This window comes from Peromyscus eremicus, chromosome 16_21 (assembly GCF_949786415.1).
Source record: "Peromyscus eremicus chromosome 16_21, PerEre_H2_v1, whole genome shotgun sequence".
Classification (NCBI taxonomy): domain Eukaryota; kingdom Metazoa; phylum Chordata; class Mammalia; order Rodentia; family Cricetidae; genus Peromyscus; species Peromyscus eremicus.
The window spans coordinates 39,687,678-39,809,573 of record NC_081432.1 but is presented as its reverse complement, the minus strand read 5'-3'; the positions used below and the strand labels follow the sequence as shown (position 1 = coordinate 39,809,573).

The window sequence follows — 121,896 nt, the reverse complement described above, 5'->3', positions numbered from 1 at the left end:
CATGGTGGAGAGACTTAGCACAAATGGCCCACATGGGGGCAGGAAAAGGAAGCTTAGAGGTTCCATCTCAACCACACTCAGGAAGCAGAGGGCAAACACAAGGGCAGAGACTATTCAAGGCCTGTCTCCAGGGACAGATGTCATCTATTAAGGCTCCATCTCCCAGATATTCCACATCCTCCCCAATTAGTACCGCCATCTGGGGCCAAGTGTTCAATTATCTAAACCTGTGGGGGACATTCATGTGGAAAAACACCTCAGAGACTAAATATAAATATCTGGCATTGCAGATAGAGTGGAGATAATCAGAGCATAAAAATCAAGTTCTGTGAAACAATAGCAGAAATTTCCTCATATCTAAGGAAATTTATGAACCAGTTCTACAGAAGACATTTAGAACCACAACAGCCATGGTTGGATAATAACTTCTCCACATTGTATTGTAAAGACATTAAGCAGGGAAGAGGAGCTTGGACCTGCCTCGTCTGAACATGCCAGGTTCTACTGACTCCCCAGGGGAGACTTTGCTTTGGAGGAGGTGGGAATGGGAGAGTGGGTTGTGAGGGAAGGCTCGGGGAGTGGGAGGAAGGAGGACAGGTGTAGATGTAACCAACCGTCTTATTAAATAAGAAACACAGAGCCGATTCAGAGAAGAAAGCCAAGAGGTCAGAGCTAAGAGCCTCACCCTTCCTGCTTCAGCGATCCTCTTCAGCCAAGAGAGCTCTCCGGAAAAGGGACCTACTTCCTGTGTGTATGTCTTTATACAGTCTAGCTGTTCTGCCTTCTCATTGGTTGTAAAGCCATGCCTCGTCCCTGCCTGTCTGTAAAGACTTCCAGGTCTTCTATGGTTGGGATTGAGATTAAAGGCATGTGTCTCCAATGCTGGCTGTATCCTTTTACACACAGAGATCTACCTAGCTCCGTCTACCAAGTGCTGGGATTAAAGGTTTGCACCACCACCGCCATGCTCTTGATAATGCTCTAATAGCTCTGACCCCCGGGCAACTTTATTTATTAACATACAATTAAAATCATATTTCAGTACAAGTAAAATACCACCATAGACAGGGGAATCCCTGCTGGATATGTAAAATGAATAGAAAAATCTCTTAATTAATGAAAGAAAGAAAGAAAGAAAGAAAGAAAGAAAGAAAGAAAGAAAGAAAGAAAGAAAGAAAATTTGCCATTTTTGAGGAGGTTCTCACAATGCAGATCTGGCTCACTTGACCAGGCTGACCTTAAACTCACAGAAATACATTTGTCTCTGTCTCCTGCCAAGGACTGGGATTAAAGGTGTGTACCATCACTCCCAAGCACATAAAAATCGTTATTTTACAGCTTTTCACCTCACTGAAAATTCCAAAAACACAGAACCAAAAACACCAGAGAGAAGTTTCAAGAAATTCCATGTCCTTACGAAAGCAATCCATCCATGACCTCTTAGTAAAAATGTAAATAAAAACAAGCCACAAACCCAAGAAGAAATTTTATAATGAATAATTGCAGTCCCAAAGAAAAGAAGCACCAAGCAAGATTACAGCGGGGAGGAAAGGGATCCACCAAACCTGAGGAAGAGGTGGAGGATATGTGCAAACGAGCACAGAAGACCTCCCCATTTACATTGCACATGCACAGTGAGCACTATTTGCTCCATAAACTGTCAGTTATGCCTGAGCTTGCTTTTGTTTACCAGCGTTGCTTAGCAACGACTGTTCTATAACTGCATGCTTCGGTTTGACTGGTCAAACCATAGCCTCGCACTTGTGAGAGTCGCAGAGTTAGGCTCTGGTTGTTAGACGGTCAGTGGTTAAAAGTTCATCATTTCCTAAAATTACTTAGTGTTGAGTTGATAGAAAGGTGGTGACAGCTATGTTGTCCACCCCGAGGAAGCTCTTCTGCTTTAAGAAGGAGCCGAAAACCCCCTTGGGGTTTTGTGACGGCCCAAGCAGGGCAACGGGATACTTGTCCTGCTTTCACTGTGGAACTGAAGACAGGTACCGCCAGCCTTATGACCCTGAAAACGAATTTCATGAGGCAGTATGCATGGGAAAGCTCAGAGTGGTTGTGCGTCTCCTCAGGAAGAACCAATTTCATGTGAATGATGAGGATGAAGGGAAACGGTAAGAACACTTGGAAGCTAAGGATGAGGGGCCTTGAGGAAATCGGGTGATGGGAGAAGCCTACTTTTCCTAGCCAGATATTGCCAGCAGTCTTCTTGAATTTGGGGGAAACATTGAAGATACTACAAAGGTAAAGATTTTCTAAATTGAATTCCCAAGTATTTGAAAACTATATGCTTTAACAGTTGTCATATCTTGGTCCAATTTTTTTCACGTTTAGAAGTTGAAGTGTTACTTGACTGGCACTTTGAAATAACTTGATCGGTATCCATCTAAGTATTGATATGTTGTTATAGTTTGTTTTTTACCCCCATTGAGTCCAATTCGTGCTGCCCACATACTCTTGGGTATGTGACCATCCGCTGGAGCATGCTCAGTCCACCCAGGCCACACCTTTAAATGAAAAGGACTATCCAGTCCTAGCAGCTATAACTGTCAAGAAGTTCTCAGCTCAGAGCAGAACTTCATGCTAAATTCCTGCCTGCATAATGACATTTTGTGTCACTTGAGCTTCCCACGGTCTTCTGAATGTTTTCACGGTGACTGTGATGTCATATGAACATCTACGCTGGTGTGCCCATGAGACACTCTTTGCTTTTGGTCATCCAGTGGACCTGGCTCTTACAAGCTTTAACTTGATCTTCTACAGTGACCCCAGAGACTTGAGAGGAGGTTTATATCAATAAGGTTAGAAAGATGGGTGGGTACAGAAGAGGGGTGCATTTGGAAAGTAGTGAAAGGGAAGGGGTGAATACGATTAAATTGCATTGAATATAGCTCTCAAAATTATTTCCAAAGGGGGAGAAGTAAATGTTAATTTATTGAAATCAGTATTAGAGAATTTAGCTTACTTTTATGGAGCCATGGAAAATATTTATAAAAATAGATAATGGACTAAAAGGATTATTTGACTTACATTTCCAAGTTACTGTGTATTACTGGGCAAAGCACAGAATCAGGATCTTGAGAAAGCTGTTGACATATCATCTATCCTCAAGAGAGGGAGAAATGAATGAGTCCAGGATGCCTGTTTGCTTACTCTGCAGCTATCTCTGTAAATTCTTACACAGCCATGTTCTGAAACAAGGCTGTGGTGCCACCCACCAGGGGCTGGGTTCTCTTCATTGGTTAGCCATCAAGATAACTTCCTATAGGCAGCTGGGTATAGCTTTGTCTGTGGTATCAGGAACTTGTAATCCTTCCTTCCTCCTCATATCTCCACAGAAACAGAATCAGTGGCCTCTTGAAAAACTCAGAATAGGTGTACCCCAAAACTGCCTACATACCAATATCACACCCGTCAAATATCCAATTCCAAAAGCTTCAACACCTACCCAAAATATTGACAAGCTGTGCTGGGATATAAATCACTTCAGGCTGTGGGTGACACTTCACCTTCAAACTGCTATCACAGACGGAATATTTGCAACTGAAGCACGGTACATTGCACTACAAGCACTTGATTTCCACACATCCATTAGTATGCATGCAGCAGAGGTTAAAATTTTAGTAAACAATCCCAAGGGCTATGGAACAGCGCAGTCCATTCATAACCTCCGTTTTCTCCAGGAATGCAGTGCACGCTCAATCTCTAGGAGAATTTTTAAAACTATGCTTCATCCTGACTATAACAAATCAAATCATTTTGCTTTTGAGCCCCTATGATGGAATGGTTCCCTGCAGGAGGTACTTCCACAATCCAACCTCCAAGTGTGTTTTATTTGCTAACAAACCAGAGCTGTATTCCCCCATTTCACCTGCTTTGCCGATACAGGTGTTTCAGTCTACTAGCCTTATTTCTTAGTGTTTGATATAAATTTAGGATGTCTGAAGATTCCTTTTCTCCCTTGGCAGTTTGCAGAGCACCACAGGAAGCTAGTACTTGGGTAGGAATCACTGGGTTAGTTCCAGCTTTATTCCTGCTAGTCTTTTCTCCAAAGGATTTGGTGTCTTTTGTAGCAAGATCTTACACTTAAGTGACTGGAGGCAACCAAGAGCACTGGCAGTAGCTCATATTGTTTGGGAAATCTCTGGAACTCCCAAAAAGTCTAGGGAATTTTTACCTGCCTGGCACTGTGTATTTTGTTAGCTGTGCAGTTGGGCAAGGCTTTTTCACCCCTTGTTGCATAACTTCATGTAAATTACAATACATCGTTTTAATCTCACTGATATTGATGATCCTAAAATCATCATAGACTTCCAATATTAATTTTTTAGATAGGGTTTCACTATGTAGCCCAGACTCTCCTAGAAGTCACGATCTTCCTGCAATAATACCCTGCACTCTATTGATGGGATTACGGTTGTGTCTTCATTTCTGAATTCTAATGTTTAAAATACTTTTAAATTATTGCTCTATTTTGATTCCTGCTTAGGTTGTTTTCTAAGCAAAATATAAACCAGAAAGAAAGCAATGCCTTGCCCATCTCTAAAACTTCCATTACACAGATCTGTATGCACTAGCTATAGTACAGTACAGTCACTCAGTAAATTGGACTTAGATACAATGATGATTAAAATGCAGCAAATACAGAGTATAACAGAGATCCACAACTAGTGAAAATGCAAAGACCAAAGGACCATGGGTGCCTACCACAATCCTACATCTACAATACAACACCCACACTTAAGTTTCGGGTGACACTGAGAAAGAAAGTTCTGAAAAAACAAACAAACAAACAAACAAACAAAAACTCTGAGTTTCAGTGACCAGGATGACTGTTGCAGAAAAGTGTCTTCTAGATACAAAAGGGATAATTCATCTATGAAATCTCAATAATATGGTTGCCTAAAGAAGACGTGCACAAGGAAAACACCAGTTGACATGCAAACACTTGATAGGGGAAACTTCAAAACTACACTCGTAAATCAAGAGTTGCCCATTATCCATAACTGCTGAGGGTAGAATTCAATTTTCTCCAGGGATACACTCTAAACTCCTCAATAGTTTATCCAACCACAGTGGCCATGCTTAAACACACACACTTACACACATGCACATGCACACACATGGACACACACACACACACACAAACCAACACACATACAGGAAGAGAGAGACAGAGGGGGAGGGAAAGAGAAAAGGAGAGGCAGAGACATAAAAAAGAGAGTCTGCTCACATTACATGGAACCAGTAGGTTGTACATAATACACATGTGTGTGACAGTAATAAAAAACAGGTCCTGAATTTCAGAGGGAGTTAGGGGGAGTTGGAGGAGTGAGGGTGTAGAAACTATGTAAATACAGATCTCGTGTAGGAAATTGTCTAAAAATAATATAAATAAAAAACATTTTAAAAATGTACTGGATTTTCTAAACACTAAGACCGTTTTCAACTTGTAACAGGACAGAATACATTTCAAGGTAAGCAATCAAAGATTCTTTGAGTTGGGCGGTGGTGGCACACGCCTTTAATTCCAGCACTCGGGAGGCAGAGACAGGCGGATCTTTGTGAGTTCAAAAAAAAAAAAAAAAAAAAAAAAAAGATTCTTTGAGATCTTACTCATTTTGAGGTCATTTCTTTGGTGACCTGTTCCGAGCAAGAGGCAGACATTGTTACCCTTGGCCCTTCCTGAATGGAGAATCACGAAGAGCTTCCTCTGTGTCCTCAGCAAATACCACATCATTACAATACTCTGAGAATTGTGCCTGTGAAACAACTTCTGCTGTTGCTGACTGATATTTGCCCCACAGAAGATTTGCCAAACAGTACTTCAGAAATCAGGTTTTAAATACTGGACAATTCCATAGTTTTGTCATCGTCCTTAATTGAATTTTTCTGTTGGGAAATGCTACATCTGCCACATAACTGTCTTTTGAAATACAGGAGAATTTCTGACATAGAAAAGACAATTTTGCTCATCCATGCAACTTAGGATCTAACACCTTTGCCACTGTGTGTCGGTGTGTGTCTCTTCAGATAAACTCTGAGGGGAGAGTGCCATGGCTTCAAAGTACCATGACAACTTCTGTGACAGGAACCACAGGTCCATGGGTGTCACATGAGTTCTGTAATGGACTAGAGGACTTTGTGACAACCGTAGCCATGGTTAGAACATTGCAATCTTGAGGATCGTTAGCAGGTGCATTAGGCTAATAAGGAAAAGACTACTGTGGTCAAGTCTATGGTAAACATTACGATCACAGGGCTACATATATGATTTTCAGTTCAGTTGTGAAATATGCGGTATTGCGAATGATTAATTGATATCATTACAGGATGGGTTGACCCCTCTGCTGCTAGCACTCCGAGAAAGGAAACCCCGCATGGCAGCACACCTAATCACACACGGTGCGAATCTTCAGGCATCTGATCAATATCTAAGGTACTACACTTTGCATTTTTAAAACACTACTTGTGTTGAAAATAGTCTAGAATAGTAAAAATCATTCATTTCAAATGTGTTATGGGACTAGATTAGAAAAAGTCAATAAAACATCAGTTACATATCTAAAAATATCTATTACATGAAATGGTTATGCCAAAGAACGATAGTCAGGTTCATATTCCCTTTCATAATGAGAGGTTTTTATTTTGATTTTTATTTTGACTGCCATATGATCTTCTATGAGTTGATAGCATTTATATTAGATTGTACATTTACAGTGTCAGTTCCAGTGTTTTCAAGTTTGTAATCACACAACCTTGTGAACACCCTTTAATCTTCAAATACTTTTGGTGGTGTGCAGAGAAGGATGATACATGAATGGTAGTTGTAAACTTACATATATGGCATGATATTAGTATCAGGAATTGAAAACATTCATTTTTAACATTAAAATTATTTGATAACATTATTACTATCATTTTACGCAAATTGCGATTCCATATTTAACAGTGAATTGTATTTTAATAGAATAGGAAGGAAATGGTGTTCTTTTTCATATAAAGCTTTCTGTACTTCTGGTCAATTTTCTCCAAACAGTTATTCACCATAAACAATTTAAAATACAAATTCTACTCTATAAAGTATCATAGTGGGCTAAGAAGTTTTCTGCTTGTTTTCTAGTTTTAGCCTTGGACATATTTTAGGAATCTGAACTCTGCTTTCAGGATGCTTAAGGCTACTTAGTTAATGGTCCATTCTACACACAAAGGCCTTATACTTATATGGTAAAATGTATACAGTTCACCATTTAAGTAATTGAATTGCCTCTGTCATTCTAGAACAACACTCATGTATGCTGTTAGATGGGATTATGACATTATGGTTGAAATTTTACTGAAGAAAGGTGTTGATCACCAGTTAAAGGACACATTTGGATGGAATGCTCTTTATTATGCCATTATGGGGAAACGCAAAACGTAAGTCCAGAAGTTAAAACGCTAATTGAAACTAAATTTAGACATGAAATATTTACCAATGTTGTATTTTAACCAAGCGTGACTTCATTATTTAAATGCTTTTGGAATGGAAGCATTTTAGTCAACTCCACTTGCCATGAGACAAGCAAAGGGATAGATTGGTCAGAATAGCAACGGGTGTGCAAGAGTCTTAATCTCAAGACTGATCTATGATGATGCTGAGAATCACACTCAGGGGCTTGAATGTATGAGGCGTTTATTTTACCACTCAACTTCATGGCTAAACTCTCTTTTGGAAGCCTTAATATCTTTATCTTTCAAGATCCCAGCATGCTCTGGTCGTTCCAAAAATAAAGCAATGCATGGCACAGAATTTTAGTTTTTGAGTTACTTCTTTGAATCTAAACATTTGTAGTTTGATAGAAAATCTTCACACTTATCTTCCAAATATTTCATCGAACTTATTACCTGAATGCTCAACAATCTAACATGCTCCCTCAGTCCAAGAAAGTAAAAATTCCTACATATATCAGATAGATATGGCATACATGAGGAAAACTTAGGAAGCATTTATTCATGGGGATTTAATGTGATTACACCTGTCTTTTAGTCCAGTGTTAAATAAACTTGATTATCAGGTTGTACCTACTGATCTGTATCTTTATCATAATAGTTATGGAGCCATGAGGAAAGGGTAGTTGAAAATTCAACTATGTGCTTGAAAATTCAAATTTTCTCCTAATATAACAGTGTTCTCTGGCAGCTAAAACTCTTAAGATTTCTCCAAAGCTGTTGCTAGGCATCTGAACCTTATCACTTATTCAAAGCACTCCAGTATCCTAGAAGACCATCATGGCACGATACTTTGGAGGAGTCTCTCTTTTCAGCCATCAAATGGGTTTGCAGATATACTAAATTATCCCATGAATCCAAGCACTTGCAGAAAGAGGCCAGAGCTTGCTTTCATAGTAATCTGTAGGCAAGGGTTCCTTTGTATCATCCTCTGTAGCACAATCTGTGTTTGTGACAGACCTCTAGCGCCTTTCCCAGGGAAGATGACAGAAAGTGATTGGCCCACTAAGTGCTTTTTCTGTGAAAAGGAACATTTTTCAAGATACTTGAATCTTTACCTCAAGATTTCAGGATATTTCACAACTCTGCCTCAGAAGGAAGACACGGAATACAATTCTGTGAATCTAAATTATATTAACTGTATTCAGTATTTAAGCCCCATCACAGCCCATGAGTATACTTATAACATGTATAAAAAATGATTTTTGTCTTCCGTGTAGGTTGATGGTAAGCATGGCGATTCAGGATCATTATGACAAAACTCAGATCATTGTTTCCTTCTTGGCTAAAGGAAGACCAGCAATAGAGCAACCTATGTCTTGGAATTCATTAGTGTTCTCACCATGGGCTTACTCTTTATTTCAGTAATATCAAATTCTGAATTCTGTAGCATTTGATAATAGGTCCATTCATGAATTACAGAGTGCTTTCATTTAGGATTCTAATCAGATCAAGACTGAGAAGCAAGTTAGATACTGCTTTGCTATTTCTGTGCCTGTTTTTAGGTGGTGAAATTTTCATAGCAAACTTTTAAACTAAAGTAGGGAAATCCTGAGTTTTGGAAACTTAAGTTGGAGCCTAAGGAAACACTTTCCCAGAGCAAGAATACTTAGGACTCCTTCCTATATTAGGGCATTTTCCATCCTGTCAAGTTAATCCAGATGGTTTGAACCATAGTAAATCTACACCATCTCACACTGTTCTTTCCTTCTAAAATGAGACACTTTGTAAAATCTTTTAGAACTAATAAATTCGAAGGGTATGTCCAGATGACTTGATGGAATCTTATATTGTCTTTGAAATATCTTAAATATTTAATATATTGATAAATGGTTTTCCATCCATATTAAAATAATAACGTTGTTTACCACCATTTCCATACTTGGCAGAAAAATGGTGATTATTCAGCACGACTTACTTCTCTGGAAACAACAAAATACCTTCACACGTAAGTCTTTTGAAGTTTCCTTCTCTGTAGCCCTTCTTTAGATTAAAAATGTTGCATTTAGAATTTTTCAATTCTCTGTAATTAGATATTATCTGGGTATATACCCAAGAATGGTGTAGCTGGATCTTGAGGTGGATCCATAACCAGCTTCTTGAATAATGGCCAAACAGATTTCCATAGTGGTTATATGTTTGTATGCCCTTACCTTTTGGGTGAGTGGATGAGTGTTCCCCTTCCCCTTCACTTGCAAAGAGCAGTTTTTATTTTTAAAATGCATTTAAATTATGATAGAATTAATATCCTTTCCTCCTTTACATTCCTCTCTCCAGCTCCTCCTAGGCAGTTTTAAAAACCAAGTGCCTATTGACGGCTGAATTGTTTAAGAAATTAGTTGTATGAAACTGCTTGGTTAAAAAGTTTCTCAGTTTTGCACCAGAATTACATACTTGCATGTAAAAATATTTTTTAAATTACCATACTGTGATGAGATGCCAGCCTCTCCCCAGCCCACAGCACATTTTAGTGTACTTCATACATTTTTTTTTCTAAAAACGTTGACATAGTGTCTACTTCATTAATAGTTCCACTACACTGTATTGTAATTCATTTTATTTGTTTATTTTATTTCATGTGTGAGTGCTTTTGCCTGCATGTACACCAGGCATGTGCACCATGTTCATGTCTGGTGCTTGTGGGAGAGAGAAGATGGTGTTGTATTCTTTGGAACTGGAGTTACAGGTGATTGTAAAATACCACATAGGTTCTGAGAGCAGAACACAGGTCCTCTTGAAGAGCAAAGCATGCTGTTAACTTCTAAGTTGTCTTCTTAGCTACCCACACACATTATAAAAAAAAACCCACATTATTTTCTTACAGTAAAAATGAATGCATTGCAGTAAGTGAACACAATTACTTTGTCATACATATCATAGAAAACATGATTTGTATGGCTAAACAAGACACAATATTCAATCCTTTTATGATTTCCTTTCCTGTGTATGTTATTAAAGGAATGTTTTCTTTTCTATAGATTTTAACTAAAGTACAATTAGATCACTTTCCCACTTCCCTTTCTTCCCTCCAGCACTCTCCCCACACTCCCGCTTCTTCCATGTCCCCGCAGGTCTCAAATTGATAGTCTCTTCTTCCCTTATAATTACTCTTCAATGCACTCATTAACACACAGAGAAACAAATGTGTAACTACAACCTACTGAGTTCAGTTTTCTTGTTTGTAGTTACATGGTTTCAGTGCTGACTACAATTTCATCAGTCAAGCAATTAGGGGTTCCTGTCTGAGAGAGACTCACTATCCCTATCTCAGCAGTCATTAGTTTCCTGCAATTCCTTGTCCAGGAGCATGGCCCTCGGAGATTCCTCCCTACTTCTTCCTTAGCATGTCTATTGATATTGTCTCTGTTCAGATCTTGTTAATGTAGCCATTTCCATGAGAGACTGTTTCACAGCAGACTTCCTGATGTTTGCAGTCTTTCCCTCTGCCTGTTCTGTGATGTTCCCTGAGCTAGAGATGCTGGAGTTGTAATGTTGATTTATCAACTGAGACTGGGATCCCTAGACTCTGCTGATCTCTGCTTCATGTCTACATTCTGGTGTGGGACTCAAGAGAATCTTGATGAAGGAGTCAGTGGGTCATCTTTATCTTCTCAGAAAAATAGCTATTAGATTCATTAGTTCTTTGTACAGTTTTCTTTTTTTCTATTTAATTCATTTACTTTTTATTATTTCTTACTATCTACTGTTTGGGGGTTTGGTTTGTTCTTGTTTGTTTTTCTTCAAATTCTTGACTTGGATCATTAGGTCATTTATTTGTTTATATGCATACTGGAGTTTATTTTGCTGTCAATTTTAACTTTTATGACTCAATGGTTGCATACTATACATGGCATTATTTCAATTTTCCGTATTTCTTAAAGTTTCCTTTGTCTCTAGGCATATGCTCTATTTAAGAGGAGCCTCTTTGTGCTGCTGAGTGGAATATATATTCTTTGGTGTTGAGGTGGAATATTTAATTATTGGTTAGGTCAATTGAAGGAAGATGTCATTTAATTCTGAGATTGTATGTATTTGGGCTGGATGACCAATCAATTGGAAAAATCGGTGTTTGCAATCACATAATGTTATTGCGTCTGTGTTGATCTGTGCCTTTTGTTCCATGAGGTTTCTTGTGAAGTTGGGTGCACCTGCATATATATATGTGTGTGTGTGTGTGTGTGTGTGTGTGTGTGTGTGTAAGTATTCTATTTTGTATTTGTTGACACTTTAATTAGTATGAAGTGCACATCTTTGTCTCTTCTGCTTCATTTTAGTTTGAAAATGATTTTTCAGGTATGCCGACACCTGCTTGCTTCCTGACAGTGTTTGCTTAGAATACATTTTGAGAATACATTTTGCATCCATTCATTGTAAGAGGGTGCTTGACTTTTAAACTAAGATGGGACTTTTCATAGACAATAGATAGTTGGATTTTGTTTCTTAATTTGTTTAGGTAGCCTTTGTCTTTTGACTGGAGTGTTGAGGCCATTGATATCTGGATTCGTTATTGAAAGTTGTACTTAGATTGCAGTGTTTTATTTTCCTGTTGTTTTGTGTTGTTAGATGCCCTTTGTATTTCCTTAAATTATAGCTTTGCTTGTTTTCTTTCTAAAAGTCTCCTCTTGTACTTACTCCTCTCTTCAGTTAGAAGTATTACATTTAGTAGTCTGTTTAGAATTTATTATTTGCTATGACTGTTTCAGGCTGCTTGTATCATGGAAGTGTTTCCTCTTCAGCTATGGCAGACAGATTCACTGGGCACATGAGTCCTGGTTGACATGCATGGACTTGTAGTATTTGAAGTTCATTGCTTCAGGCTCTTCTGCTTTTCAGAGTTTTATTTAATAATTCAGCTGTTGCCCTGGGCATGTTCATTTCTAAATGACTTGTATACTTTCTTTTCTTAAGCTTTCAATATTTTTCCTAGTCTTGTATATTTGGTGGTGTTACTATCATATGCTTTGGAGTTTTCTTTTTCTGATCTTGTCTGGTTGGGTTTTGTTTGATTCTTGTATCAGTGTGTATATATATTTCCTTACTTGGATGAAGAATTCCTCTGTGATCTTTCTATTAATCTTGTCTATGCTGTTGATTGAGAATACTGTTTCCTCATGTATGCCAATAGAATTCAAAGATTTGAGCCTTTGATAGTATCTCAAATTTCTTGCCTGGTCTTCTAGCATGGCTTTTTTTCTTTTTTTTTTATTTGCTAATTAATTATAGATTTTCTACTTTTTCTTTAGATTCTCATATTCTATCTTTTGTTTGATTTGTTATATTGGTAAGGTTTTTCTCTGAACTTTCTAATTGGGATGCTGAAATTTTCAGTATTATATCTATTGCAGCCATTGATCTGGTCCTAGTCTTCTGTGTATGGTGACAGCCACAAACAAAAAATGTGGGGGCAGAACAGGGAAGAAGTGACTTACCCAGAAAAGGTTGTGATATATTGTGTACTCTAATAAAATTTGCTTGAAGATAAGAGGACAGAACAAGCCACTAGATTAAATATAGAGGTCAGGCAGTGGTGCCACACGTCTTTAATCCTAGCACTCGGGAGGCAGAGATCCATCTGGATCTCTGTGAGTTATATCCACCTTGGACTACATGAGATTTAATCAGTCTAGGAGAGAAACAGAGCCAAGCAGTGGTGGCACCAACCCTTAATCCCATTACTGGGAAGTCACATGCCTTTAATCCCAACACTAGGAAGGAAGTGATGGCTGGGTGGAGAAAGGTATATAAGGCATGAGGAGACAGGAACTAAAGGCTTTTTGGCTGGAACCCCTTTTGTCTAGAGGCTTTTCAGCTGGAGCGCTTTCAGCTGAGGACTCAGAGGCATTCAGTCAGAGGATTCCTGGAGTTGGCGAGGTTAGACTTGGCTATGACTTGTTTCTTTGTTTCTCTGATCTTTCAGCATTTTCCCCAATATCTGGCTCCATTTTTTTTAATTAAAATAACATTTAGGATTCCTGCAACAGAGGGTTCACAGCTTTGGGTCTGGAATAGGATTGTTGGCTTCCAGAGAAAATGAAATAGCCACCTAGCTAGCAAAGGTAGCTAGGAAACATGGTGGCCATGCCTGCTGCATTTCTCAAGCAAGGCATGTGGGTTTGGAGATAGTAGTAGTAGATAATAGGATGGGAAATGGAAAAAGAGAATTGCCCAACAATGGTGGCTCACAAACAAAGAGGGTTGTCAGCTTGGATCTGGAGCAGGTGTGAGTTTACTGAGGGCAGTTTTTTGGGGGGTGACAAAAAAAAGAGACTTATTCAATAAAGGTGGCACAAAACCTAAAATAATGGTAATTTTGTATTCAAATTCTTTCATTTAAACAAATACATCATATAGTGTTACTGAAATGTTTATATACATGGTTATTACTTCTGGCTCTACTGTATGGCAACGGTCTGGTTCCTAAATGTATAATTAGAAATTAATATTCTTATCTGTGAGGTGTTGAACTCAAGGTTTCATACTTTAAGAAGGAGGTACTCTATGTATTTGCTACTCCAATGACCCTATTTTTATTTTTATTTTTGTTTATTTTTGTCTTCCTGCTTTGTGTTGCCAAACTGACCCTTGACTGCCAAAAGGCAATCTCTAGAGGTCATACTTTTCCAAACTGTAGTCAAGTCTTTCACATGATTTTTTCCCATATGCAGTAACCTTTAGAATGTGAATACTACACATGAAGCAAATCATGAACCTCTTCTTTGGGGAAAAAAAGAAGAAACTAGTCTACTAATTCCAGATTTAAATTCTGTTTTTATTGTGTGCGGTTAATATCTATAGTGTTTATCAGTAAATATGAAGCCACTCATACACCAGAGAATACTTGACTATCCATCCACAACCCCATTTTAACTTTTACCCTATTTTTGCAAGACAGGTGCTCTGCCACTTGGGCACATTTCTAGTCTTCATTTTCCATGGGAAGATACTTTCTCAAGGGTAATGTCAATAGGATCTCACCATGTGTGGTCTTTCTTATTTTATATAAAAGGAGAACTGTAGACAAAATTCTAAATGGTCTTAGTAAATAAGAAACACAGAGCCAAATACAGAGTTAAAAGTCCAAGAGATCAGAGCACTAGTGAAGAGCCAAGACAGCCTTATCTTAATACCTGGCTGCTGTCTCTTCTCTAGAGAGAGAGACCTTCTTCCTGTGTGACTTGTCTTTTTATTGCCTTTCTGTTCTGCCTTCTCATTGGCTCTAAACCCAACCACATGACTTTCCTGTCACTGCCTGTCTATACAGACCTCCAGGTCTCTATGGTTGGTACTGGGATTAAGGGTTCAGGTCACCACTCCTTGGCTGTGTCCTTGACCACACAGAGACTCTGCCTGCTATGGGATTGGATTAAGGGTATGTGCCACCACCACCTGACTTCTGCTTAATGGCTCGGTTTTACTTCTGATCTCCAGGCATCTTTATTAACATACAAATAAAATCGCATTTCAGCACAAATAAAATACCACCATAGGGAACTAGGTTTCTATCCCAGTAGAAAGACCTTAAGTGAGTTATTAAGTGATATATATGTAGATACCTACATATGGATTGATAGTTTTATAATAAACAAACCTCCAAAGCAACTTTCTCTGACCTAGCCTTCCTAGTACATACTTTTAATCTTCTGTATTTTAGCCATGTGCAGAATAGATATATTCTTAAGGAGGGGATCTTACCAGTAGTTATGTCCAAAGGTGACAAGAGCAATTGAGTTTCTACCTTATTGCATCATAGGTAAGTATGAGAACTACACCATATCTAAAAGAGCTCATTAGAACCTAACCACAGAGGAGATCGGGAGGGTAGGCAGCATTGATTTCACCTTACCTCTCTTTTCTGATACCTTGCAAGTCTTTATGAGAAACCTTGTCCAGATAGGTTTCCATAATTTTAGGGGAGATTGATAAGTACAATGATCATTGCCTCAGGTTCTCTCTGATAGGTTGTTTCATCTCTACCTGAAGGATTGCAGCTGTGTATCTGGGGAATATTTGTTGTGTTATAACAAAAAAAATATTTATGCTGTCTTCAAATTGATCCTGGTACCGTTCTTCCAGAAAACTACTCTCTTTGCTATTTATTTATGATAGGCACTGATTCTGGCAATGACACTATTTGCCACTAGTTGGAATTGTTGTCAGTATACATGGTCACCTACTTTGAGGTATCAAATGCTGATAATTTCTTTCATTCTTTTATTCAATAAATCCAAACGAGGTGAAGATTTCCTGATGCATTTGTTATATTCCAGTACCATAGTTATTATTTACCCTAGAAGACTTTTTACTCTAGAAGATTTACCCTATGACATTTTATAGACTAATATAATCGAATGAAATATGTCTACTTTTCATTCAATTATAGGAAATCAGCCTGAAGATGTCTTTTCATCAGGGTAAGATTTTAAGGTCTTTGAATATGAATGTTAACTTATAATTAGAAGCAGAAAAAGAACTAATGTTTATTGAATATTGTGTTCTTCACTGATTCCATCTGATTTATTTAGTGTCCATGATGCATTAATATAATCATACATTTTAAAGCTTTTATATCCTTGTGACTAAGTGTCTTACTACTTTAGTAAACGTCATCCAGAGAGTTTGATTAATTCTATGATCCCATAGGTAACAAGTTGCCAGCTCTTGACTGAACTGTCAGCCTGTGCATTCTCTTGTTCCTGTGACTACATTGAGATGATCTCATGTAGAAAACCAGTTTTCCTTATGTGTCAACTCTGGATTAGAGTTTTCCTGAGAAACCTGTCTATAACTCCATAGTTTTTCTTTTTGAAAGTTGTTCTTAGACACTACATTGCTATCAAGATTGGAGGGGGAACCTCTCTTAATTGTGTCTGTAGTGCCATAGGTTTGAAATGAGCAAGATGACAGAAGGCTTGGAATTACATTATTGGAATGGTAGTCCATGTGCACATATACCATGTTATGTTGATACAATTGAGCATCTATATAAGGGACATTATGAACTTATACTCAGTTTTGTTTTCTCTTCAAACTACTGGACTGCCTGGGTACAGGAAGGTTTTTTTTTTCTTGTTTTATCAAGTCTTTGTTTCCCCATGACACTAGGCATTTTGAAATTTTTTACTGTACATTTATTTTTCCTCATGTTTCTTGACCTATAGTTTAGAATTTTTGACTGCCAGGTACTGCTTCTTGTTTTATTAGAAAATCTCAGATCTGAAAAATTTGTAGTTTTTAAGGAATTTTGAAAACTAATAAAAATATCCTGAGCACAGAATGCTAGATCCAACATTATACATAAACAGTTGCTCTGAGGGAGAAGCCAAAATTAAAACACAGTATTCTATGGAGGTGGAAATACAAATGGCCCAATTTAGATTCCCATGCATTCCTTCACTAAAAGACCAGTCCTTACTGACCAGTATTTGATTGAGAATTTCTGTAGGAAAATATGGGAATGAGTCAAGTGTTCCAAGAATAGCATTAAAAGTAGCCTAATGGTGGATGATTTGAATGACTTTAACAGGGGAAGGGCAATTTCGAAAGGAAAATCATGGAGGCCAATAGGACTAAGAGTTTGGCCTCGTAATTAGTTTTTTAAAGACAATAAAGTTATTTACATAGACACAGGATGGTGAAAATCATCTGGGAATGGATAGGGTTGAATGTATTTTGGAAACTATACTACCTTTTGTGCTTAATTGATAGAAATGACAAATAGATTCTTCTGTTGAAACTTACTTGAGCAACCTGAAGTCTTTATAGAAAACAGGAATGTGGTATCACAGAGGGTGGGCTAGAGAATGTTCAGAACCAAGGGCTGAAATGAAAAATATCTGTGATCCTCTGCCACTGCTTCCTTTCCTGTTACCTTTGCCAAATTCCTGTCCTTTTCAGATTGGAATTGCAGAAAATAATCATAGAATTTTGTAACATATCTAGGCTTGGGATGTGTGTTGCTGACCCTCCATTTAGCTTATTTGCCTGAACCAGGGAACTAGCTGTCTTTCAGGTTCTTTGAGCCTGTACTTTCAGGAATCTGTACCTTCCTGGGATGAATATTGAAAGGCCAGAGAGCATCACTGAAGACTGCAAAAGAGGGAACAAGGAGTGGTATCCTATATAAGGAAGACATCTAGAGAACATAGAGGGAAACAGAGGCAAAAGTCCCAGGGATCTGCTTTTCCAGAAGTCTCTGCCATCAACCGAGCACATATGAAGGTTTTTAAGTGCTTGGTAGTTTTTGAATCAGCCTCCACCAGTGTAATAACTGAATTATTACATTTTAATGTTTGAACACCCATGATAAGAGGATTTCAAACCTCAATGTGCACATTTGTTTGTTCACTTATAACTTTAATGTTCAAGGATTTCACATCTTTTTCATGACTTTATTAGCTGTTTTACAATGAATGGATGTGATGGTTTCCTTTCAATGGGTATTTTCCATGCTCAAGAATGAAGGTTGCCATTTAGTAGTTATATAGTTTTGTGCTTTATTAATAGAGTAGAATGAGGACACTATTGTTTTGCTTTATTTGGGGCTATTACCTTTATTTAAATTAATGATTAAAGGGTATGTGAGCAATTAATTGTAATTTGCGTGCAATCATCAGGACAGTTTTCAAAACAAATGATTTTCAGGTTCCACAAATATATTGACTGACACTATTTGATGTGGAACTATGTGGAACTCTTTCTTGACAAATGCAGAGATTAGGAGAAGTGGAGACAGAAATTAACAGCTGAACAAATTTTATAAAACAGATGTCTTATAACAACAGAAACACCATTTGCTATTCAAATAACTAAACATTCAAGACAAATGCTTTTGTCCACTACTCACTTATTTGTTGTTGTGTGTTTTGCTTCAAAGACTTCACTTTGAATCTGAGTCACTGATATCCGTGCGTACAGGAATGGAGGACACAGCTAATTTGAAAACTCAGGTAATCAATGCCTTCTTGAGGTAAATTCTTGTGCTGAATTTCTTCTTTGTGGAGTTTGAAATGGTATAATATAGCAGTTGTCAAAATGTCATCACTTTAGATGAAAAATTGGCTAGAATTTTTTTTATAAAATTATGACAATATTACTATGTTGATGGTGAAAAGTACCAAAACATAATAATTATTTTATGGTTCTGAAAGCCAAAAATGTGGTAAGAAATAAGTAATCACAGAAAAATTAGTTTGTATAGTTTTACCACAGTGGAGGGATTTTGAAATTTGGGAATATTTGGACAAATAAACATTAGTAGTTTTATTTTTATTTCTTATAGCATGACTTACATAATTTTCAGGCTTCTCTAAATATGTAGACTAACCTATTCATTATGTTACTTAAGGTATCTTATCAATAGCTTACATATCCAACCCATGTATTGAAGGGCACAGAAATTAGCATTAGTTTTTAAAGTACCTTTTAAAAAATCTTTCACTCATGATACTAACTTTTAAAAACTGTTAACTGGATGTCAACTACATGTTAACTGGATGTCAACATGCAGAAGACTGCATATAGATCCCTATCTGTCGCCATGCACTGAACTCAAATCCAAGTGGATCCAAGACCTCAACATAAATCCAGTTACACTGAACATGTGAAGAGAAAGTAGGAAGTAGCCTAGAATGCATTGGCACAGGAGACTGCTTCCTAAATATAACACCAGTAGCACAGACACTGAGAGAAACGATTAATAAATGGGACTTCCTGAAACTGAGAAGCTTTTGTAGGGCAAAGGACACAGTCAATAGGACAAAACAACAGACTACAGAATGGGAAAAGATCTTTACCAACCCACCTGACATCTGACAGAGGGCTGATCTCCAAAATATATAAAAGAATTCAATAAACTGGACATCAAAATTCCAAACAATCCAATTAAATGGGCTACAGGGCTAAACAGAGAATTCTCAACAGAAGAATCTCAAATGGCCAAAAGACATTTAAGGAATTGCTCAACTTCCTTAGCCATCAGGAAAATGCAAATCAAAATGACTCTGAGATACCATCTTATACCAGTCAGAATGGCTATGATCAAAAACACTGAAGATGCTGGGCGGTGGTGGCGCACGCCTTTAATCCCAGCCTTTAATCCCAGCACTCGGGAGGCAGAGCCAGGCAGATCTCTGTGAGTTTGAGGCCAGCCTGGACTACCAAGTGAGTCCCAGGAAAGGCACAAAGCTACACAGAGAAACCTTGTCTCGAAAAACAAAACAAAACAAAAAACAAAAAAAAAACAAAAAACAAAACAACAACAACAAAAAAAAAACACTGAAGACAGCTTTGTTGGAGAAAATGTGGAGGAAGGGGAACACTCCTCCACTGTTGGCGGGAGTGCAAACTGATACAGCCACTTTGGAAATCAGTATGGTGGTTTCTCAGAAAATTGGGAGTCAGTCTTCTTCAATACCCAGCTATACCACTCTCTGGGCATATACCCAAGGAATGCTCAATCATACCATAAGGACACAAGCTCAACTATGTTCATAGCATCATTATTCATAATAGCCAGAAACTGGAAACAATCTAAATGCCCCTCAGATGAAGAATGGATAAAGAAAATGTGGTACATACACACAATGGAGTACTAGTCAGCAGTAAAAAAACAATGATATTATGAAATTTTCAGGCAAATGGATGAAAACCCAGACTCAAGAGGAAAAATATGGTATGTACTCGCTCATAAACAGATACTAGATGTAAAGCAAAGAATAACCAGACTACAACCCACAACTCCAGAGAAGCTGGCTAACAAGGAAGACCCTAAGAGGGACTCATAGATCAAACAGTGAAGGAGAAATAGATGAGATCAACATGAGCAAACTGAGGGTGAGGGGGAGTAATGGAGGGCAAGGAATGGGGGATGAGAACATAAGGCAATGGGAGGTTTGAGCTGGAGCAGGGACAGAGTGGGATAGCAAGCAAAGGGATACCATGATAAATGAAGACATCATGGGAACAGGGAGAAACAGAGTGCTAGGGAAGTTACCAGGAATCCACAAGGATGACCCCACCTTAGACTACTAGCAATAGTTGAGAGTGTGCCTGATCTGGCCTACTCTGATAATCAGATTAGTGAATACCGTAACTGTCATCATAGAGCCTTCATCCAGTAACTGATGGAAGCAGATGCAGAGATCCATGGCCAAGCACCAGACCAAGCTCCAGTAGTTCAACTGATAAGAGAGAGAAGGGATTCTATGAGCAAGGGACATTGAGATCACGATGGGAAAATGTACAGAGAGAGCCAGCCAAACTAGTGGAAATTCATGAAGTGTGCACCAATAGCTGTCGAGCCCCCATGGGACTGGACTAGGCCCTCTGGATAGGTGAGACAGTTGTTTGCCTTGAACTGCTTAGCGGACCCCCAGGCAGTGGAATTGAGATCTGTCCCTGGTGTGTGAGGGTGTTTTTTGGAGCCCAGTTCTTGTGGTGGGACACCCTGAGCAGCCTTGGTGCATGAGGGAGGGCTTGGGCCTGCCTCAACTAAATGTACCAGGCTCTGCTGAGTCCCCATGGGAGACCTTGCCTTGGAGGAGATGGGAATGGGGGGTGGGTTGGGGAGGAAGGCTGGGGGTGCAAGGAGGGAGGACAGGGGAATCTGTGGTTATTATGTAACATGAATATAAAATTTCTTAATAATAAAAATATAAAAAAAAAAAACCCTCTTACTCTGGACACTAACATTTAAAAACAATTTTTCAAGTCTGGTGTAGATGGAAGTTTTCCTGTGTCCTACAGCCACTTGGTCCCTAATAAAAACACAGAGGTTTATATTAATTATAAACTGTTTGATATATGGCTCAGGCTTATTGCTAGCTAGCTATTATATCTTAAATTAACCCATTTCTATTAGTCTATGTGCCTCGTGGCTTTTCCTGTATTTTATTACATCTTGCTCCCCCTGACAGCTTGCAGCATCTTCCCTGACTCCACCCTTCTTCTTCTTCCTCTATCTCTCTTGGTTTTCTTGCCTGGTTCCATCCTGCCCTGCCATAGCCCGACGCAGCATTATTTATTAACCCATGGGAGCAACATATATTCACAGCATACAGAAAGACCATCCCACAGCATTTTGGTACTTTATCTAGAAAAAAAGTATTATTTAAAGTGATTAAAATGTAGAAATACAAAATCTTTCTCTCAAAATAAGTATAAGAGTAGCTTTGCATTATTCATTCTCATAAAATATTGGATCCATCATCATGGCACAATCTTTATCCTAAAATTCAGATGACAGAGGCAGGTTGAACTTTCCAAGAGTTCAAGAATGTTCCTACTGAGTTCTGTCTCAGGCTGCCAATGGGTATATAATGAGGTACAAAAAGAATGTTTGAAGCCTCTTCATATCCTAGTGTAAGTTTGCACTTCCTTCAGGAAGGAACAAGTGTTTCCCTTTCCTTGCATACTCCCCAGCTGAGCTGTCATTTGTTTTCTTGATCTTGACCATTTTGACTCAGGTAAAATGAAATCTCAGAGGGGCATTGATTTACATTTACATTGATGACTAAGGATGTTGAACATTTACTGAAGTGTTTCTCAGGCATTTGTGTATCTCTGCTTTGTTCTGTACCCCATTTTTTAGAACATGTTATTTGTTTTCTTGATATTCAGTTTATTAGTTCTTTGTGGTTTAGATGCTAACCCTCTATCAGATGTATAATTGGCAATGGCTTATTCATTTTCCATGCCATAATTTTTACATGATGCTGTTCTATTCTAAGGAGAAGCTTTTCATCTTCATGAAGTTACACTTGCTAGTTTTGGTCCTAATGCCTGTGTTATTGGTATCTGGTTCAGAAAGTCAGTCATTGACTGTAACAATGAATTCAAGCCTTTTCCAGACATTTTCTTCTATCTTAATCAGAGTTTATGGTCTTATGTTGAAGTCTTTGATCCATTCGTAGTTGAGATGTATGCAGGGTGATAGATATGGTTCTACTTAGTTCTTCTGCATGTGGCCATCCAGTTTGACCTGAACCATTTGTTGATGATTCTACGTGCACGTAGAATTATCCAAACATAACAGGCTATGGTGAAGGCCATTGGTCTCACTCCACAACCAAATAGGAAGACCCTATTGGTGAAAAAACCACATATTAAATAACCAAACATAGAGTAAATGGATTTGTGCCCAAATAGAATCATTACAACTTCTAACTAATGTTCATGGTGCTAGAAGATACACCTCCTGCTCACAGAGGAGAAAGGTAATCATCAATATCACCAACTACAACCCTGTGACCTACAATAGTGACGTGTCTGAAACATATGCTGGTCCCATAGTAGCATAAATGTTATGGGAATAACAAATGACTTTTTCATTGGACTTAAAGACTGCTTAAGATGGAATACAAACTTGACACTGCCAAAGGGGCCAATAACCTGACAATGTAGGGTACGGACCTACGGACAAACCCAAAGCTACTCTTCTTCTGAATGAGTACAGCAAGAAAATGAGTCCTAGAGACATGTCATTATACCTTTCCCAGTCCTCCTTATAAGAAGTTTTCTCTTGCAGTAGTTGGAAATCAGCACAGAGATCAACAACTGGTCAAAATGCAGAGTGAGAGACTTTGGACCACCTAGTCATAAATTGGATGTCTTCATCAAACCTCCTCCATCAAGGCTCAGTGTTTATGTAGAAAAGGAAGCAGAATGATTATAAGAGCCAGTGCTTATGGATAAGGTCAAAGAAACTTTGTCTTCCAGACACAACAGGACCAAGACCAATGCACATATGAACTCAGAGACTATGTCCATACACAGATGATTTGCACAGGTTCCAACAAGACAGGGTGCCAGCACTAAGAGGCGGAAGAAGACACGGGCTGCCATCTATAACCAGGACACAGTTTGTAATTGATAGCTGTTGGCAAAAGGAAAAAAAATCAGTGTTCTACTTGAAGCATCACTGGGTATATCAAAGGCACTCCAGAGCAGACACTATGACCAGGGGAAGTTGATCAACACAAAGGAAGCAGTGTTCAATTTTGTGTTTGTGGTATTGTTGGGGGCTGATTGTTCTCTTGTGGCATTTTTGTCTTATTGGTGGTAAGTTTGTATTTTCAATTTGGGGGTAGATTTAAGAGAGAAAGATTATAAATTTGGGGGGTAGGTGGATGGGGAATAATCTGGGAGTATTTTGGTTGGGAAAATATGTTCAAAATATATTGTACATGCAAATTTTTAAATCAAAAACGGAAGAAAAAACTCTTCATATAATTGAGGTATACTTGTTTCACCCCTAATTATAGCAAGTTCTAGAATAAGGTCTTTGATAACCAATGCTAAAGGCAAAAGTTCAATTTCATCTTATTTTTGCGCTCAAAATCTTTAAAAGTAACCTGAAATTCTTTGCATCATATGTAACACTTCAAATTTTAAAGGATGTCTACACAGTGGTTTCATTGCTCATTTAAATCTCCAGAATCACTCTGAGGTTAGGCTTCCTGTTTCTGGGTGTCCTAGATTACTTGTGATTAGAGTTTTGTAGTTTTCCTTTTTGTTTTTTCATTTATTACATCAACTATGAAATTAATGAATGCAAGGCAAATTCGTTACCACTCAACCACACACCCAGTCCTTCAAGTCTTATTGTGATAAGCTATACATAAATTCTTCAAATGTGGATTTCAGCATACAGTCAGTTAGGCTTTTTATTCCTTTCTTCATGTGTTTTATGAATGTTGGGACCAGACTGATATATATTTCAACAGTATTTGAAGATTTACAAATCCTCAACTGGCATAATGACATTGATGTTTCATCACAGAATCTTTCTGAATTAAAACCACCAGTTCATATGACTTAAATATGAAGTGATAACTATTAGTGTTATGCCATTTAGAGAATAGTGAATCTATGTGAACTTTAAATTTTCTTACCTATCTCACAACTACATGACTAAAAATGCTGAATGTGTAATTACATAAAGACATCTCTACTATTTCAAGTATAAATAAGCACCAGGAACATTCCAGACATCGAATGAATGTTCTGATGCTTCCCTTCATGTAAATGCTTGTTATGCTCTAATGATACCCATTTTTTACTGTGAAAGAGTTTAAGATTTCATTGAATAATTACATGCATTATATAAACAAAGAAGAATCACTAATTGCTTTTTAATTTTATGAAACTATTTTCTCTATATCTAAGATTTTAACAAAACTATTTTTTGTACATCCTTCTTTTCATAAACAAAACTGATTCTAAAATATTTCAATTCTTCTCCACCTGGCATAGTTTGTATTTTCATACTAATCAAAGGGCCTTATTATAATATTAAATTGATTTTCTCAAGGAATTGATTTTTAAATCAAATACTTTGGTATGGCAAGCACATTAAGAGTTATTACTTAGGGCTGGAGAGATGGCTCAGAGGTTAAGAGCACTGACTGTTCTTCCAGAGGTCCTGAGTTCAATTCCCAGCACCCACATGGTGGCTCACAACCATCCGTAATGGGATCTGGTGCCCTCTTCTGGCTTGCAGGAATACATGCAAACAGAACACTGTATACATAATAAATAAATAAATCTTTAAAAAAAAAAAAAAGAGTTATTACTTAAATCTATTCTTTACCTGTTTAATTTTTGGTGAGGAATGTAAGTTTCATATTATGAGTTTAGTTCCTTATTGAATTCTGCAGATGATCTTTTTCTATTTCTGCTTCAAGGCTTGATTTTAGAATATGTGACTGTATGGGGTAAAAAGACAGGTTGCTCTCAAGAGCATGCAAAAGGTTATCTATGAAAATATTCTATCCTATTTTTAAGTTTCGTTGAATTCAAAATAGGAAATTCAACTATATTCTCATTATTATTTTCATTATTTTAGCAAGATATTCCTGAGAATAGTCTGAAAAGTGGTGCGGATGACTTACCGATAGCTTCCAAACAATATGAAAATGTAGAAGAACAAGAAGGTAATGCACATGCTTAACTTGGAAGATCACTTGGCAGAGAGGTTTGCTTAAAACATGGCAACAAATACCTTAGCCAAATAAAATAACCCACGTAATACATATTAAATCAAACAAAAGTAAAAATGTAATGGTAGACAAGAAAAACTTTCATCCAAAGGTTGAAATAAGAATGTCAGTAAAAGAGTTGCCTTTTATTTTATTTAGCTTTTGATAATTTCATGCTTGTGTACTATATTTACATCATTTTCAGGTTTCTGGCTATTCCTACAACCTTTCCTGTGCTCAGGTCCTTAGTAACTATGTGTGTGACTTCTATACTATTAGTAAAGACACACTATGTTTGTGTGTGTGTGTGCACGCGTGTGCATATGTGTGTGCATGCGTGTTTGTGTCTCTCTCTCTCTGTGTGTAAGTGTATGCATGCTTGTGTGTATTTGTTTAATGTGTTGCTTATATGTACACATGTTTAGGACTGATCACTGGAATTGCACAACCTATTATCCTACTAGGATGAGCTCATCTCTGGAAAATCACCTGATTTGTCTTTGTTTATCAGCCACTGATTGCCTACAGATCTTCATCTAGGGGTTGTGCATTGTGAGATTCACTTCACCCACAGTAGCATTTCATCGGGTGTTGTCCTTATACGGGTGTCTTTTCAGATATCATACTTTTGAAATTTCATGGTAGCAATATCTATGTCATGCATAGAAGATGCTGTGTAGCTTCAAGAGTGCTGGTACTTTGATGTTACAATCTATCTACCTAATTCTTACTATTTTTCCTGATCCTTAGATTTAGGACTTTATAAGTGGAGTTGGGGCATATTATGGTCACTCCTTGGAGTTTGAATAATTGTATATACTGTAATACTTTTATGTACTGTGTAAAGTAAATTCTTTGAGGAGAAATGACAGCTACATTCTTCTGTGGGTATAACCGTGACTATAAAAACCATATTTAGAACACAGTAAGTATACTGTTATAAGAAAATGGGAGTAATTGATGACTCCTAGTGTTTATGATTTCTCCATCCATGGATAGTTGATTAGTTTCCCAGCACCAGGAATGAATTTCTCATTGAGTGGGTCTCCAGACCAATAGGACAGCTGTTGGTTACCCCAAAAATAAAAGTGCTGCTATCTGACCATGAGCGTTATCTTGCCAGGCTTTTCAACATCTTGGTGGTGTACCATTTTCTGCTGGTGAGATTACTGATTGCTTATCTCCCTTGGCACTTTGCATAGCATGTTCTCATAGTATGAGAGCAGGTTTCTATGTCAGGTCCAGCTAAATTACTCCAAATTCTGTGTCTAAAGTGTGGAGTCTTGAGCAATGGGGCCTTACAACTAAAGCTATTTTGCCAGTTTCAATAAAAAAAAACCAATTATTTCATAATCCTTATCCAACTTCCTTAATTTGTACATTTTTGAATGTGCTTGTGGGTGTGAGCACATGATAAATGTTCTGAAAAATCGATGACGTCTGAAAATGTAGATTTTAGAGAGCTTGGTCATTTATGAGAGGTGTGTTAACTACTAGATGAATTAGTCAAGTATTTGGATGTCTTGAAGCTGGCAACAGGTAGTTTCTATACAAGTGATATACAGGTATTTATACAACTTGGGCATTTATCTAAGCATGTAAATATTCATCTATAAAGTACATTTAATTGAAATATTTGATAAGAGTAACTTTTTTCTAAATTCTAATTGTGAATGTATTCCAATCTATTGTCATAGAAAATTGTGTATCTAATTGTTATATTTATTTTTTAAATAAAATATGTGGATATGTCAGAAGAACTAGAATTAGAAACAATACCGGATTTAGAACTGGAAAATGCAAATGTTTGTCATAAGAATGAAGACTATCAAAAATTGGTATGTAACTGTTTAAATTTAAATTTCTCACTTAATACTGTTTGGTTTGATGATCTTACCCTAGGCCAAAAGAAACTACACTTCAGGCTACTATATTCAGTCCATCAATGATGATTTAACATTGAAATGAACGTCTTTTACCTATTATAAAACACAGGGTATTCTTAGAATCCAGTCACACAGCTAATCATTGTCTTTTATAAGTAATTTAGTAAATAATTATATGATTATTACTTGTGCTTTAAGTTAAGCTCTTTGAATGGCTGGAGAATCTTATGGCTCTCTATTTAAAATAGTGGATGCTAAAAAATTATGGACTTCAGAGTTGGATTTATTTCATAAAGTTGATTCTTCCTGCAGAAACTAAATTTGTTATGTGATGATTATACTCAGTTATGTCAAGGAGAAATTTTTTCCTTACGATCATTGGGTTATTTCAAGGTCCTCATTTGAGAAGATATATGGACATATAATCAACTAATCTGCCAATAGAAGGACTTTTTGATTCCATAAAAGAGGCTTAATTGTGAAGGAAAAACTCAACTATTTTGCTCAATTCAATGAAAAAAATTAGTTATTTCCACATTATTGTCCAATGTGCTTAATGAATATATATATATATATATATATGGAATTGAGTTAATGTAGAGAATTCAAATAGATTCAAGACACTATAGTTTGCCTTTTACACAATCTGTTCAGAGACAAAATACAATGTAAGGTACTTACTGAAGTATGAGTATGTTGTGAAGACATTTTTAATGTTTTAAACCTACATAAATCTGTATAGTCAGTATCTACTCTATGTTGAGAAATCAAGAACTGAGAATTTCAGAGGGAAGCCTATGCTATAGTAATAGAAGACAAAACAAGTAAAAAGCAATTGTTTTAGTTCAGATAGGTGTGTTTTGTCATAAAGAAAACATATGGTACAGAGAGACAGTTAGGTAAGATTGTTGTTAATACAGGGTAGGAGTGAGAATGGTATTTTGTCGTCAGAGATCAAAGTATGAAGCCTAACATGTTTTAGAAGATGAGGGAGTGTCCACTCAGAACTGTCAAATAGGATGGCATTACTGTACATATAGAATAGTGGACAACTTATTCTCATAACTTTTAAAATTCTTGAGGGATGAGAAAGCAAGATTTGTTTATTCTATTAAACATGCAAAAAATGTGAAATGGTGTTTAGGGAAGATTTCTGTTCACTGAGAAACATTTCTATATTAAAACTGCATAATGGTCTAATGTTATTGTCTAAAGGTAACATAGGAAATAAAAACTTGTCTGCTTATTATTTTGATCCAGATTTGCCTTCTATAAGAAATTAACAAAATATGTCAGTTTTGTTTGTTCACTTTTACCAAAATTAATCACATTCTGCCTTGATCCCTACACAATCAGCATGATACAATATGAATGCTTTTAACATAATACATATCTCCTATCAAGCCTAACCGCACAAATAATGTCATTGTATAACACCTCATGATTAATGTTAATCGTGTCCTAGAGGAGTGGCCCTACTAAAGATGTGAACATTTGTGTCATTAACATCCTCCAACTTTACTAAGAAGAGCAAATTAGTTTTATACATTATAATATAAAATAATTACTTTTATTGATACATGCACATCAGGCATTACTCTGTCTATGGATGTTTTCCCTCTATTCTATATTTCTTGTATGTAATTGGGAAATGAAAGACTTAAACTTGACTGTGTATATAAGATTCTCCATTCAAATGGTCTTTGATAGATACTGCATATATTCTCATGAACAATTTTCTTAAAGTCTAGTATCATGGTATGTTCAGAAATAGAAAATAAGACCTTTTGGAATTACATTACTAATATCATGTGACAGAGTGTGTTTTACCCTAATCCACTGCAGAAAGCTGCCCAGTCATCCAACGTAGGAAATGGTCCAGAAGAAAATGAAATAATTCAAGGTAAGAGTCATCATGAAGAGACTTTATGTAAGACAAATGCTGGTATGTTGTGCTACCAAAAGAAATCACTGAATAAATTTACACTTAAGTAAAAGACAACAAAAGTGGTAATAAGCCCCATATGTCAATAAGCATGAGCGATGTGTAAAATTGAGATAGTCCCAGAAGGATCTCTGAGTTCTCTTCTACCTGAGATACCTAAGGTGCCCCTTTGTCCATTGACTCAACTAGGTATAACTGAAGGTTTCATGTTTAGCAAAAGATGTCTACTTGGGGCTTTATCTCCTCTTTTATTTGGAGACTCCATTTGGATTTATTTTATATGCATATGTATTTAGAAATCTTCTACAGTAGTATGTTTCCGTATGGTTTTTCATGTGGACTTTAGTAAATTGTCCATCCCCATATTCCTACCCTAACCTCTCACTTGCATCGCCCTTCCCCCCACTGTCTCTCTACAATTATATATTCTATTTCCCTTTACTTGAATGATCCTTGCAAGCAGTCCCTTACTTGAGGCAGAGTCTCTGTGGTTATATGGATTTTAGCACACATGTTGAAGACTTAATGCTAACACTCACATATAAGGGAAATTATACAGTATTTGACTTTTGGATCTGGGTCTCCTCATTCGTGATGATTTTTTTCTAGCTTCATACATTTATATGTAAATTTCCTAATTTCCTTTTTTTGATAGAAGCAAAACACCCCATTGTGTAAGTTCACCACAGTTTCATTATATATTTGCCAGTTAAAGGACATCTAAACTGTTTCCTAAATCTGGCTATCGTAAATAGTCAATAATGAGCATGTATGAGCAGGTATTTATTGTAGTAGGATACAGAGTCCTTTGGGTATATGCCAGATAGATGTATAGGTGGGTTTAGAGAAGGATTAGTAGCCAGCTTCCTGAAAAAAATGCCAGAGTCATTTCCTTAATGGCTGTAAAAGTTTACGTTCTCATCAGTAATGAGCAAGTGTTCCATTTTCGTCATATCCTCACAAGCATGAGTTGTCATTTGCTTAATTGAACTTCGCCCTTCGGACAGGAGTAAAATGAAATCTCAAAGTACTTTTGGTTTGCATTCTTCTGATAAAGAAAGATGATGATCGTTTCTTAAAAGTTTGTCAGCAGTTTGTGTTTTATCTTTTAAAAATTGTCTTTGTATTCCTGAACACCATTGTCACTGGGTTAGTTGTTTCCTGGGAGTCCAATTTTTCTTCTTTCTGTATTTTAGATACTAACTGTATGTTAGAGGTTTAAATGATTAAATTCTTTTCCTATTATGTAGCCTGATGATGGTGTCCTTTGCCATAAAGAAGCTTTCAGTTTCCTGTGGTCCCATTTACTAAATTTGGGTCTTAGTGCTGTGTTACAGGTGTTCTGTTCAGAAGTCTTTCCTGTACCAGTGAGTTCAAGCCTGTTAAAAACTTTTTCTTCTGTCATATTCAGGGTATCTAGTCTTATTTTGAGATTCATGATCCATTTGGAGTTGAGTTTTGTTCAGGGTAATATTCTTCTTCATGTATCCATGAAGTTTGGTAATCTACATGTATGGAGGCTATTTTTTTTATTCAGGGTGTATTTCTAGTTTCTTTATGAAAAATCATGTATTCATAGGTGTTTGGACATTAATTTGATTTCATTGATCAACATGTCTATTTTGATGATAGAACCATGATGTTTTTATTACTCTAGTTCTGTAACAAAACATGCAATCTGGGATAGTGATTTCTCCAGCGTATTTTAGTATTGAGAATCTTCTTAAATCTATCCAAGATGTTTTTGTATTTCCATATGAACCTGAAAGGCTTTTTGATGCTGTTGTGGTTGTTTTTTAAATTTCTCTGAATTTTGATGGGAATTAAATTGAATCTATAGATTTCTTTTGATATATTTCAGTATATTTCTTGTCAGCTGCTTTCCTAACCAGTAAAATAATAGATGTTTATTTTGAAAGAAGGGAATAGAACTCATTGCCCTCTGAAGCCTTCATAAAGGTAGGTTTGGAATTCTCATTGTGCATAAGATTGACTATACTTTCTTTTTCTTTCAGTTTGGGCTGAAAAATGTCCGCATCCAGAGGTAAATGCCTTTTAATATTTATATTGAATAATTATATATTGTTGAAATCCAAAATATTGATTAAATGTCTCTTTTCAAAATAGCTGAGGGATTGTTGTCATCTAGTCTCCAGATCCAAGCCTGAAACACAGCAATCTCAAACAGGTAAATTTTGTAAGTCACTTTCTCCTGATCAGTTTATTCTAATACATTTCAAATACACACAGTCTTCCTGATGCCAATTATATCTTGACTCTAATGTTGGAAGGTTTTGTCACAAGCAATGCCAACTCACTAGTGGCATACATGCTTCAAAATTATTACATTGACAACATAAAACATTTAGAAATATCAGCTCAGCTTCAATGTTTAATATTCATGTTGGACTGCCTTCTCATTTCCAGTGTGCAATCTCTGTTTATTAGTGACTTGTAGAAGTCAATCATGAGACTAATGAGACTGCCCCAGTGTGTGACCATAATTTCCTGATGGATCTCAGAATGCACACCCACACACATAGCTATCTGTAAGGACAAGGCAGAAACTTGTTTGAGCTCAGAGATTCTGATCTGGACTGGACAAATAGCAATGTACAATATCTTCAGAAAAGAAAATCAGTTTTTGTGTTGCTCTAGAACTCATAGTACACTGCTTCACTTCACTCATAGTGCATTGTAATTTAATTACAAGGAATAGGAAATGCATTTAGAATTCTTATCTACAATCTATTTCAATAACACAGCATACACTATCATATAGTGGAGCAGTCATTGACAGTCCCAAAGCTTACATAGATATCTTGCCATAGGAAACTTTCAGCTTCATGTGGTCCCATTTATTAAGTGTGGGTCTTAGTGCCTGTGCTACAGGTGTCCTATTCAAAAAGTCTTTTCCTGTACCAATGAGTTCAAGCCTATTACACACTTTCTCTTCTGTTATATTCAGTGTCTCTAGTCTTATTTAGAGATCCTTGATTCATTTGGAATTAAGTTTTTATTTAGGGTAGTAAATACAGATCTCTGTGCAGTTTTCTCCATGCAGCAATCAAGATTATTTCACTATTATGAGTGGAAGATGTTTTTTTACCCAGTGCATTTTTCTGGTTTCTATATGAAAAATCATGTGTCCATTGGAGTGTGGACCTCCATTTGGTGTTCAGTTTGAATTCATTGATCAACATGTCTATTGTGATGCTACAACCATGCTGTTTTTATTAGTCTCCCTCTGTAACAAAACATGAACTCTAAGATAGTGGTTTCTCCATTCTCTTTTCATATTAAATATCCTTTTATCTCTATTCAGTGTTGTCTTTCATTATTTTGTTCTTTTTTATTTAAAATTTTATTTTACATACCAACCACAGACGCCCCTCTCATCCCTCTTCCAACTCCCCTCCAGTATACCCCCAGCCCCTCCTCCAAAAAAGTGTTAGGTCTCCCATGGGGAGTCAGCAAATCCTGGTACATTCAGTTGAGGCAGGATCAAGCACCTCCACACTGCAGCAAGGCTGAGCAAGGCATTCCACTATAGGTAATGGGCTCCAGATTGCCAGCACATGCACCAGGTATAGATCCTGATCCCATTACCGGGGGGCCTCCAAACAGACCAAGCTACACAACTGTCTCCCATATGCAGAGGGCCTAGTCCCGTCCCATGCTGGTTCCACAGCTGTTGGTCTAAAGTTCCCGAGTTCCTACAAACATGGTTTAGTTGTCTCTGTAGATTTCCCTACATAATCTTGACACCGCCCCCCTTGCTCATAGAATCCTCTTCCCTCTCTTCTACTGGACTCCCAGAGCTCAGCCTGGTGCTTGGTTGTGGATCTCTGCATCTGCTTCCATCAATTACTGGATGAAGGCTCTATGATGACAGTTAGGGAATTCACCAATCTGAATACCAGGGTAGGCCAGTTCAGGCACCCTATCCACTATTGCCAGTCTTCTAATCGGGTCATCCTTGTGGATTCCTGGAAATTTCCTTAGCACCAGGTTTCTCCCTTACCCCATAATGTCTCCCTCTATCAAGATATCTCTTTCATTGCTCTCCCAATCTGTCCCTCCCCCAGCTCAGCCATCCCATCATGCCCTCCATCCCATCCCCTTTATTGCCTCCCATCCCCACTTTACTCATGGAGATCTCCTCTCTTTCTCCTTCCCATGGCAATCCGTGTGTCCCTCTTAGGCTCTTTGTTTCCTAGCTTCTTTGGAGCTGTAGGTTGTAGTCTGATTATTTTTTTCTTTACATCTGATATCTACTGATGAGTGATTACATATCATGTTTGTCTTTCTGAGCCTGGGTTACCTCACCACAGGAGTCTTGCCTGCTGGCCTACAACTGGGGCTGCAATGGGTGGGGGTAAGGGGGCTTGGGTTGTGCCTCTGAAGCAGGGTGACCATCTGGGAGTACAGTAAGTCACCTCTTGGTCCAGTGGGAGCCAGCCAAGACTGTGTCTCAGGGAACAGCTATGGTCTTGGGGGAGGGGTGGATTTGGGAGAGCAAGTGGGACTTGTAGATAACAGAGTCTTATGTGGAGTGGAGGTAGTTAGTTCTGCCTGCAGGAGACTTTCCAACTGGCCTGAAATTGGGGTTGCAATGGGTGGGGGAATGGAGGCATGGGTTGTGCCCCTGGGCCTAAGGCCTAGAGGCTGGGTGACCGGCTGGAAGAACAGTGACTCACCTCTTGGTTCAATTGGAGCTAGCAGAGTCTGTGTGTGTCTCAGGGAGCGGCTGCAGTCTTGGTGTGGTGGGTAGGCTTAGAGGGACAGAGTAGGACTTGTGAATAAAGGATCAGATGGGGTGGTTGGAATCAGACCTGCCTGCAGGCCTGTAACTGCACCTAGGAGAACAGGGACTCACCTCTTGGTCCAATCTGAGCTGGTGGAGTCTCTCCATTCTTTTGTTTGGTTTGTTATTTTTTTATTTTTATTTTTTGGATTTCCATATGAACCTGAAAGGTGTTTAGATGCTGTTGTGGTTGGTTTTTCTTTTTTTCAATTTTTCTGACAAATTATATTAGAATTTTGATGGCTCTTGCACTGAATCTTTAAGTTGCTTTGCTAAGTTTCGGTATATTTGTGTCACTTTTTGTCCTAAGCAGTAAAATAATAGGAGTTTATTATGAAAGAAGGGAATGAAATCTCACTGCCATCTGAAGCCTACATAAAGGTAGTTTTGGTGATCTCACTGTGCATGAGACTGACTCTACATTTTTCTCTTTCAGTTTGGGCTGAAAAATGTCCACACCCAGAGGTAAATGCTTTTTAATATTAATATTGAATAATTACATCTTGATTGAAGTCCAAAATACTGATTAAATATCTCATTTCAAAATCCATTCAGCAGAGGGATTATTCTCGTCGAATTTCCAAACAAAAGTCTGAAACACAGCAATCTCAAGCAGGTAAATTTTATAAGTCACATTCTCCTGAGCAAGGTTGTTTGTTTTTTTTTTTTGTTTTTTTTTTTTTTTTGGTTTTTTTGAGACAGGGTTTCTCTGTGTAGCTTTGTGCCTTTCCTGGGACTCACTTGGTAGCCCAGGCTGGCCTCAAACTCACAGAGATCCGCCTGGCTCTGCCTCCCGAGTGCTGGGATTAAAGGCGTGCGCCACCACCACCCGGCTGATCAAGGTATTTTAATAAATTTCAAAAGCACACAGTCTTCCCGATGCCAATTATATCTTGATGATGGTGAAGATAGAATTTGACATACGCAATGCCATCTGATAGTGGCATACATGCTGGAAAATATATTACATTGGAAATATAAAATATTTGCAAAATAAGCTCAGCTTTAATGTTTAATACTCATGATCTAAGGCTTTATCCTTTCCAGTGTGCAAACTCTCTGCTTATTAGTTACTTATAGAAGTCAATCTTGAGACTAATAAGATTTCTCCAGTGTCTGACTATGATTTCTTGATACCTGGGTCTCAGAATGAACACCTGTCGTACTCAAAGTTACCAGAAAGGGCAAAGCAAAGACATGTGTGAACTCAGAGATTCTGTTCTGCACTGGTCAGCCAGCAGTATACCACATCTTCAGGAAAGAAAATCAAGTTTTGTTTTGTTCTAGAACTTATAATGTATATCTTACCTTCATCTGTACTGCACTGTAGTTTAGTAACAAGAAATAGGAAATGTACTTAGAATTCATATCTATAATTTATTTCAATAACACTATCATATGGTGGAGTGATTATTTAAAATCCCATAACTGGTATACATACCTCGCCTTAAAGATGCTTTTAGCTTCATGTGGTCCCATTTATTATATGTAGGTCTTAGTGCCTGTGCCACAGCTGTCCTATTCAGAAAGTTTTTTTTTTCTGTACCAGTCAGTTCAAGCCTATTGCACACTTTGTCTTCTGTCTTATTCAGGGTCTCTGGTCTCATTTTGAGATCCTTGATCCACTTGGAGTTGAGTTTTATTCATGGTTAGAAATATAGTTCTCTGTGAATTCTTCTTGAAGCCATAAAGTTTGGTGAGCACCATGTATTGAAGCTGTTTTTTTCCAGCGTGTCTTTCTAGTTTCTTTATCAAAAATAGTGTCCATAGGTGTGTGGACTTATGTTTGGTGTTCAGTTTGATTTCATTGATCAACACGTATACTGTGATGCTAAAACCATGATGTTTTTATTACTCTAGACCTGTAAAAATCATGAAATCTGGGGTGGTGGTTTCTCCACTCTTTTTGTATTGGGGTTTGTTTTACCTCTCTCCAGGGTTTTTTCTTTGTTCATTTATTTTTATTTCTATGTGGAGCTGAAAGGCTTTTTCATGCTGGTGTGGTTATTTTTTTTTCAATTTCTCTGACTAATTATGTTGTAGTTTTGATGAGGATTACATTGAATCTATAGATTGCTTTTAGAATGTCTCAGTCATTTCTGTCAGCTGTTGTCCTAACCAGTAAACTAATAGGTGTTTATTTAGGAAGAAGGGAATAAGAACTCACTGCCATCCAAAGCCTATATAGAGTTACTTTTGTAGTTCCCATTGTGTAGGAGATTAATAAATTTATCCTTTTTCTTTCAGTGTGGGCTGAAAAATGTCCTCACCCAGAGGTAAATGACTTTTAATATTTATATTAAATGATTAATATTTATTGAATTCCAAAATATTAATTAAGTATCTCATTTGAAAATCCATTCAGCTGAGGGATTATTCACGTCCAATCTCCAAACCTGAGTCTCTACCACACCAATCTCAACCAGGTAAATTTCGTATGTCACATTCTTCTGATCAGTTTATTTTATTAATTTTCAAATGCACACAGACTTCCTGATGCCCATTATATCTTGATGATGGTGATGATAGTGTTTGACATAAGCAATGCCATCTCACTGGTGGCAGACATGCTTCAAAAACATTCACAAGGACAATATGAATTATTAGTAAATGTAAGCATAGCTTCAATGTTTAATACTCAGGTTCACTCACCTTAACCTTTCCAGTGTGCAAATTCCCTGTTTATTAGTGACTTCTATAAGTCAATCATGAGACATATGTGACTTCCTCAAAGATTGAACATCATTTCTGGACACCTAGGTCTCAAAACGCACACCTATAGTAAAGCTCCCTGAAAGGTCAGGGCAGAGACATGTTGAGCTCAGAGATTCTGTTCTGGGCTGGACAAACATCAATATACCACATCTTCAGAAAAGAAAATCAATTTTTGTGTTGTTTATAACTCATAGTGCACTGCCTTCCTCCATCTGCAAAGCATTGTAATTGATTTACAGGGAATAGGAATGGCATTTTAAAACCATATCTATAATCTATTTCAATAAATTAGGGTACACTCGCATACGGCAGTTCAGTCATTGAAAATCTCATTACTTATATGCACATCTTGTTTGCTTTTACACCTTTTCATTTCTCTGTACTCTATTGTCTGAAACTCATCTCTCTGTGTTTATATCAGTAAAGAAACCATGTTTGCAATGGCTTATTTGCTTTCAAAACTTAAAAGTCAAAACCTATCAGAATCACACAAAGTAATTTAAAGAAAACAGGAAACGAAAGCAAATGAGATCTTCGGATCTTAGAACAACCTTTAATATAGTTCCTACATGTCAAGGAGAAAAACGGATACAACTGTAACAAAGTGGGTTCAAGTTGAAGTCGAAAAGAAGAGATTAAGCATTATCTTAAGCTAGGGTAGCTACAGCAATACCCATTTTTCTTGGGAAAAAAAAGGGTGTACAGTACAGAATGACTCCATGTGATAAAGTGAGTCATAAAAGAGCAATTTGTCGGGCGGTGGTGCCTTTGATCCCAGCACTTGGGAGGCAGAGGCAGGCAGATCTCTGTGAGTTCGACACCAGCCTGGTCTACAGAGTGAGTTCCAGGAAAGGCTCCAAAGCTACACAAAGAATCCCTGTCTCGAAAAACCAAAAAAAAAAAAAAAAAAAAAAAAAAAGGAGCAGTTTCAGTGCAGAGCAAAAGCCTGTTATCCTGTTCACAGAAAAATGTGTGGTAAACCAAGTACCATTTGGGGGAAGTGAACAGTGAGTTACTTAAGTTACTCTTGCAAGGCAAGGATAGTTTACAGGATGAAAGTGTTATTTTCCACAGTTCCTTCATATGTGGATGTAAGCATATAGGTCATTTATGAGTTTCCTAACAAATCCTATGAAGCATGTATGACTCAAACCTGGCCAACATGTAGTACCTGTCCAAGTGTTGATTTGTCTACAATTACAAGTTTTCTTGAGGATGTAAATATACACCTATAGCATGTGGTTAACTGAAATAACATATAAAAAATAAAACCCTACCTTTACATTACTTCTATTTTTATAGAGTATTATTTTGCCTAATTGTTGTTCATATTTTTTTATGTAAAAGATATAATATTTTCAGAAGAACTAGAAGAAGGAATAACAGAATTTAAAGTGGAAAATGAGAGAAGTTTTGATAAGAGTGCAGAAAATCAAGAATTTGTACGTAAAATTTAAATTTAAATTTCTCATTTTCTATTGTTTGCTTCAATGACTTTGCCATAGACCCACATGCTACATTTTAAACCACGTTATTCAGTCAAAAAATTAATAATTGAGTAATAAAATGAAAGCATTTAATCTATTCTTAATTACAAAGTATTCTTAGAATCCCATGACATTGCTAAATATTTCCTTTGATGTATAGTAAGTAAATTTCTGATCATTGTAATTGCTCTATTTTTAATGTATTTACACACCTGGGTGAAGACAAGACTCAATGTGAATATCACGGATCAGTTTTTGAAGTAACAATGCATTCTTTATATTCTACATACCCTCTCTCATGTGTACAATGTGGAAAAACTTTTAGCCATTCTTCCATGCTGCCTTGTCAATCACTTTGTGGTGTCCTTTGCTGCACAGAAGATTTTTAGTTTCATGGGGTCCCATTTATTACTTTGGTAATTACTTGTTTATAGTGTCTGTACCAGTGACCTGCTCAGAAAGTATTTAGCTGTACCAAAGAATTAATCATTAATCTGTACCATTTGGGCCTTGTGTTGAGATACGTGGACCATGGGAAGCTGAGTTTTATGCAGGGTGAGAGATAAGGCTCTAACTTCATTCATCCACCTATAGTCCAATCTGTCCAATGTGACTGGCACCATTTGTTTTCTACAATGTGAATCTTTGGCCTCTTTTACAAAAATTAAGAGACTGCAGGACTGTGGGCTTATATGTGGGTCATTAGTTTTCTACCACCAATCAATGTTTGTTTGGGGGCCACTGCCATACTCTATTTATTATTTCAATTGGTTATAGTAACTTGAAATCTGGAATGGTGATGCTTCCATAAGTTTTTGTTTTCGTTCTTTTTAGTTTGCTTTGTTTTTGTTTCATGGTTCAAAATTGTTTCAGCTATTCTTGGTCTTTTGTGTTTCCGTTTGGGATTTAAAATTTCTTTTTCATTTTCTATGAACATTGAACTGGAAATTTTATGTGGATCATGTGGTGTCCACAGATCGCTTTTATTAGGATGACCAGTTTCACAATATTAACCCTACAATAATGATCACAGAAGGTCTTTGCAAGTTATCGTAACATCTTCAATTTCTTATTTTCACTTTCTTACTGCTTTCATTGTAAAAGTTTCACTTTTTGGTGACATTTATTCTAATTCATTACACTTTGAGGTTATTTGGAATAGCATGGTTTTCTTGATTTTATTCCCAGTACGTGCAGTATTTTTAGGTAGGCTACTGATTTGGAGGCTCAGATTAAAACCTGTTACTTTGCTAAATGTATTTATCAGCCATTGGAGTTTTCTGGGCAAATATATTTTTTATAGAATCATATTATTACAAATGAAAATATTTTCACCTCTTGGTTCCTTTCTTGTATCTTCTCTTGTCTTACTCTTCTAGTTAAGACTTCTAGTACTATATTGAACAGAAGGAGGAAGCGTGGTCATCCTTGTCAGGTTCCTGATTTTAGAAGGAAGGATTTGAGTGTTAACAAAATGTTAGTTGTGTGTTTGCTTTTTATTGGCTTTATTATGCAGAAATATGTCCCTTTCATTCTTAGACTCTCTGAGATTTTTATCATAAAGAGATGATCAATATTGTCAAAGACCCTTTCTGTATCTAATGACATAATCATGTGCTATTTGTCCTTGAGTCTGTTTCTGTAATGGATGGTGTGAAAGTGCTATCCTCTAAATTGAATTCATTAGATAAGTTCTTCCTATTTTATGGGTTTGTGCCCTCAGTTCAGTTATTTCCTGCAGTCTACTCCTCTTGGTGTGCTTGTTGCAGAGCTTTCAGGTGTTCTCTTAAGTCTCTAAAATGAGATCTCTCAAAATTCATTATGAAGGCAGTTGGTGCTATGAACTTTCCTTTTAACAACACTTGCAATGTGTTCCATACATGTGAATATGTTGTGCATACACTTTTATTGAATTTGAGGAAGTCTTTAATTTCTTTCTTATCACTGCCTTGACCCAGTGGTAATTCACTAGAGAGTTGTTCTATTTCCATGAATTTTTAGACTTTCTGTTGTTTCTGTTGTTGTTGAAATTCAACTTTAATCCATGCAGTTTGATAGGATGCAGGGAGTGTGTTTCAATTTATTTGTATCTGACAAAACTTGCTTTGTGACTGAATATGTTGTCAATTTGGAGAGTGTTCCATGAGGTGCTGAGAAATGTCTTCATTTGTGTTTGGATGAAATGGTCTCAGGAGCTCTGTTGGGTCCATGTGAGTTATAATGTCTATTAGCTCCAGTATTTGACTGGAATGGAATCAAAGACTCAGTAGTAAATCGATAAATGTATGGATATTGAATTTCAACCAAGAAGCCAAAATAATACAATGGAAAAAAGAAAGCGTCTTCAACAAATGGTGCTGCTATAACGGAATGTTGACATGTAGAAGACTGCAAATAGATTCCTATGTATCATCCTGCACAAAACTCAAGTCCAGGTGTATCAAAGACCTCAACATAAATCTAGATACACTGAACCTGATAAAAGAGAAATTGGGACATAATCTTGAATCCATTGGCACATGAGACAACTTTTTGAATAGAATACCAGTAGAGCAGACACAAAGATCAATAATTAACAAATGGAGCCTCAAGAAACTGAAAAACTTTTCTAAGGCAAAGGGCACCATCAATGGAAAAAAATGACAGCCTACAGAATGAGATAAGATCTTCACCAACCTCACTTCTAAAAGAGAAAATAGTTCCAAAATATATAAACAAACACTCAGGAAATTACACATCAAAAAACCAAATAACACAATTAAAAACAGGATACAGATCTAATCAGAGAATTTTCCATAGAAGAATCTCAAATGGCCAAGAAACAGTTACAATAGAGTCCATCGTACACCTATCAAGATGGCTAAGACCTAAAACCAAAGTGACAGCTCATGATGGAAAGGATGTGGAGCAATAGGAACACTTCTCTCTTGGTGGTGGAAGTGGAAACTTGTACAACCACTTTGGACATCACTATGGAGATTTCTCAAAAAATTGAGAATCCATCTACCTCCAGACACAGCTATAACAATCTTGGCTATATACCAAGGCACACTTAATCGTACCACAAGGACTCTTACACAACTGTGATCAGAGTTACTTTTTTCATAACAGACCAGACCTCAATACAAGCTAGATGTCCAACAACACAAGAAAGGATATAGAAAATGTGGTACACTTACATAATGGAGTATTACTCATCTGTTAAAAAACTGACATCATTAAACTGACATGCCATGTTGATATGCAATGCTTTGTTGATACTCATGGAAAATTTGCCCTTTCTTAAACAAAAGGGAGGAGGAGTTGATGGGGGGTGGGAACAGAAAGTGAATGGAGGTGAGGGACTGAAAGGCAGGTGAAGAGAGAGAAGAAATTGTGGTTAGGATGTAAAATAAAACAAACAAACAAATAAATAAATAAAAGAATTGAAAACAAACAAAAGCCAAAATCAAACCAAAAAAAGAAAAAGGAAAGAAATTTGCAGGCAAATGTGTGGAACTGGAAAAAAACATCCTGAGTGAGGTACCCAGAACCAGAATACAAACTTGATTGTGCCCTAGCTCAATTGTCATCAGACAGGCTTCACCCAACACCTGAAGGAAACAGATACAGAGACCTGCAACCAAAATTTAGGCCTAGCCTGGGGGAATCCTGCTGAAGAATGGGAGGAAGGATTATAGGAGTCAGAGGGGTCAAGGACATCACATGAAAACCCACAGATTCAACTAACCTGGGCTCATAGGAGCTCATTGAGACTGAAGTGACATCCAGAGTGCCTTCACGGACTGACCTAGGCCCTCTGCATATATGTGGCAGTTGGGTAGATCTTCCTTCTTGTAGTACTCTTAAAAGTGAAAGCAGAAGTTTTCTCTAATTGTTTTGCTGGCTTTAGGGATCTATTCTTCATACTTGGGTCCCTTGCCCAGCCTTAAAGCAAGCATTTGTGTTTAGTCTTACTGGAACTTGTGATGCCATGTTTTGTTGAAATTCATGGGAAGCCTGCCTTTTTATGAATAGAAACTGAGTAGTGCTTGGGGGACAGTGTAGGGAGAGACACCGGAAGTAGAGGTGGGGCGGAAAGCTGTGGTTGGGATGTGAAATAAACAAATCAATTTAAAATAAAACCAAAAAGTTGTAATTCACATGTAGTGAATATTTACTATATGCTGTGATATTAAGCCCTGGATGTCACAGATCAGGAGAGCAACCAACAGAATTTACAAAAGCCTTTGAACAGAAATTCAAAAATACTCAATAAAATAACTTTCAAAGCTAAACTAGACACACACCAAAAAGATGGTCTGCTCTGGGATGTTCTGTATGGCAAATGTGTTGCTCTGATTGGTTGGTAAATAAAACACTGATTGGCCAGTAGTCAGGCAGGAGGAAGTACAGGCGGGACAAGGAGGAGAATAAAGCTGGGAAGTGGAAGGCTGAGTCAGAGACACTGCCAGCCGCCACGATGACAAACAGCATATGAAGATGCCAGTAAGCCACGATCCACGTGGCAAGGTATAGATTCATAGAAATGGATTAATTTAAGCTGGAAGAACAGTTAGCAAGAAGCCTGGTATGGCCATACAGTTTGTAAGCAATATAAGTCTCTGTGTTTACTTGGTTGGGTCTGAGCGGCTGTGGGACTGGCAGGTGAGAGAGATTTGTCCTGAGTGTGGGCCAGGCAGGAAAACTGTAGGTACAATGATCCACCATGAACAACTTGTTTTTATCTCAGAGATGCAGAGATGGTTTGAAATACACAAGTCAACAGATTTAACAAAGCACAGAAACAGACTTAGACAAAAAGTCACCTAATCTTCTCAATACATTTACATAAGGCCCTTGCCAAAATCCAATATACCATCATGATAACAGTCCAGAGAGAGTAAGACAAGAAGGACAATACCTCAACACAATAACAATTATATAAGGAGAAACTCAGAGCCAACATCATCCTCAATGGAAGAAAACATGAGTGCATTGAGGTGATAAGAGACAGATTTGACTATCATGTTGAATCCTTTTCAATGTTGTGCTCAATCTATTAGCTGGAGCAATAAATCAGGAGAACAAAATTAAAGGGAGACCAATAGGAGAATAGAAATCAATACTGTTTGTATTAGTTATGGTTTCTATTGCTGGGAAGAGATACCATGACCATGGCTACTCCTATTAGGGAACCATTTCATTGGGATGGATTCCTGTTTCACAGGTTTTGTCCACCATCATCATGGTGGGACATGGCAGCATGCAGGCAGACATGGTCCTGGATAAGGAGCTGAGAGTTCTCATCCTGATCAGCAAGCAGTAAAAGAGCCTGTGTCTACTCTGGGTGTAACTTGAGTACAGGAGACCTCAAATGGCCCCCACAGAGACAAACTTCCCCCAACAAGGTCACACCACCGCCAACAAGGCCAAAACTTCTGATAGTGACACTTCCTATAAGCTTATGGGGCCCACTTGAATTCAAAGTAGCACACTGTCCAAAGAAATTTTCCTGATAATAGGGTAGGCAATTCTTTATTTTATAAATATCCTCCAAATTCATTTGGGAATATAAATAGCATTAACAGTTCTTACATAAAAGTAGTTGCTTTTGTTTTGTTAATATTGTGCATCAGGTCAAATCCTCTGAATGTGTTTCCTTTTTTCTTTGTACCTCTTACATAGTGAAGTGCCATGAAAAATGAAGGTTAGATTTAAACTTTACTGTGCACAATAGATTTGCTATTAAAATGTCTTTGTCTTCAATATATACTACATAGAATTTCAAAAACACTTGTCACAAAATTAAGAATTCAAGTATGTCCTTAGAAATCAAATAAGACCTTTCTAACATATGTTACCAATACTCCTGTTGATAGAGTGTGTCTGACCCTAATGGACCACAGAAATCTTCCACAAAAGCTCCCAACTCATCCAATATGAACAATGATGCAGAAAAGAATGTAATAATGCATCAGGAGAGAAGTAAGTACTACATTTTAAAATATACTTGTTCTATAGAGTGATTGTGTATAGAACAGAACACTATCTGTAATAGACAGACAACTACACATATAGGAAGCAAAAGGATTAGTAGATTGGTAATAACACACACACATTATCAAATCTGAGCAACAGATAAGATTTTGTTTGTCAAAGACAGAGTCCTTGCTCCCACCTCTCAGGTGTCCATATTTCATTTGCTTTATCTTCAGAAATATATGAGATCAATCTGAATATGTAAGTGAAGGAAACTCCCATACAGTGGGGGCTGCTTCCTAAACCTCTGTTCAGAGAAAAACCATACTCAAACACCTGTTTTTAAGAGCGATTCTTTATTAAATAGAGAAGATAAGTTAAATATTTCCACTGCAGTTTATACTTAATTCAAACTTTTGCTTGGGAAAATGAAAGTAAGTATTTTCTCATCACTAATGTGTCTTCATTATAGCAATGGACAGCTATTCCCCTAAATTTCATTGTACTTTGCTTAGTGAAATATGTGCACTTGTTAACAGCATCTGTCATAGAAGACCAAGAACATGCCTCAGAAGAGCAGAGGCAGCACAGTGCTAGAAAAACTAAGCGGCCATTTGTAAGTATATACTTCAGTTTACATTGCACATTTATGCTGTTTCCACAGTAGTGTTCCATAGGCCAAATAAGGTTAAATTTAGTATGTCTTCTAGAATTAATACATAGAATGTAAACATTTTTTTTAAGTGTTCTTACTATTTATTCTTTGAAAACTACATTCACCACTGACTCCTTCCATCTTGTGCTGGTGGAACTCATTCTTCTTCTTCTGCTTCTTCTGCTTCTTCTTCTTCTTCTTCTTCTTCTTCTTCTTCTTCTTCTTCTTCTTCTTCTTCTTCTTCTTCTTCCTCTTCTTCTTTGCTTAATGTCTCTTAAAATTTACTTTTGTTTTCGTTTTTGTTTTCTGAGACAGTGTTTTTCTGTGTAGATTGCACTTTTCCTGGAACTCACTCTGTAGACCAGGCTGGCCTCAAACTCACAGAGATCTGCCCATCTCTGCCTCCTGAGTGCTGGGATTAAAAGTGTGTGCCACCACTGCCGGGCTCTTAAAATTACTATTAATAGCCCACTGAGTCCAAGTAGGGCTGACCATCTGTGAATGTGTGTGAAGACACTTTCTGGGACATGAGCTATCTGTCCTAAGCCACAGCCCACAGAAAAATTAATCTCCTCCTTTCACAACCAGTCATGGCCTATTGCTCCTCATCTAGTGCTGGGGCCTTGAGAGATGTTTCCTCATTCATGCTGGCATCTTGACTGGCTTGAGCTTGTGCAAGTCTAGTGTAAGACACAGCTGTTCTGAGTTGATCTGTGCATCCGTTATGCCATGTCCCAAAAAGAACATTTCAGTGTACTTCTCTCCAGATTCAAACTCTTACATTGTTTTCAGGCCATTCTTCCTCATTGTTTCTTGAGCTTTCAGTAGTGGAAGGTCAATGCAAATGACCCTTCTGCAGATGAACCTTCACACTGGCTTATCCTTATCATGTTAACTAGTTAATATTAACATTAACCATTACCCTCTGAAAAAAATCATATGACCAACAATGAGAGCAGAACAAACCTATGGGTATATAACATAAATAAAAATAGCACTAGTTGATTTTCCTGGACTAGCTTATGACTACTCCAAACATAAGCATTTGACAAGGTTACAGCATCAGACATTTAATCCATTGCTTGGAGCAGGTCTACCATCCATTTCTAACAAGATTGGTTATTTACATAACTACCACACAACCATTGCGGACACTTGCTTGGCTGGTCACTGTTGTCATAGGAAAGGTCCAAGACCTGATAGACTCTTGATGTATTTCATGACCAGTTGCTGGAATTACAACTTTTATTATGATGAAAGGCAGAAATTCCTTGTCTGCTAGAGATTGAGTTCTAAATGCCCTGCAACCAGACTGTGTGGTATCTTCAACAAGAGAGTCTTACCATTTAGTTATGACAAACAACCAGAATGTGTAGTAATAGATTGTTATTTGGGATGACATGGAGGCCAACTTGACAGACAACTCAAAAGGAGGTATGCTGTCCCTTGCTTTGGAGTTTCAATGTAAATCTCATGTCTCATGAGATAGGTCAACACATTCCAGGTACCTCTGAACAAACTCTTTTTAGTATGTCTTTTAAACTATTTGACCAACTAGTCGCTTCCACAAGCCTTCATACAGTCTTAGTTTATGTTCAGTTACACCTTAGTCCCTGCTCTGACTTATGCTTCTACTTTCATTGCCACTTAAACCTTAGCCCAGAGTACTTATTGCTCCAGTGTTATTTCTTGTCACCTGTGTTCTACCTCCCCTTAAATTATATTTTACTTAATTTGCAAGATCTCGGTTCCTATAAGGCTTTTTTCATAGACCTTCATTTTTATTTGGCACTCATCCTTCTGTCCTTTAGCCTCCAATCCTTCCATGATTGAAACTGTCAACATCCAGTATTCTCCTTCTCTGATTTAATTTTACATATATTTTCCTGTCTCCCTTTCAATGGGTCCATCTACAGTAGACCATGTCTAATTTCTAGGTTTCCTCGTGTAATCCTAATTGAACATACAAAAGTCTAATATCTACACATGAGGACAGCATATCACATTTGCTTTTTTAATCCTAACTGGCCTCATTGAGTAAAACTTCTTCTAGTTCTATTAATTCACTTGCAATTTTTACTATTTCATTTTTCTTTACATTGAGTAATATTCCATTGTGTGTATATACCACATTTTCCTTATCCTTTCATCTGCTGATGACTATCAAGGTTGATTCTATAATCTAGGGCAGGTGCGTGGGATTCTTTCATTGATTTTTTATTCAGTTTGTCATCACTGATTTTGGTGTTAAATTTGTGAAATGCTAATTTGTTGTAGTGTTTATCAGCTGAAAGACTTTTTGTGGAGCCTCAACCCTTTTACAGCTGATAAAATCCTACCATCTTTAAGTAGGGGCATTCTGAGTTCTCTCACACTTTGTATGCTTTAATATCATTCTTACCTTATTGGGTCTATCTAGAACTTCAGCTCTTTATTAAAATGTATAGAGACATTAAACAATGATTGCCTTTTTTCTCATCATAATTTTAGATTAATATTTTTTTCTCCAATTTAGAAGATGTAGACTGTAGGCTTGTTGCTTATTGCTTGTATAATTGTGACATGTTCTCTACGCATACCTAGCCTCACCTTAACTTTTTTTTTTTTAGTAGAATCTTTTTTATTCAGAAAAAAAAAAAAAGAAAGAAAAAAAACCCAAAAAATTTTTCCAAACACACACAGGAGGGGGTATGGGTAAGGGGAGGTATCTGTCTGTCCAGCCCCAGACCCCGGCCCATGTGGTTTTGGCAGCAATAAGGGAAATGGGGTAATGGCCCCCAAAAATAATGGTGTGTGTGTGTGTGTGTGTGTGTGGAAAGAAGGGGTGCAAAAGCTGAAGGGAGCGGTGGGGGAGGGGACAGATGAGGTCAGTACTGGGAACGCTGCAGGTGGGAGGCCATTTCATAACATTGCCTACCAGGACACCAACCTCAGCTGGCATAATGCTAACGAAGGTCTTCCTGGGGACCGCGGCCCAGAAGGAGGGCGAGTCCTTGTAGCCTACGATGGCCGCATCCTGACAGGTCCCGTCCGCCATGAGGCTGTCCATGTAGGCTTTCCACCCGGCCATGGTGCTGAAGCTGGGGCTGCTCTGCAGGCTGCTGCTGGGGCCTCAGGCTGGGCTCAGGCTGGCGGGCGGGGGGAGGCAGAGAGCTCAGGGCACGCGCTGCCGTCCGGAACGCGGCTCTGTTAGCTGTGCCTCTCCTTAACTTTTATCACTAAGTTCCACATGTTCAATTGTTCAAATGTTCAATGACCAAGTTGTTTTTATCTCAGAGATGCAGAGATTGTTTGAAATACACAAGTCAACAGATTTAACAAAGCACAGAAACAGACTTAGACAAAAAGTCACCTAATCTTCTCAATACATGTAGATAAGGTCCTTGCCAAAATCCAATATACCATCATGATAATAATCCAGAGAGTTTAAGAAAAGGAGCATATCTCAACACAATAACAATTATATAAGGAGAAACTCAGAGCCAACGTCTTCTTCAATAGAAGAAAACATGAGTGCCTTGAGGTCATAAGAGACAGGTTTGTCTCTCATCTTGAATCCTTTTCAATGTTGTGCTCAATCTATTAGCTGGAGCAATACATCCGGAGAACAAAATTAAAGGGAGACCAATAGGAGAATAGAAATCAATACTGTTTGTATTAGTTATGGTTTCTATTGCTGGGAAGAGATACCATGACCATGGCTACTCCTATTAGGGAACCATTTCATTGGGATGGATTCCTGTTTCACAGGTTTTGTCCACCATCATCATGGTGGGACATGGCAGCATGCAGGCAGACATGGTCCTGGATAAGGAGCTGAGAGTTCTCATCCTGATCAGCAAGCAGTAAAAGAGCCTGTGTCTACTCTGGGTGTAACTTGAGTACAGGAGACCTCAAATGGCCCCCACAGAGACAAACTTCCCCCAACAAGGTCACACCACCGCCAACAAGGCCAAACCTTCTGATAGTGACACTTCCTATAAGCTTATGGGGCCCATTTGCATTCAAAGTACTACACTGTCCAAAGAAATTTTCCTGATAATAGGGTAGGCAATTCTTTATTTTATAAATATCCTCCAAATTCATTTGGGAATATAAATAGCATTAACAGTTCTTACATAAATGTAGTTGCTTTTGTTTTGTTAATATTGTGCATCAGGTCAAATCCTCTGAATGTGTTTCCTTTTTTCTTTGTACCTCTTACATAGTGAAGTGCCATGAAAAATGAAGGTTAGATTTAAACTTTACTGTGCACAATAGATTTGCTATTAAAATGTCTTTGTCTTCAATATATACTACATAGAATTTCAAAAACACTTGTCACAAAATTAAGAATTCAAGTATGTTCTTAGAAATCAAATAAGACCTTTCTAACATATGTTACCAATACTCCTGTTGATAGAGTGTGTCTGACCCTAATGGACCACAGAAATCTTCCACAAAAGCTCCCAACTCATCCAATATGAACAATGATGCAGAAAAGAATGTAATAATGCATCAGGAGAGAAGTAAGTACTACATTTTAAAATATACTTGTTCTATAGAGTGATTGTGTATAGAACAGAACACTATCTGTAATAGACAGACAACTACACATATAGGAAGCAAAAGGATTAGTAGATTGGTAATAACACACACACATTATCAAATCTGAGCAACAGATAAGATTTTGTTTGTCAAAGACAGAGTCCTTGCTCCCACCTCTCAGGTGTCCATATTTCATTTGCTTTATCTTCAGAAATATATGAGATCAATCTGAATATGTAAGTGAAGGAAACTCCCATACAGTGGGGGCTGCTTCCTAAACCTCTGTTCAGAGAAAAACCATACTCAAACACCTGTTTTTAAGAGCGATTCTTTATTAAATAGAGAAGATAAGTTAAATATTTCCACTGCAGTTTATACTTAATTCAAACTTTTGCTTGGGAAAATGAAAGTAAGTATTTTCTCATCACTAATGTGTCTTCATTATAGCAATGGACAGCTATTCCCCTAAATTTCATTGTACTTTGCTTAGTGAAATATGTGCACTTGTTAACAGCATCTGTCATGGAAGACCAAGAACATGCCTCAGAAGAGCAGAGGCAGCACAGTGCTAGAAAAACTAAGCGGCCATTTGTAAGTATATACTTCAGTTTACATTGCACATTTATGCTGTTTCCACAGTAGTGTTCCATAGGCCAAATAAGGTTAAATTTAGTATGTCTTCTAGAATTAATACATAGAATGTAAACATTTTTTTAAAGTGTTCTTACTATTTATTCTTTGAAAACTACATTCACCACTGACTCCTTCCATCTTGTGCTGGTGGAACTCCTTCTTCTTCTTCTTCTTCTTCTTCTTCTTCTTCTTCTTCTTCTTCTTCTTCTTCTTCTTCTTCTTTCTTCTTCTTCTTCTTCTTCTTCTTCCTCTTCTTCTTTGCTTAATGTCTCTTAAAATTTACTTTTGTTTTCGTTTTTGTTTTCTGAGACAGTGTTTTTCTGTGTAGATTGCACTTTTCCTGGAACTCACTCTGTAGACCAGGCTGGCCTCAAACTCACAGAGATCTGCCCATCTCTGCCTCCTGAGTGCTGGGATTAAAAGTGTGTGCCACCACTGCCGGGCTCTTAAAATTACTATTAATAGCCCACTGAGTCCAAGTAGGGCTGACCATCTGTGAATGTGTGTGAAGACACTTTCTGGGACATGAGCTATCTGTCCTAAGCCACAGCCCACAGAAAAATTAATCTCCTCCTTTCACAACCAGTCATGGCCTATTGCTCCTCATCTAGTGCTGGGGCCTTGAGAGATGTTTCCTCATTCATGCTGGCATCTTGACTGGCTTGAGCTTGTGCAAGTCTAGTGTAAGACACAGCTGTTCTGAGTTGATCTGTGCATCCGTTATGCCATGTCCCAAAAAGAACATTTCAGTGTACTTCTCTCCAGATTCAAACTCTTACATTGTTTTCAGGCCATTCTTCCTCATTGTTTCTTGAGCTTTCAGTAGGGGAAGGTCAATGCAAATGACCCTTCTGCAGATGAATCTTCACACTGGCTTATCCTTATCATGTTAACTAGTTAATATTAACATTAACCATTACCCTCTGAAAAAAATCATATGACCAACAATGAGAGCAGAACAAACCTATGGGTATATAACATAAATAAAAATAGCACTAGTTGATTTTCCTGGACTAGCTTATGACTACTCCAAACATAAGCATTTGACAAGGTTACAGCATCAGACATTTAATCCATTGCTTGGAGCAGGTCTACCATCCATTTCTAACAAGATTGGTTATTTACATAACTACCACACAACCATTGCGGACACTTGCTTGGCTGGTCACTGTTGTCATAGGAAAGGTCCAAGACCTGATAGACTCTTGATGTATTTCATGACCAGTTGCTGGAATTACAACTTTTATTATGATGAAAGGCAGAAATTCCTTGTCTGCTAGAGATTGAGTTCTAAATGCCCTGCAACCAGACTGTGTGGTATCTTCAACAAGAGAGTCTTACCATTTAGTTATGACAAACAACCAGAATGTGTAGTAATAGATTGTTATTTGGGATGACATGGAGGCCAACTTGACAGACAACTCAAAAGGAGGTATGCTGTCCCTTGCTTTGGAGTTTCAATGTAAATCTCATGTCTCATGAGATAGGTCAACACATTCCAGGTACCTCTGAACAAACTCTTTTTAGTATGTCTTTTAAACTATTTGACCAACTAGTCGCTTCCACAAGCCTTCATACAGTCTTAGTTTATGTTCAGTTACACCTTAGTCCCTGCTCTGACTTATGCTTCTACTTTCATTGCCACTTAAACCTTAGCCCAGAGTACTTATTGCTCCAGTGTTATTTCTTGTCACCTGTGTTCTACCTCCCCTTAAATTATATTTTACTTAATTTGCAAGATCTCGGTTCCTATAAGGCTTTTTTCATAGACCTTCATTTTTATTTGGCACTCATCCTTCTGTCCTTTAGCCTCCAATCCTTCCATGATTGAAACTGTCAACATCCAGTATTCTCCTTCTCTGATTTAATTTTACATATATTTTCCTGTCTCCCTTTCAATGGGTCCATCTACAGTAGACCATGTCTAATTTCTAGGTTTCCTCGTGTAATCCTAATTGAACATACAAAAGTCTAATATCTACACATGAGGACAGCATATCACATTTGCTTTTTTAATCCTAACTGGCCTCATTGAGTAAAACTTCTTCTAGTTCTATTAATTCACTTGCAATTTTTACTATTTCATTTTTCTTTACATTGAGTAATATTCCATTGTGTGTATATACCACATTTTCCTTATCCTTTCATCTGCTGATGACTATCAAGGTTGATTCTATAATCTAGGGCAGGTGCGTGGGATTCTTTCATTGATTTTTTATTCAGTTTGTCATCACTGATTTTGGTGTTAAATTTGTGAAATGCTAATTTGTTGTAGTGTTTATCAGCTGAAAGACTTTTTGTGGAGCCTCAACCCTTTTACAGCTGATAAAATCCTACCATCTTTAAGTAGGGGCATTCTGAGTTCTCTCACACTTTGTATGCTTTAATATCATTCTTACCTTATTGGGTCTATCTAGAACTTCAGCTCTTTATTAAAATGTATAGAGACATTAAACAATGATTGCCTTTTTTCTCATCATAATTTTAGATTAATATTTTTTTCTCCAATTTAGAAGATGTAGACTGTAGGCTTGTTGCTTATTGCTTGTATAATTGTGACATGTTCTCTACGCATACCTAGCCTCACCTTAACTTTTTTTTTTTTAGTAGAATCTTTTTTATTCAGAAAAAAAAAAAAAGAAAGAAAAAAAACCCAAAAAATTTTTCCAAACACACACAGGAGGGGGTATGGGTAAGGGGAGGTATCTGTCTGTCCAGCCCCAGACCCCGGCCCATGTGGTTTTGGCAGCAATAAGGGAAATGGGGTAATGGCCCCCAAAAATAATGGTGTGTGTGTGTGTGTGTGTGTGTGGAAAGAAGGGGTGCAAAAGCTGAAGGGAGCGGTGGGGGAGGGGACAGATGAGGTCAGTACTGGGAACGCTGCAGGTGGGAGGCCATTTCATAACATTGCCTACCAGGACACCAACCTCAGCTGGCATAATGCTAACGAAGGTCTTCCTGGGGACCGCGGCCCAGAAGGAGGGCGAGTCCTTGTAGCCTACGATGGCCGCATCCTGACAGGTCCCGTCCGCCATGAGGCTGTCCATGTAGGCTTTCCACCCGGCCATGGTGCTGAAGCTGGGGCTGCTCTGCAGGCTGCTGCTGGGGCCTCAGGCTGGGCTCAGGCTGGCGGGCGGGGGGAGGCAGAGAGCTCAGGGCACGCGCTGCCGTCCGGAACGCGGCTCTGTTAGCTGTGCCTCTCCTTAACTTTTATCACTAAGTTCCACATGTTCAATTGTTCAAATGTTCAATGACCAAGTTGTTTTTATCTCAGAGATGCAGAGATTGTTTGAAATACACAAGTCAACAGATTTAACAAAGCACAGAAACAGACTTAGACAAAAAGTCACCTAATCTTCTCAATACATGTAGATAAGGTCCTTGCCAAAATCCAATATACCATCATGATAATAATCCAGAGAGTTTAAGAAAAGGAGCATATCTCAACACAATAACAATTATATAAGGAGAAACTCAGAGCCAACGTCTTCTTCAATAGAAGAAAACATGAGTGCCTTGAGGTCATAAGAGACAGGTTTGTCTCTCATCTTGAATCCTTTTCAATGTTGTGCTCAATCTATTAGCTGGAGCAATACATCCGGAGAACAAAATTAAAGGGAGACCAATAGGAGAATAGAAATCAATACTGTTTGTATTAGTTATGGTTTCTATTGCTGGGAAGAGATACCATGACCATGGCTACTCCTATTAGGGAACCATTTCATTGGGATGGATTCCTGTTTCACAGGTTTTGTCCACCATCATCATGGTGGGACATGGCAGCATGCAGGCAGACATGGTCCTGGATAAGGAGCTGAGAGTTCTCATCCTGATCAGCAAGCAGTAAAAGAGCCTGTGTCTACTCTGGGTGTAACTTGAGTACAGGAGACCTCAAATGGCCCCCACAGAGACAAACTTCCCCCAACAAGGTCACACCACCGCCAACAAGGCCAAACCTTCTGATAGTGACACTTCCTATAAGCTTATGGGGCCCATTTGCATTCAAAGTACTACACTGTCCAAAGAAATTTTCCTGATAATAGGGTAGGCAATTCTTTATTTTATAAATATCCTCCAAATTCATTTGGGAATATAAATAGCATTAACAGTTCTTACATAAACGTAGTTGCTTTTGTTTTGTTAATATTGTGCATCAGGTCAAATCCTCTGAATGTGTTTCCTTTTTTCTTTGTACCTCTTACATAGTGAAGTGCCATGAAAAATGAAGGTTAGATTTAAACTTTACTGTGCACAATAGATTTGCTATTAAAATGTCTTTGTCTTCAATATATACTACATAGAATTTCAAAAACACTTGTCACAAAATTAAGAATTCAAGTATGTTCTTAGAAATCAAATAAGACCTTTCTAACATATGTTACCAATACTCCTGTTGATAGAGTGTGTCTGACCCTAATGGACCACAGAAATCTTCCACAAAAGCTCCCAACTCATCCAATATGAACAATGATGCAGAAAAGAATGTAATAATGCATCAGGAGAGAAGTAAGTACTACATTTTAAAATATACTTGTTCTATAGAGTGATTGTGTATAGAACAGAACACTATCTGTAATAGACAGACAACTACACATATAGGAAGCAAAAGGATTAGTAGATTGGTAATAACACACACACATTATCAAATCTGAGCAACAGATAAGATTTTGTTTGTCAAAGACAGAGTCCTTGCTCCCACCTCTCAGGTGTCCATATTTCATTTGCTTTATCTTCAGAAATATATGAGATCAATCTGAATATGTAAGTGAAGGAAACTCCCATACAGTGGGGGCTGCTTCCTAAACCTCTGTTCAGAGAAAAACCATACTCAAACACCTGTTTTTAAGAGCGATTCTTTATTAAATAGAGAAGATAAGTTAAATATTTCCACTGCAGTTTATACTTAATTCAAACTTTTGCTTGGGAAAATGAAAGTAAGTATTTTCTCATCACTAATGTGTCTTCATTATAGCAATGGACAGCTATTCCCCTAAATTTCATTGTACTTTGCTTAGTGAAATATGTGCACTTGTTAACAGCATCTGTCATGGAAGACCAAGAACATGCCTCAGAAGAGCAGAGGCAGCACAGTGCTAGAAAAACTAAGCGGCCATTTGTAAGTATATACTTCAGTTTACATTGCACATTTATGCTGTTTCCACAGTAGTGTTCCATAGGCCAAATAAGGTTAAATTTAGTATGTCTTCTAGAATTAATACATAGAATGTAAACATTTTTTTAAAGTGTTCTTACTATTTATTCTTTGAAAACTACATTCACCACTGACTCCTTCCATCTTGTGCTGGTGGAACTCCTTCTTCTTCTTCTTCTTCTTCTTCTTCTTCTTCTTCTTCTTCTTCTTCTTCTTCTTCTTCTTCTTTCTTCTTCTTCTTCTTCTTCTTCTTCCTCTTCTTCTTTGCTTAATGTCTCTTAAAATTTACTTTTGTTTTCGTTTTTGTTTTCTGAGACAGTGTTTTTCTGTGTAGATTGCACTTTTCCTGGAACTCACTCTGTAGACCAGGCTGGCCTCAAACTCACAGAGATCTGCCCATCTCTGCCTCCTGAGTGCTGGGATTAAAAGTGTGTGCCACCACTGCCGGGCTCTTAAAATTACTATTAATAGCCCACTGAGTCCAAGTAGGGCTGACCATCTGTGAATGTGTGTGAAGACACTTTCTGGGACATGAGCTATCTGTCCTAAGCCACAGCCCACAGAAAAATTAATCTCCTCCTTTCACAACCAGTCATGGCCTATTGCTCCTCATCTAGTGCTGGGGCCTTGAGAGATGTTTCCTCATTCATGCTGGCATCTTGACTGGCTTGAGCTTGTGCAAGTCTAGTGTAAGACACAGCTGTTCTGAGTTGATCTGTGCATCCGTTATGCCATGTCCCAAAAAGAACATTTCAGTGTACTTCTCTCCAGATTCAAACTCTTACATTGTTTTCAGGCCATTCTTCCTCATTGTTTCTTGAGCTTTCAGTAGGGGAAGGTCAATGCAAATGACCCTTCTGCAGATGAACCTTCACACTGGCTTATCCTTATCATGTTAACTAGTTAATATTAACATTAACCATTACCCTCTGAAAAAAATCATATGACCAACAATGAGAGCAGAACAAACCTATAGGTATATAACATAAATAAAAATAGCACTAGTTGATTTTCCTGGACTAGCTTATGACTACTCCAAACATAAGCATTTGACAAGGTTACAGCATCAGACATTTAATCCATTGCTTGGAGCAGGTCTACCATCCATTTCTAACAAGATTGGTTATTTACATAACTACCACACAACCATTGCGGACACTTGCTTGGCTGGTCACTGTTGTCATAGGAAAGGTCCAAGACCTGATAGACTCTTGATGTATTTCATGACCAGTTGCTGGAATTACAACTTTTATTATGATGAAAGGCAGAAATTCCTTGTCTGCTAGAGATTGAGTTCTAAATGCCCTGCAACCAGACTGTGTGGTATCTTCAACAAGAGAGTCTTACCATTTAGTTATGACAAACAACCAGAATGTGTAGTAATAGATTGTTATTTGGGATGACATGGAGGCCAACTTGACAGACAACTCAAAAGGAGGTATGCTGTCCCTTGCTTTGGAGTTTCAATGTAAATCTCATGTCTCATGAGATAGGTCAACACATTCCAGGTACCTCTGAACAAACTCTTTTTAGTATGTCTTTTAAACTATTTGACCAACTAGTCGCTTCCACAAGCCTTCATACAGTCTTAGTTTATGTTCAGTTACACCTTAGTCCCTGCTCTGACTTATGCTTCTACTTTCATTGCCACTTAAACCTTAGCCCAGAGTACTTATTGCTCCAGTGTTATTTCTTGTCACCTGTGTTCTACCTCCCCTTAAATTATATTTTACTTAATTTGCAAGATCTCGGTTCCTATAAGGCTTTTTTCATAGACCTTCATTTTTATTTGGCACTCATCCTTCTGTCCTTTAGCCTCCAATCCTTCCATGATTGAAACTGTCAACATCCAGTATTCTCCTTCTCTGATTTAATTTTACATATATTTTCCTGTCTCCCTTTCAATGGGTCCATCTACAGTAGACCATGTCTAATTTCTAGGTTTCCTCGTGTAATCCTAATTGAACATACAAAAGTCTAATATCTACACATGAGGACAGCATATCACATTTGCTTTTTTAATCCTAACTGGCCTCATTGAGTAAAACTTCTTCTAGTTCTATTAATTCACTTGCAATTTTTACTATTTCATTTTTCTTTACATTGAGTAATATTCCATTGTGTGTATATACCACATTTTCCTTATCCTTTCATCTGCTGATGACTATCAAGGTTGATTCTATAATCTAGGGCAGGTGCGTGGGATTCTTTCATTGATTTTTTATTCAGTTTGTCATCACTGATTTTGGTGTTAAATTTGTGAAATGCTAATTTGTTGTAGTGTTTATCAGCTGAAAGACTTTTTGTGGAGCCTCAACCCTTTTACAGCTGATAAAATCCTACCATCTTTAAGTAGGGGCATTCTGAGTTCTCTCACACTTTGTATGCTTTAATATCATTCTTACCTTATTGGGTCTATCTAGAACTTCAGCTCTTTATTAAAATGTATAGAGACATTAAACAATGATTGCCTTTTTTCTCATCATAATTTTAGATTAATATTTTTTTCTCCAATTTAGAAGATGTAGACTGTAGGCTTGTTGCTTATTGCTTGTATAATTGTGACATGTTCTCTACGCATACCTAGCCTCACCTTAACTTTTTTTTTTTTAGTAGAATCTTTTTTATTCAGAAAAAAAAAAAAAGAAAGAAAAAAAACCCAAAAAATTTTTCCAAACACACACAGGAGGGGGTATGGGTAAGGGGAGGTATCTGTCTGTCCAGCCCCAGACCCCGGCCCATGTGGTTTTGGCAGCAATAAGGGAAATGGGGTAATGGCCCCCAAAAATAATGGTGTGTGTGTGTGTGTGTGTGTGTGGAAAGAAGGGGTGCAAAAGCTGAAGGGAGCGGTGGGGGAGGGGACAGATGAGGTCAGTACTGGGAACGCTGCAGGTGGGAGGCCATTTCATAACATTGCCTACCAGGACACCAACCTCAGCTGGCATAATGCTAACGAAGGTCTTCCTGGGGACCGCGGCCCAGAAGGAGGGCGAGTCCTTGTAGCCTACGATGGCCGCATCCTGACAGGTCCCGTCCGCCATGAGGCTGTCCATGTAGGCTTTCCACCCGGCCATGGTGCTGAAGCTGGGGCTGCTCTGCAGGCTGCTGCTGGGGCCTCAGGCTGGGCTCAGGCTGGCGGGCGGGGGGAGGCAGAGAGCTCAGGGCACGCGCTGCCGTCCGGAACGCGGCTCTGTTAGCTGTGCCTCTCCTTAACTTTTATCACTAAGTTCCACATGTTCAATTGTTCAAATGTTCAATGACCAAGTTGTTTTTATCTCAGAGATGCAGAGATTGTTTGAAATACACAAGTCAACAGATTTAACAAAGCACAGAAACAGACTTAGACAAAAAGTCACCTAATCTTCTCAATACATGTAGATAAGGTCCTTGCCAAAATCCAATATACCATCATGATAATAATCCAGAGAGTTTAAGAAAAGGAGCATATCTCAACACAATAACAATTATATAAGGAGAAACTCAGAGCCAACGTCTTCTTCAATAGAAGAAAACATGAGTGCCTTGAGGTCATAAGAGACAGGTTTGTCTCTCATCTTGAATCCTTTTCAATGTTGTGCTCAATCTATTAGCTGGAGCAATACATCCGGAGAACAAAATTAAAGGGAGACCAATAGGAGAATAGAAATCAATACTGTTTGTATTAGTTATGGTTTCTATTGCTGGGAAGAGATACCATGACCATGGCTACTCCTATTAGGGAACCATTTCATTGGGATGGATTCCTGTTTCACAGGTTTTGTCCACCATCATCATGGTGGGACATGGCAGCATGCAGGCAGACATGGTCCTGGATAAGGAGCTGAGAGTTCTCATCCTGATCAGCAAGCAGTAAAAGAGCCTGTGTCTACTCTGGGTGTAACTTGAGTACAGGAGACCTCAAATGGCCCCCACAGAGACAAACTTCCCCCAACAAGGTCACACCACCGCCAACAAGGCCAAACCTTCTGATAGTGACACTTCCTATAAGCTTATGGGGCCCATTTGCATTCAAAGTACTACACTGTCCAAAGAAATTTTCCTGATAATAGGGTAGGCAATTCTTTATTTTATAAATATCCTCCAAATTCATTTGGGAATATAAATAGCATTAACAGTTCTTACATAAACGTAGTTGCTTTTGTTTTGTTAATATTGTGCATCAGGTCAAATCCTCTGAATGTGTTTCCTTTTTTCTTTGTACCTCTTACATAGTGAAGTGCCATGAAAAATGAAGGTTAGATTTAAACTTTACTGTGCACAATAGATTTGCTATTAAAATGTCTTTGTCTTCAATATATACTACATAGAATTTCAAAAACACTTGTCACAAAATTAAGAATTCAAGTATGTTCTTAGAAATCAAATAAGACCTTTCTAACATATGTTACCAATACTCCTGTTGATAGAGTGTGTCTGACCCTAATGGACCACAGAAATCTTCCACAAAAGCTCCCAACTCATCCAATATGAACAATGATGCAGAAAAGAATGTAATAATGCATCAGGAGAGAAGTAAGTACTACATTTTAAAATATACTTGTTCTATAGAGTGATTGTGTATAGAACAGAACACTATCTGTAATAGACAGACAACTACACATATAGGAAGCAAAAGGATTAGTAGATTGGTAATAACACACACACATTATCAAATCTGAGCAACAGATAAGATTTTGTTTGTCAAAGACAGAGTCCTTGCTCCCACCTCTCAGGTGTCCATATTTCATTTGCTTTATCTTCAGAAATATATGAGATCAATCTGAATATGTAAGTGAAGGAAACTCCCATACAGTGGGGGCTGCTTCCTAAACCTCTGTTCAGAGAAAAACCATACTCAAACACCTGTTTTTAAGAGCGATTCTTTATTAAATAGAGAAGATAAGTTAAATATTTCCACTGCAGTTTATACTTAATTCAAACTTTTGCTTGGGAAAATGAAAGTAAGTATTTTCTCATCACTAATGTGTCTTCATTATAGCAATGGACAGCTATTCCCCTAAATTTCATTGTACTTTGCTTAGTGAAATATGTGCACTTGTTAACAGCATCTGTCATGGAAGACCAAGAACATGCCTCAGAAGAGCAGAGGCAGCACAGTGCTAGAAAAACTAAGCGGCCATTTGTAAGTATATACTTCAGTTTACATTGCACATTTATGCTGTTTCCACAGTAGTGTTCCATAGGCCAAATAAGGTTAAATTTAGTATGTCTTCTAGAATTAATACATAGAATGTAAACATTTTTTTAAAGTGTTCTTACTATTTATTCTTTGAAAACTACATTCACCACTGACTCCTTCCATCTTGTGCTGGTGGAACTCCTTCTTCTTCTTCTTCTTCTTCTTCTTCTTCTTCTTCTTCTTCTTCTTCTTCTTCTTCTTCTTCTTCTTTCTTCTTCTTCTTCTTCTTCTTCCTCTTCTTCTTTGCTTAATGTCTCTTAAAATTTACTTTTGTTTTCGTTTTTGTTTTCTGAGACAGTGTTTTTCTGTGTAGATTGCACTTTTCCTGGAACTCACTCTGTAGACCAGGCTGGCCTCAAACTCACAGAGATCTGCCCATCTCTGCCTCCTGAGTGCTGGGATTAAAAGTGTGTGCCACCACTGCCGGGCTCTTAAAATTACTATTAATAGCCCACTGAGTCCAAGTAGGGCTGACCATCTGTGAATGTGTGTGAAGACACTTTCTGGGACATGAGCTATCTGTCCTAAGCCACAGCCCACAGAAAAATTAATCTCCTCCTTTCACAACCAGTCATGGCCTATTGCTCCTCATCTAGTGCTGGGGCCTTGAGAGATGTTTCCTCATTCATGCTGGCATCTTGACTGGCTTGAGCTTGTGCAAGTCTAGTGTAAGACACAGCTGTTCTGAGTTGATCTGTGCATCCGTTATGCCATGTCCCAAAAAGAACATTTCAGTGTACTTCTCTCCAGATTCAAACTCTTACATTGTTTTCAGGCCATTCTTCCTCATTGTTTCTTGAGCTTTCAGTAGTGGAAGGTCAATGCAAATGACCCTTCTGCAGATGAACCTTCACACTGGCTTATCCTTATCATGTTAACTAGTTAATATTAACATTAACCATTACCCTCTGAAAAAAATCATATGACCAACAATGAGAGCAGAACAAACCTATGGGTATATAACATAAATAAAAATAGCACTAGTTGATTTTCCTGGACTAGCTTATGACTACTCCAAACATAAGCATTTGACAAGGTTACAGCATCAGACATTTAATCCATTGCTTGGAGCAGGTCTACCATCCATTTCTAACAAGATTGGTTATTTACATAACTACCACACAACCATTGCGGACACTTGCTTGGCTGGTCACTGTTGTCATAGGAAAGGTCCAAGACCTGATAGACTCTTGATGTATTTCATGACCAGTTGCTGGAATTACAACTTTTATTATGATGAAAGGCAGAAATTCCTTGTCTGCTAGAGATTGAGTTCTAAATGCCCTGCAACCAGACTGTGTGGTATCTTCAACAAGAGAGTCTTACCATTTAGTTATGACAAACAACCAGAATGTGTAGTAATAGATTGTTATTTGGGATGACATGGAGGCCAACTTGACAGACAACTCAAAAGGAGGTATGCTGTCCCTTGCTTTGGAGTTTCAATGTAAATCTCATGTCTCATGAGATAGGTCAACACATTCCAGGTACCTCTGAACAAACTCTTTTTAGTATGTCTTTTAAACTATTTGACCAACTAGTCGCTTCCACAAGCCTTCATACAGTCTTAGTTTATGTTCAGTTACACCTTAGTCCCTGCTCTGACTTATGCTTCTACTTTCATTGCCACTTAAACCTTAGCCCAGAGTACTTATTGCTCCAGTGTTATTTCTTGTCACCTGTGTTCTACCTCCCCTTAAATTATATTTTACTTAATTTGCAAGATCTCGGTTCCTATAAGGCTTTTTTCATAGACCTTCATTTTTATTTGGCACTCATCCTTCTGTCCTTTAGCCTCCAATCCTTCCATGATTGAAACTGTCAACATCCAGTATTCTCCTTCTCTGATTTAATTTTACATATATTTTCCTGTCTCCCTTTCAATGGGTCCATCTACAGTAGACCATGTCTAATTTCTAGGTTTCCTCGTGTAATCCTAATTGAACATACAAAAGTCTAATATCTACACATGAGGACAGCATATCACATTTGCTTTTTTAATCCTAACTGGCCTCATTGAGTAAAACTTCTTCTAGTTCTATTAATTCACTTGCAATTTTTACTATTTCATTTTTCTTTACATTGAGTAATATTCCATTGTGTGTATATACCACATTTTCCTTATCCTTTCATCTGCTGATGACTATCAAGGTTGATTCTATAATCTAGGGCAGGTGCGTGGGATTCTTTCATTGATTTTTTATTCAGTTTGTCATCACTGATTTTGGTGTTAAATTTGTGAAATGCTAATTTGTTGTAGTGTTTATCAGCTGAAAGACTTTTTGTGGAGCCTCAACCCTTTTACAGCTGATAAAATCCTACCATCTTTAAGTAGGGGCATTCTGAGTTCTCTCACACTTTGTATGCTTTAATATCATTCTTACCTTATTGGGTCTATCTAGAACTTCAGCTCTTTATTAAAATGTATAGAGACATTAAACAATGATTGCCTTTTTTCTCATCATAATTTTAGATTAATATTTTTTTCTCCAATTTAGAAGATGTAGACTGTAGGCTTGTTGCTTATTGCTTGTATAATTGTGACATGTTCTCTACGCATACCTAGCCTCACCTTAACTTTTTTTTTTTTAGTAGAATCTTTTTTATTCAGAAAAAAAAAAAAAGAAAGAAAAAAAACCCAAAAAATTTTTCCAAACACACACAGGAGGGGGTATGGGTAAGGGGAGGTATCTGTCTGTCCAGCCCCAGACCCCGGCCCATGTGGTTTTGGCAGCAATAAGGGAAATGGGGTAATGGCCCCCAAAAATAATGGTGTGTGTGTGTGTGTGTGTGTGTGTGGAAAGAAGGGGTGCAAAAGCTGAAGGGAGCGGTGGGGGAGGGGACAGATGAGGTCAGTACTGGGAACGCTGCAGGTGGGAGGCCATTTCATAACATTGCCTACCAGGACACCAACCTCAGCTGGCATAATGCTAACGAAGGTCTTCCTGGGGACCGCGGCCCAGAAGGAGGGCGAGTCCTTGTAGCCTACGATGGCCGCATCCTGACAGGTCCCGTCCGCCATGAGGCTGTCCATGTAGGCTTTCCACCCGGCCATGGTGCTGAAGCTGGGGCTGCTCTGCAGGCTGCTGCTGGGGCCTCAGGCTGGGCTCAGGCTGGCGGGCGGGGGGAGGCAGAGAGCTCAGGGCACGCGCTGCCGTCCGGAACGCGGCTCTGTTAGCTGTGCCTCTCCTTAACTTTTATCACTAAGTTCCACATGTTCAATTGTTCAAATGTTCAATGACCAAGTTGTTTTTATCTCAGAGATGCAGAGATTGTTTGAAATACACAAGTCAACAGATTTAACAAAGCACAGAAACAGACTTAGACAAAAAGTCACCTAATCTTCTCAATACATGTAGATAAGGTCCTTGCCAAAATCCAATATACCATCATGATAATAATCCAGAGAGTTTAAGAAAAGGAGCATATCTCAACACAATAACAATTATATAAGGAGAAACTCAGAGCCAACGTCTTCTTCAATAGAAGAAAACATGAGTGCCTTGAGGTCATAAGAGACAGGTTTGTCTCTCATCTTGAATCCTTTTCAATGTTGTGCTCAATCTATTAGCTGGAGCAATACATCCGGAGAACAAAATTAAAGGGAGACCAATAGGAGAATAGAAATCAATACTGTTTGTATTAGTTATGGTTTCTATTGCTGGGAAGAGATACCATGACCATGGCTACTCCTATTAGGGAACCATTTCATTGGGATGGATTCCTGTTTCACAGGTTTTGTCCACCATCATCATGGTGGGACATGGCAGCATGCAGGCAGACATGGTCCTGGATAAGGAGCTGAGAGTTCTCATCCTGATCAGCAAGCAGTAAAAGAGCCTGTGTCTACTCTGGGTGTAACTTGAGTACAGGAGACCTCAAATGGCCCCCACAGAGACAAACTTCCCCCAACAAGGTCACACCACCGCCAACAAGGCCAAACCTTCTGATAGTGACACTTCCTATAAGCTTATGGGGCCCATTTGCATTCAAAGTACTACACTGTCCAAAGAAATTTTCCTGATAATAGGGTAGGCAATTCTTTATTTTATAAATATCCTCCAAATTCATTTGGGAATATAAATAGCATTAACAGTTCTTACATAAACGTAGTTGCTTTTGTTTTGTTAATATTGTGCATCAGGTCAAATCCTCTGAATGTGTTTCCTTTTTTCTTTGTACCTCTTACATAGTGAAGTGCCATGAAAAATGAAGGTTAGATTTAAACTTTACTGTGCACAATAGATTTGCTATTAAAATGTCTTTGTCTTCAATATATACTACATAGAATTTCAAAAACACTTGTCACAAAATTAAGAATTCAAGTATGTTCTTAGAAATCAAATAAGACCTTTCTAACATATGTTACCAATACTCCTGTTGATAGAGTGTGTCTGACCCTAATGGACCACAGAAATCTTCCACAAAAGCTCCCAACTCATCCAATATGAACAATGATGCAGAAAAGAATGTAATAATGCATCAGGAGAGAAGTAAGTACTACATTTTAAAATATACTTGTTCTATAGAGTGATTGTGTATAGAACAGAACACTATCTGTAATAGACAGACAACTACACATATAGGAAGCAAAAGGATTAGTAGATTGGTAATAACACACACACATTATCAAATCTGAGCAACAGATAAGATTTTGTTTGTCAAAGACAGAGTCCTTGCTCCCACCTCTCAGGTGTCCATATTTCATTTGCTTTATCTTCAGAAATATATGAGATCAATCTGAATATGTAAGTGAAGGAAACTCCCATACAGTGGGGGCTGCTTCCTAAACCTCTGTTCAGAGAAAAACCATACTCAAACACCTGTTTTTAAGAGCGATTCTTTATTAAATAGAGAAGATAAGTTAAATATTTCCACTGCAGTTTATACTTAATTCAAACTTTTGCTTGGGAAAATGAAAGTAAGTATTTTCTCATCACTAATGTGTCTTCATTATAGCAATGGACAGCTATTCCCCTAAATTTCATTGTACTTTGCTTAGTGAAATATGTGCACTTGTTAACAGCATCTGTCATGGAAGACCAAGAACATGCCTCAGAAGAGCAGAGGCAGCACAGTGCTAGAAAAACTAAGCGGCCATTTGTAAGTATATACTTCAGTTTACATTGCACATTTATGCTGTTTCCACAGTAGTGTTCCATAGGCCAAATAAGGTTAAATTTAGTATGTCTTCTAGAATTAATACATAGAATGTAAACATTTTTTTAAAGTGTTCTTACTATTTATTCTTTGAAAACTACATTCACCACTGACTCCTTCCATCTTGTGCTGGTGGAACTCCTTCTTCTTCTTCTTCTTCTTCTTCTTCTTCTTCTTCTTCTTCTTCTTCTTCTTCTTCTTCTTCTTCTTCTTTCTTCTTCTTCTTCTTCTTCTTCCTCTTCTTCTTTGCTTAATGTCTCTTAAAATTTACTTTTGTTTTCGTTTTTGTTTTCTGAGACAGTGTTTTTCTGTGTAGATTGCACTTTTCCTGGAACTCACTCTGTAGACCAGGCTGGCCTCAAACTCACAGAGATCTGCCCATCTCTGCCTCCTGAGTGCTGGGATTAAAAGTGTGTGCCACCACTGCCGGGCTCTTAAAATTACTATTAATAGCCCACTGAGTCCAAGTAGGGCTGACCATCTGTGAATGTGTGTGAAGACACTTTCTGGGACATGAGCTATCTGTCCTAAGCCACAGCCCACAGAAAAATTAATCTCCTCCTTTCACAACCAGTCATGGCCTATTGCTCCTCATCTAGTGCTGGGGCCTTGAGAGATGTTTCCTCATTCATGCTGGCATCTTGACTGGCTTGAGCTTGTGCAAGTCTAGTGTAAGACACAGCTGTTCTGAGTTGATCTGTGCATCCGTTATGCCATGTCCCAAAAAGAACATTTCAGTGTACTTCTCTCCAGATTCAAACTCTTACATTGTTTTCAGGCCATTCTTCCTCATTGTTTCTTGAGCTTTCAGTAGTGGAAGGTCAATGCAAATGACCCTTCTGCAGATGAACCTTCACACTGGCTTATCCTTATCATGTTAACTAGTTAATATTAACATTAACCATTACCCTCTGAAAAAAATCATATGACCAACAATGAGAGCAGAACAAACCTATGGGTATATAACATAAATAAAAATAGCACTAGTTGATTTTCCTGGACTAGCTTATGACTACTCCAAACATAAGCATTTGACAAGGTTACAGCATCAGACATTTAATCCATTGCTTGGAGCAGGTCTACCATCCATTTCTAACAAGATTGGTTATTTACATAACTACCACACAACCATTGCGGACACTTGCTTGGCTGGTCACTGTTGTCATAGGAAAGGTCCAAGACCTGATAGACTCTTGATGTATTTCATGACCAGTTGCTGGAATTACAACTTTTATTATGATGAAAGGCAGAAATTCCTTGTCTGCTAGAGATTGAGTTCTAAATGCCCTGCAACCAGACTGTGTGGTATCTTCAACAAGAGAGTCTTACCATTTAGTTATGACAAACAACCAGAATGTGTAGTAATAGATTGTTATTTGGGATGACATGGAGGCCAACTTGACAGACAACTCAAAAGGAGGTATGCTGTCCCTTGCTTTGGAGTTTCAATGTAAATCTCATGTCTCATGAGATAGGTCAACACATTCCAGGTACCTCTGAACAAACTCTTTTTAGTATGTCTTTTAAACTATTTGACCAACTAGTCGCTTCCACAAGCCTTCATACAGTCTTAGTTTATGTTCAGTTACACCTTAGTCCCTGCTCTGACTTATGCTTCTACTTTCATTGCCACTTAAACCTTAGCCCAGAGTACTTATTGCTCCAGTGTTATTTCTTGTCACCTGTGTTCTACCTCCCCTTAAATTATATTTTACTTAATTTGCAAGATCTCGGTTCCTATAAGGCTTTTTTCATAGACCTTCATTTTTATTTGGCACTCATCCTTCTGTCCTTTAGCCTCCAATCCTTCCATGATTGAAACTGTCAACATCCAGTATTCTCCTTCTCTGATTTAATTTTACATATATTTTCCTGTCTCCCTTTCAATGGGTCCATCTACAGTAGACCATGTCTAATTTCTAGGTTTCCTCGTGTAATCCTAATTGAACATACAAAAGTCTAATATCTACACATGAGGACAGCATATCACATTTGCTTTTTTAATCCTAACTGGCCTCATTGAGTAAAACTTCTTCTAGTTCTATTAATTCACTTGCAATTTTTACTATTTCATTTTTCTTTACATTGAGTAATATTCCATTGTGTGTATATACCACATTTTCCTTATCCTTTCATCTGCTGATGACTATCAAGGTTGATTCTATAATCTAGGGCAGGTGCGTGGGATTCTTTCATTGATTTTTTATTCAGTTTGTCATCACTGATTTTGGTGTTAAATTTGTGAAATGCTAATTTGTTGTAGTGTTTATCAGCTGAAAGACTTTTTGTGGAGCCTCAACCCTTTTACAGCTGATAAAATCCTACCATCTTTAAGTAGGGGCATTCTGAGTTCTCTCACACTTTGTATGCTTTAATATCATTCTTACCTTATTGGGTCTATCTAGAACTTCAGCTCTTTATTAAAATGTATAGAGACATTAAACAATGATTGCCTTTTTTCTCATCATAATTTTAGATTAATATTTTTTTCTCCAATTTAGAAGATGTAGACTGTAGGCTTGTTGCTTATTGCTTGTATAATTGTGACATGTTCTCTACGCATACCTAGCCTCACCTTAACTTTTTTTTTTTTAGTAGAATCTTTTTTATTCAGAAAAAAAAAAAAAGAAAGAAAAAAAACCCAAAAAATTTTTCCAAACACACACAGGAGGGGGTATGGGTAAGGGGAGGTATCTGTCTGTCCAGCCCCAGACCCCGGCCCATGTGGTTTTGGCAGCAATAAGGGAAATGGGGTAATGGCCCCCAAAAATAATGGTGTGTGTGTGTGTGTGTGTGTGTGGAAAGAAGGGGTGCAAAAGCTGAAGGGAGCGGTGGGGGAGGGGACAGATGAGGTCAGTACTGGGAACGCTGCAGGTGGGAGGCCATTTCATAACATTGCCTACCAGGACACCAACCTCAGCTGGCATAATGCTAACGAAGGTCTTCCTGGGGACCGCGGCCCAGAAGGAGGGCGAGTCCTTGTAGCCTACGATGGCCGCATCCTGACAGGTCCCGTCCGCCATGAGGCTGTCCATGTAGGCTTTCCACCCGGCCATGGTGCTGAAGCTGGGGCTGCTCTGCAGGCTGCTGCTGGGGCCTCAGGCTGGGCTCAGGCTGGCGGGCGGGGGGAGGCAGAGAGCTCAGGGCACGCGCTGCCGTCCGGAACGCGGCTCTGTTAGCTGTGCCTCTCCTTAACTTTTATCACTAAGTTCCACATGTTCAATTGTTCAAATGTTCAATGACCAAGTTGTTTTTATCTCAGAGATGCAGAGATTGTTTGAAATACACAAGTCAACAGATTTAACAAAGCACAGAAACAGACTTAGACAAAAAGTCACCTAATCTTCTCAATACATGTAGATAAGGTCCTTGCCAAAATCCAATATACCATCATGATAATAATCCAGAGAGTTTAAGAAAAGGAGCATATCTCAACACAATAACAATTATATAAGGAGAAACTCAGAGCCAACGTCTTCTTCAATAGAAGAAAACATGAGTGCCTTGAGGTCATAAGAGACAGGTTTGTCTCTCATCTTGAATCCTTTTCAATGTTGTGCTCAATCTATTAGCTGGAGCAATACATCCGGAGAACAAAATTAAAGGGAGACCAATAGGAGAATAGAAATCAATACTGTTTGTATTAGTTATGGTTTCTATTGCTGGGAAGAGATACCATGACCATGGCTACTCCTATTAGGGAACCATTTCATTGGGATGGATTCCTGTTTCACAGGTTTTGTCCACCATCATCATGGTGGGACATGGCAGCATGCAGGCAGACATGGTCCTGGATAAGGAGCTGAGAGTTCTCATCCTGATCAGCAAGCAGTAAAAGAGCCTGTGTCTACTCTGGGTGTAACTTGAGTACAGGAGACCTCAAATGGCCCCCACAGAGACAAACTTCCCCCAACAAGGTCACACCACCGCCAACAAGGCCAAACCTTCTGATAGTGACACTTCCTATAAGCTTATGGGGCCCATTTGCATTCAAAGTACTACACTGTCCAAAGAAATTTTCCTGATAATAGGGTAGGCAATTCTTTATTTTATAAATATCCTCCAAATTCATTTGGGAATATAAATAGCATTAACAGTTCTTACATAAACGTAGTTGCTTTTGTTTTGTTAATATTGTGCATCAGGTCAAATCCTCTGAATGTGTTTCCTTTTTTCTTTGTACCTCTTACATAGTGAAGTGCCATGAAAAATGAAGGTTAGATTTAAACTTTACTGTGCACAATAGATTTGCTATTAAAATGTCTTTGTCTTCAATATATACTACATAGAATTTCAAAAACACTTGTCACAAAATTAAGAATTCAAGTATGTTCTTAGAAATCAAATAAGACCTTTCTAACATATGTTACCAATACTCCTGTTGATAGAGTGTGTCTGACCCTAATGGACCACAGAAATCTTCCACAAAAGCTCCCAACTCATCCAATATGAACAATGATGCAGAAAAGAATGTAATAATGCATCAGGAGAGAAGTAAGTACTACATTTTAAAATATACTTGTTCTATAGAGTGATTGTGTATAGAACAGAACACTATCTGTAATAGACAGACAACTACACATATAGGAAGCAAAAGGATTAGTAGATTGGTAATAACACACACACATTATCAAATCTGAGCAACAGATAAGATTTTGTTTGTCAAAGACAGAGTCCTTGCTCCCACCTCTCAGGTGTCCATATTTCATTTGCTTTATCTTCAGAAATATATGAGATCAATCTGAATATGTAAGTGAAGGAAACTCCCATACAGTGGGGGCTGCTTCCTAAACCTCTGTTCAGAGAAAAACCATACTCAAACACCTGTTTTTAAGAGCGATTCTTTATTAAATAGAGAAGATAAGTTAAATATTTCCACTGCAGTTTATACTTAATTCAAACTTTTGCTTGGGAAAATGAAAGTAAGTATTTTCTCATCACTAATGTGTCTTCATTATAGCAATGGACAGCTATTCCCCTAAATTTCATTGTACTTTGCTTAGTGAAATATGTGCACTTGTTAACAGCATCTGTCATGGAAGACCAAGAACATGCCTCAGAAGAGCAGAGGCAGCACAGTGCTAGAAAAACTAAGCGGCCATTTGTAAGTATATACTTCAGTTTACATTGCACATTTATGCTGTTTCCACAGTAGTGTTCCATAGGCCAAATAAGGTTAAATTTAGTATGTCTTCTAGAATTAATACATAGAATGTAAACATTTTTTTAAAGTGTTCTTACTATTTATTCTTTGAAAACTACATTCACCACTGACTCCTTCCATCTTGTGCTGGTGGAACTCCTTCTTCTTCTTCTTCTTCTTCTTCTTCTTCTTCTTCTTCTTCTTCTTCTTCTTCTTCTTCTTCTTCCTCTTCTTCTTTGCTTAATGTCTCTTAAAATTTACTTTTGTTTTCGTTTTTGTTTTCTGAGACAGTGTTTTTCTGTGTAGATTGCACTTTTCCTGGAACTCACTCTGTAGACCAGGCTGGCCTCAAACTCACAGAGATCTGCCCATCTCTGCCTCCTGAGTGCTGGGATTAAAAGTGTGTGCCACCACTGCCGGGCTCTTAAAATTACTATTAATAGCCCACTGAGTCCAAGTAGGGCTGACCATCTGTGAATGTGTGTGAAGACACTTTCTGGGACATGAGCTATCTGTCCTAAGCCACAGCCCACAGAAAAATTAATCTCCTCCTTTCACAACCAGTCATGGCCTATTGCTCCTCATCTAGTGCTGGGGTCTTGAGAGATGTTTCCTCATTCATGCTGGCATCTTGACTGGCTTGAGCTTGTGCAAGTCTAGTGTAGGACACAGCTGTTCTGAGTTGATCTGTGCATCCGTTATGCCATGTCCCAAAAAGAACATTTCAGTGTACTTCTCTCCAGATTCAAACTCTTACATTGTTTTCAGACCATTCTTCCTCTTTGTTTCTTGAGCTTTCAGTAGTGGAAGGTCAATGCAAATGACCCTTCTGCAGATGAACCTTCACACTGGCTTATCCTTATCATGTTAACTAGTTATGAGTCTCTACATTAACCATTACCCTCTGAAAAAAAAATCATCTGGCCAACAATGAGAGTTGAACAAACCTATGAGTATAAATGTAAATAATAATAGCACTAGTTGATTCTCCTGAACTAGCTTATGACTATTCCAGACATAAGCTTATGACAAGGTTACAGCATCAGACATTTAATCCATTGCTTGGTGCAGGTCTCCCATCCATTCCTAACAAGGTTGGTTATTTACATAACTACCACCCAACCATTGTGGACAGCTTGCCAGGCTGGTCACTGTTGTCATAGGAAAGGTCCAAGACTGGGTAGACTCTTGATATATTTCATGACCAGTGACTAGAACTACAACTTTTATTATGATGAAAGGCAGAAATTCCTCGTCTTCTAGGGATTGAGTTCTAAATGCCCTGCAACCAGACTGTGTGGTATCTTCAACAAAAGAGTCTTACCATTTATGTATGACAAACAACCAGAATGTGAAGATATAGATTATGTTATTTGGGGTGACATGGAGGCCTACTTGACCAATAACTCAAAAGGAGGTATCCTTTCCATTGTTATGGAGTTTCAATGTAAATCTCATGTCTTATGAGATAAGTCAACACATTCCAGGTACCTCTGAACAAACTCTTTTTAGTATGTCTTTTAAACTATTTGACCAACTAGTCGCTTCCACAAGCCTTCATACAGCCTTAGTTTATGTTCAGTTACACCTTAGTCCCTGCTCTGACTTATTCTTCTACCTTCATTGCCACTTAAACCTTACTTAGCCCAGAGTACTTATTGCTCCAGTGTTATTTCTTGTCACCTGTGTTCTACCTCCCCTTAAATTATATTTTACTTAATTTGCAAGATCCTGGTTCCTATCAGGCTTTTTTCATAGACCTTCATTTTTATTTGGCACTCATCCTTCTGTCCTTTAGCCTCCAATTCTTCCATGATTGAAACTGTCAACATCCAGTATTCTCCTTCTCTGATTTAATTTTACATATATTTTCCTGTCTCCCTTTCAATGGGTCCATCTACAATAGACCATGTCTAATTTTTTAGGCTTCCTCGTATAATTCTATTTGAACATAAAAAAGTCTAACATCTACACATGAAGACAGCATATCACATTTCTTTTTTAATCCTAGCTGGCCTCATTGAGTAAAACTTCTTCTAGTTCTATTAATTCACTTGCAATTTTTACTATTTCATTTTTCTTTACATTGAGTAATATTCCATTGTGTGTATATACCACATTTTCCTTATCCTTTCATCTGCTGATGACTATCAAGGTTGATTCTATAATCTAGGGCAGGTGAGTGAGATTCTTTCATTGATTTTTTATTCAGTTTGTCATCACTCATTTTGGTGTTAAATTTGTGAAATGCTAATTTGTTGTAGTGTTTATCAGCTTTAAGACATTTTGTGGAGCCTCAACCCTTTTACAGCTGATAAAATCCTACCATCTTTAAGTAGGGGCATTCTGAGTTCTCTCACACTTTGTATGCTTTAATATCATTCTTACCTTATTGGGTCTATCTAGAACTTCAGCTCTTTAATAAAAAGAGTAGAGACAGTGAACAATGATTGCCTTTTTTTCTTATCATTGTGGTTAGATTAATATTTTTTCTGCATTTTAGAACATGTAGATGGTAGGCTTGTTGTTTATTGCTTGTACAATTGTCACATATTCTCTACCCACACCTAGCCTCTGCTTAACTTTATTCACTAAGTTCCACATGTTCAGTTGTTCAAATGTTCAATGACCAAGTTGTTTTTATCTCAGAGATGCAGAGATTGTTTGAAATACACAAGTCAACAGATTTAACAAAGCACAGAAACAGACTTAGACAAAAAGTCACCTAATCTTCTCAATACATGTAGATAAGGCCCTTGCTAAAAACCATATATACCATCATGATAATAATCCAGAGAGTGTAAGAAAAGGAGCATATCTCAACACAATAAAAATTATATAATGGGAAACTCACAGCCAACGTCTTCTTCAATAGATGAAAACATGACTCCCTTGAGGTCATAAGAGACAGATTTGTTTATCATCTTGAATCCTTTTCAATGTTGTGCTCAATCTATAAGCTGGAGCAATACATCAGGAGAACAAAATTAAAGGGAGACCAATAGGAGAATAGAAATCAATACTGTTTGTATTAGTTATGGTTTCTATTGCTGGGAAGAGATACCATGACCATGGCTACTCCTATTAGGGAACCATTTCTTTGGGATGGATTCCTGTTTCACAGGTTTTGTCCACCATCATCATGGTGGGACATGGCAGCATGCAGGCAGACATGGTCCTGGATAAGGAGCTGAGAGTTCTCATCCTAATCAGCAAGCAGTGAAAGAGCCTGTGTCTACTCTGGGTGTAACTTGAGCACAGGAGACCTCAAATGGCCCCCACAGAGACAAACTTCCCCCAACAAGGTCACACCACCGCCAACAAGGCCAAACCTTCTGATAGTGACACTTCCTATAAGCTTATGGAGCCCATTTGCATTCAAAGTACCACACTGTCCAAAGAAATTTTCCTGATAATAGGGTAGGCAATTCTTTATTTTATAAATATCCTCCAAATTCATTTGGGAATATAAATAGCATTAACAGTTCTTATATAAAAGTAGTTGCTTTTGTTTTGTTAATATTGTGCATCAGGTCAAATCCTCTGAATATGTTTCTTCTTTTTTTTTTCTCTTACATAATGAGTTGCCATGAGAAATGAAGGATAGATTTAAAGTTACTGTGCAAAATAGATTTGCTACTAAAATGTCTTTGTCTTCCATATATACTACATAGAATTTCAAATACACTTGTCATAAAATTAGGAATTCAAATATGTTCTTAGAAATCAAATAAGACCTTTCTAACATATGTTACCAATACTCCTGTTGATAGAGTGTGTCTGACCCCAATGGACCACAGAAATCTTCCACAAAAGCTCCTGACTCATCCAATATAGACAATGATGCAGAAAAAATTGTAGTGATGCATCAGGAGAGAAGTAAGTATTACATTTTAAAATATACTTGTTCTATACAATGATTGTGTATAGAACAGAACACTATATGTAATAGACAGACAACTACACATATAGGAAGCAAAAGGATTAGTAGAATGGTAATAACACACACACATTATCAAATCTGAGCAACAGATAAGATTTTGTTTGTCAAAGACGGAGTCCTTGCTTCCACCTCTCATTGTCCATACTTCATTTGCTTTATCTTCAGAAATATATGAGATCAATCTGAATATGTAAGTGAAGTGAACCCCCATACAGTGGAGTCTGCTTCCCAAACCACTGTTCAGGGAAAAAACATACTCAAACACCTGTTTTTATGAGAGATTCTTTATTAAATAGAGAAGATAAGTTAAATTTTTCCACTGCAGTTTATACTTAATTCAAACTATTGCTTGGGAAAATGAAAATAAATATTTTCTCATCCCTAATGTGTCTTCATTATAGCAATGGACAGCTTTTCCCCTAAATGTTCATTGTACTTTGCTTAGTGAAATATATGCACTTGTTAACAGCATCCATCATGGAAGACCAAGAGCATGCCTCAGAAGAGCAGAGGCAACACAGTGCTAGAAAAACTAAGCGGCCATTTGTAAGTATATACTTCAGTTTACATTGCACATTTAAGCCGTTTCCACGGTAATGTTCCATAGGCCAAATACGGTTAAATTTAGTATGTCTTCTAGAATTAATACATAGAACGTAAATTTTTTTTTATATATTCTTATTATTTCTTCTTTGAAAACTACATTCACCACTGACTATCTCCACCTTGTGCTGGTTGAACTCCTCCTCCTCCTCCTCCTCCTCCTCCTCCTCCCTCTCCTCACTCTCCTCCCTCTCCTCCCTCTCCTCCCTCTCCTCCCTCTCCTCCCTCTCCTCCCTCTCCTCCCTCTCCTCCCTCTCCTCCCTCTCCTCCTTCTCCTCCTTCTCCTCCCTCTCCTCCTTCTCCTCCCTCTCCTTCTTCCTCTTCCTCTTCCTCTTCCTCTTCCTCTTCCTCTTCTTCTTCTTCTTCTTTGTTTAATGTCTCTTAAAATTACTTTTGGTTTTGTTTTTGTTTTTGTTTTCTGAGACAGTGTTTTTCTGTATAGCTTTGCACCTTTCCTGGAACTCACTCTGTAGAGCAGGCTGGCCTCGAACTCACAGAGATCTGCCTGTCTCTACCTCCTGAGTTCTGAGATTAAAGGTTTGTGCCAGCACTGTCTGGCTCTTAATATTACTATTAAGAGCCCACTGAGTCCAAGTAGGGCTGACCATCTGTGAATGTGTGTGAAGACACTTTCTGGGACATGAGCAATCTGTCCTAAGCCACAGCCCACAGATAAATTAATCTCTTCCTTTCACAACCAGCCATGGCCTATTGCTCCTCATCTAGTGCTGGGGCCTTGAGAGATGTTTCCTCATTCATGCTTACATCTTGACTGGTTTGAGCTTGTGCAAGTCTAGTGTATGACACAGCTGTTCTGAGTTGATCTGTGCATCCGTTATGCCATGTCCCAAAAAGAACATTTCAGTGTACTTCTCTCCAGATTCAAACTCTTACATTGTTTTCAGACCATTCTTCCTCATTGTTTCTTGAGCTTTCAGTAGTGGAAGGTCAATGCAAATGACCCATCTGCAGATGAGCCTTCACTCTGGCTTATCCTTATCATGGTAACTAGTTATGAGTCTCTACATTAACCATTACCCTTTGAAAAAAAATCATATGACCTACAATGAGAGCAGAACAAACCTATGAGTATAAATGTAAATAATAATAGCACTAGTTGATTCTCCTGAACTAGCTTATGACTATTCCAGACATAAGCTTTTGACAAGGTTTATAGCATCAGACATTTAATCCATTGCTTGGAACAGGTCTCCCATCCATTCCTAAAAAGGTTGGTTATTTACATAACTACCACCCAACCATTTTGGACAGCTTGCCTGGCTGGTCACTGTTGTCATAGGAAAGGTCCAAGACTGGATAGACTCTTGATGTATTTCATGACCAGTGACTAGAACTACAACTTTTATTATGATGAAAGGCAGAAATTCCTCGTCTTCTAGGGATTGAGTTCTAAATGCCCTGCAACCAGACTGTGTGGTATCTTCAACAAAAGAGTCTTACCATTTATGTATGACAAACAACCAGAATGTGAAGATATAGATTATGTTATTTGGGGTGACATGGAGGCCTACTTGACCAATAACTCAAAAGGAGGTATCCTTTCCATTGTTATGGAGTTTCAATGTAAATCTCATGTCTTATGAGATAAGTCAACACATTCCAGGTACCTCTGAACAAACTCTTTTTAGTATGTCTTTTAAACTATTTGACCAACTAGTCGCTTCCACAAGCCTTCATACAGTCTTAGTTTATGTTCAGTTACACCTTAGTCCCTGCTCTGACTTATTCTTCTACCTTCATTGCCACTTAAACCTTAGCCCAGAGTACTTATTGCTCCAGTGTTATTTCTTGTCACCTGTGTTCTACCTCCCCTTAAATTATATTTTACTTAATTTGCAAGATCTCGGTTCCTATAAGGCTTTTTTCATAGACCTTCATTTTTATTTGGCACTCATCCTTCTGTCCTTTAGCCTCCAATCCTTCCATGATTGAAACTGTCAACATCCAGTATTCTCCTTCTCTGACTTAATTTTACATACATTTTCCTATCTTCCTGTCAATGGGTCCATCTACAATAGACCATGTCTAATTTCTAGGTTTCCTCGTGTAATCCTAATTGAACATACAAAAGTCTAATATGTACACATGAGGACAGCATATCACATTTGCTTTTTAATCCTAGCTGGCCTCATTGAGTAAAACTTCTTCTAGTTCTATTAATTCACTTGCAATTTTTATTATTTCATTTTTCTTTACATTGAGTAATATTCCATTGTGTGTATATACCACATTTTCCTTATCCATTCATCTGCTGATGGCTATCAAGGTTGATTCTATATCCTAGGGCAGGTGAGTGGGATTCTTTCATTGATTTTTTATTCAGTTTGTTATCACTGATTTTGGTGTTAAATTTGTGAAATGCTAATTTGTTGTAGTGTTTATCAGCTGTAAGACTTTTTGTGGAGCCTCAACCCTTTTACAGCTGATAAAATCCTACCATCTTTAAGTAGGGGCATTCTGAGTTCTCTCACACTTTGTATGCTTTAATATTCTTCTTACCTTATTGGGTCTATCTAGATCTTCAGCTCTTTATTAAAAAGTATGGAGACAGTGAACCATGATTGCCTTTTTTTCTCATCATTATGGTTAGATTAATATTTTTTCTCCATTTTAGAACATGTAGATGGTAGGCTTGTTGTTTATTGCTTGTATAATTGTGACATATTCTCTAGTTATACCTAGCCTCTCCTGACTTTTATCATTATTGTCCAAATGTTCAATTGTGTTAGTGGTCGTTCATGCATATTGGGATAATCATGTGAATTTCTTTATTCCATTTATTTGATTTGTTCTATGTATTGGTTTACATACATTTCTCTTACCCTGCATTCTTGCATGAAACCATAAGGGCCATCATGGATATACTTTTTGTTATGGTCTTAAATTCTCTTTGCCAATATCATTTTTAATTTTATATATATGGTTATTTGCCTACATGTATTCTTGTGCATGATATGTGTGCTTGGTATACTCAGAGGCCAGAAAAGAGCATCCAATTCCCTGGAACTGGAGTTACAGATAGCTGTGAGATATGGTGTGGATGCTGGGCATTGAAAGTGGGTCCTCTGGAAGAATAGGCATTGCTTGTCAATGCTGGGGCATTTCTCAAACCCCGGCTTGTCAATCTCACATTTAGAAGTTTTGTATCTGTTCTCATCATGAAAATCAGTCTGTGGTTTTAATTCTTTTCGTAGGAATCTTTCTCTAGTTTGGGTATCAAGGTATTACTGGCATCATAAAAATTTTGGAGAAATCCTTTGTTTTACTATTTCATGAAATGGTCTGAGTAGCAATGATATTCATTTTTCTTTGGTATTCTGTAAAACTATGCAAATAATCCATCTGGTCCTGGTCAGTTTTTAGTTGAAAAGTATTTTGTTCCTTCTTCAATCTCAATAGTGCATATATATATGTATATATATATATATATATATATATACATATATATATATATATATATAAAATCATCTCCTTCCTCCTGACTTAATTTCATTACATACAATGAATCTAGAAATACATCCATTTCTTTTAGATTTTAGAATTACATGCAAAGGAGATTTTTAAATATGTTTGTGATTTGAAGGATATCCTTCTTCTGGGAGTCAGCCTCTGTTTAAGCCTAGAACAGGTTTCATATGTCAATACAGGTGGTGCCTGGCAGGTGAAACCTCGCCACCTGTGGGAATGGTCCCGAGCAGAATACATAGGTTGAATCAAAGCAGTGAGAGCCTCTCAACTGGTCGTGGAGTTTGCCTAGTTCATCAGTGGGCCTAACCTCTAGAAGGCAGGGTCCCTCACTTGGTGTAGGAAGTCATACTGCCTGGGATTCTGGAGGAAAATCCCTGGGCCTTATGTTGTTGTAGGAGATCATGCAAGTCAGGCCCCAGGACAAAGTTCATGGGTATCTTATGTGGCCCTAAAGGGAAGTCAGAATCTTTCATCTGGTTCTGGAGTTTCTGGAATATCAGAGGTAGCCTAAGCCTAGAACTCAAGTCCCTCCCTTTCTGAAGGAGTCCTAGTACTTAATTCTCATACTATTGTAACTTATTCTAAAATTGTGAATGTATGTAAAATATGCAATCAGCCATAGTTGCCCTTTTTAGTTGAATGGATGGTTCAAATCTTTGGTGACATTGTTTTAATTTTTAGTTTAAAAACTACTTATTTTACATAATCTCTTTCAGATTGATGCTATAAGAGCATGCTTTTGTGCATGTTTCACCAAAAAACGGATCTCTTCTTCCTACTACAAGAAATAGAAGAGAAAACATAAAAAAGTGATGGTAAGAGTTATATTTTCTTTTAAAATGTATTAGAAGGAATGTTTATCTAAAATATATACTCAGTTTTCCAGCTCAGGAGTATAAGTATTTCAGTGCAGCATGGGGGATAAAAAGAGTTAACTGTCAATGGAATGATTATCTCATGAGTCAACAACTGGCTAAATCAAGATTGTCATCAATCGCATATATATATATATACATACAGTTATTTAGATAGATTATATAGATATAGATAGTAAGATAGATAGAAGGATGGATGGATGCATGGATGGATGGATGGACAGATGGACGGACAGATGGATAGACGGATAAATGACAGATAGATAGATAGATAGATAGATAGATAGATAGATAGATAGATGACAGATGATAGATATCTAGAATGTGTGTGTATGTATGTTTTGGTCACATTTCAAAGGTTCAGGAATATTAGGAAATAAAGCTGAAGAGAGAAAGCTGGGAGCTAAAGAATATGAACAGTTTCAAATACTGGACATAAAGGAGGAAAATGGGGCAGTGTGTCTGGTGGTCGGGGAGAGAATAAATTCTTTAGAAAAGGAATAGTATGGTGTTGAAAATGTAAAAAGAACATAAATCGATTTCTAACACAAAGGTTTCATTGATAAGAAGAAAAGATATTCCTAACCATCTTCCATGTTTTCCTCACTGTTGTTACATACTAGAGTTAGGTTCCAATTTAGACTTTAAGGCTCGGTTGAGTTTTACGATTAGGCTTCCTGTTATATAGTTAGAGTAGATTTGAGGTTAGAGTTAGGTGTTAGCATTAAGGTTCACAAATGTCATGGAGCATATAGATCTGTCATGAAAGTGAAGTATTCAATGGAATGTTCACGATGGATGAAAGGTGAACTTTACAAAAACATCTCTATTGGCACACATGTTCTAGAAATGCATTTTATGAATGTTCTAACTAGCTCTTTTCACCATATAGTTTATAAAGTAGAAGAGAGCACTGTGTATTTAAAATGAATTATTCTCATCCTAGAACTTGGACAAGCCTACTACAATTGCCTGACAACTTCTCCGACCATCCACAATAAGACAACTCAGGAGAAAATCTGTCTCTTCTCCAATAATTGCTCTAAGAAAAAGCACATTTTTATTTTATGTTTTAGAATAATATAGTATTATATTACATATTCTTCAGTGTTATTTTCACCTGTTTATTTTGTTTTATTATGTTATAGTATATTACACTATTATATTATCTTCAGTTTTTATTTCCATATGTTTATCTTGTTTTATTAGATTATGTTATATTATGTTAATATATTATGCTTTCTTCAGTGTTTATTTTACATTTACCTTCCTTCCCTTGATGTAAATAGTTCATGTATATGTGTACATATGTATATATGTATATATGTTTATGTGCTTTGTAATATATTTTTAGAAGATACTATTTTTGAATGTACAAAGTTATTGAATAATTAATTAATAATAATTAAATAATAATTTAATTACCCATTCAAAGTTGTTTGAGTCCATTTAATTGCTATATTTCCCTTTAGCTCTTCTAGTTACTAATGCAGCTATACAGTATTTGATGATGGTCATTGATGGTTCATCCATACCTTCTTTATGTAAATGAGCACTGTTTTAGTTTTTTTAGTTTATCCATTGTTTATTCTTTTACCCATGAATGGATTTCTTCTTGGTATCTTTCAATTATAATGAGCAATGCAGAGGTGTGTTTTCTCAGAAGTACATGAGTATCTGAGGCCTGACATGAAATTCTTTGGGGGATAAATATAGATGTGAAGTAAATATAAATGTGTATGAAAAAAATCATATGGTAATTCCCCATTTAGGTTTGTGAGGAGGCGCCATACTGTATCCCCCAGCTCCTACATCACTCTCCATACCGATCAGCAATGCACAAAGGTTACAATTTCTCACACCCTTTCTGGCACTTCTTCCTTTTATGTATAGTAGCTATCCTGATTGCTTTTGCAATGTCTTTTTTACTGCTATTCCAGTGATTCTGGGTAAAATAAAACCTACTGAAGCCTTTTCTGTTGACTGTTGAGTGTCCCATGCAAGGCAATCAGCAAATATTGGTCCTCTCTTGTTACTTTGTTTTTTGCTTTTTTTTCATTAAATTTTTTGTTTATTTTACATACTAACCACAGTTCCCACACTGTATCTTGATTCTAGGTAGAAATAATAAATTTCTTCATTTAAACAGTTCCATTTTTTTTTTTTTTTTTTTTTTTTTTTTTTTTTTTTTTTTTTTTTTGGTTTTTCGAGACAGCGTTTCTCTGTGTAGCTTTGCGCCTTACCTGGAACTCACTTGGTAGCCCAGGCTGGCCTCGAACTCACATAGATCCTCCTGGCTCTGCCTCCCGAGTGCTGGGATTAAAGGCGTGCGCCACCACTGCCCGGCTAAACAGTTCCATTTTTAACCCAATTCCAGAAAACAGTTCCTAGGTCATTACTATAAGTAAACTCAAAATTGTCCCATTGCAATGAAATCTCTACTATTCATTTCATTTCTTAAGTCCCAAAATTCAAATGATAAATTCTGGTACGAGCCTTCCAAATATGAAGAAATCCATAACCAAAATCTTTTTGTAGTTTTATCTCATTTTAAGTTCAAAAAGTTCAAACAAATAAATTCTGGTATTAGGCTTTCACTTCAAAATATGAAGAGACGTTTTTCAACTGTTCTTGTCAGTTTCCTAAGCAGAGTTGAACTAGATATGGCCCGTGTTTGTAGGAAGCACAGTTCTTTTTTTCTGAGCAAGCTCATTGTTCTGGCTCTACAAGAAACACAGTAGAGAAGAAGAGTGCTCCTTTCTCAAAAGCAGAGTGTGTTTCTTGTAAGGTAAGCTAGTGTTGGTTTCAGCATCATAAACGGAGTTGAATCACATGCAGTTTCTGGTCTTACGAGCAAGAGCTGTTTTGGTGGTAAGGAAAGTCACTATTGTGCTCCAATTGCCATACACACTGCAAATAGCACTCGCATCTGTTCCCAGCAAGTGCAATGTATTGGACGGAAGAGAAGCTACTGTTCTTGTCAGTTTGCTAAGCAGAGTTCAACTAGATATGGCCCGTGTTTGTAGAAGCACAGTTCTTTTATTCTGAGCAAGCTCACTGTTCTGGTAGTGTAGGAAACACAGTAGAGCAGAAGACTGCTCCGTTCTCAAAAGCAGAGTGTGTTTCTACTAAGGTGAGCTAGTCTTGGTTTCCCCTTCATAAACGGAGTTGAATCGCATGTAGTTTCAGGTCCTAAGAGCAACAGATCTTTTCTGGTAAGGAAATTCACTATTGCACTCCCATTGCCATACACAGTGCAAATTGCCCTTGTGTCTCTTCCCAGCAAGTGCAGTGTATTGGACAGAAGAAAACCTACTGTTTTTGTCATTTTTCTAAGCAGAGTTGATATAGATATGGCCCATGTGTATAGGAAGTACTAGTCTTTGGTTTTGAGCAAGCTCATTTTTCAGGCCCTATAGGAAACACAGTAGAGTAATTGAGTGCTCCTTTCTCAAAAGCAGAGTGTGTTTCTCAGAAGGCGAGCTAGTGTTGAATTCCCTTTCATAAACGGAGTTGAATCACATGCAGTTTCTAGTGCTGTGAGCAACAGTTTCTTTCTGGTAAGGAAAGTCACTGTTGCGCTCCTATTGCCATACACAGTGCAAATAGCACTCGCGTCTGTTCCCAGCAAGTGTAGTGTATTGGACGGAAGAGAAGCTACTGTTTTTGTTAGTTTCCTAAGCAGAGTTGAACTAGATATGGCCTTTGTGTGTAGGAAGCTAAGTATTTTGTTCTGAGCAAGCTCACTGTTCTGGCTCTATTGGAAACAGAGTAGCATAGAAGAGTCTCTTTTCTCAAAAGCAGAGTGTGTATCTTGTAAGGCAAGCTAGTGTTGAATTCCCATTCATAAAGGGAGGTGAATCACATGCAGTTTCTTTTCCTATGAGCAACAGTTCTTTTCTGGTAAGGAAAGAAACTATTGTGCTCCCATTGACATGCACAGTGCAATTAGCACTCATGTCTGTTCCCAGCATGTGCAATGTATTGGACGGAAGAGCAGCTACTGTTCTTGTCAGTTTCCTAATTAGAGTTGAAGTAGATATGGCCCGTGTTTGTCAGAAGTACACTTCATTTGTTCTGAGCAAGCTCACTGTTCTGTTTCTATAGGAAACACAGTAGAGTAGAAGAGTTCTCCTAAATCAAAAGCAGAGTTTGTATCTTGTAGGCGAGCTAGTGTTGAATAACCCTTCATATACGGAGTTGAGTCACATTCAGTTTCTGGTCCTACGAGCAACAGTTCTTTTCTGGTAAGGAAAGTCACTATCATGCTCCCATTGCCATACACAGTGCAAATAGCACTCGTGTCTGTTCCCATCAAATGCAGTGTATTGCATGGAAGAGAAGCAACTATTTTTGTCAGTTTCCTAAGCAGATTTGAACTAGATATGACCCGTGTGTGGAGGAAGCCCAGTTCTTCTGTTCTGAGTAAGCTCACTGTTCTGGCCATATAGCAAACACAGTAGAGTAAAAGAGTGCTCCTTCCTCAAAAGCAGAGTGTATTTCTCATAAGTCAAGCTAGTGTTGAATTCCCCTACATGAACTGATTTCAATCACATGCAATTTCTATTTTAAGAGCAACAGTTCTTTTCTGGTAAGGAAAGTCACTGTTGCGCTCCCATTGCCATACGCAGTACAAAAAGCACTCGTGTCTGTTCACAGCAAGAGCAGTGTGTTGGACGTAAGAGAAGCTACTGTTCTTGTCAGTTTCCTAAGCAGAGTTAAACTAGATATGCCCCATGTGTGTAGAAAGCACAGGTCTTTTGTTCTGAGAAAGCACACTATTGTGGCCCAATAGGAAACACAGTAGAGTAGAAGAGTGCTCCTTTCTCAAAAGCAGAGTGTGTTTCTCATAAAGCTAGCTGGTGCTGAATTCCCATTGATAAACAGAGTTGAGTCCCATGCAGTTTCTGTTCCTACGAGCAACAGTTCCTTTTTGGTAAGGAAAGTCACTATTGAGTCCTATTGAGATAAACACTGCAAATAGCACTCATGTCTGTTCCCAGCAATTGCAGTACATTAGACAGAAGAGAAGCTACTGTTCTTGACAGTTTCCTAAGCAGAATTGAACAAGATATGGCCCGTGTGTATAGGAAGTACAGTTCTTTTGTTCTGAGAAACTCAGTGTTCTGTCTCTATTTGAAACCCAGTAGAGTAGAAGTGTGCTCCTTTCTCAAAAGCAGAGTTTGTTTCTCATAAGGTGAGCTAGTGTTGAATTCCCCTTCATAAACAGAGTTGAATCCCATGCAGTTTCTGTCTTACGTGCAGCAGTTGCTTTCTGGTAAGGAAAGTCACTATTGAGCTCCATTGCCAAACACAGTTCAAATAGCACTCGCGTCTGTTCCAAGCGAGTGCAGTGTATTGGAAGGAAGAGGCGCTACTGTTCTAGTCAGTTTCCTAATCAGAGTTTAACTAGATATGGCCTGTGTGTGTAGCAAGTACAGTTCGTTTTTTCTGAGCAAGCTCACTGTTCTGGATCTACAGCTAACACAGTAGAGTAGAAGAGTGCTCCTTTCTCAAAAACAGAGAGTGTTTCCCCTTCATAAATGGAGTTGTATCACATTCATATTCTGGTCCTCAGGCAGTAGTTCTTTTCTGGTAAGGAAAGTCACTATTGTGCTCCCAATGCCATACACAGGGCAAATAGCACTCGTGTCAGTTCCCACCAAGTGCAGTGTATTGGACGGAATAAAAGCTACTGTTCTTGTTGAACTAGATTTGGCCCATGTGTGTAGGAGGCACAGTTCTTCTGTTCTGAGCAAGCTCACTGTTCTGGCTCTATAGGAATCACAGTAGACAAGAAGAGTGCTCTTTTCTCAAAAGCAGAGTATGTTTCTTGTAAGGAGAGGTAGTGTTGAATTCGCCTTCATAAACGGAGTTGTACCACATGCAGGTTCTGGTCCTATGAGCAGCAGTTCTTTTCCGGTAAGGAAAGTCACTATTGTGTTCCCATTTACATACACAGTTCAAATAGCACTCGCATCTGTTCCCAGCCAGTGCAGTGTATTGGACAGAAGAGAAGCTACTGTTCTTGTCAGTTTCCTAAGCAGAGGTGTACTTATTATGGCCCATGTGTACGAAGCCCAGTTCTTAGTAAGCTCATGTTCTGTCTCAATTTGGACACAGTAGAGTAGAAGAGTGCTCTTTTCTTAAGAGCAGAGTATATTTCTTGTTAGCCAACCCAGTGTTGAATTCCTCTTCATAAAACTAATGGAATCTCATGCAACCTCCTATCCTACTAGCAACAGTTCTTTTTGGGGTAGGAAAGTTACTATTGTGCTCCCTTTGAGACACAGTAGAAATGTCACTAGTGTCTGTTCCCAGAAAGTACAGTGCATTGAATGGAAGAGAAACTACTGCTGTCCTCAGTTTCCTAAGCAGAGTTGAACTAGATATGGCCCGTGTGTTTAGGAAGCACAGTTCTTTTGTTCTGAGCAAGCTCACTGTTTTGGCTGTATAGGAAACACAGTAGAGTAGAACAATGCTCCTTTCTCAAAAGCAGAGTGTGTTCCTCATTAGGCAACCTAGTATTGAATTCCCCTTCATAAACAGGGTTGAATCACATGCAGTCTCTTATATTATGAGCACCAGTTCTTCTCGCGTGAAGAAAGTCACTATCGGGCTTCCATTGAGATACACATAAGAAATGGCACTCGTGTCCTTTGCCAGCAAGTACAGCACATTGGATGGAGAGAAGCTACAGTTGTGCTACATTTCCTAAGAAGAGTTGAATTAATATGGCCATGTGTTTAGGATGCACTGTTCTTTTCTACTGAGGAAGTTCATTGCTCTGGAAACATCAGAAACACATTGGAGTAGAAGAGTACTGTTTTCTCAAATGCAGAGTATGTTTCTTGTTAGGCAATGCAGTGTTGAATTCCCCTTCATAAACGGAGTGGAATCACATGCAATCTCTTTTCCTACGAGCAACAGTTCTTTTCGGGTAAGGAAAGTCACTATTGGATTCCCTTTCAAATACCCAGAAGAAACGGCACTCGCATCTATTCCCAGCAAGTACGGTGCAATGGATGGAAGAGAAGCTACTGTTGTGCTCAGTTTCTTATGCAGAGCAGAACTAGATATGGCTCTTGTGTGTTTGAAGCCCAGTTCTTTTGTTCTGAGTAAGCTCACTGTTCTGGCTCTAGAGAAACAAAGTAGAATAGAAGAGTGCTCTTTTCTCAAAAGCAGAGTGTGTTTCTCGTTAGGCAACCCAGTGTTGAATTCCCCTTCAAAAAAGGAGTTGAATCAAATGCAGTCATGTAGCCTATGAGCAACAGTTCCTTTCGGGTAAGGAAAGTCACTATTGGGCCCCATTGAGTTACCTAGCGAAAATGGCACTCGCACCTGTTCCCAGCAACTACATTGCTCTGGACGGAAGAGAAGCTACTGTTGTGCTCAGTTTCCATAGCAGAGTTGAACTAGATATGGCCCATGTGTGTAGGAAGCACAGTTCTATTGTTCTTAGTAAGCTCACTATTTTGGCTCTATAGGAAACACAATAGAGTAGAAGAGTGCTCTTTTCTCAAAAGCAGAGTGGGTTTCTTGTTAGGCAACCCAGTGTTGAATTCAGCTTCATGAACAGAGTTGAATTACATGCAGTCTCTTATCCTAAGAGCAACACTTCTTTATGAGTAAGGAGAGTCACTATTGTGCTCCCTTTGAGATACACAGTGAAAGTGGCACTCCTGTTGTTCACAGCAAATACAGTGCATATAATGGAAGAGAAGCTACTGTTGTGCTCAGTTTCCTAAGCAGAGTTGAACTAGACATTGCCCGTGTGTTGGAAGCACAGTTCTTTTGTTCTGAGAAATCTCAGTGTTCTGGCTCTATAGGAAACACAGTTAAGTAGAAGAGTGCTCTTTTCTCAAAAGCCACTAGAGTTTCTTGTAAGAGAACTCTATGTTATCTTCCCTTTAACAAACGGAGTTGAATCACATGCTGTCTCTTTTCCTACCATCAACAGTTTTTTTCGGGTACGGAAATTCACTATTGGGCTCCCATTGAGATTCACAGTACAAATAGTACCAGCATCTGTTCCCAGCATGCACAGTGCATTGGAAGTTAGAGAAGCTACAGTTCCTCTGAGTTTCTTAAGCAAAGTTGAACAAGATATGCTCCTTTGTATAGGAAGCACAGTTCTTTTGTTCTGAGTAAGCTCACTTTCTGCCTCTATAGGGAACACAGTAGAGTAGAAGAGTGCTCTTTACTAAAGAGCAGAGTGTGTTTCTCATTAGGCAACCCAGTGTTGAATTCCCCTTCATAAACAGAGTTGAATCACATGCAGTCTCCTATCATATGAGCAACACTACTTTTCGGGTAAGGAAAGTCACTATTGTGCTCCCATGGAGATACACAGTGGAAATGGTACTCGAGTCTGTTCCAAGCAAGTACAGTGAACTGGATGGAAGAGAAGCTTTTTTCTGCTGTTTCCTGAGAAGAGTTGAACTAGATATGGCCTGTGTGTGTAGGAAGCACAGTACTATTGTTCTGAGTAAGCTTTCTGTTCTGACTGAATAGGAAACACAGAAGAGTATAAGATTGCTCTTTTCTGAAAAGCAGAGTTTGTTTTTCATTAAGCAACTCAGTGGTGAATTCCCCTTCTTAAAGGGAGTTGAAACACATGCAGTCTCTTATCCTAAGAGCAACAGTTCTTTTCGTGTAAGGAAAGTCACTATTGGGCTCCCATTGAGATACTCAGAAAATGGCACTCGCGTCTGCTAATCGCAAATACAGTGCATTGGATAGAAGAGAAGCTAGTGCTGTCCTCAGTTTCCTAATCAGAGTTGAACTAGATATGGTCTGTATGTTTAGCACCCACAGTTCATTTGTTCTGAGCAAGCTCACTGTTCTGGCTCTATAGGAAACACAGTAGAGTAGAAGAGTCCTCTTTTCTCAAAAAGCAGAGTGTGTTTCTCCTTAGAAAACCCAGTTTTGAATTACCCTTCATAAACGGAGTTGAATCACATGGAATCTCTTATCCTACCAGCAACAGTCCCTTTCGCGTAAGTAAAGTCACTATTAGAATCCCATTGAGATACAGAGTTGAAATGGCACTTGCGTCTGTTTCCAGAAGGCAGAGTGCATTGGATGGAATAGATGCTACTGTTGTGCTCAGTATCCTAAGCAGAGTTGAACTAGATATGTCCCATGTGTTTATGAAGCAAAGTTCTTCTGTTCTGGGAAAACTCACTGTTCTGCCTCAATAGGAAACACAGTAGAGTAGAAGAGTGCTCTTTTCTCACAAGCAAAATGTGTTTCTTGTTAGACGACCCAATGTTGAATTCCCCTTCAAAAAAAAAAGTTGAAACACATGCAGTCTCTTATCCTATGAGCAACAGTTCTCTTTGGGTAAGGAAAATCACTATTGGGCTCTTTTTGAGATACACAGGGGAAATGGCACTCGTGTCTGTTCCTAGGAAGTACAGTGCATTAAACAGAAGAGAAGCTACTATTGTGCTCAGTTTCATAAGCAGAGTTGAACTATGTATGGACCGTGTGTGTAGGAAGCACAGTTCTATTGTTCTGAGTAGTCTCACTGTTCTGGCTGTAGAGGAAAAACACTGGAGTAGAAGAGTATTCTTTTGTCAAAAGCAGAATGTTTTTCTCATTAGGCAACCCAGTGTTGAATTTTCCTTCAAAAAAGGAGTTGAATCACATGCAGTCTTTTATCCTATGAGCAACAGTTGTTTTCAGGTAAGGAAGTCACTTTTGGGCTCCCATTGCCATACACAGTGGAAATGGCACTTGTGTCTGTTTCCAGCTAGTACAGTGCATTGGATGGAGGAGAAGCTACTATTGTGCTCAGTATCCTAAGTAGAGTTGAACTAGATATGGCCTGTGTGTGTAAGAAGGACAGTTCTTTTGTTCTAAGTAAGCTCAGTGTTCTGGCTGTTTAGGAAACACAGTAGAGTAGAAGAGTCCTCTTTCCTCAAAAGTAGAATGTGTTTCTCCTTAAGCACCTGGTGTTGAATTCCCCTTCATAAACCGAGTTGTGCTGTGGGATGTTCTGTATGTCAAATGTGTTGCTGATTGGTCAATAAATAAAACACTGATGGGCCACTGGCTATGCAGGAGGAAGTATAGGCGGGACAAAGAGGAGAATAAAGCTGGGAAGTAGAAGGCTGAGTCAGAGACACTGCCAGCCGCCACAATGACAAACAGCATGTGAAGATGCCGGTAAGTCACTAGCCACGTGGCAAGGTATAGATTTATAGAGATGGGTTAATTTGAGCTGTAGGAACAGTTAGCAAGAAGCCTGCCACGGCCATACAGTTTGTAACCAATATAAGTATCTGTGTTTACTTGGTTGGGTCTGAGTGGCTGTGGGACTAGCAGGTGAGAGAGATTTGTCCTGACTGTGGGTCAGGCAGGAAAACTCTAGCTACAGAGTTGTATCACATGCAGTCTCTTATCATAGGAGCCACAGTTCTTTTTGGTTAAGGAAAGTCACTATTGGGCTCCAATTGACATACACAGTGGAAAAGGCACTCGCATCTGTTCCCAGCAAGTACATTGCATTGGATGGAAGAAAAGCTAGTGTTGTGCTCAGTTTCCTAAGCAGAGTTGAACTAGATATGGCCCGTGTGTGTGTAGTAAGCACAGTTCTTTTGTTCTGAGTAAGTTCACTGTTCTGTCTGTTGAGGAAACACAGTGGAGTAGAAGATTGCTCCTTTCTCAAAATCAGAGTGTGTTTCTCATAAGGCAATCTAGGGTTCAATTCCCCTTTATAAACAGAGTTGAATCACATGCAGTCTCTGGTCCTATGATCAAATTTTTTTTGAATAAGGAAAGACACCATTGGGCTCCCATTGGGATGGATAGACAGTGGAAATGGCACTTGCGTCTGTTCAGAGCACGTAAAGTGCATTGGATGGAAGAGAGTTATTTGTGCTCAGTTTCTAAGCAGATTTGAACTACATATGACCTGTGTATGTAGGAAGCACAGTTCATTTGTTCTGATTAAGCTCACTGTTCTGACGCTATAGGAAACACAGTAGAGTAGAAGAGTGCTCTTTTCTCAAAAGCAGAGTGTGTTTCTCATTATTCAACCCAGTGTTGAATTCCCCTTCAAAAAAGAGTTGAATCACATGCAATATCTTATCCTATGAGCAACAGTTCTTTTCGGGTAAGGAAAGTCACTATTGGGCTCCCTTTGAGATACACAGTATAATTGGCACTCGCATCTGTTCCCAGCAAGTACAGCATATTGTATGGAATAGAAACTACAGTTTTGCTAAGTTTCCTAAGCAGAGTTGAACTTGATATGGCCCATGTTTACGAAGCCCAGTTCTTTTGTTCTTAGTAAGCTCATGTTCTGCCTCAATGGGACACAGTAGAATAGAACAGTGCTCTTTTCTTAAGAGCAGAGTGTGTTTCTCGTTAGCCAACCCAGTGTTGAATTCCTCTTCATAAAACTAATGGAATCTTATGCAGTCTCCTATCCTACTAGCAACAGTTCTTTTTGGGTTAGGAAAGTCACTATTGCGCTCCCTTTGAGACACAGTAGAAATGTCACTAGTGTCTGTTCCCAGAAAGTACAGTGCATTGGATGGAAGAGAAACTACTGCTGTCCTCAGTTTCCTAAGCAGAGTTGAACTAGATATGGCCCGTGTGTTTAGGAAGCACAGTTCTTTTGTTCTGAGCAAGCTCACTGTTTTGGCTGTATAGGAAACACAGTAGAGTAGAACAATGCTCCTTTCTCAAAAGCAGAGTGTGTTCCTCATTAGGCAACCTAGTATTGAATTCCCCTTCATAAACAGGGTTGAATCACATGCAGTCTCTTATATTATGAGCACCAGTTCTTCTCGCGTGAAGAAAGTCACTATCGGGCTTCCATTGAGATACACATAAGAAATGGCACTCGTGTCCTTTGCCAGCAAGTACAGCACATTGGATGGAGAGAAGCTACAGTTGTGCTACATTTCCTAAGAAGAGTTGAATTAATATGGCCATGTGTTTAGGATGCACCGTTCTTTTCTACTGAGGAAGTTCATTGCTCTGGAAACATCAGAAACACATTGGAGTAGAAGAGTACTGTTTTCTCAAATGCAGAGTATGTTTCTTGTTAGGCAATGCAGTGTTGAATTCCCCTTCATAAACGGAGTGGAATCACATGCAATCTCTTTTCCTACGAGCAACAGTTCTTTTCGGGTAAGGAAAGTCACTATTGGATTCCCTTTCAAATACCCAGAAGAAACGGCACTCGCATCTATTCCCAGCAAGTACGGTGCAATGGATGGAAGAGAAGCTACTGTTGTGCTCAGTTTCTTATGCAGAGCAGAACTAGATATGGCTCTTGTGTGTTTGAAGCCCAGTTCTTTTGTTCTGAGTAAGCTCACTGTTCTGGCTCTAGAGAAACAAAGTAGAATAGAAGAGTGCTCTTTTCTCAAAAGCAGAGTGTGTTTCTCGTTAGGCAACCCAGTGTTGAATTCCCCTTCAAAAAAGGAGTTGAATCAAATGCAGTCATGTAACCTATGGGCAACAGTTCCTTTTGGGTAAGGAAAGTCACTATTGGGCCCCATTGAGATACACAGCGGAAATGGCACTCGCACCTGTTCCCAGCAACTATATTGCATTGGACAGAAGAGAAGCTACTGTTGTGCTCAGTTTCCATAGCAGAGTTGAACTAGATATGGCCCATGTGTGTAGGAAGCACAGTTCTATTGTTCTTAGTAAGCTCACTATTTTGGCTCTATAGGAAACACAATAGAGTAGAAGAGTGCTCTTTTCTCAAAAGCAGAGTGGGTTTCTTGTTAGGCAACCCAGTGTTGAATTCAGTTTCATGAATGGAGTTGAATCACATGCAATCTCTTATCCTAAGAGCAACAGTTCTTTTCATGTAAGGAAAGTCACTATTGGGCTCCCATTGAGATACTCAGAAAAAATGGCACTCGTGTCTGTTAATCGCAAGTACAGTGCATTGGATAGAATAGAAGCTAGTGCTGTCCTCAGTTTCCTAATCAGAGTTGAACTAGATATGGTCTGTATGTTTAGCACCCACAGTTCATTTGTTCTGAGCAAGCTCACTGTTCTGCCTTAAGTAGAAGAGTGCTCTTTTCTCAAAAGCAAAGTGTGTTTCTTGTTAGGCGACCAGATGTTGAATTCCCCTTCAAAAAAGGAGTTGAATCACATGCAGTCTCTTATCCCATGTGCAACAGTTCTCTTCGGGTAAGGAAAATCACTATTGGGTTCTTTTTGAGATACACAGGCGAAATGGCACTCGTGCCTGTTCCTGGGAAGTACAGTGCATTAAATAGAAGAGAAGCTACTGTTGTGCTCAGTTTCATAAGCAGAGTTGAACTATGTATGGACCATGTGTGTAGGAAGCACAGTTCTATTGTTCTGAGTAGTCTCACTGTTCTGGCTGTAGAGGAAAAAACACTAGAGTAGAAGAGTATTCTTTTGTCAAAAGCAGAATATTTTTCTCATTAGGCAACCCAGTGTTGAATTTCACTTCAAAAAAGGAGTTGAATCACATGCAGTCTCTTATCCTATGAGCAACAGTTGTTTTCGGGTAAGGAAGTCACTTTTGGGCTCCCATTGTCATACACAGTGGAAATGGCACTCATGCCTGTTCCCAGCAAGTACAGTGCAATGGATGGAAGAGAAGCTACTATTGTGCTCAGTTTCTTATGCAGAGCAGAACTAGATATGGCTCTTGTGTGTTTGAAGCCCAGTTCTTTTGTTCTGAGTAAGCTCACTGTTCTGGCTCTAGAGGAAACACAGTAGAATAGAAGAATGCTCTTTTCTCAAAAGCAGAGTGTGTTTCTCATTAGGCAACCCAGTGTTGAATTCCCCTTCAAAAGAGGAGTTGAATCAAATGCAGTCATTTAACATATGAGCAACAGTTCCTTTCAGGTAAGGAAAGTCACTATTGGGCCCCATTGAGATACACAGCAGAAATGGCACTCGCACCTGTTCCCAGCAACACCATTGCTTTGGACAGAAGAGAAGCTACTGCTGTGTTCATTTTCCAGAGCAGAGTTGAACTAGATATGGCCCATGTGTGTAGGAAGCACAGTTCTTTTTTCTTAGTAAGCTCACTGTTCTGGCTCTATAGGAAACACAATAGAGTAGAAGAGTGCTCTTTTCTCAAAAGCAGAGTGGGTTTCTTAGTAGGCAACCCAGTGTTGAATTCAGCTTCATGAACAGAGTTGAATCAATTGCAGTCTCTTATCCTACGTGCAACACTTTTTTTTTGAGTAAGGAAAGTCACTATTGTGCTCCCTTTGAGATACACAGTGAAAGTGGCACTCCTGTTGTTCACAGCAAATACAGTGCATATAATGGAAGAGAAGCTACTGTTGTGCTCAGTTTCCTAAGCAGAGTTGAATTAGATATGGCCCGTGTGGGTAGGAAGCACAGTTCTTTTGTTCTGAGAAATCTCACTGTTCTGGCTCTATAAGAAACACAGTTAAGTAGAAGAGTGCTCTTTTCTCAAAAGCTGCTAGAGTTTCTTATAAGAGAACTCTATGTTATTTTCCCCTTAATAAACAGAGCTGAATCACATGCTGTCTCTTTTCCTACCATCAACAGTTTTTTTTTTTCAGGTAAGGAAATTCACTATTGGACTCCCATTGAGATTCACAGTACAAATAGTACCGGCATCTGTTCCCAGCATGTACAGTGCATTGGAAGTTAGAGAAGCTACAGTTCTTCGGAGTTTCTTAAGCAAAGGTGAACTAGATATGCTCCTTTGTATAGGAAGCACAGTTCTTTTGTTCTGAGTAAGCTCACTTTCTGCCTCTATAGGGAACACAGTAGAGTAGAAGAGTGCATTTTACTCAAGGGCAGAGTGTGTTTCTAGTTAGGCAACCCACTGTTGAATTCCCCTTCATAAACGGAGTTGAATCACATGCAGTCTCTTATCCTATGAGCAACAATTCTTTTAGAGTAAGGAAAGTCACTATTGAGCTCCCCTTGAGATATACAGTGGAAATGGACTCGTGTCTGTTCCCAGCTGTCTTGTCAGTTTCCTAAGCAGAGTTGAACTAGATATGGCCCGTGTTTGTACGAAGCACAATTCTATTGTTCTGTGAAAACTCAATGTCTGGCTGTTTAAGAAACACAGTCGAGTGGAAGAGTGCTCCTTTCTCAAAAGCAGAATGTGTTTCTTGTGAGGTAACTCAGTGCTAATTTCCCATTCATAAATGGAGTTGAATCACATGCTGTCTCTTGTCTGAGAATCAACAATTCTTTTCGAATAACGAAAGCCACTATTGGGCTCCCACTGAGATACACAGTGAAAACAGCCCTGCCTCTGTTTCCTGGAGGTACAGTGTATTGGATGTAGGAGAAGGTGTGGTTTTTCTCATTTTCCTAATCAGAGTGTAACTAGATATGTCTCGTGTGTGTTGGAAGCACACTTCTTCTGTTTTGAGCAGCTCACTATTCTGGCTCTATAGGAAACACAGTAGAGTAGAAGAGTGCTCTTTACTTGAGAGCAGAGTGTGTTTCTTGTTAGGCAACCCAGTGTTGAATTTCCCTTCAAAAAAGGAGTTGAATCAAATGCAGTTATTTAACCTCTGAGCAACAGTTGCTTTCGGATAAGGAAAGTCACTATTGGGCCCCATTGAGATACACAGTGGAAATGGAACTTGCATCTGTTCCCAGCAACTATAGTGCATTGGTGTAAGAAAAACTATGGTTCTTCTCAGTTTACTAAGCTGAGTTGAACTAGATATGGCCCTTGAGTGTAGAAAGCAAAGTTGTTTTGTTCTGAGCAAGCTAAATGTTCCGGGTTTGTAGTTAACACAGTAGTGTAGAAGAGTCCTCCTTTCTCAAAAGCTGCATGTGTTTCTTGTAAGGGAACTCTATGTTAGCTTCCCCTTCATAAACAGATTTGAATCCCATGCTGTCTCTTGTCCTAAGAATAAGAGTTCTTTTCCTGTTAGGAAAGTCACTATTGGGTTCCCATTGACATACATAGTTAATCACGCCCGTGTCTGATCACAACAACTACAGTTCATTGGATGTAATGTAATCTATGGGTCTTCTCATTTTTGTAAGCAGAGTTGAACTAGGTATAACTCGTGTGTATCGAAAGCACAGTTCTTTTGTTCTGAGCAAGCTTACTGTTCTGGCTCTGTAGTCAATGCAGTAGAGTAGAAGAGTGATCCTTTCATAAGCACAGATTGTGTTTCTTGTAAGGCAACTGAGTGTTAATTTCCCCCTCATAAATGAAGTTGATTCACATGCTGTCTCTTGTCGTACCAGCAACAGTTCTTTTCAGGTTAGGGAAGTCACTATTGGGCTCCCATTGAGACACAGTGCAATAGCACCCTCGTCTGTTCCAAGCAGGTACATTTCATTGTATGTAACAGAAGCTACCATTCTTCTCAGTTTGCTAAGCAGAGTTAAACTAGATATGGTGTGTGTTTTTAGGAAGCACAGTACTTTTTTTCTGAGAAGCTCACTGTTTTGGCTCTATAGGAAACATAGTTGAGTGGAAGAGTGTCCTCTTCTCCAAAGCTGAGTGTGTTCCTTTGTAAGAGAACTCAATGTTAACTTCCCCTCCTTAAACAGATTTGAATCCCATGCTGTCTCTTGTCCTAAGAACAACAGTTCTTTTGTGTAAGGAAAGTCACTGTTGGGTTCTCATTGACATACACAGAGCAAATACCACCTGAGTCTGTTCACAACAACTACAGTGCATTGGATGTAACTTAATCTATGGTTTTTCTCATTTTCCTAAGCAGAGTTGAACTAGATATGGCCCATGTGTATAGGAAGCACAATTCTTTTGTTCTTAGCAAGCTCCCAGTTCTCGCTCTTTAGGAAATGCAGTGGACTAGAAGAGTGATCCTTTCTCAAGAGCAGAGTGTGTTTCTTGTAAGGCAACTGAGTGTTAATTTCCCCTTCATAAACGGAGTTGAATCACATGCTGTTTCCTGTCCTACCAGCAACAGTTCTTTTCGGGTAAAAAAAGTCACTATTGTGCTCCCATTGCCATACACAGTGCAAATAACAGCTGCGTCTGTTCCCAGCATATATAGTACATTGGATGTAAGAGAAGCTACTGTTCTTCTCAGTTTCCTAAACAGAGTTCAACTAGATATGGCCCGTATTTTTAGGAAGCTCAGTTGTGGTATTGTTTTCCGCAAATATTGTATTTGCTAATAAACTTATCTGGGGTCAGACACAGTGCAGCCACAATATTAAACATTAAGTATAGGCAGTGGTAGCACCTGCCTGTAATTCAAGCATTCCAGAGGCAGAAAGCCATGTGTTCCATGATACAGACAGGCATGGTGACTCATCACGCCTTTAATCCCAGAAAGCAAGCCTTTAATCCCAGGGAGTGGTGGTAGTAAGCAGAAAGGTGTATAAGGCCTGAGGACCAGAAACTAGAAGCATTTGGCTGGTCAATCATTTGACTTGTTAAGCATTCAGGCTTTTGAGTAGCAATTCAGCTGAGACCCATTCTGGATGAGGACTCAGAGGCCTCCAGTCTGAGGAAACAAGATCAGCTGAGAAGTTGGCCAGGTGAGGGTAGCTGTGGTTTGTTCTGTCTCTCTGATCTTCCAGTGTTCACCCCAATAACTGGCCTCAGATTTGTTTTTATTAATAACACCTCCTATGATTCCTGCAACACCAATTAATTTTGTTCTGAGCAAGCTTACTGTTCTGGCTCTATAGGAAACACAGAAGAGTAGAAGTGTGCTCATTCCTCAAAAGCGGAGGGTGTCTTTTTTAAGGCAACTCGGTGTTAATTTCCTCTTCATAAACAGAGTTGAATCACATGCTGTCTCCTGTCCTATGAGCAACGGTTCTTTTTGGGTAAAGAAAGTCACTTTTGGGCTCCCATTAAGATTCACAGTACAAACAGCACCATGTCTGTTCATTGCAAGTACAGAGCATTGGATATAAGAGAAGCTATGGTTCTTCTCAGTTTCCTAAGCAGAGTTAAACTAGATATGGCCAGTGTTTTTAGGAAGCATAGAACTTTTGTTCTAAGCAAGCTCACTATTATGGCTCGATAGGAAACACAGTAAAATGGAAGTGTGCTCCTTTCTCAAAAGCAGAGTGTGTTTCTTGTGTGGTAACTCAGAGTAAATTTCCCCTTCATTAACGGAGTTGAATCACATGCTGTCTCTTGTCCTATGAGCAAAAGTTCTCTTTAAATTAGGAAAGCCACTATTGGGCTCCCATTGAGATACACAGTGCAAACAGAACCCGCGTTTGTTCCCAGAAAGTACAATGCATTGGATGTAAGAGAAGGTACGATTCTTGTCAGTTTCCTAAGCAGACTGTAACTAGATATGGCCAGCGTGTTGGAAGCACAATTCTTCTGTTCTGAGCAAGCTCACTGTTCTAGCTCTATAGAAAAAACAGTAGAGTATAAGAGAGCTCTTTTCTCAAAAGCAGAGTGTGTTTCTTGTAAGGAAGCTCAGTGTTAACTTCCCCTTCATAAACGGATTTGAATCCCCTGCTGTCTCTTGTCCTAAGAATAAGAGTTCTTTTCCTGTTAGGAAAGTCACTATTGGGTTCCCATAAACATACACAGAGCAAATAATACCCACGTCTGGTCCCAACAACTACAGTGCATTGGATGTAAGTTAATCTAAACTAGATATGTCCCGTGTGTATTGGAAGAACAGTTCTTTTGTTCTGAGAAAGCTCACTGTTCTGGCTCTATAGGAAATGCAGTAGAGTAGAAGAGTGATCCTTTCTCAAGCACAGATTGTGTTTCTTGTGAGGTAAATCAGTGTTAATTTCCACTTCATAAATGGAATTGAATCACATGCTGTTTCCTGTCCTACTAGCAGCAGTTCTTTTCGGGTAAGGAAAGTCACTATTGGGCTCCTATTGAAATATACAGTGCAAACAGCACCCATTTCTGTTCATAGCAAGTACAGAGCATTTGATGGAAGAGAAGCTACTGTTGTCCTCATTTCTTAAGCAGAGTTAAACTAGATAGATCCGTGTTCTTAGGAAGCACAGTACTTTTGTTTTGAGCAAGCTTACTATTCTGGCTCTGTAGGAAACACAGTAGAATAAAAGAGTGCTCCTTTCTCAAAAGCAGAGGGTGTTTCTTATAAGGCTACTCGGGGTTAATTATCCCTTCATAAACAGAGTGGAATCACATGCTGTCTCTTGTCCTATGAGCAAACGTTCTTTTCTGGTAAGGAAAGTCACTATAGGGCTTCCTTTGAGATACACAGGGCAAATGGCCCTCTCATCTGTTCCCAGCAATTACAGTGCATTGGATGTAAGAGAAGCTACTGTTCTGCTCAGGTTCCTAAGCAGAGTTGAACTAGATGTGGCCATTGTGTAGGAAGCACAGTTCTTTTGTTCTGAACAACCTCATTGTTCTGGCTATAGAGTGTGGGAGCCCATTCTCGGGTTCCTCGTGGCTTTACCCAGCAGGTCCTCATAGAGGATGATTAGACCACGGGCCTAACTGCAGGTGTCTGGGATGGTCTGCACTTGGCTATGCTGGGGGAGGAGGTCTTTTGCTCCACCCCTTGGCGTCTCTATAAAACCCTGGGGCAGAGACAGTCAGGGCCCATTGGAATAGGTTCCACGCCTTCTCGAGGCTATCCTTTATTTTCTATCTGTTTCTCTCCGCGATATTCTCCGCAATAAATCCTTCTATCTAATATTTCCTGCTGCTCACACTCTAGAAAACTCTGGGGAACTGTGGGGGTGGTTGGGTAAACGCCCCACAACATATCTAGAGTGAGAAGTAATCTGCCTGACCCACAGGCTACAGAGCTCTTTTGTGTCAAAAGTGATTTCCCATATGCAAAGAAGAGAAGCTCCACCCTGGCAACACACTCTAGATGGGTCCAGCCTTCAGTCCGCTTTCAGCACCAACTAACTCACAGAGCGAAAACAGAGAAAGAAAACCTCCCAGCTCTGTAGACCTGGCATGTTTTAATATCAGAGACTTGGAGAAATCTTCTTAATCGGAAAAGTCTTGTTTCTTTTAGCCATATGCTTAGTCTTGCTATTTAAAATATTTACTTTAATTGCATGTATATGTGCCTGAATGCAGATATGTGTACCACGTGCTGGAGTGTATGCGCGTCTGTACCATATGCATGCAGGTATCACTGGAGGTCAGAGGGCACCCTTCATCTGGAATTAACAGATGGCTGTAAACTGCTTGATGTGGGTGCTGGAACCTGATCCTGGATCCTCTGCAAAAGCACCTAACACTGAGCTCCCTCTAGCCCCTAGCATTACTTTTCTATACTTTACTTTCTAATTTTTTTTTTGCATGGATTAAATGCATTCTTTATTAATTCCAAGTCACCAATAATACATCAGTGTCACATGAAGGAGAAAAATAAAGCACTTCCCCTTGGAGTCATTTAACCAAGATGGAGTTCTAGCCAAGGCTTCACCCAGAACATCCCTTTACACCTTCCCCTTGTAGCAACACAATGGTCCGGCAGGGTTGCTGCTGAGCAGGCTGACCTGAGTGGGAGGTGGACACTGACTCCCCAAAGCTGTCCTCTGCCTTCCACACTTGCTGTGTAAGGTCCCCTTCCCGTCTGCACAAAATAATTAACCAACATAATCAGTTTCAAAAACCCTTGCAAACAAAGTCCAACAACACGTTAGCAAGACAATACACCATGATGAAGTTGTTTTCCACCTAGGCAAGCAGTGATGTTAGATCACAGAGAAGTCAATAATCACAATTCAGCTTAAAACAGAACTAGGAACAAAAATCAAATGACTGTCTCAAGAGACACAGAAAAAGTCCCCGACAAAGTTCAACATCCCTCAGACTAAGCTAGAAACAGAAGGCTCATACCTCAACATGATAAAAACCATCTCTGACAAACGTATAGCTGACATTATCCTAGATGAGAAAAACCGGGAAAGCATTTCCTCTAATAAAAAGAATGAGGCGAGCGTACTCTCTCCATTCTCACTACATAGAATGCACGAATCCTTGGCCAGAGCAACCAAGACACGAGAAATTTAAAAATGGATACAAGTGGGAAAGAGGAAATTGAAGAATTCCTCCTTAAAGAAAGCCCGATTCTATACTTAAAAGGCTCAGAAGACTCCACCGGAAATGAAGGGCAGAAAAAAAAGACAGTCATTACAAGGAGTCAAACACAGCTTTAGCTGCACAGCTTCCTGGTGGGGAAAGAGAAGCTCTGCTTCCAAAGGTAAGCCAGTTGGAACTGGATGATGCTGTGCTCTGGGCAAGCCACAGCCCTCCCAAATCTAACTGATCTCAAGCCAGTTGCAGGTTTTGGTGAGCTAATGAGTGGGACTGCAGTGGAGAAGAATTCCATCATCTCACACTACGCTACTCAGTGGCCATATGTCACCGTGAGAGAAAACCTATGTTTGAAAACTGAGCCATCCTGTGACTAGCTTCTCAGCCATGCCCATGTGAGTGGTCCTGGTTAAATCCAGCAGGCCGTGAAGCAAAAACAAAAAGACATGGAAGTGGAACTGGGACTTGGTCTGAGGGGGGAAAGTTGGCGGGGCTAGGAGGGTGAGAGGGGGCAGAGTGTGACCAGAATGCATTACATACATATATGAGATTATAAAAGAATAAACTAATTTTAAAAGATGAGCTACTCTGGGGGACTAAGAATAAGGAACAATTTTATATGTCAGGGAGCCTCAGTGTGGTCTGCCACAGCCTGTGGACGATTGGAGGCCTAGGGACGGAGTTGTAGGGGTGGCGGGAGTGTCCGGACTCTGACAAACCAGAGCCCATTCAGCAGGAGGCTCATCTCAGACAGAGAAAGACAGCCTGTCCTATGTAGCCAAGAACAGGTCTCATCGTCTGAGCATAACTCTCAAGTTAGATACCCTTGAGCCTGAGGTCTCTTAGTGGATCAAACTCTAGAGTCATCTACCTGTTGTTTCCTGCAGTGCGTCCCAAGGATTCTTCAAGACTGCTTGGTGTCCAACAGCTGCATCCCTCCAGCAGGGGGACCAATAATCATGAAGTGCTCTAGTTTGCTCTCAATGGCTGTGATAAACGCCACAACCAAAAGCAACTCGGTAAGCAAAGCCTTTATTTCATTTTACAACTGCAAGGTCACAATCCACCACTCATGGAAGTCAGGGCAGAAGCCCAAGGCAGGAACCCGAAGCAGAAACTGATGCAGAGGCTATGCAAGAGTGCTGCCTACTGAATTGCTCCCTATGCCTTGCTCAGCCTGTTTTCTTATGCAACCTTGGATTGCTGGACCAGGATTGGCACCATCCACGACAGGCTGGGCCCTCTCACATCAATAATTAATCAAGACAATGCCCCACAGACATGCCCACAGGTCAATCTAATGGAAGTAAGTCTTCAATTGTTCCCTCTTTTAGGTAACTCTAGCCTAGGAAGTCTTGAAAGTACAATACAGATACTCTGCTTACACCAGTGGTTCTCAACCTGTGGGTCGCGATGGTAGTGCCCGGGGTACCACCAATTCGCCATGTCCAAGAGAGGGCCTGAGGATTAAAAACAGCGACAAGACAGCGGGTCATTTGGGAAATTCGTCTCAGTAGAATGCCGAATGCCCTTTAGTGAAGGAGGGAGGCGGTCTTAAATACAGGCTTACAGCACAGTGGGAGAACCCCGGAGGGCAGAAGTTTGCTACTAATGTTTTACAATCTTGCATCCTAGCTGCTTACACCAAATGCAGGATACACAAACAAGGAACCTCTGTTAAGCTGTTTAGGAGGAAGGAAACCAACCGGCAGGGAATTAGCATAGGGAGGACACCTGATCAAGGTCAGCAAGCAAGGCAACAGCTACCAAGAGGTGGGGGGGCAGGGTCCAACACACGACCTCTTTGGGAGTTGACCAACCTTTTCAAAGGGGGTGCCTAAGACCATCAGAAAACACAGATATTTGCATTTAAGATTCATAACAGGCCGGGCGGTGGTGGCGCAGGCCTTTAATCCCAGCACTCGGGAGGCAGAGGCAGGCGGATCTCTGTGAGTTCGAGGCCAGCCTGGGCTACCAAGTGAGTCCCAGGAAAGGCGCAAAGCTACACAGAGAAACCCTGTCTCGGAAAAACCAAAAAAAAAAAAAAAAAGATTCATAACAGTAGCAAAATTACAGTTATGAAGTAGCAACAAAAATAATGTTTTTTTTTTAATTTATTATTAATGTAACACGAGGAACTGTATTAAAGGGTGGCAGCATGAGGAAGGTTGCGAACCACTGGCCTGCACAGATCTTAGTGTTTGGTTGTTTTCCATTCTCTCAATACATTTAGGAGACACGGGTCCAAGCTAGAACATGAGAACAACTGGGGAACTCTCCAGGAGGGTGAGAGGACCCATGCAGCAAAGCCAAGTGTGAGTACCAGAGGATTTGGGTAAGCAGAGAAGGAAAGCTGCAAAAGAGAATACAGTCCTGGCAGATGCTGGACCTTGCACAGTACAGGCTCAGCAACGGCATAAACCATAGGAAAGATGGACATCACAAGGTCAAATAACAACATCCCCGCCCCCGCTCATAACTGGCAGTCTCCAGTTCTGAAGGCCCTAGAAAGTAGAAACTCTAACTTTACCCTTTTTATTTTTTTTTATTTTATTTTATTTTATTTATTTATTTTTTTTTTTTGGTTTTTCGAGACAGGGTTTCTCTGTGTAGCTTTGCGCCTTTCCTGGAACTCACTTGGTAGCCCAGGCTGGCCTCGAACTCACAGAGATCCGCCTGGCTCTGCCTCCCGAGTGCTGGGATTAAAGGCGTGCGCCACCACCGCCCGGCTACTTTACCCTTTTTAATTGTCCTTGCTCCCTCCCTTCCGTCCTCCCTTCCTTCCTTTTTTTGTTCCCTCCTTCCTTCCTTCCTTCCTTCCTGTCTTCTGTCTTTCCTTTAGTTTACTCATTCTTTCACCCTATAATTCATTTTCTTTCTTTAAAAAAATTTTTTTTTTTTAAATTTTTTGGTTTTTTTGAGACAGGGTTTCTCTGTGTAGTTTTGGTGCCTGTCCTGGATCTCACTCTGTAGACCAGGCTGGCTTCAAACTCAGAGATCCGCCTGGCTCTGCCTCCAGAGTGCTGGGACTAAAGGCATGCGCCACCACCACCACCACCCGGCTCATTTTATTTCTTTTAGAGTGCATGCTATTCTCACAGAGGGCCCAAGTTTGGTTACCAGCACCCAAGCTGAGCAGCTGACAACTGCTTGAAACTCCAGCGTCAGGGTGATCCGTCATGATCAGGATCATGATGAGCATCTGCACTCACATGCAACACAAATGGAAGTCATAAAATATGTCATAAAAGGAGATCCACACATAAAACAGGAAGAGATAGCCACACCAACAGATGCACACATTTCAATACAGAAGTACAAGAAACATGGAAAAAAAAACAAAAAACAAAAAACCAACAAGGCAACATTAACCCTCCCAAAGATTATAATCCCTCAACTACTGAGCTCAGAGGTATTTAAATAGGTAACTGTGGGGCGTTTACCCAACCACCCCCACAGTTCCCCAGAGTTTTCTTGAGTGCGAGCAGCAGGAAATATTAGATAGAAGGATTTATTGCGGAGAATATCGCGGAGATAAACAGATAGAAAATAAAGGATAGCCTCGAGAGGGCCTGGAACCTATTCCAACGGGCCCCGACTGTCTCTGCCCCAGGGTTTTTATAGAGATGCCAAGGGGTGGAGCAAAAGACCTCCTCCCCCAGCACAGCCAAGTGCAGAACATCTCAGACACCTGCACTCAGGCCCGTGGTCTAATCATCCTCTATGAGGACCTGCTGGGTAAAGCCACGAGGAACCTGAGAATGGGCTCCCACAGGTAACATATCAAATAAATGGGCACAGAAGAGAAAGCTGGAGAAGATTCTGTCTTTCCCCATCTGCATCTTTCAGCTGCCTTAGGAATCTGGTAAGGAGTCATCATCTAACCTATGAGCAGGTCACGCTTTTGGTTGGTGGTTTCATCAGGGCCCTGGGTTGAGTGAACTCAGCTGAGTAAGTGGACCTTGCATGTGTCTGGAGTTCCTTCTGCCTCTCCTCTGGTAGTTTATCAGAAGGGATAAATTACCTTATCTTTCTGATTCTGAGGCAGGCTTTTATGGTACCCAATGTGGTCTCGGATGCCCTAGATGGTGATGATAGCATTAAAATCCAAATCCTCCTGTCTTTACCCTCTGAGCGCTAGGGTTGCAGCCATGCACCATGGTGCATGATTTTATGCAGTACTGGGGACTGAGCCCAGGTCTTTATGAATATTAGGTATGCACACTTATCAACTGAGCTACAGCCCCAGTCCAGCTTGTTCTCTTTGTTCATGACATTTTTTCCCAAGAATTTGTATAGACCATTATTTTATCAGATGTTGTTTGGTTTGAATTTGTTGATGTTTCTTCACGATCACATTTAAGGTATGACTGTGTACATTATTGTGGTGTAGTGAGCACATACCCCAGTTACGGGTGAGGAATAATCACTCTTGATTCAGACTTGGTATAACACTCATTTATTCACACAGTAAGATTACAAGCAATATTCATCCTGTCTTCCAAATGGAAGCAGGAGTACCTCTCCGGGTGTACAGGTCCGGACTCGCCACGTCTGTTCCTCTGGATCTTGGGTCAGCCTTCCTCAGGTCAGCCACGTCTGCACTGGGCACAGGATCTCACGTCTCTGGCAGAGGAGAGTCGTCTCGCGCGAGGGCCTGACGAGCTCTGTTGGTCGGGTCTGAGGCTTCATCTTTTATATTCTTTCCTGGCTAGGTTTCTAGTCTTATCCCTACTTCCACACATAGCTTATAGCTTATCACTACTCCATTTGTGGTTTACTTACATCATTCTATTGCTTATCACTCCTGACCAGGGTTGTTCACCCTAGGCCTTGCATATGTTCCTTACATGTGGAATAATCCTTCTGTACACTGTGAATATGTATTACTCTCATTGGTTAATAAAGAAGCTGATTGGCCTATAGCAAGGCAGGATAAAGTTAGGCAGGACAGTCAAACTGAGGATGTTGGGATGAAGAAGGGCAGAGTCAGGGGAGATGCCAGCCAGCCGCTGAGGAAGCAGGACATGTAGAAAATGAGGTAACAATCCATGAGCATAGATAAAAAATATGAGTTAAGTGTAAGAGTTAGCTAGTAACAAGCCTGAGCTATCAGCCGAGAATTTGTAAGTAATTTTAAGCCTCTGTGTCAGTTATTTGGGAGCAGGCAGTCAGGACAGTTCAGAATGTGATTCCTCGTAAGAGCTCAGTGGAATCAGTTCATCTTCCACTCAGCTACTGGTTTCTAAATAAAATTCCCATTAAATGGAAAAAGGATCCTTACAGAGCTGATTTCAGAACTGTGACATGAAGGCACAGGTGTGCCTAGGATACTTTACTTTGCCAAAGTAAGGAACTGCTCAAAAAAAAAAGTTCATTTGCCCAAGCTAGCTGAAGAGAGTCCAGACATCCAAACAGAACAAACTGAGCATCAAAATATAATAGAATACTAAGGATTGTATGCTATTAAATAAAATAGGAATCCATATTGATAATGGATAAATTCATAAGCAATGGAGAAGCAAAAATCCTTTAGTGTAAGAGAATAGCCCTGAAACTGTAGAAAGAGTGTTGGAGTTAGAATATTATTCTTTTTAAATGCATAATGATGAAGTGTTTTGTGGTTTTTTTTGGAGACAGGGTTTCTCTGTATAGCTTTGCACCTTTCCTGGAACTCACTCTGTAGCCCTGATTGGCCTCAAACTCACAGAGATCCGCCTGCCTCTGCCTCCTGAGTGCTGGGATTAAAGGCAAGCGTCACCACCACCCGGCCAATGGTGAAGTTTATAAGAGCTAGAATCATTAGAGAATACTAAATTTTGAAGTATAAGTTTGATGAAGAAGGGGTATTTGCACAGTCCCAAATGTTATCCTACAAATTCCTATTAAATTGTGGAGAAATGTGGCGAGCCACAGGAATATGAACTAGAAGTCCAGCTGTATATTATAAGCTATACCTTGACCAAGGGTCAAGGTATTATAAGCTATACCTTGGCCAAGGGTCAGTCGAGTGGGAAGCCAATCAGCAATGCGTTTAAAATCGATTGGTGTTATGTGGTTTAGTATTCAGTTGTGTCTTGCTATGAATTCCTTGTGCTCATAATTCTCCTAAAGTGTATGTGTGTGTGAGTCTCCGTTTCAAAGCACCTGGATAGTCAGTAGACAGAACCTTCTGCCCCTGAGCTCCAGGCCCCCTCTTTAGCATTTATTTTGGGTATCTGGCATTTGCAAATACCCTCCTTAAACTACTTCCTAAAATAAAGTCAACCCCAAACAAAGTCTTAAAAGACAAGCAAGGAACAGACAGCTACCAGGCCATCTGTTAGATGCCTGAAAACCCCCCAACAGATAAAATGTCCTTTCTGAGACTACAGGTCTCACAGGCCAAATGCCTACCAACCAGATGAACAAGCTTTGTTTCTTGTGCAAATCAAGGCCTCCCCTCTCTCTCTCACTGCCCTAGAGAACCTCTTAGATCAAAGGGAGTTGCCCCTCAGCAGGTGTTTCAAGCTGTGATGCAGACTGACTAGCTATCAGTCCCATGTCCCCCCCCCCCCTCGGCAGAGGAAAAAAGTGACGGTTTTAACTTGTAGTGACCTACAGACTTTCCCTACCCTATCACCTGTAAGTCTACAGTTGATAGATTTATAATGCCTTCACCTAACCACAATAAGGATATATTTCTAGCACATAAATTCCTTTTCTGATTTATCCCAACTACTAACTGACTCCACTCTTATCTCTTCCCTTTTGGGTTGCAAATAAAGTTGCCAGGAAGCCTCTCGTGGGGGGACCCCTACAATCTTGTGCTGTATACAAAACATAGGGTGTTACTGTTTGGGAGAGGATATAGACCAGTCCTGGGGAAAGATGAGAAGAAAGGACTGAGAGGAGGAAGGACTGAAGGATGGAGGATGGAGGGATTGAAGATGGGAGACAATTAGGAATGGAGGGAACAGAATCGAGGGAATGAAGAATTGAAGGAATAAGGAATGGAAGGATTGAAGAATTGAGGGAACTAGGAACTGAAGACTGAAGGATTGAGGAATTGAAGATTAGAGGGAATTAAGAATTGAGGGAACAAGAGGAAGGGAACTAAGGAACTAAAGAGAGATCTGAGAGAGTTGAACTGGTGACTGAGGAATAAACGAATTGAACTAAAGAGCTCCGAGCAACTGGATTCATTCCCACGCCATTGGTAGTGTCTCTCCTGGGCCCCTGGATGTGTATAAATGTAAGGCTGGACCTTAAATATTACATAAAAGGGAAAGTAGTAACTCTGCACTGCAAAGAGTGGGAAGAAAGTTGGTAATGCACTGACTGATGATAAAACTTATTACAAGGCCAGTGGACACCATGTGCCTGAAGATGTTGCTTAATAGCAACAGAACTCACCTGAGCAGTGTTCCTCATACTTCATGAGGATTTTGTTTGTTTGTTTTGTTGTTTTTGTTTTTGTTTTTCAAGACAGGGTTTCTCAGTGTGCTGAGTACCCTATAGAGCCTTTCACACCGTGTAACATATCCTTGATTCCAGATATATACATGTTTGTATGTATCTAGTCAGAATTCTAATTACTTTTTAAATTTAATTATCACATATTGATCTTCTAAATTTCTAATATTATAATGTTTATTTCATTTTTTTTCTTCATGTGAGATTTCCTTGGTTATATATAACCTTATCTCTCTATAGTTGGACTTTTCAATTTTTTAGTATTGTAAATCAAACCTAGGGCCTTGGATACAGTAGGCAAGTACTCTACTACTGAGCTACAGTCCTAGCGCCCTAGGTTTTTAAAGTAAGTATTTTTTTAGATAATTAATTGTTATTTTAAGTAAAATACAATTGTATTACCCCTTTCCATTTCCTTCCCTTAATCTCTCCTATGTAACCCCCACTTCCTCTCAAAATCATGCCTTACTTTTTCTTTAATTTATATGTTGTGTGTGTGTGTGTGTGTGTGTGTGTGTGTGTGTGTGTACCTAAATATATCAGTGCAATATGCTTAGTCCATTCAGTCTTACTTGTATGCACACTATTTCAGTGCTGATGACTTGGCATGGGATAACAAATTATGAGGCTGTACTGTTTGGTTTGTGTCAACTTGACACAAGCCTAGACATATCTGGGAAGAGGGGACTTTAAAAACTTGCCTCCACAAAACTGGTCTATAGGTAATGTATAGGGCATTTTCTTAAGTAATGATTGATGTGGCTGGGCCCCGCCCACTGGGGGCAGTGCCACTCTAGGACTCATGATCCTGCATGGCATAAGAATGCAAGATGAGCTGTCTAGTAAGCATCTTTCCTCCATGGCTTCTGCAACAGCTCCTGCCTTGAGTTCCTGCCCTGACTTTCCAGGATGATGGACTGTCACTGCTCTAGAGATGGTGAGACCTGGGGGAATGGGACCAATAAATGAGGCAGACTAACGTCTCATGCAATAGCCAGCTTTATTCAGCGCGTCAGGCAATTTATACTCCGAGGGTTCATAAAGGTCACATGAGAAAAGTTCTCGTGAGTTCAAGCTGTAGACAATCCCAAGGACAAGCCACATGTGGCAAAAACACGTTTTCCCACAGAGGCAAAGTGGATAGCTTAAGCATTTAATTGAATAACAACAGCAAGCAAGAATGGGTAATCTGAAGTCTACTCACTCCTTTCTGCTACACCTGGGAGAAGCACGAAAAGACAGTCCAAGAACCATTTTGTGTTTTGAAGAAACTGAGGTCACAAGACAAGATCTTGTCCTTTTTTCTTGGAGTGTTCTCATAAGCACTCTCAGAATTCTCCTCACACAACTCTATTCTTGGACAATGTTCCGACATCTCCACTTTTTTTTTTTTAAACACAGGATATCCAGAGTGGTTTTGGTTTGAGATGTAGTAGATAAATCTAATTGTCATTTGATGCATGAGTATCCTATAAGCAAGCAAATATAAACATAATGAATGATATTAGGACAGTGAAAACACTGTGTAATATTCTGCCACCAAGAACAGGGATCCAAACTATGTCCAGTGCTATGGGTAACATTATTATATTGATCAGAAAAATCTAGAGAATAGCTTGAAAAGAGACCCATATGGTTAGAAGTTCTGGTATCTTGTAGAACATAAGCCCATATTTGCCTTTAATAGTAATACAAATGTTATGATGTCCTATGCAAATTGGAAGTGATTTAAATCTCAAGGAAAAAATGAAGCACAGTCCCTTCTGCAGAAGAATGAATAAATCTATTATGGTCCCAAGGTCCATTGATAAACACAGAGTCATTAGTAAAGATAACAGGCGCTGGATCCATCCAGTCTACAAGTTGAAGCAAAGGACAATGAGGAAGAGAGATAAATACACACATTCAGAGGCACTCACCACAGATGCACAGGTCAAAGCAGCTAGCATCACCAAAAGGACACTCCCAGGTGACATAGGGCTCAGTGTGTCTCACAGAATAACTTCTTCCTTGGTACATTGGGGCCTTAACTTAGCCCTTGGTGGGGCTTGATTCCTTGATGATATGGTCAACATCTCCTTTTGGCCTTTAGCTGGAGGTCTGCTATTTTTCTGGTGACTTCCACTGTCTCCTCACCCTCTGCTGTTGTCCTCGATGGCCGGGGCCTGGAGGAGCTGAAGAGGAATCCATGTTCCAGTGGATCCATCTGCAATGGCAGATGGACACCCCTTCCCGATTTTCTTCGGTCAACCGGACTTCCAAGTCTCAAACTGTTTAACCCACACAGGCCTATCTAAAGGCAGTTCAGATTGTTCTGTAGAGAAATGTTTTTGAGCTCTTGAACATATATCACCTTGAGGCAAGTTTTAAAAATTAAGAGTAAGTAAGGAAAGTGCAAGGATATCCCTTGGTTCTCCCCTGTTTTTTTGTTTATTTTTATTTTTTTAATAATTATTGCTTCAGTGTTCTATGTGCTCATTCAATTATGCCCTCCTGGCCTTGAGATTTATAAGGAATGCCTGTAATATGATTAATATTCCACTCTTTATAGAAATTCTTAAATTTTTAACTACTATAGACTGGTCTATTTTCGGTTTTTAGAAGTAGACACTCCCATTAACTGCAAAAGTTTGCATCAGAGAAGCACATTCTCTGAGGACGAGGTACAGCCCACAGACACTTAGAATATGTATTAATGCAAGTGTGCAGGTACAACATCTGGGGGCCAAGAGCAAAGCCAGTGGCAGCCAATTGCCTTAATTCATTATAATCTTTAACTGTGAGATCAACTTCAGCTACATGACTATAGCATGTATAGTTATGTCATGACTATGACAGCACAAATATGACATTCCTGCACAAGTTGTGTCTCTTGTCTAAGTGGGACGGGGCCCTGTACATGAAATCTATTAGCATTAATGTGTAGGTGTTGATGTTCCTGTTCTGGAGAAGTAAAAATAGGGCAGGTTAATGCATCAATCAGCTTGCTTATTTCCTTCTGCAATAAAACCAGGGAGGTTAGAGTGTGCGTGAGTGTGAGTAATAAACAAAGGATGTGGCCTACTCTTAGAGTCCTGGCAGGATATATCCTCAGCTGTAGCCACTAAGAGCACCCCATGTGCACATGTGCTACATTTCCTTATAAAAGGTGGGCCTTGTACACCTCCCATCTCTCTTTTTCTCTTCCTTCACTCTCGTCCCCAGGGACTGGTCTCTGCCCCTTCTCTGCCCCTTCTCTCCCCTCCACTCCATAAACCTCCCACATGGGAAAAAAGAAAAAAAAAAAACAACACGAAGGATGTGTTCAGGTTTTAGCCAGATGTTGTAGCTCCTGTAGTAATGGGAGCACATCAGGATATGGAGACAAAATTAAATTAGTTTCTATTGCTGGAATACTCCTACAACATAAGCAGAATCTGAAATGATACTTAGGGGCTTATGAATTAATTGTAATAGATAAAACAGTGAGTTCCATCTGTTCGGCTGAGGGAAAAAAAAGTATTAGTAGACTGATGAATATCCGGATCATGAATCCTTCCTAACCCCCCAGAAGAACTATTGATAAAATAAGTATTTTCCTGTGGAATGGGAGAAGTTTGGACAATTTTTATCATTACAAATTCAGTTTGTATGAGAAAATCCCATAGCTTGCTAGCTGGATAATGATTTCCTATCCTTCCATAGCAATCTGCAAATGAAAATTTAAAACACAAAGAGTTCTGCAATGCTCTTTAAAACTGATTGTTAAGGGTAATATGATACAGCAAGGATCAAATCCCTATCATTGTTGACATCGGGTCTTCCCCTGATTTACTAATTGAGAAAGAAGAGTAAGGTAAACAGTATTTTCTGGCCCTTATGGTGAAAATAAATCCATTCCAAAGGTTTGTCCTCTTGTGCTATCACACCTGTAGGAGACAATTTAGTGGGGAAAATAAGTGGGTTTAAATGCAGTGAAAAATCCACATGATACACAAAAGCCTCTTTTAGTCTGGATTCAAATAGCTATAATTCTTCCTTTGCCTCTCGAGACAATATATGAGGATTATCCAATGCCATTTCTCCTTCTAGAGTCTTAAATAGATTGGTTAGTGCTAGGTATTCCTAAAGTAGGACAGAACTCATTAATAATTCCTAATAATTTCTGAAAGTGGTTAAGTGGTTTTCTTTCTTTTTTATTATTCTTAAGAGATTTTCTATTCATTTTACATACCAACTACAGATTCCCCTCTCCTCCCTCCTCCCACCCCCCAGCCTTCCCCTCTAACTCACCCCCTATTCCCAGCTCCTCCAAGCAAGGTCTCCCATGGGGAGTCAGCAGAGCCTGGTACATTCAGTTGAGACAAGTCCAAGCCAAGGCTGCACAAAGTGTCCCACAATAGGCACTGGACTCCAAAAAGCCAGCTCATGCACCAGGGACAGGTCCCGATCCCACTGCTGCCTGGGGGCCCCCTGAACATGTTAAGTGTTTTGAAGTTGTCTCGTCTAATGGACATTGTGTGTGTGTGTGTGTGTGTGGTTTAACATTTGTTCTAATAACTAGTTGTCCTAAATATTGTACTGTGTCTGATATTTGTACCTTTTCAGGTACAAAGCCCAGTTTTATATAGCATATCCTGATTTGTGTCATGTATAGATTGTAGCTCTTCTTTGGAGGTGACTAATAGGATGTCATCCATATAAGGAATGGCATAAGCATGAGGGAAGGCTTGTCTCACGGGTTCTAAAACCTTTTCTACATGGCATTGACACATACACAGTGGAGGAGTTTGTCATACCTTGAGGTATTACAGTCCATTGACAGCGGAGCTGAGATTCTTTATGATTGAGCGAGGGAACAGGAAAGGTGAAGTGCACCCAATCACTTCCGACATAAGCAAGGAAAGAGACCCGTGAGTCCTGCCTGTCTGCCTTTCATCACACCAGGCTGCTTTTGGAGAATGTAGGACTTTGTTGATTCTGATGATTTTTCTAACAGTGGGTCTTTATGGAACAGTGATCGGGATGAATATGTATAGTATAAAAGCAATCTTTTAAATTCAAAACTATTAAAGGCCAATGTTTAGTTAAACCAGGCTGTAAAGCTCCCATTGGCCACATGGTAGCATTAACATTCTGCAGGTCAATAAACAATTTCCATTTATCAGATTTCTTTTTAATTACAGAAACAAGAGGACACAGGCCTCGCCTGCCAGAAGACCAGGTAATCTGCCTCAGGATCTTCCCTGCTCTCTCTGTTACCTCAGACCCTATTCTCAGGGTCACCTCTAGTGCTGCAACAGAATACTAGCTGCAGCTTCCCCTACCCCCTGTCCACACCTCCTGTGGATCCCTCAGACCTTCCCCTGGCCTCCCCTTCATCCAGCCTTCAACACCAGCAAGCATATTTTATCCCAGCCCCACAACACACCAGACAAGCAGAGCAGTACAACAGTCAATGCACTCTCTGAAAATCCAGAGAGGAAACAGAAACCAAAGAACAAAACATCCCCCCCCCCCCGCCAGTTAAGACAAGACCAGATATCAGTACCTAGAATTACAACCACCCCAAACCCAGATGCCTAGATCCCAGTGCAAAAAGCACCATCAATAACAGCCAAGACAATGTGTCTCCACTAGAGCCCAGCTATACTACCACAGCAGATCCTAAATATCCCAGCATAGCTGGAGCATAAGAAAAAGACCCCAAAACCAACTGTATGAAGATGGTAGAAGTCCTTACAGAGGAAATGAAAAAATTCTGTAGAGAAATCCAGGAAAACATAAACAAACAATTGGAGAAGATGAATAAATTCCTTACAGAAAGCCAAGAAAAAACAAACAGATGAAAGAAACAAAAAAAAAAAAAACTGGTCCAGACCTGAAAATGGAAATAGAAGCAGTATAGAAAACACAAACTGAGGGAATTCTGGAAACAAAAAAAATTTAGGAATTTGAACAAAAACCACAGAGGTAAGCTTCACCAATAGAACGCAAGAGATGAAAAAGAGAATCTCAGGCACTGAAGAAAAGATAGAAGAAATGGATACATAGGTCAAAGAACATGTTAAACCAAAAAAAATTCCTGACACAAATCATCCGGGAAATCTGGGACACTATGAAAAGACCACACCTACCAATAATAAGAACAGAGGAAGGAGAAGAATCCCAGCTTAAAGGTTCAGAAAATAACTTCAACAAAATCATAGAAGAAAATTTTCCTAACTGTGGTAGCTTGAATGTAATTGGCCCCCATAATTTCATAGGGAATGGCACTGTTAGGAAGTGTGGCTTTGTTGGAGGAAGTGTGTCACTTTGGGGGTGGGTTTTGAGGTTTCATATACTCAGGATACCGCCCAGTGTATGGGTTGATTTCCTGTTGCCTGCAAGATGTAGCACTTTCAGCTCCTGCACCACCTCTGCCTGCATGCCGCCATGCTCCCTGCCATGATGTTACAGCCTCTGAACTGTAACTAAGCCCCCTCAATTAAATGTTTTCTTTATAAGAGTTGCTGTGGTCATGGTGTCTCTTCACAGCAGTAGCAAACTCTAAGACACTAACCTAAAGAAGGAGGTGCCTATAAAGATACAAAAAGCTTACAGAACACCAAATAGATTGTACCAGGTAAAAAAAAAGTCCCCCTGCTACATAATAATCAAAACACTAAACATACAGAACAAACACCTATGCATTCTAATTTTGTAGCACTTCGTTTAATCTTGTTATAGTTCATAGTTCCCAACCCTACAAGGGTCGGATTTACCCCCACAACAGGCCATTTGGAGGGCCATTCTTCTATGGTTATAATTAGAGGACATGAGCTCCAGAATCCATTAATCCTGTGAAAGTTTTTCCTTTTAATTTTAAATCCAATAATGGTTTATCATTTTCCTTCAAAAAAGTGCTCAAAGCTGCAGTTTTATCTGTACTACCAAATCTTCCCTCACAAAACTGCATTGTCCCATGAAGGACTCTATAAGGCAATAATAGTAACTGCAATTTTTGTCTCCTGCTTTAAACTGTCAATCAGTGAGCACTGTGATCACGACTGTAATTTCCCCTACATAATCTTTATCAATGAGTCCTGTACTGAGAGGACTGAGCAGACACCATAACAGGCTGCTTGGTCTTCTCTCAGAGATCAGGCCTCAATTTCGGTTTCCTGAGACTGTGCAAGCAGTTTCTGAAAGAGCCACGAACAAAGGACAATTAATCACTGGTGCCCCTGGCCACAGGGACAAGGGAAATGGACGCACCAAGCCTGGGTCACTGAGCCAGCCCCCACAGTCAGTGCGTACTAGGCCAGCCTCCATAGCAGCTCATGGACAAAGCCTGGGACTTGTCCAGGCCTGCCTCAAAATGGAAAACTGTGGCCCTGACCAGCTCCTAACTAGCCCTAGCCAATTAGAATGTACTGATATGATTGCCACTTGCTTAAGCCAATCATATCTAAAGTGATCTAACTGCTCTAGGAATTCCCCTGGGCTGTGCTTAAAAGGAGCCTGAGAACTCCTCTCAGTGTCCTCACAATTTTGCCTTTGTGTGGGATAGCTGGCCCCAGCATGATGGAAACTTTCTTGAGATAATACTCAGGCTGATTGCATACGTGGATGGTGGTGGTCTTTTGTGGGACTTCTCCAGGAACCTAACATGTACAAACCATGATTCCTTTCATGGATAAACTACTGTGACCCAATAAAAGTCCAACTGTTCCAGGCAGTATAGGTCCCCAAAATACTGTGTAAAACTTAAAAGGATATTAAAGAGTTGAAATGGCAACATCTTTACAGCAAGGAATAAGAATAGCAGTACTTCTTGAGTAGCAGCTTGTAAGGTAAGAATGGATTGATTACAACCTGAAGCTGGTACAAATGTTATTGTTGCTAGACTTACACCCTAATTTTGCAGGGTCTGAGGGGGAGGGGCCACAATCTGTTTTCCTGTTGTTTACTGGTATTGTTACTGTTGCTAGGCAATGTATTGCCATCCTTGTCATGTGTAGATCAGCATTCCTTAGCCCAGTGTTTTCCTTTCTTGCATTTAGGGCTTATGCCAGGAACTCATTGAGTCTGAGCACTCATTTGTTGCAAGGGCAAGTTATATTGTTTCTTTAAGTGGCCAGTCAGCCGGAATTAAAACATTTTACTGACATTTGTCTATGAACAGCATAGGTTTCTAAAGCTCTATGTTTTTTCCCCCTCTATTTGTAGGTTTCCATATTGCTACATGACTTCAGAAAGTCCATAACATTTCTCCTCTCTCTCTGAGGTCTGATTATTCTTTAGCTATCTTCATTGGCATTATCAAAAGCCAGATGTTTTAATAATAACTCTTGAATTTGTTCCTCTTTTAGTTGTTTCTTTATAGCATCTTTGAGTCTCCCTATGAAATCAGCATAAAGCTCAGAGGGGCTTTGTTTTTTTTTTTAAAGATTTATTTATTTATTATATATACAGTATTCTGCCTGCATGTGTCTCTACAGGCCAGAAGAAGGCACCAGATCTCATTACAAGTGGTTGTGAGCCACCATGTAGTTGCTGGGAATTGAACTCAGGGCCTCTGGAAGAGCAGTCGGTGCTCTTAACCACTGAGCCATCTCTCCAGCCCTCAGAGGGACTTTGTATAATTTTAATATACTTAGACCTGAAATCAGGTCCCCTATCAGTTTTCATCCAAGCAGCCATAGCGATGTCCCTAACATGTAGGAGGGCTGCAGGAGGTATATTATGATCTGTTGATACCCATCTACCAGTCCCTGTCAGCATTCATATGTTACATTTCCAGGATCAACCCTTAGTCCTGGCTGTTGAACTTTTGAAGGGGCTTCATTCTGAAATCCACATTTGCCATTGAAGAAATCGGGAAAGGCTGAGAACCATTTTAGCAATTACATGAAAATTTTATGGCAGCCACTGTGCATTATCATTCCAACCAAAAAGATACTCATCACAATATGGAGCAGTAGGTCCATAAGACGCACAAGCCTTTTTAAAAATCTTTCAATATATCCATGTCTAATCCCTGATAAACATTTTGACTTTGATCCTTGAAATTCCACTAGAAATACCAAGCATAGTTCATGAGACTGGAGAGGAATTGGTAAATGAGTTCTTTGTTTCTGCTCTGCTCTAGCTTGTCTAGGTTGTAAACTTAGCATTTTCATAGGCTCTCCTAAATCCTCACCAGGAAGTGGAGGGAATTCAAGATTAGATTGACTATCAAATTCCTCACCCCACACCTTCAGGGTCATTTCTGGACAATGGAGGGGTCACACGTAAAGGAGGCTCCAATAAGGAAGCTGAAGGAACTGCCCAGCATAGATGTTGGTGACTACTTCCTAATTTTCCCGACTGGGGGGGGGAAATCTTTTTTGCCTCTTTTACCAATTTTAAGGTTTGATCATCCTGTTTATATTCATTCAAGGAATTAATCATCTCTTCCTCATGATTAACAGCCTCTTAAGCATTTTTAATAACAGTCTGATTAATGGCCAAGTGACCCAAAATTGAATGGGGATTTCTCTCCTGCCCCCTTTATATGCCTTTTCAATACTCTTTCTGACTCTGTCCCATACTTCTTCACCTAAGGTGCCTTCTTCTGGAAGCCAGAGATTGTAATCATAAATAACTGGCAAGCAATCCAATAATTGTGATTTTGATACTTATGTTCCTTCTTTTTAAAAAAAGTGACGCAATAGCTCAACCTAAGGTGAAGCCTTCCCTGGTTTCTGCCCCATTGTTCTTACCTCCTTCTGTGGGGTTCCACAGTGCTATCTTGTAGCCAACTTTAGGTCCCTGTTTGGGTGCCACTAGTTTATCCCTCCAGAGGTGGTGGGACCTGGGAGAATGGAGCCAACAAATGAGGTGGTCTAAAATCTCATGCAATAGCCAACTTCATTCAGAGCATCAGACGATTTATACTCTGAAGGTTAAGAAAGGTTAAAAGAGTAAAATTTGTTTTGCCCTGACTATAATCCATCATGAAATAAAAAGAGCAATAAGCAAGTGCAGTAGTTTTCAATGGAGTTAAATTTTATTTAATTAAAAGTAGCAAATGTTGCATAATTTATTTCATTGAGAAGATCTGTTTTGTACAACTGCACTGTTATCAAGCAACCTTGACAGAGTCCTCCCCGGGTCCACTACACTGCACTCCAGGAATCCCCCTCTCCAAGCTTCAGCACCGCTTTACACACTTAGGAAGCAGACAGAGTTTCACCAGGCATGGTGGCACACACCTTCAATCCCAGCATTTGGGAGGCAGAGGCAGGTGCATCTCTGAGTTCAAGGCCATCCTGTCTACAGAATTCGTTTCAGGACAATCAGAGCTACACAGAGAAATCCTGCCTCAAAAGAAAAAAGAAAGAAAGAGAGAAAGGAAAGAAGGAAGGAAAAGAGAAAAGGAAAGAAAAAAAAAAACATAGCTTCACATTGCAAAGTAGTCAGGTGATCTGCCGTCAAGTGAAAAGTCTTTGAAGAATATTTTATCTTCTGTTGATTTACAAAATGACATTTTTTTCTATGCCATTTTTAAGCCAGTATTATTTTTTTTCAATTCATTTTCCTTCTGTCACAGTAGAAACAAACATGTTAAAATTAAGCAGTGTAGCATCACAGCTGATCAAACATGATGTTATGTCCTGCGTGCACTTTAGGGGATATTTCTGTTTAACATTATGCATCTGTATCTAGCACACTTTGGACAATGAATACTGAGAGGTAATGTCTGCTTTGCAAACTAGGAGTCTATTATAAAAATTGGTGCATCATTTTAACAAACGAAAATTGGATTTGGGGCTTTTCAGGATTGTGTTGGGATAGTTTAATAATTGAAAAGACTTTTATGTTTTTTTTCTCCATAATCCTATTTCACTTTAATGTTGCATCATCATTACTTGGTGAGACTCGGTTATCATTGCTGAGGCTCACTTTATTCCTTTTGCATTTGTAAACATGTATTATTTCAATTGTAGTTTTACCAAACATGTGCTTGCTAAATCCAAAAAAGCAAACAGCATGACCTGGGGAATCACTGAGAGTGATAACGCACCATGTCTGTGGAGGACAGTGACTGATCTGGAGGGTAGATGGTTTGGTTGCTATGGTAAGAGCTTCTATTATCTTAAGTCAGTTGTACAGGGAAGTACTGGGGGCCGTGAGAAATGCATATTTCCAAAGAAACCATATTGCATGCTTGTTTGACAGACATTCTCTGGTTTGATGCATCACTAGTAAGTAGTATGGACTCTGCATGCAGCTTCTTCAACCAGTCCTTTGCTCCACCAGGAAAGTCATGGGTACCACAGACGCCAGACAGCCGGTCCCTGATGTGTCCCCGATTCTCCAGCCCAATCCAATGTTTGACGTAAAACCAAACATGCTTTATTTTAAGACACCTGTAGTAATAAAAAAAGCAAGTTTCAAAGAGGTGCAAATTTGTGTTAAAGATAAGAACTATTGTTATTGAGATGTCCTGTGAATTGTTTTATAGTTTATTTAGAGGAATTCCAGCAGAGAAAACAGTTAAAATATTTTATATTAATTTTTATTTGAGACAAATTGTATTAGCTAAATTTTAAAACAAGGTAAAATGAACTCCCTATACCAATGAAGCATTTTAAAAAAATTACCAACAATTCTGTATAACATGCTTCAGTGATGTTTATTGGTTGCTTATTGGTTAGCAGTTCTCCAAACCTGGTTTACCTGATTCAAAACGCAGAAGAGAAGGAAGCAGGTAGGCGATCTTTGGACAGTCACCCCACTCACACACACACTGTACTCCAAATCGACTCCCTCAGTCTCACCCCAGCTCTGTAGCAAACCATCTGTGGTGGGTGGCCTCTCCTTCCTCTGCTCCCATCCCCAGCAGATCACACAGATCTCCTACAGCCTCCCTCACCACCCTGTCCCTTCGTGTCACCCTCCAAGTCCTTCAGGCATTCCCTGGGAACCTGCTGGCCTCTGCCAGAGAAGCAGGCAGACCATCTTCAGACCCTTTACTCTCCCTCCTCGGCTTCCCCAACCCAATTATCCCCCCACCGCCAGCCAGCCCTCTAATTCCCAGCTCTGTAGCACACTCTCCTCATTCTCTGCTCCCATCCCCAGGGGACTAAACAGATCCTGGTGGCACACCCTGCTTTTTCTCCTGTGGACCCTTTAGGCTACCCTCTTCTAGCCAATCTCTACCTCTAAATGTCAGCTCCCAATACAATAGACACATTCTTTTTTCTTTTTCATTTTTCTTTATTAAGAAATTTTCTACTCACTTCACATACCACCCACAGATCCCACCTCCTCCCTCCTTCCACCCCCCAGCCCTCTCTCCTAAGCCACCCCGCATCCCCACATCCCCTAAATCAAGGTCTCCAATGGGGAGTCAGTAGAGCCCAGCACACTGAGCCTAGGCAGGTCCAAGCCCCTTCCCACTGCACCAAGGCTGTGCAAGGTGTCACACAACAGGCACCGGATTCCCAGAAGCCTGCCCATGCACCAGGGACAGATCTCGATCCTCCTGCCTTGGTGCTCCCCAAACAGTTCGAGCCAAACAACCATCTTCTGTATCCAGAGGGCCTAGTCCAGTCCCATGGGGGCTCCACAGCCACTAGTCTACAGTTCATGGGCTTCTACTAGTGTGGTCGCTCATCTCTGCATGTCCACCCATCATGATCTCTACGTCCCTCGCCTGCAGAATCCCTCCTCTCTCTCATCAATTGGATTCCTGGAGCTCAGCCTGGTGCCTGGCCATGGATCTCTGCATCTGTCTCCATCAGTCACTGGACAAAGGCTCTATTATGACAGCTAGGTTATTTGCTAGACCGGTTACCAGAGTAGACCAGTCCAGGTACCCTCTGGACCACTGCCAGCAGACCAAGGTGCGGTCATCCTTTTGGATTACCCAAGGAATGCTCAATCTTACCACAAGGACACATGCTCAACTATGTTCATATCAGCATTATTCGTAATAGCTAGAACATGGAAACAACCTAGATGCCCTTCAGCTGAAGAATGGATAAAGAAAATGTGGCACATATACACAATGGAGTTCTACTCAGCAGAGAAAAACAATCATATCATGAAATTTGCAGGCAAATGGATGGAACTAGAAAATATCATCTTGAGTGAGGTAACCCAGACTCAGAAGGACAAACATAGTATGTATTCACTCATTAGTGGATACTAGATATGAGGGAAGGGATGGCCAGACTGCAACCCACAACTCCAGAGAGGCTAGCTAACAGGGAAAGACCCTAGGAGGGACACATGGATGACCCTGTGAAGGAGAAGTGGATGAGATCTACATGAGCAGACGGGTTTGGCGGGGGGTGGGGGGGGTGGCAGAGGGCGAGGAGTGGGGGATGAGAACATAGGGAAATGGGAGGGTCAAGGTGGAACAGGGACAGAGTGGGAGGGCAAGGAGGAAGATACCATGATAGATGAGGACATCATGGGAATAGGAAGAGGCAAGAAACACATTCTAATCAGGTCCCCCAGAGGCCACACCTAGCAGGATCTCAGAAGCATTCCCTACCAGGCAACCCACAGCCACCAAACTCTCCTAAGAACCAGAAGAGGCAACAGAAACCAAGGAACAAAACAGCCACTCAGCAAAGACAAGACTAGATATCAGTCCCTAGAATTACAATCGTCCCAAACACAGATGCCTAGACCCCAGTGCAAAAAAAACAATCAATCACAGCCAGGACATTATGTCTCCACTACAGGCCAGCAATCCTACCACAGAAGGCCCTGAATATTCCAACAAAACTGAAACACGAGAAAAAGACTTTAAAACAGCCTGTGTAAATAACAGCAAATCAACAATCACTGGTTGTTTATATCTCTCAATATCAATGGTCTCAATTCCC

The 121,896-nt window shown here is 39.2% G+C and overlaps 1 protein-coding gene and 1 long non-coding RNA gene across 2 annotated transcripts; both read left to right on the top strand.

The window, feature by feature from the left end:
- Positions 1 to 2,198: 2,198 nt before the first annotated feature.
- LOC131893726 (SUN domain-containing protein 2-like) lies at positions 2,199 to 80,734 on the top strand. The gene is made up of 32 exons (XM_059243834.1): positions 2,199 to 2,250; positions 6,339 to 6,445; positions 7,288 to 7,425; positions 9,387 to 9,445; positions 15,878 to 15,908; positions 18,371 to 18,443; positions 25,340 to 25,427; positions 27,228 to 27,310; positions 29,204 to 29,261; positions 31,319 to 31,347; positions 31,431 to 31,491; positions 34,547 to 34,575; positions 34,666 to 34,726; positions 36,358 to 36,386; positions 36,476 to 36,536; positions 38,173 to 38,267; positions 44,174 to 44,279; positions 44,813 to 44,889; positions 49,331 to 49,436; positions 49,970 to 50,046; positions 54,489 to 54,594; positions 55,128 to 55,204; positions 59,647 to 59,752; positions 60,286 to 60,362; positions 64,807 to 64,912; positions 65,446 to 65,522; positions 69,968 to 70,073; positions 70,607 to 70,683; positions 74,496 to 74,601; positions 75,135 to 75,211; positions 79,474 to 79,572; positions 80,579 to 80,734. The coding sequence occupies exons 2-31, from the start codon at positions 6,387 to 6,389 to the stop codon at positions 79,546 to 79,548; spliced, it is 2,310 nt and encodes a 769-aa protein (XP_059099817.1). The 5' UTR covers positions 2,199 to 2,250; positions 6,339 to 6,386; the 3' UTR covers positions 79,549 to 79,572; positions 80,579 to 80,734.
- Positions 80,735 to 94,187: 13,453 nt separating this feature from the next.
- On the top strand, positions 94,188 to 102,443 carry LOC131893795 (uncharacterized). The gene is made up of 3 exons (XR_009374747.1): positions 94,188 to 94,305; positions 100,525 to 100,989; positions 101,482 to 102,443. It is a non-coding gene; the product is annotated as an uncharacterized LOC131893795 (long non-coding RNA).
- Positions 102,444 to 121,896: the final 19,453 nt, after the last annotated feature.

Coding starts and splice junctions, on each gene's coding strand:
- LOC131893726 (XM_059243834.1), top strand. CDS start 6,387: ATGGCAGCACACCTAATCACACACGGTGCGAATCTTCAGGCATCTGAT. Junction 6,446..7,287: donor GCATCTGATCAATATCTAAG/GTACTACACTTT, acceptor CTGTCATTCTAG/AACAACACTCATGTATGCTG. Junction 65,523..69,967: donor GAAAAACTAAGCGGCCATTT/GTAAGTATATAC, acceptor TCCTGTTGATAG/AGTGTGTCTGACCCTAATGG.